At 38.0% G+C, this 144,179-nt stretch overlaps 6 protein-coding genes and 2 long non-coding RNA genes across 10 annotated transcripts; 5 read left to right on the top strand and 3 right to left on the bottom strand.

Moving 5' to 3' along the window:
* The first annotated feature begins 36,269 nt into the window (after positions 1-36,269).
* Positions 36,270-39,321, top strand: LOC122024865 (BTB/POZ domain-containing protein At1g55760-like). Its single transcript, XM_042583587.1, has 4 exons — positions 36,270-36,675; positions 36,904-37,052; positions 37,125-37,243; positions 38,491-39,321. The coding sequence occupies exons 1-4, from the start codon at positions 36,566-36,568 to the stop codon at positions 39,091-39,093; spliced, it is 981 nt and encodes a 326-aa protein (XP_042439521.1). The 5' UTR covers positions 36,270-36,565; the 3' UTR covers positions 39,094-39,321.
* Positions 39,322-40,815: 1,494 nt separating this feature from the next.
* LOC122024582 (ras-related protein RABB1c) lies at positions 40,816-45,022 on the top strand. Its single transcript, XM_042583237.1, has 6 exons — positions 40,816-41,071; positions 41,597-41,736; positions 42,950-43,032; positions 43,114-43,318; positions 43,416-43,484; positions 44,761-45,022. Exons 1-6 carry the CDS (start codon positions 41,026-41,028, stop codon positions 44,851-44,853), a joined length of 636 nt encoding a protein of 211 aa, XP_042439171.1. The 5' UTR covers positions 40,816-41,025; the 3' UTR covers positions 44,854-45,022.
* A 1,263-nt stretch (positions 45,023-46,285) lies between these two features.
* LOC122024948 (protein FATTY ACID EXPORT 1, chloroplastic-like) lies at positions 46,286-52,390 on the bottom strand. Its single transcript, XM_042583689.1, has 7 exons — positions 52,262-52,390; positions 51,925-52,090; positions 50,506-50,695; positions 49,327-49,482; positions 46,774-46,820; positions 46,637-46,677; positions 46,286-46,548 (listed from the first exon to the last, which is right to left on the bottom strand). The coding sequence occupies exons 2-7, from the start codon at positions 52,084-52,086 to the stop codon at positions 46,455-46,457; spliced, it is 690 nt and encodes a 229-aa protein (XP_042439623.1). The 5' UTR covers positions 52,087-52,090; positions 52,262-52,390; the 3' UTR covers positions 46,286-46,454.
* Positions 52,391-53,058: 668 nt separating this feature from the next.
* LOC122024717 (ADP-ribosylation factor GTPase-activating protein AGD12-like) lies at positions 53,059-65,745 on the top strand. Its single transcript, XM_042583390.1, has 9 exons — positions 53,059-53,159; positions 53,781-53,844; positions 54,693-54,777; positions 55,549-55,624; positions 56,483-56,646; positions 56,730-56,856; positions 56,978-57,094; positions 57,195-57,290; positions 65,317-65,745. The coding sequence occupies exons 2-9, from the start codon at positions 53,808-53,810 to the stop codon at positions 65,596-65,598; spliced, it is 984 nt and encodes a 327-aa protein (XP_042439324.1). The 5' UTR covers positions 53,059-53,159; positions 53,781-53,807; the 3' UTR covers positions 65,599-65,745.
* Positions 65,746-79,012: 13,267 nt separating this feature from the next.
* LOC122025264 lies at positions 79,013-79,576 on the top strand. Its single transcript, XR_006123645.1, has 2 exons — positions 79,013-79,285; positions 79,409-79,576. It is a non-coding gene; the product is annotated as an uncharacterized LOC122025264 (long non-coding RNA).
* Positions 79,577-79,699: 123 nt separating this feature from the next.
* LOC122025263 lies at positions 79,700-82,981 on the top strand. Its single transcript, XR_006123644.1, has 2 exons — positions 79,700-81,066; positions 82,610-82,981. It is a non-coding gene; the product is annotated as an uncharacterized LOC122025263 (long non-coding RNA).
* A 288-nt stretch (positions 82,982-83,269) lies between these two features.
* LOC122023964 (WD repeat-containing protein DDB_G0290555-like) lies at positions 83,270-94,818 on the bottom strand. 2 transcript variants are annotated; one of them, XM_042582417.1, is made up of 13 exons: positions 94,528-94,818; positions 92,885-93,062; positions 92,675-92,787; positions 92,109-92,138; positions 91,885-92,027; positions 90,172-90,348; positions 89,986-90,049; positions 89,779-89,886; positions 89,354-89,507; positions 87,725-87,814; positions 87,016-87,071; positions 86,012-86,069; positions 83,270-83,926 (listed from the first exon to the last, which is right to left on the bottom strand). In XM_042582417.1, exons 2-13 carry the CDS (start codon positions 92,964-92,966, stop codon positions 83,556-83,558), a joined length of 1,446 nt encoding a protein of 481 aa, XP_042438351.1. In that variant the 5' UTR covers positions 92,967-93,062; positions 94,528-94,818; the 3' UTR covers positions 83,270-83,555. The 2 variants fall into 2 exon arrangements, with proteins under 2 accessions (XP_042438351.1, XP_042438352.1); XM_042582418.1 differs by having other exon boundaries at positions 92,885-92,998.
* Positions 94,819-104,068: 9,250 nt separating this feature from the next.
* On the bottom strand, positions 104,069-107,445 carry LOC122023585 (WPP domain-interacting protein 1-like). 2 transcript variants are annotated; one of them, XM_042581765.1, is made up of 3 exons: positions 107,001-107,445; positions 105,920-106,921; positions 104,069-104,933 (listed from the first exon to the last, which is right to left on the bottom strand). In XM_042581765.1, exons 2-3 carry the CDS (start codon positions 106,800-106,802, stop codon positions 104,275-104,277), a joined length of 1,542 nt encoding a protein of 513 aa, XP_042437699.1. In that variant the 5' UTR covers positions 106,803-106,921; positions 107,001-107,445; the 3' UTR covers positions 104,069-104,274. The 2 variants fall into 2 exon arrangements, with proteins under 2 accessions (XP_042437699.1, XP_042437698.1); XM_042581764.1 differs by having other exon boundaries at positions 105,920-107,445.
* Positions 107,446-144,179: the final 36,734 nt, after the last annotated feature.

The following is a 144,179-nucleotide window of genomic DNA, read 5'->3' as shown; positions in this document are numbered from 1 at the left end:
TCCGCTGCGCATCCTTGAAGAAACAAGCAATGCCGAGCAACGAGCACGCGAAGAGCTATTCCCCCCCCCCCCCCCCCCCCTCTAGCTCACTTTTGGTCCTAACAGATGAGTCCCAATTGGGACTTTTAGCGCAGGTCCAATTTCGGTCCATTTCAAAAATCTAAATTGAGATCCTGACTAGATCCTGGCCTCGGGGAGATAGGATCTAATTACTAAACTGCTTATTTTTATTGTGCTAACTTTGTTTTGTAGGTTAAATATTTTATGTTGGACTAACACATTTTATAGGACAAAAGAAGCACAAAATGCCTCGGGTGAACAGTACCCGAGGCTCCTTCTATGCGACAAAAGGTGCCTTGAGCTGGGCGATCGAAGGCGCCTTCGAGAGCTTGGAAGGTGTCTTCGGTCTGATAAGGCAGAAGGCTTCATCGATGATAAGAGCCAATTTTTAGGAGATAAATGATGGAGTTGAAGCTTCCTTCAGTGGTGTTCAAGGCGTCTTTCATACCCTTTAAAAGGACTACTCGACCAAGGCTTTGGATACATCTCTTCTACAAGCTTCTACTTGTTTGTTTGACGTTCCGACTGCTCCGATTTCATGCTGCTACTCTTCTATGACACACACTACCATGCTCAACTACAGCAGACATGCCATCACCAACATACAAGAGATCTCACTTCGACGTCGTCATGTTGGTAACTGGTTTTAATTATGTACTTACTTTACATATCTGTAAAAGAAAAGTGTAGGATTGTTACACTTCTTTTATTTGTAATTGATTCCCTCTTTCAGCGGTTCTGGAAGAAGTTTTAGTGGATTACTCATTGATAGGTCCAAGGGACCTGGGTCTTGGAGTAGGAGTCTCCGAAGCCTCCGAAGTAAGTAAAACTTCTTGAATTCTTATGCTTTTTCATTCTATTTTTTGTTCTGTTGCACGCACTTTGTTTTTAAAAAGAAAAGTTTTTAAAACCACGTGATTCGCCCCCCCCCCCCCTCCTCATGTGTGTAATGATCCAACAAGTTGTATCAAAGGAAGACCGCTCTGAATTGGTGAAACCACCAATCAAACAAGGGGTTCCTTTTTTCTGAAAAAAATATATATCATTTTTTATTAAAAAAATATTCGTACACTTTTTTCCATTTTATTTTTTTACCATTAGTCAGAATTGGTGAAATATCCCTTCTGACAAAATTTCTCATTATTTTTTTACTTTTTTATTTTATTATTTTTCTTCGAAATTAGTGCAACATCATTCAAACCAATATTTATTCACTTTTCCTCCCACACTGCTTATCCCAAGACCTAGTCTTGGAATCTCTCTTTGAAATTGTATTGTGCAAGTGAAAGAAATGGAGTACAAAGAGACGCTCGAGCGGAACATCAACAAACCACCTCCATTCGAGATATACAAGAAGGATGAATTCAATCTATGGAGGATGCAAATGGAAAGTTTCATCCTGAAAAATGACTTCGATGGTGGCATGATGCTAAAGTGATATTCTCAAAACTCTGAAGCCAACCGAAAGGTAATAAAGTTAATTTCATATTTATTACCTAACAAAGTTACATGCAAGATAGGAAAGATCAATGATGCCCATGAATTTTGGACCCGCCTAACCATGCTTCACGAGAAGTCGTTGAAGCTGGAGGAACAAGACAAAAATGAATCCAGGCTTGAGTTCAATCCAACAACGAAGCCTACTGAATTAGAAGTTGTGATTTCGGTTAATACATTTTATTACGAAAATACCCCAATGAATGATACATTAGAGGATAATTTAGAAAATAAATTACATGATAAATTAGAGTTGAAAATTTTGAATAATTCTAATCATTTCAAACTTAAAAAAAATTCAAACTCAATTAATTTAGAAAATTCAAATTCAATTCATTCATAAAATATAAATTTAAATAAATTAATTAATAAAGATCTTTAAAATGGCAAAGTTATTATAGATAAAATTAATAAAATTCTTAATAATGTATTTGATAATCTAGATAATATCAGGCTAAGGAATTTTATCTAAGATAAAGATAATTTATAAATTTTAAATAAAAAAATATAGATAAAACTAATCTAATAAATTCAACTAATAATATAAACTTAAAAGATAAAGAAAATATAAGGATAAAATTAAATACTTTTATAAATCAAAATCAAATCTAATAAATTCAAATTTGAATGTTAAAGATAAACCTTTAAAGAAAGATAATTTAAAAAATTTAACTAATTTAAAATTAAAAATTAATAAAAATCTAAGTATTAAATATAATTTTTTAAACATAGATAATTCAATCAATTTAATAAATTAAAAATTAAAAGAAAATTTAAATTTTAAGTACACTTCTTTAAATAAGGACAATTTAACCAACTTAATTAATTTAAAATAAAAAAAATTAAATTGAACTTAAAATATAATTAATTAAATATTAATTAAACCTTAACTAAAATTTAATTAAGCTTAATTAAATAAAATAAAAATTATATAATTGGAGGGAGGTTCCAAATTAGTTGGCACTTCTAAAATAATAGTTTACCCGCCCGGATAATTAAGACTAGATTAAAAGGATAACTTGACTTTTATCCAATTTAGTATCAGGGTGGGGCGAGATGATAGTATGTTAGGGAAACTTAGTATAGGGAGTCAAGTGGAATAAGGTATATCCTTTTTGGTCTACTTAGTTAAGTGAAACTAATCGAAGCTACTGTTGGTGCAGGGAGCACCAGACAATTGAACCTAAGTTTTGATTATGGCAAAGGATCCAAAGTTAAGGTTACTTGTTGTCTAACAAGGTTAAATGAGCTTGCAGGAAAGTCCTAAGTGTTCTTAGGCAAAAGCCCTAGCTAGTGGATTCTAACCAATGGAAAACTCTAGGGGGAGGTAACCTTAGGTCCTAGAGGGAGGTAATTGTCACGCCTTAGAGGAGTCCCTGCCCGGCAAGCAGACAACATCTTCCCTGTAACTGTGACAATATAAATCATGAATACAACCACAAGAATACTCACAAACTATAATCATCAGCCCACGCGGTTGGAACATACACAACCATACAGTTATATATATAGCCCACTCGGCTAGAATAAAATGATCACAGTTGTATAATAAATAACCCACATGGTTGTGCTAAAAACATAGCGAAAAATGATAGGAAAAATCCATGAACCAAAAAAACATATTGCTAGCCGGCTAAGCTTTGCACAACAACCATTAGAAACATCAAAAGTAGCCACAAGGTCAAACAACAAGTCCACGACAAAATTATTACAATATCAAGTATATAAACCCAAAGAAAAACTATAAAACCATAAAGCAAAGTAAAAGTGAAGTAAGACCGTCTTCTGATATAACATGGGACCGACAGATAGGATACTCCAAGTGACTCCATAATTATCTACCTGCTACTTGAGGAAAAAGACAACACAGAAATGCGGTGGTGAGTGTGGGTCACTCAGTGAGTAATAGACAAGATAATGCATGGTATATATAAAAATATATAAATCAAAGTATACAGTCTCAGTAAGAAAATGAGAACATGATCATACTGACATAATTAATGCATCTAAATATAACTGACATAATGAATACACGTACCCAATCTGGATCTAACGCATAAGATCATGATCACCCATGACATAATAAACATATATACCCCAATCTGGATCTAATACATAAAGTCAAGATCAGAAATAACATAATAAATGCACATACCAAATCTGGAGTTGACACATACGATAAAATGATCAGTAAACTTATCGGGGATCAGTAACAGATCTGCTTGCAAACACTTGAGAAATATAACAGACAACATATACATGTATAATAAATGGCATGTATGCAGTATGACAACCATATGCAACAATCATAACTCAAACAAGTGCAACATATCACAATCACATGTAGCTAGTAACTACAAGATATGTATGTAAATATATCTCCACAAATGCACCGCGTATCATACGCAAATGCGCATGCATGCCACATGGTCACCCTCGCCACCTCTCAAGACACCATGACCCCTGTATGGCCGAGAGACTTGGGTCCGTGATAACTATACTACCTTCCAGTCACTATATAGCAGCTGAGGCGGACAGTTCGCTAAGTAGTTATCTAACGACATAGCATCAGGGTCCCTGACTGCTCACAACGTTGGATATCACTTCAACCGCTGAGTGGTCGGGTGGCACGACAGGACAAGCGACAACTACTCTAGCTATCACTGCCCATAAGTGGTCGAATGTGCGGTGCTAAAATGACTAACGACTCTCGTACACCACAAGGGAGACAATGGTTGTCAGCATGCAATGCAATGATGAACATGATGTAAATAATCATGATACTGACACAATCATCATCAATGCAACATCCCTAATCCACATAAGTATCTCCACTACATGATCCATCAATCACCTATATCTATAGGTATGGGTAAATCTAGCAGGTGTCCTCTAAATAATAAGTACAATAAGTAACCACACCAGACACGTACACACCACACACGTACACACCCTACAATATAGGTATAATCAACAAGAAATCTCCAATAGTCATTCCAGATACATATGCACACACCCACATTGGTATAATCATGATACCTCCAATATCACACCAAACACATACAATCACTAACATAGGTATTATCAACATGATTCTCCAATAGTACACATCAGACACATGTACACATAACATAGACACAATCAACATGAAACCTCCAATAGATAACACTGGACATGTGTACACAAACAATATATAAATGCACGGTCAAGATGATAACTCCTATGGCATAAACCAAACATATGTACACATAATACCATTTTGTAATCAGTATATTAACTCAGTCAACAAGACATATCCTACCATACATACTTTACATGTAAATATATAACAGAGTATAGATATTCAAAAGCTAAGCCTACATTTGAAATAAATAGATCGTCTTAAAGGTCAAGCAAAGTATCAAGCAGGATAGAAATATGGATAGAGTTAAGGTAAAGCAACCTAATTCATCAATTAAAATAACCATGCACTAAGTTCAAAGAACTAAATAGAGGCCAAGGAAGAAATATCCGCCTTATATGTAGATCGCGCTTGATACAGGTTATGATAGGTTGGCCTAGCGAGTGAAGGAAGGGTCTAGGTCGAGAAAGATAGAAAAAGTATATAGTTGGCCGACTGAAGGTCGAACGACCACCCACGTGCTCATATGTGCTCGGACAGGTAAAGTCGCCCAAGCGTAAAGGCACTTAGCCTTATGTATGACTTCTAGTATGTTATCGGCCGATCGAAAGTGGAGCGAGCACCCACGTGCTCATATATGCTCGGCCAAGCAAAGCCCACCCGAGGATAAAGACATTTAGCCTTATATATGATTTTCAGCATGTTACCGGCTGACCGAAGGCCGAGCGAGCACCCACATGCTCATATATGCTCGATCGGGCAAAGCTTGCCCAAGCATAAAGGAATTTAGCATTATATGTGATTTTCAGTATGTTACCGGTTGACCGAAGGCCAAGCGAGCACCCACGTGCTCATATATGCTCGGCCAGGCAAAGCACGCCCGAGCATAAAGGCATTTAGCCTTATATATGATTTTTAGCATGTTACCGGTCAATCGAACGCTGAGCGAGCACCCACGTGCTTATATATGCTCGGTCGGGTCAAGCCCGCCCGAGCGTAAAGGCACTTAGCCTTTTGTATGATTTCTAGTATATTACCAGCTGACCAAAGGCCGAGTGAGCACCCACGTGCTCATATATGCTCAGCCGAGCAAAGCCCACCCGAGCATAAAGGCATTTAGCCTTATATATGATTTTCAGCATGTTACCAGCCGACTGAAGGCCAAGCGAGCACTCATGTGCTCATACACGCTCAGCTGGGTAAAGCCCGTCCGAGCGTAAAGGCACTTAACCTTATGTATGACTTCTAGTATATTGTCGGTTGATCGAAGGCCGAGCGAGCACCCACGTGCTCATATATGCTCAGTCGGGCAAATCCCACCTGAGCATAAAGGTATTTAGCCTTATATATGATTTTCAGCATGTCACTGGCCGACCGAAGGCCGAGCGAGTACTCATGTGCTCATACACGCTCAGTCAGGCAAAGCCTGCCAGAGCGTAAAGGCACTTAGCCTTATGTATGACTTCTAGTATATTACCGGCCGACCAAAGGCCGAGCGAGTACCCATGTGTTCATATATGCCCGACCGAGCAAAGCCCACCTGAGCATAAAGGTACTTAGTTTTATATATGGTTCTTAATAAGCAGGTATCAATGAGCTCATATATGCGGCCAGCCTTAACGACCGACCGAGACATGACCAACAAGAGATATTCATAACATGTACTGTCAGCTTGAACAATTGGCCGAGACACATCTAACAGATGATATTCTTATTATAAAGTGACTGGTTTAAAGGACCAGCTGAAAATATAACAACCTAGCAGATTTAGCAGGAAATATCTTCTAGAAGCTTCTTCAGTTACAATGGTGTATCCCTCATCACAAATATAAGTCACAAACGATAAAAGAGGTACATCTGGGGTATAAAAAAGATTTCTTAAAGAATTATTACATGAAGTATAGAAGATGACTTCATCTCTTAACAAACCCTAATGAACCAGGGACTACTTCATGACTACGGAGGTCACGTGAGATAGTATAAAAGGGGGGATCCTCTCCGTTGGCGAGGTACGCAAGTTCTAGCATTTAAACTCTATTTCACTTCAGTTATTGCTCTTCTTTTTTTCTTCCACCTTTGAGAGAGAAACTGACTTGAGCGTCGGAGAGCCTAGCCAGGGATCCCCACCTCGGTCTTGGGCCACTAACGCTTTGTTGATTTGTCTCACTGTGTGTAGGATCGTGGAAGGCTTCTTCTAGATCTCCAAGAGGTTATCTTCATCAAGTATCATCATTCACCAGAGCCAGCGCATGTCTTTGTAGATTTCAGATAGGATCAAATTTGGCGTCGTCTGTGGGAAACTATTCATCAGGATTTGAAGCTACGAGGATGGAGGAAGCTAGAAAACTCAACACTATTACTATATCACAGGAAGATCTGGAACTACTCATCAACACTAGGATGCAAAAAGCATTATAGTAACAACAACAAGCTAATACTAGGGGCACGCTACCTGTAGCACCACATCCGGTGGTGTCCATAACTTCTGATTATAGGGGAAGAGGGATCAAGGGGGGAGATCCGGCTCGTTTGTTCTTTATCCCTCTCTCTCTCCAACTCGACACCCTAAAGCATATTTTCGGGCACCTCTCGAAGAAGGAGGATGAAGAGCAATTCTTCATGAGTCCTTGGGAGAAACCCCGGAACGAGAAAAATGAGAAGGGAAAATTGTATCTAGTGATAGTTCTCCTGAGAGGATTATCACTCCATTTTCTCAATGAGTGTTAGATGATCCCTTGCCAAAACATTATCAAAATTTAAATGTTGGGGAGTACTCGGGAACAACTGATCCCGAGGATCATCTCCTCAAATTTGAACATGCAGTGCTTCTTCAATAATTTACAGATAGTGTTAAATGTCGGATGTTTCTTACCACATTTGGAGGAGCAGCTCAGAGATGGTTCAAGTGACTATCGAAAAATTCTATTCGACATTTCAAGGACTTTCGCAAGGTATTTTTACATTATTTTTTCAGTAATCAGAGGTACCACAAAACTCTTTGGAGTCTTTTTTCCATCAAGCAAGGCCTTAAAGAATCTATTAGAGCTTATATTAAAAGGTTCAACCAAGTGGCTATTGATGTCCCTTTGGCCACCATCAAAATCTTGGTAAGCGCCTTCTCTCAGGGGCTTAATAATAATGATTTCTTTAAGGATTTGGTCAGGAATCCTCCTACCAATTTTGATATATTAATCGAGCGGGCTTCAGAGTTCATTAATGTGGAAGAAGTCAAAGCTGCCCACAGGAAGGACGTCAACACTTCTATGCTAGTTCTGGTAGCGGTATGTCCGATGGAACCTGTCTAGCCCCTTAAAGGACCTCGGGCAAATTCACATCATTGTCATATAGAGCCTCAACCTCAAGCGGTACAGCATGTGGAGGTTCCTCAACACTTTCCTCAGAGATGGTGCACATATCATCTAACCAGTACTCACAATACTGAGAATTGTTTTACTTTAAAAAATCAACAATCATGTAACACCCATTACCATCGATGTTCCCCAATTCCAAATCGTAGACAGTATCCGTGACAAAATAGTCCTCTCAAAATTAAGTATCAACCGAGCAGACCACAAGCAAGAATATTACCTCTCCCCACTGTACAAGCACAAATACCGGATTAAATATAGCTAGAGCAACCATCAACCTGGCAAGAAGAGAATCGCAACAACGTTGCTCGAGGCAGCATAAATATGATAGCTGGAGGACCCACTGATAGTGATTCCAACCAGGTGAGGAAATCACATGCTCAGCGATTAGTAATCCTTGTTGTTGGATGTAGTGTTGAGAAGGTAGTAAGGCTAGAAATCAGTTTTGAGCTGAGAAGGCAGCAGGGTCGTCTCTTTGACCCCTATAGTCTTTCTCCTCCTCTTCTTTCTCTTGGCTGAAACATCCTTAAGGGATTGCTAGCACAACCGATGTTGTTTCTTCTCCAAGTCGTGAGTTTGTTAGATGAACGAGAGAACGTGTTCGTGTGGATACCATAGAGGCGTGAACACTTGATCGCATTGACATTTGCATCTAAAAAAAAGTTGTTGTTGGGAGTTTGTGTTTACGCAACAAAGGTAGAACTCTTAATTCAACTAGTATACGATTTCCATTGCATGGATCTTCTGGAGAGGCTCTTGATAATATTCCGTTGTGCTTGTGTTATTTTATGCTCAAGATCCTAACACATGATTGCTGATAACTCTCTCAACCATGAATGGGAGATAATGGTCGACAAGATATGCTAACAGTCGTTGACGACTCTCTCAACCATGAATGGAAGACAACAGTTGTTAAGACATAACAACCTAATAATAAGGAAAAAAGTGAATAATCAAATCCAGTATATTTCTCTATAGCTATACCTCGGTATAACCTCACTAGCGTATAGGCATGAGCCTAAATAACAAATCAAGGTCTAGTAGGATACTCGATATCCTAAACTACGGTATGATCTTACTAATGTATAGGCATGAGCCTAATATAAACAATCACGTCTATAAAATACTAGTCAAGCAATCTCATCAAGAGAACACTCAAACAATACATGTATGGAAACAAAGAAGACTACATAGATATTAAAATAGATCAAAATAGAAGCTCAAGCAATAAAAGGTCAAGCTCAAGAACAATGTAGAATGGATTTAAGGTAAGTAAGTAGTTGTGACTTAATAAAGATATGGTAATAAACAATCATACACTAAGATCAAAGATCAAAGATCTAAAGAAGATAAGTAGGAGCTACCCACCTTATTTGTAGATCGTTCTAATCGTCTTCAGTACTCTATCTTGAATCCAAATCTTAATCTTTCCTCCCTTCTTCTCTGATGGCATATGATGACGACCGATGGCAACATGAGTGTGTGAGGACGTCTGGGTGTCAGCTCGTGGTGGTTGGCGGAGATTTCCAACGTCACTAGTGAAAACAATAACATTAGGTGATTCAGGCGGTCAATGGCGACGCATGTAATAGTGGCAACGAGGAGTTGCATCTCATGGCCCGCATGGTGACAATATGGCACTCCAGCTGGAAGAGGAAAGGCCAGATCGCGACCATAGTGAAGGAGAAGTGGAAAGGTGGCCTAAAAGCGGGGCTCTCGGGCAATCGACACTGCGACTGCCGCTCGCACCTGTACAAAGAAAAAGGCATCACCGATTGAGCTCGTGTGCAAGGGAATAAAAGTAATGATTGTCTCCCCTATGCTCCGACGACAAGGGAGGCGGCTAGCATCGATTGATTGAGGCGGCGCAACAATGATCACGAGAGGGAGAGATCGGGATGAGTCGGCGAGAAGATCAAGAGGTAATGAGTGTTAGGACCAAAAGTAGCTAGAAGGGGGGGTGAATAGCTCGTCGCGTGCCCGTTGTTCGGCGTTGCTTGTTTCTTCGAAGATGTGCAGCGGAAAATACAGAAACAAATCACACAACGCTAACACGGTTGGTTTACTTGGTATCCACCTCACAAGAGGTGACTAGTCCAAGGATCCACACCAACACACACACCCTCCACTAAATAAAACTCTCCTTTATGGTAACTACCAAGGGCGGAGAAGCCCTACAAGACTCAATACAAGAAGAAGAAAGGGTAGTAAAGAAATACAAGCTTACAATGAGTGCACAAACCCTAACCCTAGTTTCTTCTTCTTGCTTTGATCCGCCTCTTGACTTGGAAGAGCCTCCAAGAACCTTCAAGAACTAGCGATCTCGAGCTTGAGAAGAGCTGTGGAGGAGCTGGTGAAGATCTGAGATGAATCGGTGGAGAAGTGCCGAAGACAACGCTCGCCTGTGGCTCAAATACAACTCAACGGTCGGATCCCGATCGATTCGATTTTTCTCAATCGATCGGGGAGGCTTTGGATCGATCCACGGATCGATCCAGAGCACCTCTGTGCTATGGAAAAGTGCCTGGATCGATCCACGGATCGATCCAGCGCTTATCGCGCGAAGCAGCAGCGTCCCAATCGATCCACTGATCGATTGAGACCTCTGGATCGATCCACTGATCGATCCAGAAGCTTTCTGTTCGCTGGGAAAGGTCTGGATCGATCCAGCACTTGGTTTTTGCCCAAAACCAAGTCCCAAACCAACATCCGGTCAACCTTAACCTGTTGGTACGTCATGCCTAGCATCTAGTCACTCCCTTGACCTGCTAGGACTCCCTCACCAAGTGTCCGGTCAATCCTTTTGACCCACTTGGACTTTTCTTTTATGCCAAGTATCCGGTCACTCTCTTGACCTACTTGGACTTTTACCTAGCTTCACTCACTAGGGTTTTCAATCTGCCTAGCTTCACTCCCTAGGACTTTCACCTGGCTTCACTCACCAGGATTTCCATACTGCCTAGCTTCACTCACTAGGACTTTCACCTGGCTTCACTCACCAGGATTTCCATACTGCCTAGCTTCACTCACTAGGACTTTCACCTGGCTTCACTCACCAGGATTTCCATCTGCCTAGCTTCACTCATTAGGACTTTCACCTGGCTTCACTCACCAGGGTTTCCTTCCAGTCAGGTATACCTACTTGACTCTTCTTCATTCACACTGATCAGTCCCTGATCAGAATCTCCCCATATGAACAACTGCACCTGCATTGTCCATGTGTCTACATGTATTGTCAAACATCGAAACTATGACCAAGACTCAAGCTTGGTCAAACCAGTCAACCTTAACCTAAGGGATATTGCACCAACAATGAGGAGTTTAGGTTTCCATACATAGGTTAATGAATTAAAGAGAAAATAAATTTATTTCAGAAAATAAACATTTTCTTGTTTAATTAAGGCATCTAAAAATAGGCTTTCCTCTATCCCATTTATCCCCTAAAATATAAAAGGGATCCTATAAAATCTAGAAAAAATCTAGTAAATTCTATAAATTCATATAAACCTATTTCCTGATTAATTATCTAATTTTTTATATTATTATTTTTCTGGATAAATTTAATTATATATAATTTTAATCCATATATATAGTTTTGGTACTTAACAACTGACGAGCCTGCACTTGGACGAAGCTCTATTTGTATCGACTTTATCACTTCCCAGGTGCCTAGATTCCTCCCGGGCATCTGAAAGCTGACATGTGCTAGCCAATCGGAACATGTTATCTCAGCTACACGTGTGGCTGAGTTCAAACCATTTTAGGTGCCAATATCCATCTGGTCGCCCAGATCTCCAGGAGCCTGGAATCCCCTAACTCCATCCAACTTTTGATTTTATATTTCTACATTACAAAGTTAACACAACAAGTATTGAAGCAGACATAAAACATTTTAATAGTCTTGAGACTGTCTAGTCATGATTTTTGAAATTCCAATGAAACCTTAGATCAGACCGACACCTACTGTTCCCTTCAAGGGAATGTGTCCTAACCTATTTCACTAAGAAGAGTTTACTTGACTTGTCAAGCATTTGATATGTTGGTTCCTTGCGGCCGACAACAAGGGGTGAATTGCCCTACACGATAAAAACAAGAAATACCTTTCTCGATCTTATAGCTTGATTAAAATAAACACTTATACAAAAAAAAATTAAGAACAAAAAGAAAGAGGCACAGATATTTACTTGGTTTGTAATCAAGGGATTGCTAATCCAAGACATTGAAAGTTTACTATCAAATCTCCTTCTAGCGGAGAAGCCTCTTACAGCAGTTAAAGCATTATATTACAAAGCTAAACAAAAAGAAGATCATTTATAAGTGTTGTTCTTAGCTACTGAGATCAGGGTTGTATTTATAGCCTTAATCCGGGTGTCTGGAAGGGTTCTAGGCACCTAGGCATTGATTGTTGGTGCAATCGACCTCCAAAATTTTAATGTTTGACAAATCTGTTTGAGTATATTTAATGAAGTATAATCATGGAAAGTCCTAGTCGTGGATAAGCAAGGGTGGGAAGTCAATCGAGTGACTAATCCTAACTGCGGTTAAGCAAGGGAAGTCCTAGTTGCAGGCTAGGCAAAGAAAATCTTAATAGATCGTGGAAGCCAGGTGGATTTGATAGGTTTGGAGGACTTGATCCCTGGGTAGCTGAATACTGAGGCAAGGGAAATCTCGATAGATCGTGGAAACCAGGTGGATTCGATAGGTCTAGAGGACCTTATCCATGGGTAGCCAAATATTGAGTCTTGGTGAGTGAAGTCAGGTGGAGAAAACCCTAGGGGGTGGTAACCTTAGGTTCTGCTGAGTGAAGCCAGATGGTGAAAATCCTAGGGGGGGAGATAACCTTAGGTAATGAGAAGTCTTGGAAGAGTGAACTCCAAGCAAGGTTGATCGCGCGATCGACCGGACCAGTGGATCTCGATAAATCTAAGTTTAGGTTTACCATAGTATTCTATATTACTATTATTGTTGTTAACTAATGTAGTATTTCAAGAAAAGTCTTAATGGATCAGGCGATCAGATACTGAGTAGGCAAAGTCCAAATAGGTCTAGAGGACCAATGTTTGGAAGGTAAGTTGAGGTATACAACTGGAGGAGCGATAGTGAGGTCGTGTTCCTGAAAGGAACAGCCTAAGGTAACTGACCCAACTGGAGAAACATGGAAGGTTTCAAAATTGAGATCAAGACAATTCTACTATCCAATATTATTCATGCATTATATATATTACTGTGCTAACCTTTATATTGTAAGAATACTCTGTTTAACTCTGTGTTGCAGGTTCAGCTTGATCGGTAGACCGAACCAGCTTGACTCCGATCAGAGATAAGTTCAGACCAAAGCAGAGCATGTTCCAATCTAAGCTTGATCGGTCAACCGAACTAAAGGATCAGTCAGACCGAACCCTGATGACTTAGCACAGTTCAAATCGAGCAGAAGCAAAGAAGGAAGAGCAACTGATCAGTCGACCAAACTAGGGGATCGGTTGACCGAACAATCATCACTTAATGGCGCATTAATTCAAGATCTCAGTGAATAGGGAAGGATCTCTATTCGGTCGACGGAACACTTAATTGTCATTAAATGTCGAAGATCAAACAGCATCAGATATCAACAAAGATGGAAGGGAGCTGGTTCGATTGACCGAACCCAAGGATTGATCGATTGAACTTCAATGACTCTTATAAAAGTGAGTTTGAGGTCCGAGGCTAGGTAACAAATTCTAATTAGTTCAAAGTTCATCTCTGCATAAGCTATTGTCCGTGCTACAGCTACTCTTCACACACAAGCTACTGCTCCAAGAAGTGTCGACAAGCTGCATACTCATTCTTAAGTCGGTATAATTTTACTATCTTGTAATTGTATTTATTTATTAGTAAGATAGTAGGTTGTTACTATCTTACTTATTTGTACGCACTGCTTCTTTCTGAGGTTTTCGAAAAGAAGAGTTTTAGTGAATTGCCCAACAGTGCGATCAAGGATCGCGGGTCTTGGAGTAGGAGTCGACCTAGGCTCCGAACCAAGTAACCAAACGAGTCTTTTACTTTCCACTGCATATTCTAATTGTCTTTAAAACACAAAAAGAAAAGTTTTTAGAGTGTGATATTTAACCCCCCCCCCCCTCCTCTATCGCACTCTTTTGATCCTACATGGATAAAACTTTATCCATTTTGAAACGGATCGCATCGCAATGGATCTTGATAAAATTTCTGATTTAGGCACTTGGAAGGGTTCAGGGTGCCGGACCACCTTCACACAAAGGCACCTCACCAAGGCACCCCGGCTAGACCTCGGTCTGGGTGCCTGGAGCTTGGAGTAGCACTAGCCGCCCGAATCACAATCAACTTCTGGTTGACTTTGCATCCGGGTCTTCCACTCCGGCTCCGTTTGCTTGGGTGATTTCGGCCATCTGGAATATAGCTCACCCAAACTCATTTTTCGACCTTCTCAAGCAACCTTCCACTCCGACTTCTCATCCCTCAGAAACATCGTACACTTCCTTCTCATCCGCCAGCATACTCTTCCGCAATACCTCATCCCTCGGATGCACCGAGCCCATTGACTCTCTCTCTCATGATGTCCTTCTCGTTAGCTTCATCTTTCGCTCAACTTCCTATGCTTTTAAGTTCCTGCACACTTAGACACAAGATATCAGAAAGACAATATGATCGAATTCTGACTTGGTTGATCACATCAAAACTACCACGGGGTACTTACAATCTCTCCCTTTTTTATATGAGCAATCCAAATTAAGTTAGGGTAAATTTAAACAATTAACAGTAAGGTAATTAGTATAAAAGCATAAAATTTTACAATTAAAAAAATATGCAAAAAAATAAAGATGTACCCTCCCCTTAGACTTAACCTCAACCTCTAATTCTTCTCATTTGATCACATTAAAAATGGAATAATACTTGAAATAAATTCATAACAGAGTTTAAGAGATACAAATACAGTGACTACTATCCAAAAAATCATGAACTTTAAATTTCAAAAATCTAGATTTTTACAAGATATAAATCTTTTTTGGGAAAATAAAATAAAAAATATTTGTAATCATGAAAATTTTTATAACTATTAAACAGATAAAGTCAAAACAGAGATAAAATTTTTACTAAGAATTAAAATTGATCTAAATAGTAATAAATTTTTTTCTACACAAAAACATATTTTTAAAAGAAAAATCTTAAAACTAATTTTTAAGCTCAAAAAATTTTGAAAATTTTATGAGTATGTATTATAGCAAGTAGCTTGGTAGAAAAAATAAATTTTTAAAAAATAACATTTCAAAAAAATTTAATATTAAAAGGTAGTATTTGGATAAATAATTCATATAAAATGCAATAACGGACAAAAAAAATTTAAAAAAAATTTCTTGAATAGGGAATATGATAAATTTTCACAAAAAAAATGAAATTTACAAAAATTATCTTGCGAATTATTTTTAAATTGAAAAATATAGTTTTTAAAAAAAAATTGTAAAAAATAATTTAACAGTTAGAAAAATTTTAAATTTTTCTTATAGATAAGTGATGATGAAATTCTTTTCTCAAAAAACTTATAGAAAAAATTAATTTTCAACAAAAATTATACAAAATAATTTAGATAATTCTAAGTAGACAAAAAAATTTAATCAATTTAAAAATACGACATGTATAAAATTTAAGCACGATTTTGAAATCCCATATAGATTCCTATCAACTGAATTAATCAAGAATTTTCTAGGAACACTTATCTATAGGGAAAATTTAAAAATTTTTCTACAGATAAGTGATGAAATTCTCTTTCTCAAAAAAATTAAAGAAGAAATTAATTTTCAACAAAAATTATACAAAACAATTTAGATAAGTCTAAGTAAAAAAAATTAAATCAATTTAAAAATACAACATGCATAAAAAATTAATTTAAGCATGATTTTGAAATCCAATATAATTAAGAATTTTTTAGGAACATGTTTTCTTAATAATTTTTTAATTTGGCCCTTGTGGTATTTAAATTATCAATTTAATCCTTGATACTTTTCGAAATTTGAAATAGTAATATTCAAACATGTAGAATTCTTTAGATTCTCTATTTCTACTTTTAATTTTTTATTTTCAATTTTTAGTTTGTCGAAATCTTTTAATCGACAAGATGTTGTTAAAATTCCTTTTAACTCATTATTTTCTTTTAATAATTTTTTATTATCATTTTATAATTGACAAGAATTTTAATAAATTTAAATAATTGATCAGGAGTTAGATACCGTACCTGACTTACCTTGTTGATCTCTTATGCTCCCCCTATAGAACTGCTTTCTTATGACGTTGCTCCCCCTTCATCAATACTCTCGACGCTCATCTCTGATGAACTTGCTCCATCGTCTTCTTAGTGACTTGCTATCAATGCAAGTTTGGCATAGGCTACAATGTCCGAATCGGATGACGATATTTTGTCTCGTGTCGCTTTAAGATTCTTGTGTTTCTTCTGGTCGTTCTTTTATCTTTTTCCTTATCCTTATCATTGTTCTTCAGTTTTGGGCAGTAGTATTTGACGTGTCCTTCTTCATTGCAATGATAGAACCTTACTTTTCTTTTTTTTTCTTTTGGCCTGCACTTGATTAAACTTATTAGTTTTAAAAAAACTTTTGAACTTCCTTACCATGAATGTTGTTTCGTCATTATCGAAAGAAGTTTCGAATTCTAGTTCATCCATTTTTGACTTTAAGGCAATGTTGTACTTTGACTCCTTCTTTAGATCTGCATATTTTGACTCATGAATTTCAAAAGTAGAGAATTCTTCTAACTTTCTTACCTTTAAGTCCTTAGAGATGAATTATGCATCTACTAGGGTTGCCCATTCAGGAGTCCTAGGAAATACGTTAAGCGCGTACCTTAGCGAATCTCAGTTGGTTACCTTTTTTTCGAGATTCGTGAGTCCGGTGATAAGTTCTTTGATCCTTGAGTGGAGGTGTGCGATAGTTTCACCTTCTTCTAATCGAAGGTTACTGATATGGTTTCGAAGCAGATCTTGTCTAGTGAGTTTTGCTTCTAAGGTTCCTTCGTGGATTTCCAAGAATTTTTCCCAGAGATCTTTGGTTGACTCGTAGGCTTCGATCCGGTTAAATTCTTATGGCAGTAAAACACTCAACAGATGGAATTTTATCTTGTCGTTTGCCACGAAGTCAGCTTACTCCTTTTTCATCCACTGATATTCTTCTTTGTCTTTTAGTGCTATAAAATCATACTTTATAATAATTAATAATTCAAAATTCATTTCGAACAATACCTTCATCTTCTTTTTCCAGTTCGTGAACTCCCCCTGAAACTTCGGTGGATAGATGCTTAGTCTAGCCATAGTCTTTTGTGCTTTGATCAGCGGTTAGTCATTCTGAAGCAGTTGGGCTCTAGTACCATTTATTGGTCCCTTGCAGCCGGCAAGAGGGGGCTCAATTACCCTACACGATAAAAATAAGAAATACCTTTCTCGATCTTATAGATTAATTAAAATAAACACTTGTACAAAAAGAATAAGAATCTAATTAACAAAAAGAAAGAGACACAGAGATTTACATGATTTACAATCAGGAGATTGCTAATCCAAAAAGTTGAAAGCTTACTATCAAATCTCCATTTGGCAGAGAAGCCTCTTACAACAGTTAAAACACTAGAATATAAAGCTAAACAGAAAGAAGATCGTTTACAAGTGTTGTTCTTAGCTATTAGAGTTGTATTTATAGCCCTAATCCGGGCGCCTAGAAGGGTTCTGAGCGGTTGGACGTGGATAAAACTTTATCTACATTGCAACGGATTGCATCACAATAGATCTGGATAAAATCTCTGGTCCGGGTGCCTAGAAGGGTTCTAGGCGCCCAGACCGCCTTCGCACAAGGTGCCCCGGCTGGACTAGCTCCGGGCACCCCCAGACCATAGTTAACTTCTAGTTGACTTTTCGTACAGGTCTTCCACTCCGACTCCGCTTGCTTGGGTGATTTCGGCCATCTGGAATAGGCCTCACTTGAACTCATTTTCCGACCTTCTCAAGCAACCTTCCGCTCCAGCTTCTCGTCCCTCAGAAATGTCACGCGTTTCCTTCTAGTCCGCTAGCGTACTCTTCAGCAGTGCCTCGTCCCTCGGACGCACCGAGTTTGTCGACTCTCTCCCATGTCATCCTTCTCGTTAGCTACGTCTTTCACTCGACTTCCTGTGCTCCTAAGTTCCTGCACACTTAGACACAAGGTATCAAAAAGACAACAAGGCATAACGCTAACTTGGTTGATCACAACAAAACTACCACGGGGTACTTACATGATCCTCTAGACCTGTTTGAACTTCCTGCTCGGCATCTAATCCTCCAACACTCAAGACTTCCTCTCATTGTCTGGTCCTCTAGACCCATTGATCTACTAGACGTTAGGTCCTCCATGTTGGTCCCAGTGCGGTCGGTAAGAGGGGGTGAATTGCTTCAAGAAATCAAACAACCCCTTTCTCATTTATTTTTAGACTTTGATTAGTAAGAACAATTAATTAATCAAAATAATTAACATAAAAAAATAATAACTTATAAAAAAATATAAGTAAGAAGGTTGATATTTTTACTTGGTTATAACCTAGGCGGTTGTTAATCCAAGACAGTTACAAAGCTCCACTAAAAATATATTCTTTGTTGAAGGTGGAGAAGTCTCTTACACTCTTTGAAGAGCTCGGGTATTAGTTAGGAATTGAATACATAATTTGTTGTATAATTCCTAGGTTCAGGGGTCTTTTTATAGCTCCTAGAAAATATTATCCATAGCTTGAAGGCGCCTCCAAGGTGGTCCAAGACACCTTTAATGAGATAAGTTTTATTACAAAAGATAAAACTTTATCTTCGACTAACGGTTATCTGAAGACACCTTCAACAGGCTGGAAGGTGCCTTCAATATTGTTCATGGAATGCACCTTCCAAGCCATCAAAGGCACCTTCCCTGAGGCAAATCAGCTCCTTAGCTGATCTTCTTTGCGTCAGTGATGCTCCAGTCAACCAGAGTTGAGCTCACCCGAACCTAACTCTGACCTTCTCCTTGAACAGGCTTTCTTCCCAACTTCTCGTCCCTCGAACGTCGCACACGTCCTTCTCATCCACTACGTTTTCCATTCGACTTCCTGTATTCCTAAGCTCCTGCACACTTAGACACAATGATCAAAACAACAGGACATAACTTAACCTGGTTAACCACATTAAAACTACCACGGAGTACTTACACTCCTGACCTATCTAGACTTCCTGCCTTGTGTATTTGATCTGCCAAGTTATCTTCCTAGTATCCAGTCCAACAAACCTACTAGGGCTTTGCATTTGCCTATTATCCACTAATAGTTTTCTGGTTGAGCTACTTGGACACTTAGGTAACCTCATTAGATCACGACACGGTTTAACTTTGAATCGTTTGTCAATATCAAAATCAAATTCGATTATTTAATGCTCCCTGTAGCATAGACATCTAGACACCTGAATCACTTTCGGGTGCCTTATACACCTAGTCCGGCACGGGAGTCGAGAATATATATATATCCAACTCTGGTTCTCGACTCGCACACATGTGAAAGGGAGGGGTCCACACGGCAAGTGCCCTAGTGGGTCCCTCCCCTCTCACACACGCACGACAGATGTGGATGCATCTCATGGAACGTAACACATTCGTGTATATATATAGAGAGAGGGTTAGTCTCCAACTTACCTTATGGTGCTCATCTTATAAGCACCATGTGTGTTTTTAATTTCCTTAGCTTAGGCCGTCCCCCTCAGGCCCGTAATGAAGACGCGAGGGGGAGTAGCATAACCTTATATATACGAAGATTTTATCCTAGGCTCCCACGATGGACAATCACCGTAGGCACCTCCCATAAGGTGTGAAATGCTGTTTTTTTTTTTTTTAATTCTCAATTAAGCCAATAAAAATTTATTTTTAAAATATATATATATATATATATACCACTGTTAAAGTGGGCCCAATTTGACAAAATCTAAGAGAGAGTGTAGTACAATACGGCAACGATCAATCATTGAGCTAAAACTAATCAATGATCGTTGCAACGTAAAGGTATTATGACATTGATATCATAGCAAATTTAACTTATGTGTGATGATGTGAAATTAGAAAAGGAAGGATTGCCTAATTTAGAGTGAATTTGAATTACGAGTTAAAATTTGGGGGAAAAAATAAAAAGAGCTTTTTTTCTTATTGGAGTCATCAAAAAGGACTTTCCTTTTTTATTTATTTTTGATGATGTTTAATAGCGGTGAGATCATAGTTATTATAAGTTGTAATAGTTATAATTTTACAGCCGCTATAACTACACGGTTACAAACTTATAATTGGTATAATATAATGCTAACTAATTTAATGAAAAATAAAATATTTATGTGGTAGCAATTATAATTTATAGTTGTAATAATATAATATTAGCCCGTATGGACTAGAAATGATTGTTATTACGGTATAACAATTATATTTTCATAAATATTATAATATTTGTTTTATAACCGTTATAATTTCATAATTATTAATCAATCATCTAAGGATCAAATTTTAGTTACGATACCCTATAGATATTCTATCGCTTGGATGGACCTTCGCAAGCATTTCTTGATTTATTATGATGGTCAATGAAAAACTTTCATAAGACCGATCACTTTCAGAATTAGCCAATTTAAAGAGCTAGATACTTAGATTAAAAAGAATGTCAACTAATCTCTTCTTCAATAGGTTCGACTATGGTATACATAGAAAAAGGTTTCCTTCCTCCTCAAGAAGGTTTTTTTTTTTTTTGCAAAAGTCAAAAGAGTAAAGTAAATAACCGTATAATAAAAATAAACAAAACCTCTTCTCAAACTTTATAACTTTATTAGTCTAACATTTGCATACAAAAAAAATAAAAGACTGAAAAAGAAGAGGTACAAAAGAGTTACTTGGTTTGCAATAAGGGGATTGCTAATGTAAGAAAGTTGAAACTCACTAAACAATCTCCTTCAGACGGAGAAGCCTTTTACAGCAGTTGAAACACTAAATTACATAACAAAATTGAAGAGGAATCAATTACAAGTATTATTCTGACCTTCTATGACCAGGGTTGTATTTATAGTCCTGGTTAGGGCGCCTAGAAGGGGTTCAGGCATCTGGAGGGGGATAAACTTTTATCTCTGTCACAACGGAATGCATCACATCGTGTTTGGATAAAATTACTGGTCCGAGCGCTTGGACTAGGTTTGGGCGCCCGGACCAGTAAAGTCAACTTCTAGCTAATTTTTTGATTTGGGTCTTCCACTCTGGTTTCGTTTGCTTTGGTCGGGGTCTTCCGCTCCGATTCTGCTCACTTTGGTGATTTTGATCATTCAGAATAGGGCTCGTCTAAACCTATTTCCGTCCTTCTCGAGCAACCTTCTACTCCAGCTTCTCGTCCCTCGGAAACGTTGTGCACCTCTTTCTCGTCCGCCCACGTACTCTTCCGCAGCACCTCGTCCCTCAGACGCACCGAGCCCGTCGGCTCTCTCCCATGTCGTCCTTCTCGCTGACTATGTTTTTCGGTCGACTTTCTGTGCTCTTAAGTTCCTGCACACTTAGACACAAGGGTTAAACCACAATATGACCTAACCTGACTTGGTTGATTACATCAAAATTACCTTGGGGTACTAACAATCTCCCTATTTTTTATGTGAGCAACCCCAAGTTAAGTTAGGGTAAATTACAAACAAATAATAGTTATAAATATTTGTAAGTACAAAAATTCAAAACAAAAATTGTTCTACCATTCCCTAGACTTAATCTTCACTACTCCTCACTTGATCACATTAAAAATAGGGTACTTTAAAATGCCACTTGGAAAGTCTAAAGTGAAAAGTCTAAGGGAACACTCCAAAAAAAATGGATCTATAAAGTTTTTTAAAAAAACTTTGAAAAAAAATTGTTTAAAGAAAATGGATAGAGAGAAATGACTCTCGAGATAATTTCTAAATTCAAAAGTATGAAAAAAAGCATAAAGTAATAATGCATTAAAAAAATTTAAAATTTTCATTTAATAGAGAATATGATATACTTTCAGAGAAAAATAAATTTTGCTAAATAATTTAAAAAATTAACATTCAGAAAAAATTTAAAATTTTTCCTATAGATAAGTGATAAAGTTATCTTTCTCGTAAAAGTTAACTTCTAATTAATTTCTAACAGAAATTTTGACAAACACTTGAAAGTATTAGTTAACAATTAAATGCTTTACAGTTAGTAATTAAACATTTATTTCAGTAATTGATTTCTAGGCGCGAGGCACTAGGCCTTCTTGGTTATTGGAACAACAACCACATCTAGACAAAGCCTTTTAATAAAAGTAAATATTTAATTTTCTCTCTGAAAGCCAAAAAAAAATAATTAATCTAAATATAATTTTAGAATCTAAAATATATTCCTTCTAACCGAATTAATCAAAAATTTCTTAGGAATATATTTATGTGATATTTTCCTAATTTGGCTCTTATGGTATTTAAAATGTAAATTTAATCCATTATATCTTCTAACATTTTGAATATGTGAGCATGCATAATCTTTCAAATATTCTATTTTTATTTTTAATTTTTAATTTTTATTTTGTCATTATCTTCTAATCGACAAGATATAACTAAGGTTGATTTTAACTCTTTATTTTTTTTTCTAACTTATAGCAATTTTTCGATAATATTTGTATGAACTAAAATAACTTATCAGGAGGAAAAAATCATACCTAACTTACCTTGTCGATCTCGTAATCTAAAGCTCTCCCTAAAGTGCTGCTTTCTTCTAATGTTGCTCCCCCTTTATCGATGCTCTCAATGCTCATTTTGGACGAGCTTTCTTCGTCTTCGTCTTCTTGGGGACTTGCCACTAGCGCAAGTCCGGTGAGGGCTTCTATCTCCGATTCGAATGATGTTTCATCCCATGTCTCCTTTAGTTTCTATACTTGTCGATTTGAGATGGCTTCTTGTTCTTTTCCTTGTCCTTGTCCTTGCTCTTTAATTTTGGGCAGTTATCTTTCACGTGTCCTTCTTCATTGCAGTGACAGCATCTTACTTTTCTTTTTCTTCTTATAACCTGCACTTGATTAAATTTTTTAGTTTTAAATAACTTTTTAAATTTTCTTACCATGAGTGTCCTTTCGTTATCATCGAGCGAAGATTAAGAATCTCGTTCGTCTATTTTTGCCTTTAAGACAATATTGTGCTTTGGCTCCTTCTTTAAATCTACACATCTTGTTTCATGGACTTCAAATGTTGAAAATAATTCTTCTAAAGTACTTAATTCTAGATCCTTAGATATATAATAAGCATCTACTAATGATATCCATTCAGTAATCCTAGGAAATACATTAAGTGTGTACCTTAGAGAATCTTGGTTGCTTACCTTTTCTCTGAGATTCATGAGTCCGGTGATGAATTCCTTTATTCTTGAATGAAGGTGTGCAACAGTTTCTCCTTCTTCTAATTTGATGTTGCTGATCTGGTTCCTGAGCAGATCTTGCCTTGTAAGTTTTGCCTTAGAAGTTTTTTCGTGTAGTTCCAAGAATTTCTCCTAGAGCTCCTTGACAGACTCATAGGCTCTGATCCGGTTGACTTCTTGTGACGGTAAGATGCTCAGCAAATGGAACTCTACTTTTCCATTTACCACGAAGTCAACTTGCTCCTTCTTCGTCCATTAGTATTCTTCTTTACCCTCAAGTGCTATACAACCAAATTTCATTATTAAAAGTATTTGAAATATATCTTAAAGAATACCTCCATCTTTTTCTTTCAGCTTGCGAATTCAGCCTCGAACTTTGGTGGGTTGATGCTTGGTTCGGCCATCTCTTGTGCTTCGTTCGACAGTTAGTCCTCTTGATGTTATTGGGCTCTGATACCACTTGTTGGTCCCTTGGCGACAGACTAGAGGGGGTGAATAGCCTACACAATAAAAACAAGCAAAACCCCTTCTCAAACTTTACAGCTTTATTAGTCTAACACTTGCATAAAAAAAATAAGAGACTGAAAAAAAAGAGACACAAAAGGGTTACTTAGTTTACAATCAGAGGATTGCTAATACAAGGAAGTTGAAGCTCACTAAACAATCTTCTTCAGGTGAAGAAACCTTTTATAATAGTTGAAATACTCAATTACAGAACAAAACTAAAGAGGAATCAATTACAAGTGTTGTTTTGACATTCTGGGACCAGAGCTGTATTTATAGCGCTAGTCAGGGCATCTGAAAGGGGTCCAAGCGCTTGAAGGGGGATAAACTTTTATCCCCATTGCAACAAAATGCACCACGTTATGTTTGGATAAAATTGCTGGTCCGAGCGCACAGACCAGTAAAGTCAACTGGAAGTTGACTTTTGGTCCGAGTCTTCCGCTCCGATTCCACTCGCTTGGGTTTGGGGCTTCCGCTCCTGTTCTACTCACTTGGGTGATTTCAGCCATCCGGAATAGGGCTCACCCGAACCCATTTTCCGGCCTTCTCAAACAACCTTCCACTCCAGCTTCTCGTCCCTTAAAAATGATGCGCGCCTCTTTCTCGTCCGCCTGCGTACTCTTCCGCAACACCTCATCCCTTGGATGCATCGATCCCGTCAGTTCTCTACCGTGTTGTCCTTTTCACTAGCTGAGTCTTTCGCTCGACTTCCTGTGCTCCTAAATTCCTGCACACTTAGACACAAGGGTTAAACCACAACAGGACCTAACCTAACTTGGTTGATCACATCAAAACTACCTTGGGGTACTAACAGATGTTTATTCCTATTATTATCTATCTTATTTTTTCCCATATAAATCAATCATGTTATAGTATCTACGAACCCGTAGCTGCTATATAGTTGTAGCAGCTATGAATTCGTAGCTGTTACAACTGAACTGTCATATAGTTGTAGTAACTTCGGTTCTGTAGCTACTATATAGTTATAGCATCTACGGTTTCATAGCTACTACAACATGAAATTGTTTTAAAGACAAATTGTTCAAAGCGTCTAAAAAAGATTTAAATGACTTGTTTTAACGTTGAAACCTAGCTATTATGGGTTTCACCTCATAACCAATTATACATTTTTGAAGGAGTTTCGATTTGACATATTGTGTTTAGTCAAAAATTATGACCTCTCAAAATTTAAGATTTAACTTCACATTGTAGCAACTCTGAAATTGTAACCTCTACGACTAAGCCACCATGCAGTTGTAGCTACTACGATTTTATAGATGCTACAACTGAGCTGCTACGTAGTTGTAGCAACTATGGTTTTGTAGCACAACGTGAATGTTTAACTTTAAATTTTAAAAAATCATAACTTTTAACTCGGGTTGAACTATAAGATGCACAATATATCAAATCAAAGTTCATTTAGATATTTACAATTAGTTATGAGGTGAAACCCATAACGGCTTGATTTTAAACTAAAAAAATATTATTTAAATTCTTTTCAGAGAGTCCAAATAATTTTAGTCTTAATTTTTTTATGATATAGCATTTACAAAATCGTATTTGGTACAATTATGTAGCATCTATGATTTCATACCTATTATAACGTACTCGACTAGTTCAAAATTTTAGATGAGAGATATAGATAATATAATAATGAAAATAGTACTAAAGGACAATGGTGTCATTTTATAGGTTGGAGTGTCCTTTGATTTAGGAAAAAACAAGGACATTTTTTTATTTTTGCTTTTTTCACGACTTTTACTATAAAATTAAAACTGACTAGGAAATAATTGAATGTTGATTTGATCCAATTAAAAAATATTGATAATGACATAAAATAATCATGACTTGATTCTATCAACTTGTATGATAGGGATGTATTGAACCACAAAGATTCAGAATATTCCAAGCGAAACCAGATATTTTCTTTCCAAATGCATGGAATCCACTCAAAAATTCATACCCTACCATTTTGACGAGATTCCACCTTAGGTTGAGTATAACCTTGATATAAGCCAACGTCGAACAAATCTAGTCCACTTAGGATGAACTAATCTCGCCGTCACTTCCACCTCTGTCTCTCAATCTTGATCGATCAAGCTTGACTTTGACTCGTTTGACTATATGCCAACATTGTAGTCACAATCATAACAAATTGGTATAACTTATTCTCTATTTGGATGGACGAGAGAAAGTTCATTGAGGAAGGGAAAAAAAATAGAAAATAAAATATTTATATTATCTTTATTTGAAGGGAGTAAAGGTTTAACGTAATTATTATTTTATTTAAAAAGAAATGAAGGGGAAATAAGCCGGAGTTTTAATGATAGGACTACAGTAGAGGATGGATGGGAAACTGTAAATTTATGTCAGTAATGAATGTTCAAGTTAGGATTTGAAAGGTCTTAAAAAAACAACGCATGTTCTATGGACAAGTTCTTATCCTTGGAGGAGAAGAAGAATAAGATTAGGATTATTTGTCTTTATACTCTTAAGTCCTAACCTCAGAAAGATGCTCGGTGAAGGCAGGCGCCAACATCATGGAGTGCAAGTGGTTGGACGTTGGTGTAAGGATCTTGAGCGCAAAATAATTAGGGAGGTAAATGAGTCGAACCGAGTCGAACAGTATTAGGCTCGAGCTCGGCTCATTTAAATTATATTCTGGCTCGAGCTCGGCTCAAGCTCGAATCGAGCTTTTATCACAAGGCTCAAGCTCGGCTCGTTTTAGAATTATCAAGCTCGCGAATAGTTCGAACTCGGCTCGTTATTAGTTCGATTATCAAAATTAACGAGTCTAACTCGTTAAGCGAGCTCGGGCTCGTTTAGAGCTCGTTTTTTACTCATTTTTTGGCTCATTTTAAAGCTCATTTTAAGGTTCATTTTAGAGCTCGTTTTTTTGGCTCGTTTTAGAGCTCATTTTTTGGCTCGGTTTAAGGCTCGTTTTTTTGCCTCGTGAGCCTATAAACGAACATATTCGCGAGCTCACGAGTCAAATAACCTTAAGCTCGAGCTCAGCTCGATAAAACTGTCGAGCTTGAAATCGAGCTCAAGCTTGGCTCGATAAGATAAACGAATAAACTCGAACGAGCTTTTTACCGAATCGAGCTCCGAATAGCTCGTGAACCGTTTGGTTCATTTACATCCCTAAAAATAACACAAACGCATCTGAATAAACAACAAGATCTTTTCTAGAAGATCCATGTGAAGGAAACCGTATACTAGTTGTGATGATAATTATACCTTTGTTACGTGAACACGAACTCCCGACAACAACTTTGTCCAGGGTGGATCTCAGCACGATCAAGTGGTCACGCCTCTAAGGTATCCACACGAACACGTTTCGTCCGTCTCACAAACTCATAATATTGGGAAGAACTAATTTTATGGTGCTATTCACTTAGAGGGTTCGGCCGAATAGGAAGGAGGAAGAGGATTAGAAGATCAAAAGTCTCTCATGAAAAATGAGTTCAAAAGATCTTTTATATTTTTCAAGGAATACCAAGAATCTCAAGCAATACCGAGAGTCTTTGCCTTTTGGTCTTCTTCCTATAATGAAACCAATTAATCTACATTATCTTCTTAATAGGTTGGATTTAGTATATTAGATTAACCATTAACCCAATAAATCATTAACACAATAAGCCTAATCATCTCATAATTAGCTTTTAGGGATAATACTAACAATCTCCCATTAGCACTAGTGTCAATCACTACAAAGATGATACCAACATTTTAGATTAACCCATTATTCTTAATATCCATAGTATTTTAGTTAAACTAAAATAAATCCATCTCCAAATCAACATGTTCTTTGTGTGTGACCCAATAGGCTCTCGTAACGTTGGCAATGTATCTAAAACTATTTTATATATATAAGGAATGAGTGGCATCTAGCAATGCATTATTGCTACCCAAGTGATGAGAATATCAAGATCTGACCTAACCTGTCCATGTCTATTTTCTTGTATGACTTAGTCCTTCTATCCTTGATGTCTAGATTGATCAATGAGACATAGACCGTGTCATCCTCTTATCAATTTTGTGTTTCTTAATCCCTAAGTAGACATACTCAGTCAAATAAGTTTAATATCTTATATTAACTAATTTGAGCATATCCATGCATTTTTATGTTCTACTTAATCAAATGACCCACAGATATCACTTCTGTCATATAGAAGGGATAGATCCGATCTACATCACTCATATCCCTCCACATAACTTATTGCATATATAGTGATCGACTTTATAGTCTACTTTGTTATAGGTGACGATTTGACAATATCAAAGTACACAACTCCTTATGTAGGGAACTGTAGTGACTTTATATCTAAGGATTATTCATACCAATAGTCATTATGAGAATGTTTATGACACTTATATAATGATCCATGAAACATTAAATGACGGGTCAATTCAATACATATTCTCTAATATATACTCATGTGTCAAGTTGATATCTCATATCCATGATTTATAAGATTAAGTCATCAATTGACGTGCATGCTAGTCTCAACACATTAATATTGTTCTTGCATATTAATGCTTGACTAGGAATAGTTAAGAGTAATGTTTATATATATCTACAAGCTTCCACTATCAATTTAACCAATTGATATGCTATAAACTAGAACATACTACCTAGGATATTATTATACTTATTCATCTAGCACATATCTGAAGTAAATATAATAACCATTGCCTTTTATTAATGAAATATGATACAATATGTCTTAAGTCAATCAATTCTTGATTGACTCTTAGGGTTAATACTAACAATCTCCTTATGTCACTAATGTCAATCACTGAAATATCTAATATACATTGACCTAATGTGACTATAAAGCTTCCTCTATGCAAAAGCCTTGGTCAAAGATCCACAGTGTTAGCATCGGTCGATATTCTGCATAGTCTCACATCTCCTCTATTGATGATCTCTCAAATGAGATGGAACCGTCATATATCTAATATCTAGCACCACTATTTAAGTAAAATACATACTCTAACTGGGATCTAGAATTATCCTTATCAGTTTGAAAGCTTGCATCACTATAACCTTTTATAGCGAGCTCCTCATCACCTCCAAATATCAAGAAATATTCTTTCGTTCTTCTCAATTACTTAAGAATATTCTTAACTGTTATCTAGTGACCTTCACCTGGATCTGACTAATATCTGCTCATCATGCTTGATGCATACAAGACATCAAGGCGAGTACAAAGCATGACGTACATGATAGACCCTATAGTAGATACATAAGGAATCTGATCCATGCTGTCTTTTTTTCCTTAGAAGAGGGGCATTGAGTCTTCGAAAGGCTCACATTATGTGACATCGGCAAGAATCCCTTCTTGGAATTCTACATGGCGAAACAATTAAGCCTCTTATCAATATATGTACTCTAACTTAGACCAAACAATCTTTTAGATCTATCTCTATAGATTTTGATGCCTAAAATATAAGTTATTTCACCTAAGCCCTTCATTAAGAAACAATTCCCAACCCATGTCTTCATAGACTGCAGTGTAGGGATATCATTTCTAATGTTAAGTATGTCATCTATATAAAGACAAGAAAGATGATTGTGCTCCCACTAACCCTTTTATAGACATAAGGTTTATCTTCATTTTTTATGAAATCAAATGTTTTGATAGCATCATTGAATCAAAAATTCTAGCTTCGAGAAACTTGCTTTAATCTATAAATTGACTTTTACAACTTACATACCTTTCTAGCATCCTTTGGATCTACAAAACCCTCAGTTTGTATCATGTACACATCCTCAAGTAGATTTCTATTCAGAAATGTAGTTTTGACATCTATCTGTCAGATCTCATAATCATGGTAAGTGACAATAGCAAGCATGATCCGAATAGACTTAAGCATTACAACTAATAAAAAGGTTTCATTATAGTCTATACCATGAATCTTCTTGAATCCTTTAGTCATCAATCTACCTTTATAGGTATGCATAAGACCATCCATATCAGTCTTTACTTTGAATACCCACTTACACCCAATGAGTTTGATCCGTTCAGGTGGATCAACCAAAGTTCAAACTTGGTTAGTGTACATGGATTCCATTTCAGATCTCATGAGCTCTAGCTATTTCTCAGAATCTGGGCTCATAGCAGCTTCCTAATAAGATGTAGGCTCATTGAGACCAACAAGCACTACATCACCATGATCAAACAAGAGAAAAGAATATCTTTCAGATTGACAACGTAATCTATCAGATCTGCGTAGCACTTGTTCTACTTGAATGGGTTGTTGCTCCACAACTACTTGTAGTGTAACAGAATCATGATCCACAGCAATTTCCATTAAGGCCTCAGTGTTTGTTTGTGTATCTTGAATTTCTTCAAGATTGACTTTACTCCCACTAGCTCTTCTAGAAATAAAATTTCTTTCTAGAAAAACATCATTTCTAGCAACAAATATTTTACCTTGTGTGAGATCATAAATGTGATATCTCTTCGTTTCCTTAGGATATCCTATAAAATAGCACTTATCTGATTTAGATCCTAGTTTCTCTGAAACTTGACATTAAACGTAAACCTCACAATCCTAAATTTTTATAAAAGACATTTTGGGACTCTTTTGGATCTATATCGTATATGGTGTCTTTAGTACCGCCTAAGATGAAACACGGTTAAATATGAAAGCAGTCGTCTCTAGAATATATCCCTATAAGGAAATAGGAAGATCTGTATAACTCATCATTGATTGTACCATATCTAATAAAGTATGATTTCTTCTTTCTGATACATCATTCTACTGTGGTGTCCAGGTGGAGTGAGTTGAGATATGATCCCAAACTCAACGAGATAATCATAAAACTCTTGGCTAAGGTATTCCCCACCTTGATTTAATCAAAGTATCTTAATACACATTCCAAGTTGGTATTGTACTTCATTCTTGAATTCTTTCAACTTTTTAAATAATTCAGATATACAGATAGTCATATCTACTAAAATCATCAGTAAAGGTAATGAAATATTGATAGCCTCCTCTAGCTGCTATATTGAAATAGCCGCATACATCAATATGTATGAGTCCTAACAAATTATTAGCTCTTTCACTATGTCAACTAAATAGAGTCTTTGTCATCTTGCCTAGTAGACAAGATTCACATACCTCATATGATTCAAAATCAAATGAGTTTAAAAGTTCATCCTTATGGAGTTATGATATGTGATTTTCATTTATGTGACCCAAGTAACAATGCGAGAGATATGTTTGGTTTGGATCATTAGATTTGAATCATTTGGTATTTATATTATAGATTGAGTTTTTAAAGTCTAGAACATAGAGTCCATTCATAAGATATACACTACAATAGAATATTTCATTGAAATGAATATAACAACATTTGTCTTTTATTACAAATGAAAAACCTTTCTTGTCTAAAGAAGAAACAGAGATAATGTTCTTAGTTAAAATATGCACATAACAACACTTTTCAAGTTTTAAAATAAGTCCACTGGGCAAAGATAAGGAATATGTTCCTAAAGCTATAGCAGTAACCCTTGCACCATTGTCTACTCATAGGTCCACTTTACCCTTCGTCAATGATTTACTATTTCTCAACCCCTGCACATTTGTATAAATGTGAGATGTACAACTGGTATCTAATACTCATGAAGAAGAAATAGATAGATTGACTTCTATAACATATATACTTAAGGTAGAAGTCTCACTTCTCTTCCTTTTGACTTTCTCTAGGTATAATTTGTAGTTCCTCTTTCAGTGTCCAATCTCACCGCAATGGAAGCAGATTCCTTCCTTAGTCACCCCACCTTTGGGCTTCAATGCATGAGACTTACCCTTGTCTTTGGCCTGGGTCATACCCTTACCTTTGGGTTGTCGTTTGCCTTTACCTTTTTGCACCATCAAAATGGTACAAGGTTTTTCCTTTTAAGGTTGGGTTCAACAGTTCTCAACATACTTAACATCTCAAGCAATAACTTGTCAATTTCGTTTATGTTGTAGTTCGTGATAAATTGATTATAGCTCTCAGGTAACAACTGCAGAACAAGGTCAGTGGTCAATTCTTGGCCCAAGGAAATCTCAATCTTTTAAGGTTCTCAACACATCCAATCATTTTAAGTACATGAGTTCCTACGAGACTTCTCTTTTACATCTCGCATTGAAACAAGGCTTTAAATATCTCAAACCTCTCATGCCTTACTTGCCCCTGATATAATTATCTAAGATGTTTAACCATATTATGAGCATCCATATTCTCATGTTGCTTCTAAAGCTTAGAATTCATGGTTGTAAGAATAAGACATGACACATCTAATGTATCAACTTGATGCTTCTTATAAGCATCCTTATCCACACGTAGTAGTGATGGCGGGTGGTTCAGGAATAACTTGCTTTAGGACGTATAGTTTTCGTTCTTGCTTGAGGATAATTCTCAAGTTTCTATACGAGTCCAAGAAATTAGTTCATTGAGCTGGTTCTTATCAAGGATATATCGTAGAGAGAGATAATATTTGATGTACTAGACTATGGTTATCTACAACAATAAAATATAGAAATAAGTATCATATTCAAATCATTTAATTAGGCCTTTAAATAAATGATTCTTCCACTGAATTGGAAGGCATACTAGGAGCAAGTAATGACATTCAAGTGGGACTAGATCCATATTATACCTCATCTTAAGTTAGTTTTGGCTAATCGCCCAAAACTTAGTACAACTTAGATAGGTAACATTTACCAATTACGTCATCTACAACTCTTGTATTGTTGGGTGAACAAAACTATTTATTCGTTTGCACATCTTATAAAATCCATATTATAACTCATCTTAAGTTAGCTTTGGCTAATCATCCAAGACTAGTATAATTTGAATTACATCGTATAGGATATGCTTCTAAATTCTCAATCCAATTGAGGTAACTTAGTTAAGTCGCACCCAAAGTCCAATAATCAGGTATTACAATTGTCCTGTCGCACTCTACCAAAATAAATTGAGTCACTTTGCTTTGGCAAAATTGACTACAATTGATCGAGCTAGTAGTGAATATCGAACTTTGGTAGGCATATGAAAAAGACCTAATTATAATTAAACTACACATGTATCGCATACAATCATGGCATACATCAACATATACGCTAAAATAGAACGTGACGTGATTATGGCCACATCTACTACGATCTTCTCAAGCCAATGATAAGATTGAAAGGTCAACTAAAGTAAAAGCATCTTCTCTAAGTGCTTCCTTAGTCATCGTGTGTTGTTGTTCTTCTCCCTTTTTCACCATCGTCCAGTAGACTAGCTCTTTTAAAATTTATACATTACAAAATCTAAAGAAAACTCAAGTTACATTCGAGGGTAGTATAAATTTACAACATAAATAAAAGAGATGAAGGCATGACACACATATCGTATTATAAATTACAATATACACACACATACATCCAATCACATTGGGTTAAAAGGTCATAATCATGCACCATGTCATATAACATTCATAATAGATCTGTAGCATATACTTTACTATAATTTTAATAACAAATTATGAGCCGCAATGCCACGGCGGTCCCGCTAGCCGATTACCGGGCGGGGGTCAAGGGGGCAGTGCCCCTTGTGAGGTTTTAGGGGGCAGCACCCTTGCGAGGTTTCAGGGGGCAGCACCCCCAAAGCAAATTATTTTACAAACTCATTTAAATAAGTTGTTGCTATACCTAAGACCATTACATACCTCAGACCAACAAAACTTTTCATAGCAATTTGTATATTTTACACAATCTATCTCAATAAATTTCAACTTGAGACCACCCATAGTCATGTATGTTTCTGTCGAACGAAATCCGACTATAGCATGCGTTCATAACCCGTATGAAGATGCTATATCCTTTAGTTCGTTCAACATAAAACAAATACTCATAACATGATGGAAATCATAATAAAAGCCTCATGCAGTGTCTATATCACATATTGAAACATTACTACAACATAGTATAGGCCTTCGCAAGTGGCTCTGATACCACTGTAAGGATCTTGAGCGTAAAATAATACAAGCACAGCGAAATAAATAACAAGATCCTTTCCAGAAGATCCATATGAAAGAAACCGTATACTAGTTATGATAAGAGTTATACCTTTGTTGTGTAAATATGAACTCCCGACAGCAACTCTATCCTCGGTGGATCTCATTGCGATCAAGTGATCATGCTTCTACGGTATCAACACGAACACATTCCTTCCGTCTCATGAACTCACGATTTTGAGAACCAACTTTGTGGTGCTAGCCACTTAGAGGGTTCGACCAAATAGGAAGAATGAGAAAGAGGACTTGAAGATCAAGAGCCTCTTATGAAAAATGAGCTCAAAAGATTTTTTTATATTTTTCAAGGAATACCAAGAGTCTTTGCCTTTTGGTCTTCTTTGAATAATGATATCAATTAATCTCTATTAATCTACATTATTCTCTTAATAGGTTGGATTTAGTATATTAGATTAACTATTAACCCAATAAACTATTAACCCAATAGTCTAATTATTTTATAATTGGCTCTTAGGCTAATACGAATAGCTGGGTGGTGACAATGCGCGCTGCGTGAGGAGTGACAACACAAAGACAAGATTCTTAAATAGGGATAAAATTGGAATAAAATATTTTTGAGTTCCTCTCCCCCTTTCTTACACCCCAAATCGGGGTGTAAGAAATTGTGTTGATTCATGAGCATGCAAGGGTAAAGTTTATTATCTCTCCTCTCCCCCTCCTTAATTCACTATATCTCAAACAATGGTTAAAATTCTTCTTCCCCTTCTCTCTCCTTCTCTCACCCTCTTCCAAACATAGTCAGAGATCATTTTTTTTTAACTATTCTTACTTTTTTTTTATCAATGCTAGGTATATTTAGATTAGACCGACTAATCCTGGGGTGATTGATTTAGCTCCACGAAAGTTTTCCATCAATTACCAAGGTAAATCAAGAGACATTAGCACTAGGAGGTCCATCAGCTCAGTATTGTTAGGTCTCCCAACCATTAAAAAAAATTCATCAATTAATTTATCGAAACTGACATTTGATCCTTGAAAAACTAAAAAGCCACTTTGATATTGCATCATTACTCAGGGGCTTGGTATGTCTTCCCCTATGTCTTGGCCGCTGCACTAATGGTTAGTCGTCACTCGTGATTTATCTCCTCTGTGTTAGCCCGAGGGTAGATTGACAGAGACACTGGGGGCAAATGAATCATCCTTTTTACCACGTTACTAGGGTTGGACTATTTTACTCATAATCCATCTATTTCTTAATTTCAAATATCCATCCTATAATCCTATTGACTTTAGGGATAAATCCAGAAATTAAGATTAAAGGACTTGTACTTAAAGAGGAAGGGATGGGTAGACTTAGGGGTGTAATCAAGCCGAACCAAGTCGAACTCTTAAATGTTTGAATTTGACTCGTTTATAATCGAGCCGAGCTCGAGCTTTATTTAACGAATATATTCATGGCTCACGAGTTCATTCGAATTTTTATCGGACCTAAACGAGCTTAATAAATATAAATTATAAATTTAAATATTCGTTAAAAACTAAATTATATATTTAGAGAAAATTATAATATTCTTATTAAAATTTATAATTTTATTCTAATAAATAAATTTAATATACTTGTCTATATATTTCATAAGTATAGTGTAAAATCTAAAAATTCAATATCAAAACTATTATTTTTATATTTAAAAGTTGATTCATGAGCTTAACGAACATGTTCGCGAGCTAACGAGTCGAATATTGTGAAGATTGAGCTTGATTTATTTATCTTAATGAGCCTCATTAAACAAGCTTAAATGAGCTTTTATCGAATCGAATTTCGAATATATCATGAGTGACTTAGTTGATTTATACCCCTGGTAGACTTTGAGTATGCAAGGCTGAGGTTTAGTGGTTAAGTAAAAAACTTAGTAATAAAAAAATATTTTTATAGTTAAATTCTAAGTAGATGTGGAGGCCACAATGGGTCCCATATTAATTGTTTTTATAATTAGTAATTAGTTCATTAATGACCCTTTGAATGAGATTTTATTTGTCATTTTGCTTCCATAAAAAAATAAAATTAAAATTTTTTAAAAAAAGTGCTCCTACATTTAATAATTATATTACTAGTTTATAAATTTATCATAAATTTATATATTTCTCATATTTTATAAAATCTATTTGTCATAAAATTCATAATTAAAAATAAAATAAAATAATTAGCAAAAATAAAATCCCTTATGATTAATAAAATTGACAATTTAGCAATCATCTACAATTTTATATAAATATTGAAGCTTCAAGCTTCAGACTTTGGCAATGGCGGAGGCCAATAAAAGAAGCGCCTGTGCTCCCTCTCTCTCCCCACTCCATCTTGATCTATGGCGTAGAAGCGATTGCTTGTGAGCTTTGCGTGCTGGACTACTCAACGGGTTCGCGGTTTCCTTGCCCTCGTTCGCCTACTTCTGTGCCGTTGATTGAGGAGACTGGATTGTGGGAGAGCAACAGGTGAAGCTGGGGAAGGCGGCGGAGCTGCTGGCGATCATTGATTGCATCAATGAGGTCACCGCAGCCATCTCGGCGGCGTCGGCGAGGATGAGCAACCGGGTGGAAACAACGCCGCGGCTCGCCCAGTGGAGGATCGACTCCCTCTCCCCTTTCTCCTATCGCAAGTCCGATCCCTTCAAGATAGGCCTCTGGAACTGGTACCAAAACCCTTATCCTTCCCCTAAACCCCTAGTTTTCGATCCGATCTACAATTTTGTTATTGCTGCGCGATCAGCTAAGACCATTTAGGGGTTCCTTGTGGTTTCTACAGCTTTGCGGTTTGAGTTCTCTGCTTAATATTTGTATATGTTGAATAGATGCTTCCTTAGATCTAGTTTGGAATTGGAATTGGAATTTTTCTTCTTCTGTTTGACTTTGTTGTACAGGTACCTTGTAGTTGCGAAGAACAAGCAACTTTTTGTAAAGCTATATCCTGAGGGTTCAAGCTTGACAAGGGAGAAACCACCTATTGCTTCATTAACCATCAAAATTGTTTCCCTATCCGTGCCAAATCGCAACACCCTGATCCATCCAGGTCTGGTTTTGTTACTAAGAGAGGATAGACCTTCAATCTTTAATTTGTATTAAAACCCTGATCTATGTGCAGGGATTTCTGATAAGCTTCTAAAGACCAGTGACGACTGTATATGGGCCGTTGACACCTTGTTTACAGGTAGATTCATCATCGACGTTGAGTTCCTTGATCTAAAGATCATCCCTCCATCAGTAAGTTGTGTGTGCTACTTGTTTATGTGGGGAGGAAAATAGTTGTTTGATCCGAACCTTTACGCGTATAACTATAGAAGTAGGTGGTGAATCAAAGTAGGCCGTTTAAACTGTGAGCTTTCACATTACACAAATGTTTAAACCTAGATCGTAGTCTAATGGTGACATACTAACTAACTAAATTGTTCTGAGTGTTATTGTTCCTCATTTCCTTTTTGATACGTACTTTCATCAAGAAGCACATGCACCTTGCACTCTTTGCTTCATTTTTTCCTCCTTTGTGTGTGCTACTGGTTTATGTGGGGAGGAAAATAGTTGTTTGATCCTAAGCTTTACGCGTAGAACTATAGAAGTAGGTGGTGAATCAAAGTATGCCGTTTCAACTAGGGTTGTAAACGAGTCAAGCCGAGTAAAACTTTGTGATGTTCAAACTTACCTAACGAAGCCGAGCTTAAAATGAACCAAGCTGTTGAAATGAATGTTTAAGCTTGGCTTGGTTTCTTTTTTATGAGCTTGAGGTTAGTTCGTTTAGATGTTATCGAGCTCTCAATTCAAGTTTATTTGATTGTTTGAAACTTTTGCATTTTAAGCTTGTTTAGTTGGTTATTGAGCTTGATAATACAAGTTTTTTTTGTTTATTTAGCATGTTAATAAGAATTTTATTCATGAACATTGTTCATAAACTTTGTTCATAAGGATTGTGCACGAATATTATTCACGAATATTAACGAGTTGAACACACATGTGTTCAAGCTTATTCATTTAATTGATCTTGTGTGTATAGAACGAACATAAACAAACTCTTATCAAGCCAAACACTAAATTTGTTCATGAACGTTCGATTCATTTACAACCCTAGTGTCAATTGAGCTTTCGCATTACACAAATGTTTCAATGTAGATCATAGTCTAATGGTGACATACTAACTAACTTGTTTTGAGTGGATATGAACTTCTTCATACTTTGATTGTTTTCAACATCTTGTCATTTGGAATGAGGGAAAGAAACTGACAGGAAGGCAAGTGTTTAGACCCGGAAATGAACGAATTGCCATCCCTGTTAACAAGGAGATTTCTCTTTTTGGTTTCATCTTGTGTTTAAGGAGCATGTCATCAAATCATTTCTCTCGATAACTTAATCTGGGAAGCTATATTTCTTTCCCTTTTGCCTAGTTGCTTGAACTGCTACTTAATTCTACTGTTTGGTGAGCCATTTGCCATTTCTTCATTGTGTTTTGTGTGGTTCAGGGTGGTGAGCCTGCCTCCATCTGGACCAGTTACCAGGTTGCGAAGCACACTGAAGCTGTCGCCCTCAACTCACTCGGAAGGATGCTAACGCAGGGCATCCACACTGATATCACAATCAATGTCGCTGACGGTAGCATAGGTGCACACAGAGCTATCCTCGCCACAAGATCCCCCGTTTTCCGCAGCATGTTCTATCACGACCTCAGGGAGAAAGAACTTTCCACTATCAACATCTCTGACATGTCCTTTGATGCTTGCCAAGCATTCCTCAACTACATCTACGGCAACATCCAGGCTGAAGAGTTCATGATCCACCGCATTGCGCTCCTCCAAGCTGCCAACAAGTATGATATCTCTGACCTAAAGGAGGCGTGCCACGAGAGCCTGGTAGAAGACATTGATACTGGGAATGTCCTTGAGAGGTTCCAAGTTGCCCATCTCCACCAATTGCCCAAGCTAAAGAGCAGCTGCATCCGATACCTGGTGAATTTCGGCAAAATCTATGAGATCCTCAAAGATTTCAATGAATTTATGCAGAGCGCTGACAGAGAACTGATAGCGGAACTGTTTCAGGAGCTTCTTGCTGTCTGGAAGGGTTTATGAATTGCTGAAACCTTTAGTGAGTGAAGCCAAAATGGTTCTCAATGGTGTGATTAGTATGCGTGAGTGATTCTTTTTATTTGGATCTCATTGTATTGTGTACAAAAGGGGTTGCTGAAAATGCTGTATAGAAATTTACTATGATGAACTGTATAGATTCCTTGGATAAAAAAAAACAGATGTATATTTTGATTTGAGCAAGTAAAATGAGCAAGAACTATCATATGAGCATTTCTCTTTCATTTCTTTTAATCAAAAGTGTTCCATCCTATTAGCCTCCTTTAAAAAATGTCACAGCTGACCTCAAATATACTAATCAATATTATTATCTCCTTGAATCGAACGATGAGTTATATGAACATGATAAATCCGCGTTGTAACAATTATGATTTTGTAGTTGTTATCGTAGTTATAAAATCTACAGTATCGTAACAGTTATATTGTGAATATTAGGTGAATAGATCAAATCTATGTTATAACATTTATGAAATCATAATATTATCGAATATGTCAAGTCTACTCAAAAGATTTAAACTTAAAATCGGTATGTCAAACAATTAAAATCAATCGAATATTATAAAGGGAGATACTGATTTACTATAAGGGATGTTTCTTTGGAAATTGACTTCGGAATTTGTATAAATTATATATTGAAAATTTACGGTAAATTAGAGAAAAATATCTAAAATAGAGAAAATACTATCTATCGCTAGGATTAATGTAGCAAAGTCGATTATTAAAAAACTCAATCACAATGTTAACTTTGCATGCAATCCCCATGTCCAAAAAACTTTGTTTCCACTTCCTGCATGCAAAGTATTACTTGTTTCAACTCCCTCATGCAAATATTGATACCTAAATTGCCCCTCAGATTTTTTAGGTACAAAAATTTTAAAATTGAGTACAAAAAGTCCAAAAATGAGTATAATTCTTCTTAAAGTTAGTACTTTATATTAAAAATCGAGTATATTTTCTATCAAAATTGTTTCTCTTATTTTTTAGGTATAAAAAGTCTAAAAATAAGTATAATGCATGTTAAATTCAGCACTTTACATTATAATTTAGTACTCTATATTAGGATCGAGTATATTTTCTATCGAAATTAACCCTCATATTTTTCGGTACAAATAGTCTAAAAATGAGTATAATTCCTATTAAATTCAACACATTAAACTAAAATCGAGTATATTTTGAGGTGAAAAAAGAATCGTACTCAATTTGATAGAAAATATACTAGATTCTAAGTTAATATATTTAATTTAAGAGGATTTATACTGATTTTTAGACTTTTGTACCTAAAAATATCATGGGCAATTAGGTAAAGATGTTTAATTGGGGAGTGAAAACAAATATTTTCATGGATGGGGACTGCATGTAAAGATTTGTTTGCCAATAGGGACTGCATGCAAAATTACCCAATTTACGATAAATTAGAGAAAAATATCTAAAATAGAGAAAATATTATCTATCGCTAGGATTAATGTAGCAAAGTCGATTATTAAAAAAAAATATTTTTATATATTTTGTAAATCTATTTGATCAATTAGTGAATTTATAAGTTTTATATATATATATATATATTATTCACAGCCGACTCAAGCGGAGTTGCTTGCGCCGAAACTTTCCACCACCCAAAGTATACCCTGTATGTTAAAGGCTCCGAACGTGGGCTCCACTTTAACCGATGAGAAAAGTCCTCAGAGTACCTTAAATGCCAGCGTGCACGAAGCGGTTTCGCGGATTCATTACTTCGGAAGCCACGCGAATGCGAAGCGTCTCCTCCGCCGCTTTCTCTCTTGCGATCGCCGAGGAAGCACCCAAAGCCACTGCGGCCGCCGTCTCCTCCTCCGTTTCCGATCTATTCGAGTTGCTTTCTGAGTTCCTTTCTTCCTCGATCTCGATCTCGTAGCTGGGTGGTTGAGGATCGGAGGGAGGATGTCGTACGCTTACCTCTTCAAGTACATCATCATCGGTGACACAGGTAATTTCTTCCCGCTCCTCCCTAGTGTTTGCAAATTTGTCACCGTGGTAAGATCCGTTCGTGCTATGGATTTGTTTGGTGTTTTGATTCTCGTTCTTCGACTTCCCGTTGTCTGCGACCACAATTGTGCTCATCTGAAGCATGCCTCTTCATTGCTGGAAAGGTATCGCACTCTGTTTACGGATTTTTATTCAGATCTAGTGATTGGCTTGCAATTTTCCGTTCTGCTATGTTCTATTAGTCAATTCTTATTTCTTTTTTTTTTGTCTTTCATGCATTGCGTTTTCAGCATTGAAAATCCTCTTATAGATCCATCATGTTAGTCTTTTTCTTGCTGAGTACAATTTACTTGAGGTGACTTTGATTTTTGTTAGGTTGTCTTTTTCTTCTTTGGATTAACTAACTTCTAAAATAATTGTTTTTTTTCCACTGTCTAGTTGTATGTGGATACTGTGAAAGATAACCATACTAGTGTTGAATATAACTCCGAAAGAAGGTTGTTTTTACTGGTTTTTCTCTTTACAGGAGTGGGGAAATCATGCCTTCTTTTGCAGTTCACTGACAAGCGCTTCCAACCAGTGCATGATCTGACAATTGGTGTGGAATTTGGGGCTAGAATGATCAATATAGACAACAAGCCCATTAAGTTGCAGATATGGGACACAGTTGGTTTCTACTTCTCCCTGTATTTATTTCTCATTATCATCTATGTAGATATATCTATATAAATGCTTGAAAAGGAAAATATGTCTTCTTTTCTTTTCTGAACATTTCACACATTTTGCTTGATATTTGTATCTGCCTTCAGTGATTTTGTTGTAAGAATCTCTAAGATGCAAGTGCAACTATGTTCCTTGAATCCTTGCAAAACTTAATGACGAGCAGACGAGCCTTGAACCCCACCATCAGCGCCTGATGTTTTACAAACATTATACATGTAAATATCTAGATTGGTGTCTTTCTTAACGGCTCAGGCTTTTTGGATAATTGGTGAGCCTATCTCAGTCTTATCCTAGTATCAGAGAATGAGATCCTGTGGTTGAATCCTACCAATGCCATTAATATATATAGTCAAGTTGATTCTGTTTATGTAGCAAGCTTGGGCCAGCCTCTTCTTATCAGCTACACATGAGGGAGGGTGCTTAGTGATCCCTTTCCTAATAACTTTGACTTTTATCTTATTTGTCAGTCAGTCAAGTTCCATACGATATTTACTTTTCCGGAAGAATGTCTATTTTTGTCGTCTGTTGTTTTTTCTCCTGGATGATTCTGTTTTTATTTCAATTAATAAATCACTCAGTATCTACTTCCAGTGACTAAATCTTTACAAGAATAGATGTTAAATTGCTTGTTTGTCTATGCTGGCGCATGTTACATCATAAATGACAAAATAAACCATAGTTTAGCCTGTTGGAAGGCATGCCCACTTGCTTGCTGGATGAAAACCTATTAGGAAATCTTCAGCTGATGAAGAGAGCTAATCTGGTGCCACTTGAAGCAGCAATAGTGAAGTGACTTGACAATGCAAAAAGAAGGCAAGTTGGAATAAATATGATAGTACTCTTTGGCACTCCCATACACTGAAAATTTGAAATTAGGTTTATTCACTACCTGTGTATTTTCCTGGTATGTGCCTCTTTTAATTGTCCTGCTTCTACCTCTTTTATGTGCTTCCTTGTGGCAGTAGGAACATACACCATATATCTTATCTAGGGGTCTTAGCATTTTCATATTTAACTTAAAAAATGGTACTACTGTCAGTCGTAGATCTAACTACACTGGTGATATTTATTTATTCATTTGCATGACATACACAGTTATATTTTCTGTTGAGTTGTATTTGCCGATTTACTTTGGTTGATTTTTCAAACATTGCAGGCTGGTCAAGAATCTTTTAGATCAATTACAAGATCTTATTATAGGGGTGCTGCAGGTGCCCTGCTTGTATATGATATCACCAGGTATCAATTCGAGGTGCATTATCTTTTGATTTAAAGGACATTTTAGGTGCTTATGTTTTGTACCTTTCTACTAATTGTCAGGAGGGAGACATTCAATCATCTTGCTAGCTGGTTAGAAGACGCAAGGCAACATGCCAATGCTAATATGACGATTATGCTGATTGGCAATAAGTGTGATTTGGCTCACAGAAGAGCTGTGAGCACCGAGGAAGGTGAACAGTTTGCCAAGGAGCACGGTTTAATCTTCATGGAGGCATCTGCCAAAACAGCACAGAATGTTGAGGAGGTGAAACAGCTTTTTTAATTTTCCTTCAAATCATCTTACCCTTTCTTCTACTAACTTTTGGATACAAATTCACTCTATGAAATTCCTTGCATCATAGGCTTTTATTAAAACTGCTGCAACGATATACAAGAAAATTCAGGATGGTGTCTTTGATGTTTCAAATGAGGTAAGATGTGAATATACTACCACTAGCATAGAAAATTGAAGCCACACAAAGCTCTTCGCCCTTTTTTTTTTTTTTTTTTTTGAGAAAATACTTATTCTCATTGGTGGTGTTATTTTATCCTCTTTCATGGCCCAAAATTTCAAATTGTTTGATTTTGCATCTGTTGAGATGTCTGAAAAACTGAAGCAATAGAACTCTATTTAACATATCTCGCATGACATCGTGTGCGGTTTGTTGGTACTTATGCATACATGACAAATGTTATTTAGCCATTTCGAACATAGCTTTAGAAATAACTGCTCTACCTACATATTCTGTATTCTGCTCATTCAATAAAGTATACAACCTAGTGACATCCAACATCCTTCCCATATCCACTTAGTTTATTGTTTTTTATTAAACGATAGAATTCAAAAAATTTTAGGAAAAAAATAGAAGGATCCCCTTATTATCCTATTTGTCTAAAGGGTGGTTCTTTTCGAAAAAATATCAAAATATCGCCCTAGCATATTCTTATCCCAAAAATACTCTGATTCCAGCATTGTTGTAGCAGTTATGCTGTGGCTGCCACAACATATAGTACCTACAATATTTCTGGTACAATGTATTTAAATAAACCGGCTCAACTTAATCAAAATTACTTTATATCAAAATTCTTTATCAATTTAGCTAAAATTACTTTCAACTTAGTCAAAATTGGATCAATACTGTTGTAGCAGTTGTGGACAATAGCTGCTACAATTATAGCAACGTCCTAGCTACTACAACTTGTAGCAATTAGACAGCCGTTACAATAAATTTGAAGTGATTTTAATCAGTTTGGGCAATTTTGACCATGTTTGTAAAGAGTATTTTAATATAAAAGTGTTCCATGTGTAATGATTTTGATCGAGTTGAATTAAAAAGAAAATATAACCAACCGATTTTCTTGAACACTTGGTAGCAATTACATCATAGCTACTACAATAGTGTTATAAATAGGGGTATTTTCAGGATGAAAAATACATTAGGGTGTGACAAAAAGTATAATAAGGGGCCTTTGTCTAAGTTCAAGTTTTGTTAGCTATGCTTCGACATCTTGTTTCAGACTAAAGAACCATGGAATTCGTATTAGATTCACTGAAATATTTCAATCTTTAACCATAAAAAATTGGAGCTAGAACCCTGAAAAGGAATTCCTATAACAATTTTTTATTAGCTTTGCTTCAACATCTTTTGGTATTCAATCTGTCTCTTGCGATAAATATGATGTATCCTAAATTGTTTGTTGTTGCAGTCATATGGAATCAAAGTTGGATACGGAGGGGTTCCTGGTCCATCAGGTGGAAGGGATGTCTCATCTTCTCAAGCTGGTGGTTGCTGCAGCTGAGGTTCCCTTCTCATCATCCTGAACAGGGATGGGATATCTTGTATGTTAAAACTATCCCTTATCTCAGCAATAATCTCTAGACCTTGTTCCCTTTTTCTCGTGTGCATAAGTTGCATGGATTTGAATTGTTCTAATATTTGGATTCTTTTTAAAAATATATATTTATGTATCTTCCTCTGTGCTTCACTGGTGTGGTTGTTTCCTGGCATTTGATTTCTTTTCTAGTATTTGGAGATTTAGGCTACATAGGTTTGGCCAGTAGGAACACAATGTTGTCCATGTGACTCTCACCTTTTCCTTTCGACTTACAAAAATTCTTGGCCAGTAGGAACACAATGTTGCCCCCTCAGATTCGGCTAAAAAGACGCTTTCGCTTCATAATTTTCTAGACCTGATTCCTTTTCTAGTGTGCATAAGTTGTTTGGATTTGAATTTTTCTAGTATTTGAATTCTTTTTTAAATTTTAATTTATGTATCTTCCTGTGTGTTTCACTGGTGTGGTGTTTCTTAGCATTTGATTTCTTCTACTAGTCGGAGTCTTTAGTCCAATTAAAGCTTAGAGTCATTGCTATTAAAGCTGCATAGGTTTGGACAGTAGGAACACAATGGCATAGGAACACAATGTTCCTCCTAGTATTCCATATCTATACCACCTTGCAATAATTTTGATCAAAATTACTAAAGCAAATCATATTAGCATCAAAAGTAATAACTGAAGAAATAAATCAACATCTGTCAAATTCAACTTAAAACGTCTCCACTTCATAACTACTCAATCTTCTCGCTTGACTAAGAAAATATATTAACATAAAAAAAGAAAACAACTGAATAAATAAATCCATTTGACTTAGATTAAAAAGACACTTCAGCTTGACTACTACTTTATCTTGCCATTTGATTGAGTCAAGTTTTTAGAAGAATAATTTTGATTTATTGAAAGTTTTCTAAATTGTTAATTTTTATACTTAATTAGGATTTTTTTAGAATATATATATATATATATATATATATATATATATATATATAAAATATTTTTTTTTAAAAAAAAAGACAAATTTTTATTAGAAAATTTAAGATTTTATTAAAAAAAATTTATAACCTTATAAAGGGTAGATCGAATTATCAAAATATAAAATCACGTGTTGCATCAATTATTATTAGAATTTTCCTCTAAATAACGATAGTATCTTTGTACTGATAGTATAACTTTAACCAAAGTTATTTTGATTTAAACTACTCTAATATATGTTGTTTTGATAAATTAAAAAAGAGATTTGCATGGATAAAAAAAAAAAATTGATTTTCTGTCAAAATACCACCCTCCGATCGGGTCCTGATTGACAAAATCTGACCAATGAATATATCGGTTCAAACCAAACTAGATATGCTGGCCATATCTAAGCGTCTCCAGTTCCTTTTATGTGAATCTTTGGATGAATTAAATTACTTATTATATCCAATGTATCAAAAGACTGCATCAGGTATTTGTCATAATGAATCTAATCTCTCACTGTATAGATACCCTTTGACTTATCAAAACAACAACTTCTGTAGCATCCTCAAGCTCTGGTAGTTTTAGTATAGATTTGCAAAAGTTACTACTAGGACGAGGGAGCTTTCGCTTTTGCTGACTTCTTCGGCGGTGGGTTTCCACCGGAGAGCAGCACGTAGGAATAGAAGCAGACCATTGCCGCACTGCAAAGCAAGTAGTGAAGATGGAAGTCAGCCACGAGTATGTTTCAAAAGGGAGTCATCGAATGGTGTTAATGGGCGGAGAAGGTACCTTAATGCTATGTAGAGTGATGCAGGGAAGAACTTCTTCGACTGCAACAATACGAAAGAAAAAAACAGGCAGTTGTTATCTCATTACGGCAAATAGATCGAGTTCTTACAAATTAAAACTTAGAAAAAGGTACTTGCCGAGGAGTATGCCTGCAAATGCCTCCAGAAAAACGCGACTGAAATTGCTGCGAATCGGAAGAGAGTTAACATACTAAGAGAAATTTTAAACCAACTTACTGAGTTCAGGTTAAATGCCGAAGTTCTAATAGGGCTGAGAGAGGTCTAGGCAAGTTAAACATATCATTTAGTATTGGACCAAAATCAAAAAGGCATTTTAAATTATATAAATTATCAAAAGAACACTTCTTTCTTAAAAAAAAAAAAAAAAAAAAAAAAAAAAAAAAAAGAATGATTGATTAGATGTTTTATTCTCAAAATACCTCTTATCCAATGTTGTTGCAGTAGCTATATGTAACTACTACAATATTGTTTCTTACTTAATAGCTGCTACTACAATATTGTTATTTACTTTCAAAATTATTGTAGCAGTTACGATTAATTGTTACAATATGTAAAAACTATTAAGTAGTTGTTACTACTGTTTTAAAATAATTTTGATTAATTTAAAATAATTTTAATAAAGTTTAAATAATTTTAACTAAGTTGATAAATGTATTTTGATATAATAGTAATTTAGAATTTAACTATAATATGTAAAAGCTATTCAATAAATTGTTAAGGTGTGTAAAAATTATTTGACAGTTGCTACAATGTGAAAATTCATCCATTCAGATTTTAATATTTTAAGATTCAAAATTTAACCATTTGATAGTTACTACAACATAAAAAAATTAGAAAAATAAAAAAATTATTTCACTAAAATTTTAAATCCTAAATCATTAACTCTAAATACTATTATATCAAAATATAATAGTATTATATCAAAATATCCTTTACCAATTTAGTTAAAATTAATTAAATTAAATCAACATTTAAAACGGATTAAAATCACTTGAAAACGGTTGTGCTGTTATAATGTGTAAAAATTACTAATAGCTGCTACATTATATTGTTATATTAACTACTTGGTATTATATAATACTACAATTATATTATATTAAGTGTTACACGACTACTATACCATGTAATAGCTAATCGTAACTACTACTGTAGCAATGAAACTAAAGTATTTTCGGAATAAAATATTTGGTGGGATGCTTTTTGACCTTTTTTTTTTTTTTTTAATGATGCCCGTTTGTTGATTTACTTGACTTGAAACGTCCTTTTGATTTTTGTCCCTTAATATTTGTAGAGACTATTCCTAAGACAATCCTATAAACTAAACATAGGAATGATAGTGAATCATCTATTTAATCCATGAACCAACCCAACCGATTTCATAACAATAGCAATGCGGATACTTCTATGGCTCGTTTACTTAGCGTGTACCGAGAGAAATCATTATAGGGATGATGCAAAAACGGGCAGTAAGGTATAATAAACCTTAGTTGCAATATGTTTCAGACTGATAAGAATTCTTGTATAAATGAGTTTTTCCTCCAAATAATGAGAGAATATTGCACTATCAAAATATATTTTCACATCACAATCAAACCGATGAACTAAAGTAAATAACAAGTCAAATGCATTCGACATTGACATCATGAATATCAAGCCCTGTTAGTCCCAACTATTCGGAGTCAGTTATAGGAAGACAGATAGTGTCCACTCCCTAAACCCAAGTATAATTATGGTAACTAGAGTTTTTTTTTTTGTTGTTGTTCAAAATCATTCCCTTACATCATTTACGTTGGATTTGTCTATAATTATGAAGTTCATTGCTTGTCTTTGAACATGTCGATATTATATTAACCTGTTTTCTCTCGTTTTTCTTCTATTGGAGCTATTACTTCTCCCCAATTGAAGTATTTTTTTTTAATCTTTTCCGAACATTCAACTTAGCATTCTGACGGGTCGTGTCACAATCTTAAAAATTTGCCTTAAGAAGACAACTCCACACATCGTAAGCTTCCCTCGATTTAGAACATTAGCCAATGCCAAAAATGTCCAATTGTGAATTTGGGTCTAAAACTCAAAAGGGAGCCCTTTTTTTTTAATCAACACATGAATACTCTTATATGTTTTTTTATCAAAAGAGCATCCTACCCATCAGCCCTTATAAAATGATATAATTATCTCCAAGTATACCGTTTGATATTATTATCTCCTACCATACGTATTAAATCATAAACGAGTCAGTTAATTATATGAACAGATAAATTTGTGTTATAGCAATTATAAAATCATAATTATTATAATATTGTAGTAATTATAAAATTATAACCGTTGGCGTAGTTATAGATGTTTTAATTTTATAGTGGTTATAAAGTGAATGTTATTGAATTAGACAAGCCTATAGCAGTTATTAAACTGTAGCGGTTATAATTATGGTAGTTTCATAACTGTTACAATATTATAATAGTTATGATTTCATAACTGCTACATAAACTTATCATGTTTGACCGATTCAGAATTTAATATATGTGATAAAAAATAATAATATCAAATAGTGGACACGGGGCCTTTTGTTTAAAAAATGAAAGAAATTTCTCTAGAAAAGAAAAAAAAAAAAAACTAAAGCTATTTTTCATCTGAACTACCAATCGCAAGGATAGAAATACTGGGTAATACCTGTTTGGGCCAAAATGAAAGGTATGCTGGATCCTCCAGAGCTCCATACGATTAGGCTAAATATACTCAGAGCTGATATAACACCTCCAAATATCAAACCAGTAGGATTTCTGGATAAAACAAATCCGAGTAACCCGCCGAAAAATAGAAATCCACCTGCGTCAAGAAAAGTAGCAATTGCCTGCATGTTTTTCTAAGATGTACAAACTCTGATCTGATATCTGCAACAACTTAAAACTAATACTTTGAGTTGACTGTGAAATGGTTATGAGAACTTTCTCCTAGCAATAAGATTTGTAGCGAATAAATGCATAAGATAGCGACGGTAAGAAATGGTATGAGCAAAGAATAAAAGGAACATATTGCAGTTGCATGTTCGCTACACATGAACTGATGTGGAGGGAATTGTGACGGCCACGTGGCATGCCCAGAACATGGTCAATATGAATCATGATTAGTCTGGGTTTGCTTCCTACTTGGGCCAATTTGATCCCACTCAGGCCGAGCTCAGGTCAGGTTGAACTTGCCCTCTCGAATTCAATTCAAGTCGGTCTATAGGTTGGACTATTTTTGTTGAGTTAATTAACTAGATGGCTGAGCTCCCATCAGTTATAGAATTGAAGAGTCGAAGGCAACGGTTACCAAGGGTGCATAATAATAGCATCAATTAAAGGAGGAGGCGCACCAATCACAAAGGTATATACGTTAGAGACCTGGCACACCTCCTCCCTCCCTATATAAAGATAATAGTGTCAACACAGAAGGTATGGAAAACTCAAAACTTCACCATTATTACTTTTTATACTCTCCCCTCCAACTCTTTTCCTTCGTATATAACTTGAGAGGGGCCAAGCTAAGGTATGCCTTGCCCCCTTCTAATCTCTTTCTGAATCCTTTCAGTTGTCATCGCCAAATGATAGGAGATGGCCCGGCAAGAGACAACTAGCTAGACGTTGACCCGCTAGAGCTCAATTTGATAGGAGTCAATACATCCCTTGATCTCAGAGGGATAATGAACCATTTGCAAGCCCAGGCCTTTGGCCGTTGTACGAATTTGATCATTAGTCTATGCCATAGGTTAAGTTTTGTTTTGTGCTGGCCATCGTACGCATTTTTTGGTGTATGTGGTCACAAGTAGTAATTATCACAATGGTTGAACTAAAAATTGGAATAGCGTACCGTACGGGATTCCCAAGCAAAAATCATGTATTCTGGCAGTTTTCTGGGTTGGAGCAGTGGCCTCTTGCACAACTGGATTAGACTCGATGGATTCAGATTTATCGAACTTATCCTCTGGATAGATTGTATCAGTACTGGCCTCAAAATCGCTTTGAGAGTTACGTCGATTGGCGCACATGGAAACATAAAACTGCGAGTTCAAGAACAAAATAAAATTAATGCAACCACCAAATTAAGAAGAAAAAAAAGAATCAATGAGTTTCTTATGCTTCCTACTTTCTTCTACTTCAAAATTTTCACATTTCCCTTTTGGATTTAAAGAATAAAATAATTCATTAAAACAATATAGTTTTGACTGCATTTGTAGGACGACCTCAAATGCTTAGTTTTGAATATTTCCATGGACCAAGAAAAGATGAGGATATAAGCGAGACCTTAACACACGAACATGTATGCAATTTAGAGTGTAAAGTTATCAAGTTTCACAGCATGTGAATCTACTGAGAGCAAAAAAAGGAAACTTAGAGAATAAATAAGGCAAATCCATCATCTGCCAACTGACTCAAGAAGCCTACTGGACTAAGAAAAAATATCCAATCTGTGACTAATTAGAAGCATATAGTGAAGCTTTACCACAGCTAAGTCAACTAATCCTGCACATCAACAAAGGGAGAATCACAATAAAATCCCGGAGAAAAGTTTATTATACGCAACCATTTTGTAAGTTACAAAAGGTTATTTCCGTGACTCGAACATGTGACCATTAGATCACATGGCAGTAACTTTACCATTACGTCAACGGAGAACCATCGGTGAAATTTTCAAAATTGATTCCAGAACAACCAGATCCATTCCAGAAAGAGAGGAGACATACCTAACAACAGACTCAAGAAGCAACTGACTACCACAAAAGTATCCAATCTGCGACTAATTAGAAGGATATAGTAAAGGTTTACCACAGTTTTAGTCAACTAATCCTGTACGTCAGCAAAGGGAGAGCGACAATGTTGGTGAAATCGAGTTCAAAAATTGATTCAGAGCCAACCAAATCCATTCCGAGAAGAGAGAAGACATGGGGCTCCCCTGATCCCAGCTTTAAGATGTCTTAATTATGAGATGACTATATGCAACAAGCTTCAAACCGATAAAAAGAAGAGTGGATAATCATTTTGTGATCAACACTTGCTTTGCCATTACCTCACATCAAAAGTGGGAGAAGTAAATGCATGAACTGCATATTTTCTTATTGTTTTTGTGAACTATGGCGGAGTAAAACAACATGAGAGATGGGAAGCCATGTCCTACTCAGCTTTGTGATCTTTTTTTAAAGTTAAACTCTGAATTACCAACAGTGAATCAGCAATCCGCCATTAGGATTTCTTCGCAGCTAGGAAAGATCAAAGATATGAGAAAACTAACCTTTCTGTTGCTGATGTTGATAACCCTAACGGAAGGGACTTTGAAACATTTGATCCTGAACTCCATAGTGCGCAAGGGTAGTGAAGGGCGAATCGCTGCCAGGGATGGTTTCATGCTCGATCTCATTCCCAATCCAGGACCGTAAATCTGCGCGGAAGCCATCGATCTGGACTCGACGAAACCGATGGGACAAAAATCCAACAGAAGCACGTCAGAATTACCAAAAGAAACCAGAAACCGAAGATCGATCAGAAAACATTGCGATCCATCCCTACTGGTGGAGCTCACGGATCCATAGATCTCTAAGATTCCAGGAAAGTGATGAAGGCGTACGGACCTTCAAGCAGCGATGCGAGCGGAGGAGCGTCGTTGCGGCGAAGAGGAGTGGCGATGCCGGCGTCGATTGGTCGGTGGAGAAGGATGGAGATCGGCGCCGTGGAGAAATGCTTTTTTTCGCTTTGACCCGTTTTTTAACTCCTTTCACAGAAATTTACACTTCGCCCCCAAACCATCAAACATTTTTATATTTCACCTCTAATAATTTAACAAATATCAATTGCCAACATAAAACAATACTAAATTAAAAATATATATAATAAAAGTTGACACCAACTATTTGTATGATATAATTTACTGCTATGTGATGAATTTAAATTTACAATAAATAAATTTAAGGCATAAATATATAATCATTTAATTTATTAAATTAAATGACTCATTCCGTGAACATAAATAAGTTAACTCGTTTACAAGTAAGTCATATATTCATTATTAATTTTCACTTTACATTATAATTAAAAAGGTCACGAATTAAAGAGAGATTCTTTGAATTTATAAACTAAATAGGAAAAGCTTTAAGGGTTAGACTGAAATTGTCAATTGAACGTTCGAGAGTAAACTCCGCTGTGCTGTTATTTAAATTGTAATTTTACCTCCTAAAATTTCTGTTATATTTCATTTGGGCCCTGCTAGATGACCTATACTCTTCCCGCTAAATTTTGCTAACTTCAAATTTCACCTTAAAATTTAAAAAATAGCAATTTACCCTTCAAAAATTTGTTGCGTCCGCGCACATTTGATTGATCGTAGTAAAATAATTTGTATACTTTGGGGGAGTGGAACGTAAAACTACCCATCTTGTTCAATTTCACCTCTGGAAATGGAGATGACCGCTGATCGCATTCGTTCCATCTCGATTCCGGAAGATTTCACTCCGATAGCTGCTAGATTTTCGGGTACATTTACCGATTAGCATTATGATGATGTTTAGATTGCTCTTTCGACTCATCGCTGGGGTTTCTAGGGAATTTTTCGATGCGTGCATTTAGTTGTTTGATTCCTTGAAGATCTAATCCGTAGTCTAGCTTTATTCTCCTGGGATATTCGCTTCGATCGCTCCAAGTTTGCTTCTTGGATGTTTTTAATCTGGATTTCAATCGTTTAGGTTGATAAGAAACCGTGTTTTCTGGATTTGATCTCTTTTGGCGAACGAAAACACATGCCGGAGTTGGTTATGGATATCATGCAATACCGGATGTTTGCTATTGTTGTTCATCTCTTTGGATAAAGGGATTCTCCTTTTTGTTTCATTTATGACTATTTTTTTTTTCTATCTGTTTAGCTTTTCCCGGTCAAAATTTAGAAATCCACAACATGAATCCTTTGCCTATCCCTTATACTTACCAAAAAATGGATGCAACTTCATTCCACAATGATCCTGTGCAATGAAGTGACAACAATTGGAAGTAAATGCACTTTTCTTGATTTATTACTTGAAATCATGTGTATTGCAAAAAGCTTGACTTATAGTTGCTCAAGTTTTGTTGATATTTCCCTCTCTTTCATTTGTGAAAAAGGGTAGTTGTTTGTGGATAATTGAATAAATGAGTGACCGGCACAAGCTTGACAAGCCAGCCTCAGGTACACACTCAAAGACCCGTCTGCTCATACTTGTTACAGTTTGTATCTTTGTTTATATAGATGCTGGCTTATCATTTAGTTGTCTGAAAAATCTGAATTCAGTGTTCTTGCATGGGAAATTTATTCTAAGCATTATATCTGTACTCTTGTTTGGCTTCATCTTCTAATAGGTAATCAATTTCCACACTGAGGAAGACATTTGTGGATTCATTTTTCTGGATGGCACCTTGAGCATGGATTAGATAAATTATCATTACTTGAGAATTTTGGATTCCTTAATTTCATGATCATGTTTCATGTTCTATTCTTAATTTAGAGTTTCATGAAGCCCCGGGTCAGTTCAAGTTTATATAGAAATCATTAATTACTTCATAAGGTTTTAATCTCCTTCCATTTGGAGCCTGAGATGGGTGATTGCTTGATTTTTTTTAGTTGTGTCTATTAATTAATAGGAGCAAGGCAAAAAAAAAAAAAAAAACTCAGCAATCTCTTGTGCTAAGGACTCACTGGTAAACATAATTACTTTTTAATATAATTTATCAAATATATTCTTTTTTATTTTTACAATTTCTGTATCTAGATATAGAAAAATTTCTAATTGTATTCATTAGTTTTCCCATGCCTGTTGCCAAACTAATGGAATTGTCTGATAAGGGACATAAAACACCACTTAGTTTGATTATTTTCGTCTATGCATGCACCGAACACATACTATAGATGAAGTGTTTATCTATGATATGCTTCAACCTTGACACATTATGCTACATGTCAATTGCAAGCTACCAACATCATTTATATGGCAGATATTAGTGTCTTAGCTAATTGTTGTTTTTTATTTATGTAAACAGGTAACTGGAAGAAACTGCGGGATCTTAGTATGAAATCCGATAATCGAATTTGCGCAGATTGTAGTGGTTCAGATCCAAAATGGGTGTAAGTGTAAAATGGTCCTCTTGTTGCTTATGTGAGTTTACGTTGTTCTAAATATACTAAATATTACTTATCACAAGAATATATTTTTGTTTTCATTTGTTTTTTTTTTAAAGTGAGATCATGACAAATACACACATTAATAGAGAAAGAGGGTCCATATAAAGTAAACTTAGTTAACAACGGCAAAACATGATAAAGTTCATTTAAATATCCATGAAGATTTAGTAAGGAATGGAGCCTAATAGTATAAGAGAATCCATATAGCTGACCCCTATTAATGAATAAAGGGTTTATTGTTGTTGTTTTCACTTTTTTTTAAAAAAAAAAAAAAATTGCTTCATTTCTCTAGAGGTTAGGCCTCGTATTCTGCATGTGATGCTAGTAAACTTGTAGGCCTAGCATTGTTGTTAAGACAAAATATTACATATTAAGCAATTATGCAGAATTCTTCTCAGTAGAAAATTTACAACAAAAACTTAGTTTATCTTTATGCATTTAGGGATTACGAAAACTGTCTAGTATCATCATTTAGACTAAATTTTTAGATATTAAAGTGATCATGCAATGTTCCTCTAACCCAAAATTATGACAGAATGATTCATTTGCACAAATGTGCCGTAATGTCAAGATTGTTAGTTCTGTTCTAGAAGATCATGGATGACATTCACTTTAACTTTTCTATTTCAAATCCATGAGATCATGTTTTGTTGCTGGCTTGCTTTAAAGTTTTAGTTTTCTGTTTTCTGATATAAAACTCACTTGTTGTCACAGGTCTGCTAACATTGGAGTTTTTCTATGCCTGAAATGCAGCGACATTCATCGGAGCCTTGGGGCAAATACTTCGAAGGTATTGGCTTAGGTGCTTAGTTGCTGAGTTGAATTGGCTCTATCGTCCTCACAAATTGTTGTAGGATTGTAGTTGCTCAGTTCTTGAAGCATCTCTTTTACATCCTAGAATTTGTTTGTTTTGACAGAGTACCCACATTTTCCACTGTGCTCTTTCGTATCTGATTAGTGAATGGGATAGAAGACGCCTTATGTTGCATAACCATACGTGCAACCGTTCCCAATAGTACTATATACAGATTTGAACTCTTGATCTTTGACCAAAGGCTTAGCTCGCTTACCACTAGACCAAACAACTGTCAGTCGAAGGAATTCTGTGTCTATATATACATGGACTTTACTTGAGCAATGATAATTAAGTATCGAAATTCATGTTTCATCCTCTCTTCTCTCCTACTTTCCAGTTCACATACTCCTGTTGCCTTCTGATAGTAACCACATTACAACTACCAAAACTTTTGTCATATGCACTTAGATTACGATCAACTCCCTTTTTTCATCCATTTCTATTTGAAGCTTCGTCCTCCTTTTAGTGTGCCATTTTTTCTGACTTCAATCATCAATGTGTTCCTAGGTCTTGCAAATCTTTCTGTCATAACAATAATGGTTTTTCTCTTCTTTTTATTCTTAAAAGAAAAACAATTGGTTAATTCAAACTAATTTTTAATGTCTATGATGCTGTCAATATGATTCTCCTGTTGATCATTAGGCTATTGGGATTTTACAATTGTTATTTAGTTAGTGATAGAATAGTTAGTCAAGCGCAGTCTTGTTTTTTTTGTCATGTTAGCTAGTCTGTGTCAATCTCATAAAAGTGAATTATTTTGATAAATTTTCCTTTTCAATTCTTGCCATTCAGGTGCTCTCCTTGACACTAGACGAATGGTCTGAAAGCGACATGGAATCAGTGCTTGAAGTCGGTGGAAACTCCTACGCCAACTCAATTTATGAAGCTTTTCTTCCTCGAGACTATTTAAAACCGAAACCAGATGCAAGCAATGAGGACAGGACCAAATTTATTAGGTAGACCATGTTTGAGAGATTTACGATGCAACATCCATACACTGACATCTTATGGGAAACCTTTTTCGTTTCTTCGTCAATAGGTCCAAATATGTTCTGCAAGAATTTTTAACACCGAGCTTACGTATTGTGTCGTCAAAGAGTTCTTTCCAATCTGTCGACTCTTCAAAAAGTTCTTCTAGCTTTGGTTCCAAAAATTCAAATAAGAATGTAAGTCATCATGCTATCATTATCTGATTTTGTACAACTATGCACTTTTCTTGTCTGTTCTTAGACAAATGATAGCTAGTTCTATGGTACATTAATAATCAGTATTTTGGAATGCTCGCAGGTGGAGGCAGGCGAATTCATTGGAAATTTGAAGGTCACAGTAGTTCGAGGCACAAATTTGGCCATTAGAGATATGTTGACTAGTGACCCGTATGTTATCTTAATGCTCGGGCAACAGGTGAGTTACTAAACATGAAGTGATTGCCTATTTTTTCGCAAAATTGTGTGTGAATTAAGCTACTTCTGATTCTCATTCTAATGTTCATGGAGTGTACCAGAAAGCCCAGACCACAGTAAAGAACAGCGACTTGAATCCAGTATGGAACGAAGAGCTCAAGTTTTCGATCCCACAACATTTCGGCACTCTTAAGTTGGTTAGTTTTTGTTTATTTTTTAGTAATCGTAATTTTTTTGTGTATCTTATTCTACGTGTTATACTTTTTCCACGTCTGTCTTTGCATTAAAGGAAAAGACGGAAATCACACCCGACTTAGTTAGCAATGATAAAAAAAAGATAAAATTCATTCAAATATAGATAAGGATATAGTAGGTGATCGAGCCCAATAACATAAGAGAATTCATATAGCCAACTCCACTGGGATAAAAGCTTCGTTGTCATCGTCATTTGTGTCTAGTAACTTCATGCCTTGATCTCGTCCAGAAGCTGAGTCAGATGGCAAGAGCCGGTGATGAGGGTAAGGATGTTGACGAAAAGAGGACCTGAATCTAGGGCATGCGGGAGCATTACAGGCTTTTCACTTTCTGATGGAGTGGGTGAGGGTCATCGATGGTATCCACGAGCTTGCGCACACGCAAAGAGATCACACGGGAGTATTAGGGCAAGAATCAGGAAAGAGATCCCTAGCACAGACACTCCGACACGTAAGTCAAGAGCAACACAAAGAAAGAAGTGCAGAAGGAAGATGAATAGTAATACTGTAGTAGATGCGTGTATGTACGCGTATCTGGCCAACAGAGAGGACATCTCTTTTTATACTGCTCCTCGTAACCTTCGTAATTATGAGACATCAGATAATGTCGAGTGTTAGGGTATGTCGGGTAATAGAGGATGTACGACGGACTCCCATTAGGTAGAAAAAGGTTCCACTTTATGCATATGACAAAGCATTAGAATATTCCCTGACAAATAGTCATTATTCTCTGACAAGTAGTTACGATTCCTGATGATGTTGTCTCCTGATAATAGATCGACCGACGCTTGGGCTGACTAGGGATAGATTGTGAACTATGCTCAGGAGAAGTGGAGACTAAGCCTTGGGATCCGACCGGCTAAGAAACCGACTGAGAGAAGACTGGGAGTTATGCCCAGGAGAAGTGGGGCCTGAGCCTTGGGGTTCAACATGCTAAGAAGCCGACTGGGAGTAGACTGGGAGTTGTGCCAAGGAGAAGTGAGGTACTAAGCCCTGGGGACTCAATCGGCTAAGAAGTCGCTCGTGACTGCCCCCTCTTCTTGACTTTTGACTCCACATCAGCTTGACTATTGACCTCCTAATATTCCCGGGACTCCATTATACACCATATCACAAGTCTCCCCAAGTCTAGTTGAAGGAGACTTTTGTCCTACTGATTAGACTCGAGTCTTACTGTAGCCTCACCATTTGACCGGGCATCAAATCCCCCAGCCTTTCCTCGGTGCTACCAACAACATTGTCTTTTTCGAAGAAACGACTGTCAGCCATTTTAAATGCAAGGTAAGGCATTGATATGATTATCCCGTCCATCATAAATGTCGTTTTATGGGCACTCACTGTATCCCACCAACTTTATTCTGATGTGACAACTGATGCACACCTTTCCATATGAATTTTGAACAGCGATTCATTTCCCCCAAATATGACAGTTGCCATCAATAGGGTTGTTCTAGTCGGATGGCTTAGGCTTCTAAGCACTTTCTAGGTCTTTGTTAAAACCCCTAGTGTTGTGGGAAATATTTTACCATTGTTCCATCGTATTCAACTCTCGGCTTTGACGTTTCTCACTATCTGTGATCCTCTTTCTGTGACTTCCCGAGTAAGTGTGCCTTCTTGACCTCGACTCCTCTTTCTCTTGCTCTCCAATGGCTCAAGAAACCTTCGCCCCTAGTATGCTACCTTCCACTCTGATTTCGATAATTGTGACCTCAAGTCGGCTAGGCTAAACCAAGATATTCCCAAAACCTTTCATATCTGCATTCCTGGTCCTCAATACCTCCCTTATCGCCCTCCTCCCAGCTTTATTATTTTCTTCGAGGATCAACTTTACGTTAGTTTGCACTTTCACATTCCCCCATTCTTCTCCTAATTAAGCTAGTATTTCCATACTCCTTTCTTAGTTTGTTCCCAATGTCTTATGTGATATGCGCGGAATGGTAATCGTGTGTTGCTTATACTGATACTCCCTTGTCTCCCCTTACCTTCCATCACTTCTATTACCTTGAGAAATTAGAGCCTGAGTCTTTATGGTTCAATCTCGCCCTATGGTTGTATTTTTTAAGAACATGCTCTCCTCTAATAATGGATGGAAATCTTATTTCTCTTTCATCCAAGTTCCTGACTCCATCCTTTGGCTGACCAAGTGACGATCGGATCTCCCATCTTCTTCTGAGTTAGGAGAGCGCCAATATGAGCCTGCATGTGTTGCTTCTTCAGAGAAGCTAGCAGGCGTACAGTTCCTCATTCCCTCATTGCTACGAGAAAGTTTTCTCCACGCATTTGGGCTAAGTCTCTTCCGCATAGCACTTCCTTCTCCCTTCAGTAAAAGCCCATGTAACTTAGCGCTTATATCCTCATTGGCTGAGGTCCTTTCTATTTTACGTAGAGGACATCATGTTTAGGTTCTATGCTCTCAGTTCTAGGTTCTACGCTCTCAGTTCCATACATCTGAAAAAAGATGTAATAAAACGACAAGGGCGGGCCATGTTGGATGATCGAGAGAATCAGTCGACCGGCTCTTCCAGAGAGGACTCTTGTCATCAAGTGGGTGGTGATGTGGCGGCCAGCGAGGAAGTGGGGATGTCGAGCCCCTCACCCTTCCTAAGGAAATTTCCACTGCGGATTCCGAGCGGCCCCTATGACTTCAACGCAAAAGGTGCTGAGTTACACTCTCGGTGCAATCCTCCCATAAGCGGCCATCTTCGACTCGTCTACCCGCTCAGGGTTATACTCTCGTCCAGGAAATTACTCCAAGGACTTGGGTTAATGAACTTCAGTTGAGAAATCCGCCAAGGACTGGGCCTTGATGGTCGTCCGAGACTGATATTGTATATCATATTCGCTTAATTCAGTAGTCCATTTAATGAGTTGGCTGTCTGCTTCGGGGTTGATGAGTACTCTTCCCAACGAGATATTAGTGAGCACTATTACTGAGTGCGCTAGAAAATAAGACCACAAGAGGCAAACAATAAAGACTAGCCCATAAGCAACTCTCGAGCACAGTGTAGCGGGATTCGGCTTCTTTTAATAAATAACTGAAAAGTACATTGGCCTTTGTATATACTCGTGTTCTTTGACCAAGACTGCTCCCACGACCTCTTGGGTAGCCGACAAGTATAACCAGAGTAGCTCTCTCACAATAGGTTTAAAAAGAGAAGGCAAGGCCTCCAAGTGATGCTTCAGTTCTTCAAAGGCCTTATTGCACTCCTCGTCCCACTAGAACTTAGTCGCTTGGTGGAGTACTCTAAAGAATGGGAGAGCTTGATCAGTTGATCGGGATATGAATCTTGAGAGTGTCATGATCCGCCCTACCAGCATTTGAGCCTCCCTGAGATTTCGTGGAGCTTGCATGTCCCAGAATGCTTGTACATTTTCCCGGTTAGCCTCAATCCCCCGCTCAGTAATCAGATATCCCAGAAACTTCCCTCCTTTAGCTCTAAATAAACATTTTAGGGGATTCAGCTTCCTGTCATAGGGTGCCACAAGTCTCTTCCATGTCCGCAATAAGATCTACTGCTTGAGTGGACTTAATGAGGATGTCATCGACGTAGACTTCGATGTTCCTCCCATTCTGCTTCTGGAAGATCTTGTCCATCATCCGTTGATATGTGGCTCCTGCATTTCTTAACCCAAACGACATAACTGTGTAATAGAAAGTACCATCCACGGTGATGAAACTGAGCTTCTCCTAGTTGGTCCTCCAGGATGAGAAGGATTTGATGGTATCCCTGATAGGCATCCAGCATACAAATCAGCTCGCACCCTGAAGTAGAATCAACCATCTAGTCGATTCGCGAGGGCGGATAACAGTCTTTGGGGCTGGCTTTATTAAGGTTGCGGAAGTCAATGCAAACTCGTTGCCTGTTATTAGGTTTAAATACCAAGACAACGTTGAAGAGTCACAAAGGAAACTGTACCTCCCTGATGTGTCCTGCTTTGAAGAGCTGATCCACCTCTTCTCTAGGGATGACAATGGGACGGGGCGGGGATGAGTTTGTCATTCTTATCCCCGTCCCCGAATTCCATCCCATTATTATTATTATTATTATTATTATTATTATTATTATTATTATTATTATTATTATTATTATTATTATTATTATTATTATTATTATTATTATTATTCGGGATGGGTTAGGGGATGTGGAAAATATCCCCATACTCGCCTCCATCCCAGAAAAAAAATCCCCGAACTTGTCTCCATCCCTGAATAAATCAGGGATCCCCGTCCCCGTTTTGGGTTTTCCCCGCGGGGCTCCAAACCCGTGAGGATAATTGTCATCCCTACTCTGTTCGGATAATTTTATTCTGGTCGATCGAAAAATCTCTTTTCCTTTACTTGACTGTTCAGGAATCAGGCATAAGATGGAGCTTGTGTTCTGCCACCACTAGGGCTACCCCTGTTAGCTCCTTAGGGGACCAGGCAGAGAGACATCCCGATTTCGTACTAAACACTCTACCTAACACTTCATAGTTTTTAGCGGCAGGTCAATCGCTATCTTTGTAATGCTTTCTGGTCGGTTGGAGTACAATTACACCTACTCCTGTTGGCCTGGCTCCTCAGCGAAAAGTAGAGGCTTCCCTTGGATGGCATGTACTCATCCATCCTAGATTTTCTAGGACTTACACATCTCAGTTCTTACTATATCCACATAACATAGTCGTGCAATCAACTGCTCTCCTCTTACTTCCCCGACCTGGCTTTCCACCAGGAATTTTATTTTTTGGTGGAAAGTAGAGACGGCGACCCTGAATTCATAAAGGACGAGTCTCTCCAAGATGATATTGTACGAGGAGGGAGAATCCACCACTATGAAGACACTCCTCCTAGTCCTCATTAGTAGGGAAATGACCAGCTTGATCTGGCCAATTGGTCACACCTCATTCCCTATGAATCCGTACAAGATGGTGGCCACAGGTTGGAGCTCACTCGCGTCGGGCTGCATATTATCAAACGCACTTTTGAACATCACGTTGACAAAGCTTCTGGTATCAATGAAAACTCTAGCCACTCGACTATTAGTGATGACCGTCTTAATGATGAACACGTCATCATGAGGGTGCTCCACCCCCTCCAAGTCTTGAGGCCTAAAGCTGATTTGGGGGTCTGCCCTTTATTCCCGACTATAGCTAATTGCGTGGATCTCCAATCGATGTTCGTGAGCCTTTTTGGCTCTGGTAGAATCCCTGTCAGTAGGGCCTCCTGAAATCATGTTAATGTCTCATATTGCGGCATTTCCCCAGTTCTCTTCTTCTCGGGTCTCCATTGGCTCTTTTCCTAGGTCACTTGTTTATCCATCCTAATTTTCCCTCCCTAGAGGCGGGTTGGCCATACGACCAGAGGCATTAGGATTGTTGGTCTATTGCATCAGGAGTTGAGACACAATTTAGGGCGGGGGTAGGCCTTGCACAACCGCTCGGTGGAAGTCCTGAGCGAACTGGAAACAATCTCTTGTGTTGTGGATATGGGACAGGTGGTAAGTACAGTACCAAACTTCCCACGGAGCAAGTTTTTTAACAGGGGTCTGAACAGCCTCGACCTGTTGCACGAGTTTTGCTTCTCGAGCTAGGGGAAATTCAGTCGAGGGTTTTTAGGCTGGACAAGAGGCGGTGGTGGCCTCCACTACGCCGGACCGATTGGAGAGGGGGCCTTTGTTTCTTTCTTCCGAGTGGCCTGAACTTCCTCTATATTAATGTATTTGGCTGATTTTCTCAGCAAATCATCGAAGTTTCTTGTAGGCTTCCGGATGAGGGCTCAAAAGAAATCCCCCTCTAATAGACTTTGAGAGAAGACACTTATTAATATCTCGGAAGTGGTGGATGAGACATCCAGCGCCACCTGGTTGAAACGCTAGATATATGCCCTCAAGGACTCCGTGACTTCTTGTTTGAGAGTGAATAGACTATGATTAGTTTTCTAGTATCTCCTGCTACTGGTAAAATGATGCAGGAAGACATTTTTGAACTCTTTGAAGCAGGTGATAGATCTGACTGGCAGTATGTCGAACCATCTTTGTGCCAAGTCGGAAACAGTGGTCAGGAACACTCGACACTTTATTGCATCGGTATACTGATGCAATAGAGCAGCATTTTGGAATTTACGGAAGTGATCCTCTGGATCATTATTGCCTTTGTATTCTACAATAGATGGGGGTTTAAAACCCCTGGGGAGCTTCTCGTCCAACACTTCCTAAGAGAATGACATGCTGGGTTGTTCGGGCGTCTCCCGAATGATCTAAGCCTTCCCCTTCTTCGGATCTCTCAAGGGTGAATTCTCGGCCGGAGAAGCTTGCAATCCTTCTCCCGGTGCTTGAAAAAGTGCCCGGGGGAAATCGTACAGCTACTTCCTTTTGGATCTTCCCTCTGAGGCGGGGAGCTCGTCTACCAAGGTCGTGGGTGTTCGGTGTGGATGAGAATCGACGGTTCACTTTTCCGATGTCACTAGCATCTTGGCAACATTGAATATCTCATATTCTAAAGGGGTCATGGTGACGTTGATTTTGCCAGTCTCCTCCATCTTTACGTTCTGGATCAGGTGAAGAAGATTCCCACAGACGACGGTAAATTTGATCCCGTCTGGAAACTAAGTCGAATGGTGAGAGTTGGTGATGAGGGTAAGGATGTTGGACCTAGATCTAGGGCCTATGGGACCGCATTAAATCACATAGGAGCGTTAGGGCGAGAACCAGGGAAAAGGTCTCTAGCGCAAGCATTTCAACGTTCAAGTCAGGAGCAGCACAAAGCGAGAAGTGCAGAAGTAAGATGATCAGTAGTATTGTAGTAGATGCGTGTATGTACGCATATCTGGCCAACGAAGAGAACTTCCATTTTTTTATTGCTCCTCATAACCTCCGCAATTATGAGGTATCAGAAAATGTCGGGTGTCAGGGTATGTCGAGTAATAGAGAATGTACGGCAGACTCTCATTGGGTAGAGGAAGGTTCCACTTCATGCATATGGCAGCGCATTAGAATATTCCCTGACGAATAGTTGTTATTCTCTGACAAGTAGTTGTAATTCCTTGACGATGTTGTCTCCTGATAATAGACCCAGGAACGCTTGTGCCGACCGGGGTAGACTGGGAGCTATGCCCAAGAGAAGTGGAGATTGAACCCTGGGGATCCAACCGGCTAAGAAACCAACTAAGAGAAGACTGGGAGTTGTGCCCAGGAGAAGTAAGGTACTAAGCCCTGGGGCTCGACTGGCTAAGAAGCAAACCGGGAGTAGACTGAGAGATATGCCCAAGAGAACTGAGGGACGAAGCCCTAGGGACCTGACCGACTAAGAAACCGACCGGGAGTAGACTGGGAGCTGTGCCCAGGAGAAGTGAGGGACTAAGCCCTAGGAAGCCATCCAGCTAAGAAGTCGACCGAAAGTAAACTGGGAATGGTGCCCAAGAGTAGTGAGGGACTAAGTCCTAAGGACCTAACCGATGCCTAAGCTGGCCAAGTGGATTTGTTATGCAACGTGGGGGACCAAGTCCCAAAGGCACCTCCCACCCATAATTGCCCCCTTTTCTTTTGACTTTTGACTTTTGAATGTCATATTAACTTGACTATTAACGTTCCAATTATTCATGGGACCCTCCATGATACACCATATCATGCCCTATTCAACATCTAGTCATTCTTGGGATTTCGAATTATCATAAGGATATGGCAACCTATCTTGTTATTGCTTCAGCATTTAATCTCCAAGGTTTTAAATACTCTTCTAAAGTAAGGTTTCAGTAATTACTACACTCAAACTTGCTTCACCACACTTCGAACTTAAGAAATGATAAACTTAGTATGCCTCTAAGGTTTTTGCTATCTAATCACATCTCAACTAGTCTAGATGTTCTTTAGATTTGATGAGTGAATCATCTTTTGCCACATAGATGATGTTCTCTAGACTTGATCGAAGCTTTGATTCATGATGGAACATTTCTATTTCTCTAAAAATGATATTTATTTCTCTCTTTTAACAGCAAGTGTACGATCACGACTACATCTCCGCTGACGATATAATGGGCGAAGCTGAGATTGACTTGCAGGCTATGATCACTGCGGCATTGGCCTACGGGCATGTGGATGTTCAGGGGAAGATGCAGGTCGGGAAGTGGTTGAAAATGAACGACAATGCCCTCATCGAGGACAGCTTTGTCAACGTTGTCGATGGAAAGATCAAGCAAGAGGTGCACCTGAAGCTACAAAATGTTGAGTGCGGCGAGATGGAACTGCAACTGGAATGGTTGTCGATGGACAAATGAGGACTTGGGTTTGTTTTCCTTGTAACTCGATTACTCGAAGCTTTTGAAATTGTTCTTTATGTTCTTGTTGAGAGATGGAACTTTTGAATCCAAATGTATCATGTATAACAACAAGAAGGATGAATTGTGTTTTTAAAACAATTATTATCGAGTAATATAGATTTTTCATAATGTGCTTGTTAAAAGTTTTATTATCAATTAAATCAAATATTTCATTTTAATTATTATTATTATTTTTTTTTGAAAAATAATGGTGAACACAAAGTTTACTTTTTGTTGATAGGGATTTATATAACTAGTAATGGAAATTAATCACATTGAAATGAATCATTTACCCATTTAGTTTTAACTGGTGAGCCATATAAATTTATTATAATTTTGATTTTAATTAATATTTTCATAATTTTAACTACAAATAATTTTAATCAATATTAAATTAGTATTAGGGATGGGGAGCTTTAGTGAACAATAAAGTTATTACTTTACTATCATAATAATTAATTGTTAAGAATTATTTTTTAAAAATAATATGGGCAGCTCTTTTAATATTTTTTATAGAAAAATAAAAGGTGTTCTTAACTATCTATATTGTAAAAAATGATTCTTTTTAAAATGACATCCCTGATTAATATTTTTTAAATGAATATTTTTGAACCGATAAGGGTGAGCATTCGGTTAATTCGGTTAATTTAATATTAATTTTATATAAATTATTTTTATTATTATTTTAAATAAATTTAATTAATTCGGTGTTAATTGAAATAACTAATTTGGTTAATTCAGTTTTAGTATAATTTTGATTTGATTCGATTAGCCCACACTAAATCGATTTTCGATTAATTCAATTAATTTATTGATCGAATTAACCGAATACTCACCCCTAGATGGAACGGATTGAATCGACTGATTCAACATCTAACATCCAAGGTTTCAAATACCATTTTATAATAATAAAATCTCGGTCACTACTACATTACATTGAAAAATGGTAAACTTGAGTATTATCTCTAAGGTTTTTGTTATTGATTCACTTCTCAACTTGTTTGGATGTTCTCTAGATTTAACCTTATTTTTAAAAAAAATATTTATAAAAATAATAAAATTTATTTAAATATAAATAAAGATATAATAGATGATTTAATATATATAATCTAACTTCATCCGAATAAAAGCTTTTATTATGGTTGTTGTCTGTGTCTCAATAACTTCTTGCCATATTCAAAATCCACTCGCTCTTGGATTCCGATGCTACCTATCCTGTTTTTGAAAAATAATAATCTTCCCAAGGTTGGATAGAGAAGTTTATAACTCCAAGTCTCACATTGAAATAAATAATAAGTTATTGAAAAAATTTAATTATAATTTTAATTGGTTTTAATTAATATTGAAATAGTGCAGTTTTAAATATTAAGTCATTTTAACTAAAACTATGACAATAATTTTGAATTGTCGAGGATTATTTTTTTAAAAAAAAACAAGGGCGGTCACTCTTTTATTTTTTAAATTTTTAATTTTTTTTAAAAAAAAAGCAAAAGTGTGTTCTTATGTTTAATGTTACTCCCAAATAATCCTTTAAATAATTAATCAGATATCAGGTCAAATAATCCTTTAAATAATTAATCACATATCAGGTCAAATTTTAACTGTGATGTATTATAGAATTTTTTTTTTCTAATAGGATGATAATTCTAAGAATGTTAACTATTTGGATGGATCTTCACAAATATTTTTTAATTTATTCTAATGATCGATAAAAAAATTTCGTAGGACCAGACTAATTACCTTCCGAATTTTCATAAAAATTACCATTCTCTTTAAACAATTATCGAAATAACGTCACACTAGTAATTCAATATTCAAAATACTCATTTATGTTTACTTTCAAGCCACTTTTACTAGTGGTATTGCACCATGTTAAAGTAGCTTTAACCAAAATTTAAAGTCGAATAACATTGACTCTCGAGGTAACGATAGAACGGTTAACTTCTTCAAATTGTTAATTAAATATTTAAGTGTTGAATTATAGCTGCGACATACGATAAAGATTTTTAGATGGAATAATAATTCTAAAAATGTTGTCGGTTTGTATAAACTTACATGTGTAATTTCTAATTTATTATAGATAAAAAAAAAATTATTATGCCAGATCAATTATCTTCCAGATTAATCCACTTGGATTAAAAATAAAATAAAATGAAAAGTGATGTAATATTGGTCAAAATTATTTGCCCCGCTTAGAAGTGTATCTCAAAAGTATAGCATTTTTCATTAAAATTATTATAAGAAGATACAGTTTTGAATTTTGATCAACTCTAAAAGAGAGTGATCCGGTGGTAAGGACGAGGGATCCTCGTTGACGGGAGGTCAATGACATGGCTAAGAGGGTCAATTCCAAGGTCGGGCCGAGCGGACAGGAGTCACGCCGAGCAGACTGGTGGGCCAACCAAGCATCCGGCCGACCAAACAGCCGGCCATCGGTCTCCCAGGCCGGACGAAAGACAGCCCGACCAGAGGTCGGGTTTCCGATGCTCAAGGTAAAAGAGTCTCTGGGCCGAACGGACATGCCGCTCGGCCGAGCCACAGGACAATAAGGCGCAATCCCATCCGAGCACAGGAGTAGGGCTGCCCCGCCCGGCACCGGAGCACCCCTGGAGGCCATGAGCGCCGAGCGGCTGTTCTGCTCGGCCCAAGAACAGGCAAGTGGCACAAAAGGACAAAAGGGACAGCTGGTAACATCATCCTCGAAACACCTGCCGCCGACAAACAGCACGGTCGACGGCCGAAGCGAACACAATATCGTACGGTGGAAGTTTCCACTGTCACGTCAGAGAGATGCTCGGACGATTGCAGAATGGCGTCAGACATGCTTTCCTGACACAACCCTACTGAGGTATGTTTAGGGAAGCGTGCACGCATTGAGAAGCGTGTCGATTGTTCTTCACCACCCTTTCTGGGTCGGCGCAACGGTGGTTCCGGAGGCTGCCAGACGGATCAATAACAAGCTTCAAAGAGTTTCGCACGGCCTTTCTCCACCACTTCGCAAGCAGCAAACGCTATCAGAAAACCAGCATCAGTCTATTCGCCATCAAGCAAGGATCGAGAGAGTCGCTCCGAGCTTACATCCAACGTTTCAACCAGGTGGTCATGGACATCCCGACGGTCACCTCGGAAACTATGATGAACGCGTTTACACAGGGGCTTGTGGACGGGGATTTCTTCCGTTCGCTCATCAGAAAGCCACCTCGCAGCTACGACCACATGTTGAACAAGGCCAACGAGTACATCAACGTGGAGGAAGCTCAGATGGTGAGGAAAAAGGAAGCACCACCCGAGCCCCCAGCTCAAGCCAAACGGAAGCCGCCTTCCAATTATCAACCACGAGGACCCCGCGCAGAAGTCGCCCGGCCTCATCAGCAAGCAAGGCCACATGCCGTTCAACAAGTAGCGGCCGATCGACCTAAGCCCAGGGGGAAGATATGGACTCTCATGTTCTGTTCACTCCATCAGTCAGCAACTCACAACACCCGCGACTGTCGAAGCCTCCCCCCAATCACCCATACTACACCAAGGAGCTATCACCGTCGATCACCTTCGCCGAATCGACGACGTCAACACCAAAGTCCCGCCAAGCGTACAGAAAGGAGATCTCCCGAGCGGCAACATAACCAGCAGCACAGGGCCATTCCTCGGGCATCGCATGAACGACCCCAACCATCCGCTCGGGAGGAGGAGAATAGAGGCAATGCGTCGAGGGGTGAAATCAACATCATCGCCGGAGGGCCGACCGGAGGTGACTCCAACAGGGCAAGGAAGGCGCACGCCAGGCAGCTAACGATCCATGCGGTTGGTTGTAGCCAGGAACAGGCAAACGAGCCCGAGATCAGCTTTGGGCCTAGGGACCTCGAAGGAGTTGAAGTCCCGCACGATGACACCCTCATCATCCGAGCGGTAATAGCTAACTATACTATTCACCGCATCTTTATTGATACAGGCAGCTCGGTCAACATAATCTTCCGGAAGGCTTTCGACCAATTACAAATCGACCGAGCCGAGTTGCTGCCGATGACAACCCCCCCTCTACGGGTTCACCGGTAATGAAGTTTTGCCGGTCGGACAGGTCCGGCTGGCTATCTCGGTGGGGGAGGAGCCACTCAGAAGAACGCGGACCGCCAATTTTATCGTGGTCGACGCTCCCTCCGCGTACAATGTTATCCTGGGGCGACCGGCTCTCAATGAGTTCCGAGCGATCGTCTCCACCTTCTACCAGAAGATCAAGTTCCCGGTGGAAGACCAAGTGGGGGAGGTCCAAGGAGATCAGATTGCCGCTCGGCGATGCTACGTAGAGATGGTCCGAGCCGAGGCTAAATCCGCTCGGAAAGTGCCATGAGTCGAGGTAAACGCGATAACCGAAAAGCCATCTTCTCTAGTTTATGAAGAAAAGGAGGAGGTACAGATCCACCCTGCCCGACCGGAGGCCACGACTTTCATAGCATCCGACCTGGAAGCAAGCCAGAAAGAGAAGCTGGTTAGATGCCTCCAGAAAAATTGCGACGTTTTCGCTTGGTCGACCCACGAGTTGCCATGAGTCTCGCCGAGCATAGCGCAGCACGAGCTTCACGTCCAACCGGATGCTCGGCCGGTAAAGCAAAGGAAGAGGGACTTCAGTGCTGAACAGAATATCATCATCCGAGAGGAGGTGGAGAAGCTCTTGGAGGCCGGCCACATAAGGGAGGTGCAGTTCCCAAGCTAGCTCGCAAACGTGGTGCTGGTCTCCAAGCCAGGCAACAAATGGAGAGTCTACATTGACTTCCAGGATCTGAACAAGGTCTGCCCGTAGGATTTCTACCCTCTGCCCCGGATCGATCAACTAGTAGACTCCACAACCGGGTGCAAGCTGATATGCATGTTGGATGCTTATCAGGGCTACCATCAAGTGCCGCTCGCCCGAGGAGACTAGGAGAAGGTAAGTTTTGTCACTGCAGACGACACTTACTGTTACAATATAATGTCGTTCGGGCTGAAGAAAGCAGGAGCTACCTACCAGCGGCTGATGGACAAGGTATTCCGGGAGCAAATCGGGCGCAACTTGGAAGTATACGTAGATGATATACTTAGCAAATCCTTCAGAGCGGCGGACCTTTATGCGGATTTGGAAAAAACTTTCCAAACACTGAGGAGATACGGGGTCAAGCTGAACCCCCAGAAGTGCTTGTTCAAAGCAAAGGGCGGGCGTTTCTTGGGCTATATTGTGACCGAGCGGGGCATAGAGGCGAATCCCAGCAAGGTGAAAGCATTGCAAGATATGTCTCCTCCCCGAAATCTTCGAGAAGTACAACGCCTCACCGGTCGGATAACGGCGCTATCACGATTCATCTCCCGAACGGCCGACCGAAGCCTCCCTTTCTTCAAGATTCTGCGCAAAGCTACCAAGTTTCAATGGGACGAGGAATGCGATCGGGCGTTCGAGGAGCTGAAGACTTATCTCAATTCTTTGCCCGTGCTGGCCAAACCGGCTGTAGGAGAGTCACTCAGTATTTACTTGTCTTCGACCGAGCATGCTGTGGGCTCGGCATTAGTGAGGCCAAACAGCGAAGAGCAGCCTGTGTACTTCTTAAGCCACATTCTAAAGGATGCTGAATCTCGCTACACTGGTCTCGAGAAATTGGCTTTTGCCTTGATCCTTGCAGCGCGGAGATTGTGCCCTTATTTTTTGGCGCATACAATCATCGTGAGGACGAACAGCTCGCTGGGAAGGGTGCTCCTGAATCCAGAAGCGTCCGGGCGACTCATCAAGTGGACAACAGAGCTAAGTGAATTCGACATTCAGTATCAATCCCGCTCGGCGATTAAGGCGCAGTCTTTGGCAGATTTCGTGACCGAGGTGTAAAATCCTGAGCCCGAAGCTATGTGGAAAGTATTTGTGGACGGATCGTCCACTCGGCTCGGAAGCGGAATTGGTATCCTGATACTTTCCCCTCAAGAAGAGCGGATGCACCTGTCCGTCCGGCTAGACTACCGAGCAACCAATAATGAAGCAGAGTATGAGGCCCTCATAGTCGGCCTGCAGGCCGCACGGCACGTGGGAGCCAGCCGGGTGAAGCTATTTTCAGACTCCCAGTTGGCTGCTCAGCAGTTCTCAGGGTCATTCGAGATAAACAACGCGAGGCTCAGGCTCTACGCGGAGCCCTTTGAAAGGCTCAAGACCAACTTTGTCGAAGTTGTCATACAGAAGATCCCCCGAGCCGAGAACCAGTGTGCGGATGAGCTAGCCAAGCTCGCCAGTTTGATATCACCGGTCGTCATCCAGCAGCCAATTGAGCAAGTGTCCCTGGTGGCGCACGTCGACCGGATGGAAGGTCTCACATTCTCGAGCGATTGGAGGACATCCATAATAGAATTTTTACGATCGGAAGTCACGTCGTCCGATCGGGAGGAAGCCCAGCTATTGAGGAGGAGAGCCGGCCGGTTCACGTTCATCGGGGATCAACTTTACAAGAAGACGTTCTCCCGGCCGCTGCTAAAGTGCGTCAGCTCGGAGGACGCAGAGTACATTCTCCAAGAGGTACACCAAGGATCTTGCGGAGGTCATCTGGGCGGTCGGTCTTTGGCTAGGAAGATCCTGCTGGCCAGATACTTCTGGCCAACTCTACAGGAAGACGCTGCTCGGACCGTCGCTACTTGCCTTTCTTGTCAGAGGTGTTGGAGTGTATACTAAAAGCCTAGCTTTTGTATAAACATTTATAAGAATCACATTGGTCAAGTGTCTACATTTATATATATCAAATATAGATGTTCAATTAATTTATATTGTAGATAACATAGTGTGTGGTGTCACACACAGAAGATTGTGTTATCGGTTCTTTATAAATTATAAACAGTAGCTCACGACTAAGATGGAAAGGAACAAACCATTGGAATAGTCGTAGTATAATTAGGCATTAGTTTATCTTGACTAATAAATTACACTAGTACACTTTAAGTGTATTAAACAGGACTATTTAAGGTAAGTTCTTTTTATACTGATTTAATAAAAGAACTAGATCTTAGTTATTATGGAAGTGTGTGCTCTTAATCCTAATATAATAACAAGCACATATATTTAATATTTATTTCTTTGACTTATCAAAGGGTGAGATTTAGTTCGATAAATCAAAATGTCTGATAAGTTGGGAAATGATGTTACTTATAGTGTGACTTGTTGATTATAGAAGGAAATTGTGTCCTAGTAATCTAGGTTGATAATGTCCCCAAGAGGAGCTCATAAAGATTGTCATGTTAAACCCTGCAGGTGGACTTAGTCCGACATGACGATAAGGTTAAGTGGTACTACTCTTGGAACTAGATATTAATTAAGTGAGTTGTCAGTAACTCATTTGAATTAATGGACATTCGATATCTTAAACACAGGGAGACAAACACACCCATAATAAGAAGGAGCCCAAAACGTAATTTGGGATTGGTGCAGTAGTTCAATAATAATTCTTTAGTGGTATGAATTATTATTGATGAAATTAAGTTGGGTGTTCGAGGTGAACACGGGAAGCTTAATTTTATCGGAAGACCAAAACTAATTTCTCCTCTCGGTCCCTATTGTAATCTCTATATAAAATTCTTGTATCCACTCAAGCCTATCTTCAAGTTCATGTTATTGGCGTATCCAAGGATGCCTCATGTTATTGTGATCAACATAAACAGCAATTGCTTGCTGTGAAATGTCGATTGCTTAAACAAGAATAGCAACTCACGATTTTGTTTGCCAACCAAGTCAATGTGAGAAGTTTTGTTTAAGCAACTCACATTTTTGTTTGCCAACCAAGTCAACGTGAGAAGTTTTTCACGTTTTTGCTTACCAATTAAGTAACGTGAGAATATTGTCAATTTCCAAGGTGATCACATGAAATTAAGAGGAGAAGAATTTTAATTAAAATATTCCTTTTTATGGAGAGATATTTTAAAAGGAAGTTTTAATTTTTGTCATAATTTTTCTTTTTGTAAATCATCCACATATTTAAAAGAAAATTTTTAAATTTCCTTTTTACAAACCATCATGAAGGGATAAATTGTTAGAGAAATTTTTATTTTAAAATTTTCGGAAACAAATTAGAAAGTTTTAATTTTTTATTAAAACTTTCCTTGTTGAGAATTATGTAGGTGGCCGGCCATGTAATTTAAGAAAAAGTTTTTAATTTTAATTAATTAAATTTTCCTTTTCATGGTAAAGGAATTAAGGAAGTTTTTATTAAAATTTCCTTATTTGCCAAAACCAAGGATTATAAAAGAGGGGGTAGAGGTGCCTTCATGGCTAACGACTCTATTATTTTTCTTCCTCTCTTTTCTTCCTTGGTGGTGGTTGGCCCTATTATTTTTCCTTCTTCCTTTTCTTTCTTCTTCATTGGCCGGACCTTGTAATCTCATGGAGCTTGAAGATGACCGGATTTTAGCATGGAGAAGGAGAGAAAGAAAGTATCCCTTGGAGCTTGGTGGTGGTGACCGAACCACATCCATTCATGATATATTTGTGGTGGTCGAATCATGCTTGGAGAAGAAGGTGGCTTAGGTGGATTCTCATCTCGGTAGATCGTTGCCCACACAACATCCGGGATAAGAAGAGGAATACGGTAGAAGATCAAGAGGTCGTTGCATACAAAGGAAGGTATAATTAGTAATTAATTTCCGCATCATACTAGTTGTATTTCTTTTGTATGAATTCCAAACACAAGAGCCATTAGATTCTAGTTTTTCGGATTTGTTTCGAAGATGTGTTTCTTTTGTTTTGTTTTTCGAATTTGTGATTCGATTGTTCTTTTTTGTTAACCTAGAGTTATTTAAGGAAATTAAATATTAGTTTTCCTTAAAAGGCTTTGTCTAGGCGGTGGTGGTTGCTCTCATATCCAAGAAGGCCATGTGTCTCGTCATGCAGTCCTGGAAGTCAATTTTGGAAATTAATATTTAATGAAATTAATAACATAGGTGGATTTGAATCAATAGTGTTAAGTTCCGCTTGCGATTCAAATCTAAACCATTAAGAACAGATAAGTTAAATTTGGAATCAATGATGTTAAGTTCCGTTTGCGATTCCTAATTTAATTTCTAAAGAACACAATAGGTTATTTAAGGAAAGGTTCGACACTTGTACAAAAAAATTTTGTACAGTGGAACCGGTACGTTTTCCTAAGACTAACCAACAAGAGGTACCACAACTTCTTCCATAGGCCTACGAAGGAAATGAAGGCGTCCACAGTATCCTGCCCGTTCGACCAATGGGGCATGGATATCGTAGGGCCTTTCCCCATGGCGACCGGTCAGTGGAGATTTTTACTGGTGGCGGTCGACTATTTCTCCAAGTGGGTTGAGGCCGAACCACTGGCCAAGATAACCGAGCAAATGGTCAAGAAATTCATCTGGCAGAATATAATATGTCGGTTCGACATTCCTCGTCAGCTCATTTCGGATAACGGGCGACAATTCGTTGGTCAAGAGCTCGGAGAATGGTGCAAGGGATACAGCATCGAACAACACTTCACTTTTGTGGCGTATCCCCAGAGCAATGGTCAAGCCGAAGTAGCTAATCGGGAGATCCTGCGAATGCTTCGGGTTCGGCTCGATCACATGGGATGAAGCTGGGTGGACGAGCTGTCCGGCGTACTATGGGCCATTCGCACAACCCCAAAAGAGGGAACGGGGGTGACAATGTTCCACTTGGTGTACGGAGGCGAGGCGGTCATCCCAGTTGAGGTCGAAGTGGAGTCCGATCGGATTCAAAGCTACGATAGGGATAATGTCGAGCGAAGGCAGCTGGAGTTGGACCTGGTGGACGAAGCAAGAGCTAAAGCAGCCGTCCGGCTGATGGCGTACAGGCAGAGAATGAAGCAGAATTACAACATGCGTGTAATTCCCAGAGCATTCCAGGTCGGTGATCTTGTATGGAAGAAGGTGAAGTCGGTCGGTGATGTGAGCAAGATGGCAGCTCCTTGGGTGGAGCCCTTCAGAGTCGTCGAGAAGCTCTGATCAGGTGCATACTACCTGGAGGATGAGGACAGGCGGCGGCTATATCGACCATGGAGCGCAAAGCACCCCTAGCCGTACCGAGCGGGATAAAAGGTGCGCCAGTGTAATTTATTTCATGTATGCCTCGCTCGTCTGCATCCCTTGGCTGCAGAAGTAAAAATTAAAAAAGACAAAGGATATGAGCATTTGTTGCTGAACGGCAAAACGACATGAAGACCGTCGAGCGGCAACGTTAAACTCTAGAGTCGAACCGGCAACTATAAATCCCCCGGCTTGAAGACTGTCGGGCGGCGACGTTAAACTCTAGAGTCGAATTGGCGACTATAAACCCCCCGGCTTGAAGACCGTCGAGCGACGATGTTAAACTCTAGCGTCAAACCGGCGACTATAAATCCCCCGACTTGAAGACCGTCGAGCAGCGACGTTAAACTCTAGAGTCGGACCGGCGACTATAAACCCCCCGGCTTGAAGACCGTCGAGTGGCGACGTTAAACTCTAGAGTCGGACCAGCGACTATAAACCCCCCCGCTTGAAGATCGTCGAGCGGTGACGTTAAACTCTAGAGTCGAACCGGCAACTATAAAACCCCCCGGTTTGAAGACCGTTGAGCGGCGACGTTAAATTGTAGAGTCGGACCGGCGACTATAAACCCCCCGGCTGGAAAACCGTCGAGCGACGATGTTAAACTCTAGAGTCGGACCGACGACTATAAACCCCCCGGCCTGAAGCCCGTCGAGCGGCGACGTTAAACTCTAGAGTCAGACTGGCGACTATAAACCCCCCGGCTTGAAGACCGTCGAGCGGCGACGTTAAACTCCAGAGTCGGACCGGCGACTATAAGCCCCCCAGACGGGATAGCGTCACGAAGATAGACGGAGGCCCAGTATCTAGGGTCGATGATCAGCAAGCCTTGATCCTAAGGATAGGGAGAAAACAAAAAGGGAGTGAGCAAAGATTTCTTACAGAAAAGAGGATGACTAGAGAAGAGAGCGAAGGGCCGGAATGTCGAGAATAAGTTCGCCGGAGAACGAAGAGGGAACCTTCAAAAGCACGGCGCGTGATAGAACGGAAGCGACGGAAGAGGAGGAAGCGACCTTATAAAGGTTGGGCTCGGGATGCAGGGATCGCCCGATCCAGGGCACGGGATCCGAGGAATGCATCTGCCCGTTGAATTCAAAGTGCTAGGGGTCACATCGAGTCTGACAGCTCGAGCAGGCGATGACGGCCGCCCGGCCACGTGGCATCACCCCATTAGGCGCATTTAATGACCGTCATTACGCAGGCAAGGGCGTGTGCTCGGCCTTAATGGCTGGGATTTGCACGAGTTCCAAGGAAATTCGGAGAACATCGGAGTTAACCAAAGTTAGGTCGGCAAGACATCCACTGGCATGTCGAACTCTTAAGTGTCAGTGGGTTCTAAGTCGAGCGACCTTCTCATCAGATACAGAACGACCGTCACGTCGCTAGACCGATAGTCCAGTCAGTCGGACTTAGCGTCTCCTTCGACTAGACTTGAGGGGGAGGCATGTGATCCGGTGGTAAGGACGGAGGACCCTCGTTGACGGGAGGTCAACGACACGTGGAGGTCAATGGTCAAGAGGGTCAACCCCAAGGTCGGGCCGAGCGGACAGGGGTCACGCCGAGCGGACTGGTGGGCCAACCAAGTATCCCGCCGACCAAACAGCCGGCCATGGGTCTCCCAGGCCGGACGAAAGATAGCCCGACCAGGGGTCGGGTTTCCGATGCTTAAGGTAAAAGAGTGTCTGGGCCGAGCAGACATGCCGCTCGACCGAACCACAGGACAATAAGGCGCAATCTCATCCAAGCACAGGAGTAGGGTTGCCCCACCCGACACCGGAGCACCCTTGGAGGCCATGAGCGCCGAGCGGCTGTTCCGCTCGGCCCGGGAACAGGCAAGTGGTGTAAAGGGACAAAAGGAACAGCTGGTAACATCATCCTCGAGACACCTGCCGCCGACAAACAGCACGGTCGGCGGCCGAAGCGGACAGAGTATCGTACAGTGGAAGTTTCCACTATCACGTCAGAGATATGCTCGGACGATTGCAGAATGGCGTCAGACATGTTTTTCTGACACAACCCTATGAGGTATGTTTGGGGAAGCGTGCACGCATCGAGAAGCGTGCTCGCATCTACCCGGGGTCATATATAAGGACCCTCAGACTTCGACGAAGGTATGCAATTTTGATCACTGTAGCCACAGTAGCGTTACTTTGCTCTTCTTCTTCGCTGCCTGACTTGAGCATCGGAGGGTCGTCGCCGTGAAACCCCTCTCGGCTCGGCTTCTTTGCAGGTTCGCCGGAGATCCACATCACCAGTCGGAGACAACGGAGAGCGCCACGTCCCCAGTGTCCATCGACTCATCACTCGGACAGGATCACCGGAGCACCCCTGGAGGCCATGAGCGCCGAGCGGCTGTTCCACTCGGCCCGGGAACAGGCAAGTGGCTCAAAGGGACAAAAGGGACAACTGGTAACATCATCCTCGAGACACCTGCCGCTGACAAACAGCACAGTCGGCGGCCGAAGCGGGCAGAGTATCATACGGTGGAAGTTTCCACTGTCACGTCAGAAATATGCTCGGACAATTGCAGAATGACGTCAGACATGCTTTTCTGACACAACCCTACTGAGGTATGTTTAGGGAAGCGTACATGCATCGAGAAGCGTGCCCGCATCTCTCCGGGGTCTTATATAAGGACCCCTAGACTTCGACGAAGGTATGTAATCTTGATCACTATAGCCACAGTAGCGTTACTTTGCTCTTCTTCTTCGCTGCCTGACTTGAGCGTCGGAGGGTCGTCGCCGGGAAACTCCTCCCGGCTCGGCTTCTTTGCAGGTTCGCCGGAGATCTTCATCACCAGTCGGAGACAGCGAAGAACGTCACGTCCCCAGTGTCTATCGACTAATCACTCGGACAGGATCAAAGAGCATAAAAGAGTAATTTAAATTTTAAATTATGAGTAAAATACTATTTTAATAAATTTTAAATTATGAGTAAAATACTATTTTAATAATATTATTTTTTTTAAAAAAATATCTCTTTTGACAATATGGATAATTGAACGAGCTTTTTTTAACGATAATAAAGCTAAACGGTGCCTTTTTAATCCTTGCTCTTAGAGTTGAGTTTTTATATTTTTAGGGACTGCAAAAATGAAACAAAGTATGAGAGCAAAATGAAATATTCTCCGAAATTATTGTTGAGTTTTTATATTTTTAGGGACTGATTTGAGATGGAATTTGAGTTGGGCGGCATGAGGAATTTGAGTTCGGCCGCATGAACTTGAACCAGACCGAAATATTTCTTGAGCCGGTCCTGTAAGTTCGAGATATTTTAAGAAACGTCCCCAGATTCAAACAGCTGTAAGAATATTTTACTTCTTGAAGCGAATCCGATATTAGACCCACCCGATCCGCTTCCCTCTCGTTCGCCGCCTTCTTGCCCGGCCCAATTCTTCCGAGCGCCGGCCGACGATCTCCTTCCTCTTTCACGCGGCGGAGCCTTCGCGCCAACAGAATAGCAACGACGCCTCGGCATGTTTGCTTTTTCTCTCACCTTGTGCTTGTGGGTTTCCAGTACGCGTGCTCTTCTTCGCGAACGCCGTGAAGCTCTTCTTTCTCTCGTGTCCTGATCCATCGTAACCTCCGACAGTGTCCAGGTTTCTGGAGCAAAAACACTTTTCCCCTGAACCCTAGTCTCGAAAGCTATACCTTCAATTGCCGATCTTCGTCACCGCCACTGAATTCAGTTTTCTGAGCTGAAAAACTCCCTTTTTTTTCAGAATCGGACCTACCTAGATTGGAGATGAATCGCTCGATCTAACTATGCAAGAAGCAGGAGGAGAAATGAGTGAACACGAGAAGACGAAAAGGCAGCAGGAAGGGAATCCCGGGATCGATGGCACGAGTAGTGATATTGTGGAAGAGAGTTCAAGCACCTCCTTGGAGGGAAATCAAGTAGTTTTGAAGAAGAATAAGAAAAAGAAAACTAAGATTCTTGATATTGAGGAAGTTCGAGGGATTTCTGATGGTAAATTGGAGATAGATGCAGAAAAGGATGTGAAGGAGGCAGATAGTAGGATAAGGCTTGGTTGTTGTTTTATCAATCAGCTAGCAAGTGCGAGGGCACAAGCTCGAAAAAGATTTTAGTATAAGCATGTGTATTAGCAAGTCAAAATTGGATTTATAATTTGGGCATAAAACCATCTTGCCTCTTCTATATGCCTCTTTGGATAGAAGTGTTTAACATCGCTAAAATTTTGATTTAGGCTGAGATAATATTAATACGCATATCATGATGAAATATTACATATTAACTTCTTGTCAATAGTTTTAGGAAAAATATAAAAAGGGAAGTCCAGTGCACCCTCCAATACTAGGTCCCGGGGAAAGGTCTATTTGTACTCAGTCTTACCCTGCATTACAATAGGTTGTTTCTGTGACTCAATTCCACGACTTTACTATTGCACTAATGCTCCCCTTATTAAGGAAAAATGTAGACGCCAACCTAATTTATGTGTTCTTCAATGTTGGTACACAAACACAAAAACAACAAAAATAAAATCGGTAGAAACAATATTAGCTACCCTGCTATTATTGTATTTAGGTGAATGTTTTGGTGGGTTGGGAAAAACATGGTTTGATGACGATGATGATATGATATAATTATTTGGAAAAAAATAACTGTGATAGCATTGCCTCTACATGAGTGTTTCCCCCTGCTGCCATACTATAAATTTAAATTTTATAACAATCAAACAAGAAGAATGAGAAGAGAAAATGAATATAGGGAATTAATAATTCATTTTAAATTACAATTTTAAATGAACTAATGAAATTCCTGAAATACTGGTGAGAAATGGAACATAAATTTTGGAGAGGGAGAAGAGGCCTAAACTTGGAAATACTATTTCAGCTATAAAACCAGCCATCTAGTGTTCTTTCCAGTGATAGTCAATTGGAATGGTGCATGGTTGCTTGTGGATCCATATCGAGTATAGCATCGCTAGCCCATGCATGGGCATGTGTCGGTATTGGACCAAGATTTTAAGCCATGCTTGGACCCTGATTTGGAAAATTTCTGCTAGGACTGAATCTTCAGGATTATGCCGAAAGGTTACTGATGTCTGATGTATAATTCAATGTTAGAATTACGAAACAAGTATTTTCATGAGTTCAACCTTCTTGACTGTTGTCATCCTCTTATGTAATATTTCCTCTCTATTCTCAGATTCTATCTGTCAAAATTAATTAAGCAGAGCCTAGTCTAGGTGGGCTTGCGTCTTGCCGTCTTTTCCTTGCTGATGTTGACGCCTTCCATGGAACTGCTAAACTTCTTGAGATATGCAGTGACATGATTGTCAACATTGATTTGCAGGCTAATGAGATTAGATGCTTGCTGTGTAGAAGATGTTGACTGGGACAATCTTCTTGAGCACAGGTATGTGTGCTCTCTATTTCTATTTTATATATCGATATGATCTTTCTTTTTTCTACTGAACCGTATTTGCTTTATTACATTCTAACGAAAGAAGCCTTATTGTAGTGTTCTTGTCACATAGCCAATGCTTAGAAGTTATAATTCTTGTTGTCGGGTCATAACTTTACAACGGTTTATATCTGTCGAGTTATAAATACATGAGATATGAAGTGTTCAATTTGGTTCTTTTGTTAACGATCATATCTGTTGAGTTAGTCACTCACACACATGAATTATATTCAGTCTTACAATCGGCAACACAAACATGTTAGTTCAACGATAAGCTACGGATGACCTTCAAATTAATGACTTGATGGATTAAATTGCAACAATTATGGAAATTCATTTGTGTATTGCAACACAAATTGTGTTTTAAATTGATGTGAAGAAATTTGAGAAGAATCGGGCAAGGAAGCCATGGGGGCAATGGTGTTAGGCCTTTCAAATGGTCAAATCCCAACTGCAGCGTACTATAGGGATTTTCCTCTAGTGAAATGACAACTCTTAAGAATATTGGCCGCTTGGATAGGCCTCTAATTTGCTCTGGTGGCCGGTGGAAAACTTTCATTGGGTTGGTCGGTCACCTCTAGAATTAGTTGGTTTAAAGAGTTAGATGCCTGGATTATAAAAAAAAAAATCGGGCAAGGAAAGTGTGAGAAGAATCGGGCAAGGAAGCCACGGGGGCAATGGTGTTAGGCCTTTCAAATGATCAAATCCCAGCTGCAGCGTACTATAGGGATTTTCCTCTAGTGAAATGACAACTCTTAAGAATATTGGCCGATTTGAGAGGCCTCTAATTTATGGTGGAAAACTTTCATTGGGTTTGGTCGGTCACCTCTGGAATTAGTTGGTTTAAAGAGCTAGATGTCTGGATTATTAAAAAAAAAAAATCTGGCAAGGAAAGTGTGAATGAATGGGGATCTGAAATTAAAATAATTATTTCAAGGAGTTGACTTGAAGCACTCAGAAAGAAAATTATCATACTGAAAATATTTTAAATGTCGATATATTATCATTATATTTCTAATAAACCATACATTCTGTATTGTTATTATTATTGTTTGAGTCCTATTGAAAAGTACAGTTTTAGTGAATTTTACCAAACACTAGTAATATCATATTGTTCGATAAACTAACTTTGGAAGATAATTTTTCAATTATTTACGATATAGTAGATAATGCGTTTTGGGTTAATATTGTTTCCAATAACTCAATTCAGCTCAGAATGGTTCTGATAAATTCATATCCTTACAATGGCAAACTTTCTTCTTAGTATATATTTTTCAGTCCAGAATAAAATGGTTCTGATAAATTCATATCGTTACAATGATAAACTTTCTTTGTAGTATATATTTTTCAGTCCAAAATAAAATAGTTCTGATAAATTATATAGTTGTGATGTTTAACTTTTCCACCTTCAAGTTTAAAATGTTACTAGTTTTTTTCATGAAAAAATAGTAGTGTTCTAAGATGATAACTTTATCTTCAACTCTTTTCAACTCAGACCCGGGGATATTTGCCGCAAGCGGTGGACTGAAATGACGCGATATATTAGCAAGAATAAGGAGAAATCTTTTATCGAACAGGTGGAAGTGCTTTCGCAACACTATTCAGAGATGACGGAATATCGAAAGTGAAGTGACACTATTCAGAGATGACGGAATATCGAAAGTGAAGTGATCCTCATGATGTAACTTTGTGCTTCCAAATAGTTGAAATGAAATCGAGTTCTGTGTTTGTTTTTTTTTTTTCACAAGTCATCACTGTGAGACTAAATTGTGGTATAACAGTGTGATTCCTTAAGAAAAGATTTGTATTTAGGCAAACGATAGCAATATAAATGTGTCGAGCTTAGTTGCATTCAAGTTTTTTTTAACTTATTGAGCCTGTTCGCTTGTATATTAAAAATCTTATGAAATCGAGCTCAACTAATATTATTGTTGTCTTTATAAATTAGATTAAATATTTATTTAATAGGTAAGATATATTATTTTCTTATTTTAGTTGTCCTTGTATAAGTTAACTAATTTATTTAATTCATTTATATATATTAACAAACTAATCTTAATATCGTTGAAACTCATTTATTTTATATGCTAATGTAAAGCCCTAGTTTTGCCAAAAAGTTGAATTTGAAATTATATTTTGAAAACAAATTTGATAGAAATCAACAAAAACACATCTGATCATTTCATTTCATTTTCCATATCAAAGCTTAGATGCATGCACTAAATTTAGTTATAAACTGTAATCATAATGGAACATCTTAAACCATATCAATGGTAGAACATTTATAAGACCTCTCAAAAGGCGAAATCACTCCGAAAGTTAAAAGAAAAATGAAACTAACATGCCTGCACGACACTAAGGTTGATCGTGTTCAACTGGAGCATCCATAGGTGGTTTGAGCAGGGCATTATCAGCAAATGCTGTCCACATTAACTTCACCTTCATGCTGAAACCTTCCTCTTTTTCGGCTTTAGCCTTTTGCCATGCTTTTCTGAAGATTTCTCACCATCTTCAACCTCAGATTGTGTGGCGGTATCACCTATTCCATCGTCTTCATCTTCTTGTCTTGCAATCTTACTTCTCCTTTTCTTTATTTCATTCGTCTCCTTGGTTTCATAAACTTGACCATTGTCAGAGGTGGGCAATTCCTCTTTGTCTAGTTTCTTGGTTTTGCTTCGTTTGCTCATTTTTGATGCTTCGCTGCTTCGAGCGCTGGGCAATACCTCATCCTCTACAGTCTCATTATCACCAGCACTATCATAATCGTGTACCTGTGTCGCACTTGGTTGGGCATGTCGATTACCGCCTGGACCTATAAAGAAAAATTCAATACACTAAATAAATGCACCAGAAAATAAAAAGAGATCGGCTACGGCTAGTTTACTGACAAGCTACTGGGTTAAAATGTTGACTCTACAACTAAATGATAATTTAGTGGCAAGCACCGCTACCATATATAACTTTGCTATAATGTATGATAATGCAATGTACTGTTCATACCCAAAGATGGAAGAATCCATTGTTATAAAAGGGAACTACATCTTACTTGTGATAGGAAATAACACAAACAAAAAGTTAATATAATAAAGATGAATATTTGGGATTGCAAAAAAAAGGAAATAAAATTAGTAAATTTCAGAACAGTTAGGTTTAACTCCACTAAATCATAGCATGACAAAAAAATAAGTTAATGATAAGCACGTGTTTAAAAAGGGATTATTAGATACGTTGAAACAATTGAAACTGAAGGTGTGAGGAACAATAAAAGTCCAATTTTTTTATCAACGAATTAAAAGTAATTTCAAATATTTGAGTATTGCAAGTTATTAAGAATTGCAAAGAATTTGACGAAGGGATAACATCCATCCATGTAATTAACCCCAAATAGTTACGGAACAAGCCAGATACTTCTTGTGTGTGTGTATATATTTCTCTAAGATCAAGTTTTACTTGTTAATCTCAGCCAATTCAATGTGATTTGCTTGAGTTGGAACCAAACCAAGAAGAGTTGATTTGATTCTGGTCAATGTATCTGATGTGTTCAAGGGCTGCCAAAAACTAAAAATACAATTGGAAACATATAGATCTCAGTGGATATCAAGCGAAACTAGGGAGAATCGGCAATTTCCAGCTGATTTCATTAAAACTGAAAGTTTCCAACATGGGAATCTTTCGAACAATTTATCCAACGGGTCTAGGGTGCAGCAACTGGATGTGACATAAAGGAGAAGAAACGGAGGTGATTACTATAAATCTAAACCTAGATCTATAAGCCCCCTAGTTATTGATTATGTGAAGAAATGAATAAAATTAGAGATACAATTCTACATGTTTCAAATTTTGAATTTCCTCCTCCCTTTTTCAGGTCTTTCATTTCAGTTCCTTAGCTTTAGGATAGGGAGAATAAAAAAAAAGTGAATGGAAGCTCAACAAAAATGTGATAGATCAAAAGATCAAATTTGGGGGAGAGGAGAAAATCTAGAAAAATGATGCATCATAGAAAGCAGCTTGGAAGAAGAGAGAGCAACGAGGGGGTAGGTCTGACTTGAGGAACGTGAGCAGAGGAAGCTACCAGGACAACCCCAAAGGCATTCAAGCTTTTGGAACAAGAACCTGAGTTAGTAAACTAAAAATTATTCTATCGCTAAAGTAATTTAGTTCTAAGATTACGGTTCTATCATCTATGCTATTTTGATAAGTAGGTTGATTTCACTTAAAGATTTTGATACAACCAACTTAAAATGTCGATCCAATACAGCCAGTTAGAGTCTATTCCTATGTTTTGTAATGGCTGATAGATAAATATCGACATTTGGCATCCATGTCTAAGACATGAAATACCATTTCATCATGTCAATCAAGTAAAAAAAAGAGAAATCTAAGGCACAAAACTCCCGCCAATAAAAGGTCCTGATCAAATCATATTAGATTACGCAGCCTAACCCTACATTGCAAGAGACTGTTTCCACAATTTGAACCATCACAAGGTCACATGATAACAACTTTACCATTGCACCAATCAATTAAACTACAACAAAAATTTGAAACGTGATTGTTGGTATCAACTTATTCCATAAATTCTAAACAAGCCTCAAAGGTAAATGAAGTTCTATTTTCAACTTGGCGGTTTGCTAAAAAAAACTAAAAAATGAAGCTAAGAGTACAGATTTATCAAATGGTCAGACAGAATTTATTGCTGTCTGGTTAAATTAAAAAAAAAAAAAAAAAAAGCTTAATAGATGCCTGTAGAAACAAATGACATTGATTTCTCAACAAGTTTGTTAGCAATAACATTTTTAAACAAATTTCGGAAATTTACACCTGATAAGAAACCGAGATTATACATAGGTGCACATCATAGCAGAAGTTAAAAACTATCAGGATTAATAGAGGATACCTTCATATGAAAAATGAGAATCAAATATCACATTTGTGAGATGTTGCTTGAGGAAGACCTATTCATGATAAAATGAACAATAATCAAGGAGATTATACAAAGCAATCAAAAGACAGTTACCTTGTTTGCATGCAAACTTCTTGAATAAATTAGTCAATCTTCAGATGTTATAAAGACTATTTTTAATTTTTGGGAGTAGTCAATCCATGAGCATATTTAATAGTGTGTATAACCAAGGAAAATATAAATGGTTTGAGAAGGCAAGTTCTATTGTGTGTTCATATCTTTATGATTTCCAAGGCATTATCATCCAAGAAAACTAATACCTAGCGGAGAAGTTGATCATTGGCTGCTCATCCTAGTTCATAATCATGCTTGTGGGATGCTTGACTCGTGACCAAATATGTACCTTAAGTGTGGAACTAGAAAGAAAAAAAAAAAGGCAGTCCAATGCACGAAGCTCCCGCCAATACGGTGTCCCAGAAAAGGGTCTATTATACGCAGCCGTACCTTGCATTGCAAGAAAATGTTTCTACGACTCAAACCCATGACCACTAGGTCACACGGCAATAATTTTACCGTTGAAACCAAAAAGAGTGAGAAATTAAAAACCAAAACAGGGAAAAGTTTGCATCTGCAGAAAGCAGGATTGGCAACTACCAAGATAGTATAAAGGAGCTACAAGAGTAAGCCACATAAAACCATATGCATGACAACTATAGCATAAGTTTTATCACAGTTCATAGTGAAATCATAAAAAACTTAACTGTAATCAGAGATATGGCAATTCCAAACGGAGATTAAAATTTGATCATTTAGATAGTTTATTCCACAATTGCAAATAAATTTGAAGGTAGTTAGTTCAAGGCATAAAGATGATGCTTGCAACTTGCAAATTTCATAATCGCAGAGCATTACCATATATCCAAAAGAAGTGGCAAAATTTAATGACTTCTGAAACTTCTGTATCAACAAAATCATTTTAGAACTGCTGTTAGACATACCGTAGATAAAAGCTGTCTCGTATTTGTATCCCAGACTCGCAAATAGCAGTCTAAACCTACAAACCAAATAAAAAAGTGGCTGAAAACATCACCACTTGAGACTACATAAAATGTTGGAGCAAAAAATGCTTGTGAATCAGTTTTAAATAAGTGGAAAAAAATCATTTATTATCTTACTTCCCACAGGCAAATAACAGTGGCCATTCACAGCAATACAACTTTGTCACAGAAAAAGGGACTAGGTCTGAATGCCTTGTTGAGCTTGGCTCATGGTGTTTAACTATCTTAGCAAGCTTCTGGTTCCTCCAACAATGAATTGAATTGTGTCCAATGTACTTATGAAGGTTAGCTAAGCTTAATGCCTCATAAATTGGATGGTTGGCATGGCCACAGGGTTATGGCCTTAGAACATTAAGTACTACCAATAGGCAGAAGCCTTGGTATGTTATCCCTCGTCTAAGTGGAAAATTTGCCTCACATGCAGACCAAATAAAAAAACAATATTTTCCTTTCATATTTTACAAAGAAAATATAGCATAGAAAACTCTAATAGTATACAAAATTTGAGATATATCACCTATTAACCAACTACATGTCTTTGAAACATTTATTCAAGATGCAACAGTTTGAATCAAGTAGTTCTTTTACTAATGAAAAAATGATGAGATTAAGGACCACAATCGTGGAATAAATAAGATATAGCTCTTACCACAAGATGCTATTACCGAAAGTTCTGGATGTTTTCTTATAGATCTGATGCTTCCAGAGCACTTGCCAGTAAAACCTCCAAGCAATTTTCCTGAAATTTATTGCCATTTAGTCACTACTACAATTGATTCTCAAGAGCAGAATCCTAGTAACTTGGAATCAACAGGTGACAGATCAATTTTTCAAGCAAACTGGTTCGTATGGTCTTAAGATGAAAGAATTGAATTACTGCTAAATGGTGCAAACCAATGAACTAAGATGAAAGACACTAGAAAATAATTGAACAAAATAAACATATTTCAGAAAGAACATATATGATAGAATAATATATAGGTGAGAATGTTATGTAAGCATGCGAAGGGGAGCCTTGACGTAACGGTAAAGTTATTGCTTTGTGACCAAAAGGTCACGGGTTCGAATCCTGAAAACAACCTCTTGCAAAAGGCAAGGTAAGGTTGCGTACAATGGATCCTTCCCCGGGACCCCGCATAGCGGGAGCTTCGTGCACAGGATTGTCCTTTTTTTTTTTAATGTTATGTAAGCATGAGTAAACAATTGTTTCTATTGCAAAATTTTCAAATTTACAACTAAAGAAAATACTTGACTCGTTATTTCAATTAATTGACTAGAAGAAGAAGCATATTTTGGTTGGTTAAACATGGCTTAAGCGAAAAAAAAATACAAGTTTAACATAAGGCTAATTTGGTATTCGATAATAAAATCTAATTCATTAAAAGTCCTCATGCACCCCAATTGTTAATTAAAAACGCATGAGGGTGTCAAAATACCAGCGTAGGCATATGGGACACCATATTATTGCCCAAACAAGAGCAGGTATCCATTTATCAAACAGAACTTGGTATAGTCAAATCATCTAATAAGCCCATAATTCATTAAAAGTTCTCATGCACCCCAATTGTTAATTAAAAATGCATGAGGATCAAAATACCAGAGTAGGTATATGGGACACCATATTATTGCCCAAACAAGAGCAACTATCCATTAATCAAACAGAACTGGGTATAGTCAAATCATTTAATAAGCCCATAAGGCAATTAAACCATCGTGCAAGGACTATGTACTTGGTAATGTGTTTCTGTTAATTGCATACCAATGTTTGCAACCATAGTGATTATTTTAATATACTAGTGAACAGAACTTAAATGCCATAGCATATATTTTTGTTATCCTAATTGGTTACCCATAGTCCATGTTGAATGTTAAATTTCGTTGGAACTCTTAGGAAACTATGTCTGTTCCTACAGTAGTCATGACTCATGAGGCAACTTTCAGATTTCAGTCAGGTTAAGTAAAACTTTTACAAGTTAAACAGCATAAGAAACAAAAGAAATCAGTATGCTAGACAATGAAATAAACTAAAATTTTTGTTCGAAGGATTTACACTAGATCAGGACAAGAAGAGCAGTATTTGGAAACATCGATAGGAACAGAAAAGATTTGCTAAGAGGAGAAAATAAAGAAAAATGTTAATTTAGGAGGCATATAATCGATGGATATGCAACAATAAACAACATGAATAACAACAACAAGCAAACAAATGGAAAAATATAAGCCGCTGCACATATTTAACACCGTACCTATAGGATAATTAGCAAACTATCACTTTTACCTGTTCTTATGTCAAAGGAACCAAGGTCTCCAGAAGCATTGCCAACATAAACTTTATAGCCATGTAGGTCCGGACAGACTGCCTTGATTGGAGTTTCCCTATAGTCAACAGACATAACAGGCCGCCTTTGCGCTGAGGTATCATAAAGACGAACCTATCAGAAAACATAGATTTCAAAAAATAAGAACAGATTATCAAATATTCTGGAGAATGATAAGAGCAGATTATCATTCTTCATTCCACACAAAATAATAATAATAATAACTAAGGATAGACCAAATAGTATAACATTTAAACAAGAGCAATAAAACAAATTGGCTGCAGACCTTGATATGTTAAAGATGAAGGAAGTGACAGGCAAACTTATAAGAGAGTAAACTTCAGAGAAAGATTATGCTCCAAATATTAGCAAATTCCTGTGATACCTGATGATTGTTCGTGCCAGCTGCAATCTTTCGATGATCTTCTTCACTTAAAAAAGAAGCAGCAGTAAACCAAGGAGGAGGGGATAAACCAAGGCTATTAGGACGAGGCTTAACAGGGAACAAAAAGAAAACAGTAACTTCTCAGTCATTGATATATAGGAGAAACTTTCATTTCTATTATGCACCTAAAAGAATATAATGACTAACAGATTTTGCAGTCCAGATTCGGGTGCAGTTTCCAAGATCCCATGTATTCACTTCAACGCCCTTCCTGAGACAAATGTTTAAACACAAACTAGTAAGATAACTTCCATGGTATGCTATGCAATTTCAAACCCATTAAAGACAATGCAAGGAAAAGCATACAAGATTACACAACTAATCAGTGCTTACCCTCCAAACAAGGCAAAATTCTCACTTTTAGCCAATGAACTGCATAATATTTTACCGGCAGAGCATACATTGAATGACATTTGAGAACCAATATCAGAATCATGCAGCACACCACTCATGGGAATAGATTTCAAGCAACCATTTCCATTTTCCATACAAAGAAGTAGTGTGGCAACCCTGAAATACATGGCAAACATAATATACATACAATAGAGTTCTTGCTAAAAGATGCATGTATATTAGAATATGCACAAAATCTTGGTCTTCATTTTTGCCTAATTCTGTTTTCTTCTAAAACCACCATCATCACCACAAAATGAAAGTCCAAACGATCATATATGGATGCTCTCACAATGAAAGAACCAAACGCCAATGTTTTTAAGGTGCTAAGGTAAAAAAGTAGGACCTAAGTTCAAGGTGCAAGCATGCTTAGGAGAATTGAGGTGTGCACTTCAATCAAAGTATGTGACAAGACATATAATGCGTACATATATAATTCATAAAAATTGAATTGATGTAACACCTTAAATCACCTATTAGTAATTCAAATGTCAACAAAAAACCATATAATATTATACTACAGCTAGAGTGGAAGGGGTAACGGGTAGAGGGAGCCCATAGAAATATCTCAATTTAAGATAATAAAAATCTGATAAAATTGATTTGAATATTATTAATGGCATAGTCACAAAGATCAATAGCGTGACAAGATCAATGCAGCTGACCATAGATAGTTGAGATTTGGTTCTTACACGCCATAATAATGATTGATGATGACAATGCCAATGTTGATGATTACTCAATAGAAGCAATATTATCACAATTAGTCATATATATGATAGGTTTAATTAAACTATCTGAAGGATGCAAAGCAAAACTTCAGAGTGCAGAGACGTTACAATTTTTTGTGCCTTGCGATGGATTAAAGAAACATCATGACACATTTGGGTATAAGAAGAAAAATTATTTTATATCTTACTATTACACCTTACTCCCTTTTCTAAAGGCGCACGGTACCTCAGTTGTATTGAAGTAAAGTGAAGTCATCTCAACTAGTAAAGGATTCTAGTCTAGCATGAAGCGATTAGGGTGTGAACTCTATACCAATGTGCCCTTTTAGTATCACTATCCAAAAGAAACATGCCTAGTTGCCATTTTTTCATATTTCAATATGTGACAATACGAATCCAATCAGTTATCTATACTAGAAGTATAACCTATCTAAAGCCACCTCATCTCAATTACTTGATGCTAGACCCTAGAATCCTTTAGTAATTGAGATGAGATGACTTTATCTCAATGCAATCATGATACAGTATTTCAATTGCATTGAGGTAAAGTCACCTCATCTCAATTACTAAAGGATTCTAGGGTCTAGCATCAAGCGCCTAGGGTGTGAAACCTGTCACCGATCTGCCCTTTAGTATCACTGTCCAAAAGAAACATGCCTAGTTGCAATTTTTTGTATTTTGTTGGCTTACTATTCTAAATAGCAATTATGGAAGTGCCAATTAGTAGTCCAATCAACCATCATATTTTACCCAAAGAGTTCTTCTAGTTTTAAATAATAATAGTTATAATCTCCAAATTCAAGATTTTTGCTTGTATTTCATGACAAACACCATTTATTACATCATCCAAATTTTAAGATTGCCTCTTTTGTAAAATCAAAGATATAAGGGCCTTTAGATATTGAAAATTGATTAAATTTACCTAGAAGACAAATTTATTCCTTTGGTTTTAAGGAGATGCAAGCCGACAATGTGATCATCTTGACGAGAGGTATCTGATAATCCAAATTGTTTGGTGTGAGTGTTGCATAAACTCTCTCCATTTAGAGAATTTAGAATCTCAACCTGATTGTTAAATAATCAATGGGTATTTTAACAGCCAAAGAAAAAGGAAGATGTAAAGCCGTCCAATTAGTGATAACTTACCGAACCATTTTTGCGAGCAACAGCAAGAAGCTGAAAATAAAAAAACAGTTAAATGCTCATGGAGTCACAAATGGAATATGTATGTTAACTTGTTCTACAAAACTAAGAGATAATCATAGTTCAGTAACAGAAAACAAAATTCAAGGATAAAAAACTATTGAAAGAGATGAACTATAAATGAAGAACATAAAGGACTGAGAAGTGACTCAGGAAGCTGGCAGAACTGAGCTCTAAAATCCTTGACTCCCTTCAACATAGTTTATTATTACTAAATCAACATAGAAAATCATATGGGTACAATATCCTTGGAGAATAAAGATAAAATTGAATGAATTTACATAATCTAAAAAAAAATGAAATGATTTACAAGAAACTATGACTTCATAAAGACACCTTATCTCAAACATAGTAAGCATCTAAATGGCAGAGCAACCATGATACTCGGCACAGCACCAACCAATATAAGTTTCTGATAGGTTTTCCCCTTTATTAATGAGCTTTGAGTGTATATCACTGAATCTATCGACAATAACTCAAAACAAAGCAAACATGATGTAACAACATACCGGTTCAATTTTGTCATCAGCATAAGAAGCTGCAAGAACACCAGAAGAAGCATCTGGCTGCCCCCATCTTTCTACTACCTTTAGAATTCCAGGATTACCATGAACTTCAACAACTGTAAACACATTCCAATACAACAAAGGAACTAAAAGTGAATGTAGATTATAGACAAAACAACAGAGTTAGGCAAATAATGTGAGTATAAAAATCACCTTTTATGAGGCCAAGTGCATCGGTGGTCAAGGCTCTCAGAGGTGGACATCCAGGGCACTCAATTGCACTTGTTCGAGGCATCTTTTGAATGTCTTAGGATCTTCTTTATTTACCTATATACAAATTTTTAAAAACAACGTGGCATCTTTTGAATGTCTTAGAATCTTCTTTATTTACCTATATACAAATTTTTAAAAACAACAATTAATAAAGCATGAAACCACAGAAGACAAATGAATTATATGTAATAGAAAGTTCACTTAAAAGTACATGGTAAGTGTAACCGTGTAAGACAAAAGCCAAAACAATCTAAAAGTTTAAACAAGGTATCATTACAACTAACTTCCTTCACCAAACAAGGAAAGAAATTCTGGCACTTGTGAAAGAATGTACACTCACTAGTAATGATAAAATACACTCTAACAGGATCAGCAATAATAACTTGAGTTTTTACATCAGGATCGGGGAAGAGAAAAATCAACTAAGCACCTAGGTAATCAGATCAAGACCCTACTTCAGAAAAACGGTAATTCATAGCATGGTTTCCGGTGCCGACCCGTGGGCAGTTTTTACTGTTCTGGAGGATCGGCACCAAGACACCGTTCTGACACTGGATTGGCAGAGAGGAGAGGGAGAGGAAGAGGCGAGACCTTATTCCGGAGGATCTGACACCAGATTGGCGCTAAACCCTATAATATTGATATTTTACTTTGCAAGAGACTATTTCTGAGGCTCGAATTCATAACCTTTAGGTTACATAGCAGCAACTTTACCATTGCACCAAAGCTCCCCTTCAATTAGACTCAAAACTAAAAAATATAAATAATCTTGATTCGAATTCAATTTGAATCGAATTCAATTCAGATTGTTCGAACTTTAATTTGAACATAATCGACTTATAATTCGAAATGACTTAAATCCGAATTCGGTTTTGGTTGTTCAAACCATAATTTGAGCGTACTTAAATTAAAATTATGTAAAAAATGAACAATCAAATAAAATATTATGAGTTTGAATCCAACTCGAAAAAATTATTGAACATATTAAGGTTTAACTTGAAATCGATGATTTCAAATACGAAACAAATATTTTTTGAGCCGGCTCAACTGCATTTTCTAAAATTTCCTTTTAAAAACAACCTTTTCACTCTTAAAATTTGATCCTCAATGCACTATCATCCCTTCCTAACCCTCTTTCATCAAGTATTGTCAACCAGAAAACACAATGATGTCACCTCTCGGCTTAAAATTACGCACTCAGGGTGTTTGGTTTTGGAATTTGGGCCCCATTAAACATCCTGCGCTATTGAATTGGTTACCCGATTCTCTGCTCCACTCTAAATGCATCATGCAACATTCCACCCATTCCAAGAGAAGAGAAGAAAGGAACCTACCCAACACTTGCTGCAATTAAATGATGCAGCGTCAATTAGTCGCTCAAGGAGGAAGAAAAATGCTCCTTTACTTACTCACACGTACACTGCTGGAAATGAAGAAGAACGACGATTCTACACAAGCAAACTCAAATAACAGCAACACACGAGTCCTAGGGGTGTTATCGCTGCTCGAACGCGTATGAAAAGGAGATGAAGGGGTGCAAGGAGATGAATGCCGCTGCTCAACGAAGAAGAAGAAGAAGAAACCTTTTTTTTCTTCCGGAGACGGAATTCGTATGCAGCGGCGAATACCCGATCGGGCAGCTGCAGCAGCAGACGGAGAGGAGGCACTCTATTGCTCCTCCTGGAAAGAAACGAGAGGATGACGAGCTTGTGGGGAAGGACCGCAGGCGGCGATGCGTCGGCTCGACGCAGGACGGTGCAGGTGACCGGGCAACGGCGACGTGGGAACGGAACGTCGCCCTTGCGGATGAGAAGGGTTTGAAGGGTTAGATACGGATTTATCAAAACCTTAGGCACGACTGAACCAGACTCGTTTAGACTGGTTCAGCACTAACTATATCAGGCAATTGAGTCAAGTCAAATTGAGATTAAAATGAATTAATAAAACTTTGAATTTGATTTATTTAAATGTCGCCTTGAATTAAAAAAAAATAAATTAAATGTCGCCTTGGGATAACGTGCGGTGATAGACGATAAAGATGATTCTTAACGAGAGTTCAAATTTTACATTAAACATTTTAAAATATCTAAAAAGTTCAAATTACTCATAATATTTGGCATAATATTTGACGGAGAAATGATATGTTGCGAGAATAAAACTCACGAGAAATTGTGGGAATGAGTCATTCATTTCTACGTGGAATAAAAAAATTGTACGAATCCTTCTCTCTCTGTCCATCTTATGTTGACTAAAATTTTTCTTTGACTAAAACCCTAAACTGCGCCTCTCCCTCCGATTTCTCTTCTACAGAAGTTGTCCCTCTCCTCCGATTTCTCTTTTGTGCCCTCTCCTCCGAGTGGGGGCTTCGCTTTTCCAGTGTCACCACCCTTGTTTCCTAGGGTATCCCCAACCCTAGGAAAGACTCGACCAACCCGCGCCACCATCCATTTTCGATAGATTTCGAGATCTCCGAGTGCTGATCCCCTCCTTGGAAGGACGTAAGTGATTCCAAAGACTCATTTCGTCTTCTTTGTTTCGCCCCTTTCACCTTCTCTGTCTCATCCAAATTTGGCATTCTGCTGTCGTCGCTTCTAGAAGTGACAAAGAAAAAAAACGGACGAATGCTCTATATCAAGTTTGGCATTCTCACCCCAAAGACTCTTTTTTAGCAAATTTATGCTGCGCTTTGCAGATTTGTGATTCGAGATTTTTTTTATGTGACTATGATCTAATTTACTTTATTGTTTATTTATTTGTAATTCTTACAACTTATCTCTTGCTGTGTTTTACAGATTTGTGATTTGAGATTTTACAAATCTGAGATTTTGTTATTCATGTGACTATGGTCTGATATGTTATATTGTTTATTTATTTGTAATTTTTGTAGTATATCGCTTCTTGCAACATATCATTTCTTATAGCTTATCATTTCTCTTCTTTGTGCTCTATATCAAAGTTTGCTAATAGCTATTTTATTTGAATTTAGGTTGTAAAATTTTTATGTAGCAAGAACTATTAATTAAGGGTGATTTCCAAGTTTTGGGTGATTCATCAAGCTCAAATGGAGTTGATACTCCACAAATTGGAATGTGTTTTTAAGCTGAAGAAGAAGTTCATAATTTTTACAAATCCTATGCCCAGAGTCTTTGTTTTGGTATTTTAAAGTTGAGTTCCAAAAAAGAAGATGATGGCCAGCTGAAGTATTTTTCGTTCGGATGCTCTAAAAATGGTAAGACTGCTCCTAGAGTGAAAAATTATTTTTATCCTAGACCCTGTAGCAAAACGAATGGCAAAGCAAAGATTAATATTACAGTTCAGAATGATGGATTATGTGGCATTACTAGTATTCAACTTGAACATAATCATGCATTAAGTCCAAGGAAGTCAAGACATTTTAGATGCAATAAAGTGTTAAATTCCCAAACTAAGAGAAAATTAGAGTTGAATGATCAAGCGGTAATAACTTTGAGTAAGAGTTTTCAATCATTTGTTGTTGAAGCTGGTGGCTATGAAAACTTATCGTTTGATAAGAGAAAGTGCATAAATTATATAACTGAATCACAGAGATTAAGGCTTGGGAATGGTGATGCAGAAGTCTTGAATAATTACTTTTGTCATATGCAAAGTAGAAATTCAAATTTCTTTTATGTGATTGACGTAGATGAAGATTCTCGCATAAGAAATATATTTTGGGCTGATGCAAGATCTAGGGCTGCATGTGATTCTTTTTTTGATGTCATTACATTTGATACTACATATCTTACCAATAGTTATGATATGTTATTTGCTCCGTTTGTTGGAGTAAATTATCATGGTGAATCCATATTACTTGGTTGTGGTTTTATATCTAAAGAATATAATGAAACTTTTATTTGGTTATTTAAATCATGGTTGACATGCATGAGAGAACGAGCTCCATGAGCTATTATTATAGATCAATGCAAAGCCATGGAAATTACAATTCTTGAGGTATTTCTGGATTCTCATCATCGTTTATGTCTTTGACATATTATGAAAAAACTTTCAGCCAAATTTAGTAGTCATGCCAACTATAAGTTGATAAAGCGAAACTTGAAAATATTGTTTACTATTCTATGACATTTGAAGAATGTGATAACAACTGGAAAAAATTGATCGAAGAATTTAACTTGGAGAAAAATGATTGGTTGAATTCTTTATATGAAATTCGTCATAAGTGGATGCTTGTATATGTGAAAGATAAATTTTAGGCAGGGATGTCGACGAGTCAAAGAAGTGAAAATATGAATGTATTTTTTGATGATTATGTTCATTCAAAAACAACTTTGAAGCAGTTTATTGAACAATATGACAATGCTTTGAAAAGCAAGATTGAAAAGAAAGATAATTCTAATTTTGCATCTTTCAATTCAATCATTCCAATTATCAGTGGCAATCCAATTGAAAAGCAGTTTCAAAGTGTTTACACTAACAAAATATTCAAGTTGTTTCAAGATGAATTGCGAGGTTTGATGTTTTGTAACACTACATTTGTGAAGCAAGAAGGGTCAACACTCTTTTTTGAGGTGACGGAAACTATATGTGGGAAAGAGGGAGCAACTCCAAAAAATGTTTCTTTTTGGGTACAATATAGTGAGTTACAATCTCAGATGAAGTGTTTGTGTCGTCTCGTTGAGTTTCGTGGGATTGTGTGTAGACATTTGATGTCAGTTATGGTGAAAAGAAATGTCACTATAGTTCCAGAAAATTATATATTGGAATGATGGCGCAAAGACATTAAACATGGATATCAAGGAATCACCAATATTTATGATGATTTTTATCATCATGCAGAGTAACAACAAAGATATAATAATCTTCAACCATTATTACAAGAAGTGGGGCAGCTTGAGTCAAAAAATGATGAGAGGTGCTTTGTTTTAACAGGGATATCGAAAGAAGTAAAAAAAAGGATTATGGATATAAATATTGGTGATTCATTGGATGGTTATCAGGATAGCAATAAAATATATGAAGAATCAAGAAATGAGAGCAAACAGTTTCACAGTCCTCTAAAAGTAAGGTCTTGTGGATGTCCACCGATGAAACGAAAATAATCCAAAATTGAGCAAATTGTGAAAAAGATGAAGGCAAAGTCTTAAAAAAAGGTTTGGTTGTATATTTGGCGAAATATACTTTTGGTGTTATGTTTTGGTGATAATTGATTTTACTTTTATTATTTGTTAATATTGAGCATAAGTGCATCTATCTACAAGATTCTACAATTGATAAAAAGCAAGATGAGTTATCAAATATGAATTCTCCAAGTATGATCGATGATCAGTCCAGTAAAAATGTAAGTTAGACGCATGAAATTTTTTAAATTTAGAATGTATCATTTTACATTTCATTTGTATATGTACTTAGAGTTTGTAATTTTGACAAGAAATGAATTCTCCAACTTGTTTTAAGATGAATTAGTCATTTGTTTCAAGCTGTCAAAGATGTTTTAAAGAAAGCCTACTACAATATGATTGCGATCAATGATTAGTCTTTACAATATCTTGAAAGAAAGGTATGCAGAGCTTTACCTTTTCAATTTCAGCTTAATTTCAGTTATTCTTAGGTGAAAAATTCACATCTAATTTTGAATGTCTTTGCACATATCTAATTAGAAATGAAATGATCTGCAAACATTTTGTATTTTACTTTGCAACAGGTGATTACCTGTTGCCCCATAATTTGTGATCTCTGTCAAATACTAGGTGCTTTACTTCGTTGATTACTAGACAGTTAGTACCTTGCTAATCAAAATCAATTGATTTAATTTGAAGTCAGTGGATCTTGTTGTCTTGACTTTTCATACATTATGGATGGTGTGGCTAAAATTGAAAAATAAAAAATAAAAATAAAGATTCATGGGTTTTAACAGACCCACTCACTTTCTAATCTTAAACTTCTCCTTCAGCCCAGCAATTTCATCATCAGAGAGGTTTAAAACAATAACCTAGACAAGAAAATAGAAAGAGATGCATATCATTCAACAGTTATATTATAGCAAATATGCATTTACCAAGACACATATCAGAAAAACCAAAACATATTATGTTATTGATTTGGGAAACATCTTTGATTTTTATTCATTGAGGCTCTTATTCATTTTGCAGGTTGTGTACTAAGGACTGCGTCGGGGGAATGGAGTTGATGACAAAAGAGAGAGAATATGTTGGGCTTATGTTCATGACATTAAGACTCTTTGTTGTGTACTTGAGGGGTTGCAAGGTTTATGTTAGCCCTATGTTGGGTTCTCTTTTAATTGAAGATTGTAATGCAATTAGGTTTATGTTTCCAATTGAAGTTTATAAATAGTATCCAATTGCAGTTATATATCCAATTGAAAATTGTAATGCAATTAGATTTATATTTCCAATTGCAGTAAATGGAGTTGATAACATTGAGACTCTTTTTTGTGTACTTGAGAAGTTGTAGTTATATCCAATTGCAGTAGTATCCAAAATAAGTATATATCTCTGAAGTTTGTAAGTAGTATCCAATTGCAATTATATATCCAGTTGTCGATGAGGATGACAACTTTATCATCCAACTTTAATGCAGTTGCTTCAGTTCTAAGTATAAGTCCTACCTCACAGAAGCAAAAAAAGGATAAGCAGGCAAATAACTTTAGTTTTCATACACTAATACTCAGATGTTACACATTTACAAGTACAACTAATAGAGAGAGAATTTGAAACTAGTTGCAATGGAAATGAAAAGAAAAAGTTTCATTCATCTAGAATAAGAAAGAAACAAGATGAACCAAGATATTAATTTGACAAAAATGTAAGACCAGAAAGCAACCACAATTGCTTCAATCACATTATAAATCAAAATACTACCTACAAACTTCAATTAGAAATATATGGCCAATATAGGTTGAAGGCACATTAAAAAACCAAAAACACCTTTCATTACTTCAACAGTTATTTGCTTATAGCAAATTACATCAACCACCTCAAAATCATCACAATCCAAGTAAATACAACTACAACGATAGCAACTCTAAACTTTCTATTCAATTAACATATTTTAATTGGTTTCCTTCCATGAAGTCCAAAGAGTAGCTCTTAACCCACAAAAGCATAATATATGAGATGTTTCACCTTGTTCATCATTTATGTGTTTTTGAGTGAAAGATGTTGCTGATGAAGAACCAGCTGCCATGAATATTTGTTCCTTTGTCCTGCAATTTTTTTCATATCAAAAGAACATAAATCATCTACTTTTCTCTTTCATATCCTTGCTCAACTACTACAAATTTAGGTAATTTATGTTATACTAATACTTAGGAGGTCACACATAGTGTAAGAGATCTCCAGAGTATAAATTGTTGCAAATTTAAAATATCCTAAACATGACTTTCAATATCCTATACAAATTATATATTCCTTTGTCCTTTTCTAAATCAGGATTTCACTTCTGGGAACCAAACCAAATTGGTTAATAATAGGCATGTCTCGGGTTTGATAAATGAGATGCTACAAGAATTATAATAGGGCAAATAGAATGATAATTACATTTGTTCAAGGAGAATAGTCATGAGAAGAACTTAATGTTCAATGATAAGGGGAAGATTCATCAAGTGCTAAAAAAATAAACCCGTACAAAGGCACGGTTTGCTGGTGGAGGAGCTTTAGGGCTTAGGCGGTGGAATAAAATTCTATCCGGCTTCGCTAGGGGTGCGGCTTTAGGGTTCGCTCGGCGATGGAGGAGCTTCGCTGGTGGCAGATCTCTGCTTTGTGCACAGCTTCTGCATGGAAGAGAAATCGAAGGAGATCTGGAGAAATCAGAGAGGGCGCAGAAGAGAAATCGGAGGAGAGGGCGCAGAAGAGAAATCAGAGGAAAGGGTGGCGCAGAAGAGAAATCGGAGGAGAGGGCAGCACAGAAGAGAAATCGGAGGAGAGGGCAGCACAGAAGAGAAATCGGAGGAGAGGCGCAACTCCTGTGTGGAAGAGCACTCGGAGGAGAGGGCGCAGAAGAGAAATCGGAGGAGAGAGACAACTTCTGTGGAAGAGAAATCGGAGGGAGAGGCACAGTTTAGGGTTTTAGTCAAAGAGAAAATTTAGTCAACATGAGGTGGACAGAGAGAGAAGGGTTCGTGCAATTTTTTTATTCCACATAGGAATGGATAACTCATTCCTGTAGCTTTTCGTGGGTTTTATTCCCGCAGCATATCATTTCTCTAAATTTAGTCAACATGAGGTGGACAGAGAGAGAAGGGTTCGTACAAAATTTTTATTCCATGTAGGAATGGATGACTCATTCCCGTAGCTTTTCGTGGGTTTTATTCCCGCATCATATTATTTCTCTATTTGGTATTATGTTATGATCCATCAGTACTTCTCGAATTTGACTAGTGGCCTATTTGTGGAATTTAGGGTTGTCCAACTATTAATAAAAAAATATATTATTTCAGGACCCGTTAGACTCACTACTTAGATATATAAATTAATAAAAATATATATATGATTTAAAACTTTTACATTTATTACTTAGTTGGTCAAGCTATTTTATTTATTTTTAATTTTTTTTATCTATTTATAAATTTGATAAGAGTTATCTATAAATATGATTCCTAAATTTAGTTTGGTTCATAATTTTTATTCATAAATATTAATAATTCATTAATAAACTGAATAAATATATATTTAAATCTTTTTATTTAGTATAATAATGAGTTATTCATGCCTATTTAATTAACTTGTGCATATTGAAAGAATATAAACACTTATGGAATGGCATATTAAATTTATTTATCAGCCTTTAATTTAATAATACTTGTTAAAATCACTATATATTACTTGAAATTTTAATTTCTATTATTAGTAAGAACCTTAAAATTTATATAAACAATTATTAAGATTATTTTTAATCTCAAAAACTAAAAAAATAAATTTGTGGATTCAAGAAAAGGATCTATTACAATTTACACATGCTCATATTATTATTTTTAAAATTTGAAACTGTGACTTTTAAGTCACACAACAACGCTACCATTTCACGATCAACTTCCTAAGAACTAAAAAGTAACAAAAAAAAAACAAAAACAAAAACACCTTGGATGAAGCATCATTTCAAACTGTGCAAATATCTACTAGGAGTGTGCATCTTTTAAGTGGATGAGTGAGAGCATGCATCTTGTCAGATAGCTTATTATAAGGTGTGTGAGTGAGAGCATATGCAATTTTGATGAGAATGTATACTTTTGATGAATAGATCCATCAAGAGAAATCTATTTAATTTGTAGCAAATGATTCACAATAAAAATGTCTCAAATTTGTTTATGACTGAGATTTTACCAAAAAGTCTAAAAAAGATGAATAGACTTACTAAAAAGATTTATCTGGTACCTAATAAATAGCTCGTGTTAAAAATATATCAAATTTGTTGATAACTTATCATTTACTAAAAGTGAATAAGGGAGGATGCCACATGGCTGCCACATGGGCAGTTTGGATATGGAGATTTTAGAGACGTCATATGATGATGGCATCCCCTAACATGCAGATTCAACCATCTTTCAACCTGCTCTATACTAAAGATGAGAGGAGGTGGATCCCAAACTACTCGTGGCATAAATGCGCCTACATGAGTTGATTATTTGGCATTAATGATAGAGTCCGATCGATGCCTAATCTCTCATGACTTAAATAGATCATAGCACATCTGGTGATCAATACCCAAAGAGAGTGATGATATTCATGTGAGCACATGTATATTATGCCTTGGATATCTTGATCTGACATTTTGTCAAAAATGATATGAACAGGGAATAATTACTATATTATTGTATGTTCTTTGATAATATATATTTAGTTGTTTATTGTAAAACACTAACAAAGTGTATCATGTGCACATCCAGCTAGATTTTCTTATTCAACTAATTTAATAAAATAATTAAGAAAGGGTCTATGTTTTATTTTTTTATCGTAAAACATATTTATTTCAATATTATTATAGTAGTATTTAAGAGCATTTGGCATTAGAGGGAGATATTTTATATAAAATATAAATATGATAGTTAAAATATAGGAGAACGTCAAATGTTATATAAAATGTTAGTTAAATCTAATATATTATATGAAGTTGAATGTTGAACTATAACTAGAGCACATGAATAAAATATAAGAGTTGAGAATAGAAAATATTACGGTGGATACACATACATATAAGGATATACAACATAATAAATGAAAAATATTAGAAAAGAAAGTCGAGATTACGACTATTGAGAGATTGTATTTACGAATTTGTATATAGACGAACAATAAATGTTTTAGTTAGATGATTTAAATTATAATAAATATGCACATCAAACAATAAAGATAAAAATTTAATTGATAATAATAAAATAAGATGTAATTTATTTAAATATAAATAATGATATAGTAAAAAATAAAATTATATAAAAAGATTTTTATAGTTATCATCTAATATGATGAAATTTAGTTGTTGTTAATCAAAATTATTATGAAATATAACTCAATTATATTAAAAGACAAATTATAACTCAGTGAAAATTATTCTAATTTAGTTAAAATCGATCTAATCTGGTATTAAATTCGTAAAATAAAAGGGAATAAAAATATATAGACATTGAAAAAAACTTTTAAAAAACATTAAAAATGATATGAATATATACTTAAATAATAAATAAATATCTCAATTTAGTGATATAAGATTATAATAAAAGAATTTTTTTAAAAAAATTAATAATCATAAAATATAATAAAATTTACTTAAAATATAAATAAAAATATAATAGGGGCTTATGTTGCATTGCACCGCAGACGTGTTGCAAACGAGTGGACAACGTCCACGTGATGTGGCCCCGCCCACTGAATCGCGCACTCCAGGCACAGACACCTGGGGTCTTGCACGACAGGACTCTATGACAGGCAATCAAACCCAATTACATATGAGAATCCATATAACCAACTAAAGACAAAAATGTTGTAATTATTATCATTGTAGAAGCATCAATAGCATTCAAAATGAAAATCCCATAAATCCATTTATTTTTTTCATTCCTCTTGACACATTCTCGTAATGTAAGCACAACAATAAGTCTTAAAGTAAGAACTTTCAGAAGCTAAAGAGTAAAACATCTATGCAATGCAAGTCAATGGCATGCCCAAGATTTGAGTTTCGATATCAAAAACTTGGCAAAAAAAAAAAAAAAGAGAGAACAAGAATACTACTTGTTCAAAAAGAAACGCCAGGAAATTAGCAAAATCCATGTGTTCCTGGGAGCAACAGCATACAGGGAAGTTCTAATAACAAGGAGAAAAATACAAAGGGCTTTTCCTTGGAGATCATGTCGGTGTGATCCCACCCATTGACAGCGATGATGGCGGTGGCAGCACGTATGCGATGAACAATGCTAATGCGATACAAAGTATCAGAATCTGGACAAAAAGGCAAAAAGAGTACTTGGCGACTTGTCTCTGCAGCCTCAAGGCCTCTTTTGTTATAGACAGGTCTTCCACTAACTCTTCAGCTTTTTTGCTGAGCACGACAATCTTGTTATTTAAATTCTTCTGTGTGAGCATAGCCTTTGATTGTTCTTCGGATTGGATGTTCTTCTCCTCACAGAGAGCAATGTGATCTTCTGTTAGGACTCTCCAACTTTCAGTAGTTCTTTTCATCATCAGATATTGGATTTCTGCCTCAATCTTCTTTTCAAGCAGGTTTTCGAAATCCACCTCCATTTCCTTCAACTTCTCTTGGAGGATCGAGAGCTCGGAGCTACTTACATCCTTGTTCGCAGCTTCAAGTTCGTTCAACTTTAATTCTTTGACCTTGGCATCAGCTATTGCTTCTCCTAATTTCCATTTCAGATGCTCTATCTTCTGATTTAGTTCAACAGAATTGCCTTCGATATTTGTGGGACTAACCCCTTCTATGTCTTCATATTGGCTATCATAATCATCAAACGTGTTGCCTTTCCTCAGTTCCTCAATTTTTTGGATTTCTGTGCAAATATCACAAAACAAATCATTTGGTGGGTGACAAGATTTGTTAGAAAAAAAGATAAAGTAATATTGCCGTATACATCAATAAAGGCATGAAATAATAAGACTTCGAAACAAGTATTTTTTTCTCGTGTGGCTAAGCCACAAAACAATTCATACAGTTCAGACTCAGAGAGAAGTGTGTGTGTTCTGAATTCTGATAAGAAAACATGTTGAAATCTGTAACTAGATGGATGATTGACATGCTGGAGCACAATCGCTGGTTATATTAAAGAAATTTACTTAATTAAGCAACAGAAGCATAAAAGTAGCCTTCCCACATCAAAATTACTATCGACACTGCAAAAGTGTAGTCCAAGGATCAAAGTTAATCAGGTACAGATAACTGAAATTGTTCAAGAGATGCTTGCATTTACATAAGTGCGTAGCATGATTGGATTCTTGTTTAATCACTATATGAGCATCTAGATATATATAGGAAAAAATAGGATGAGAAGAAACATTTTAAGCATTTAATTCTTAGGCAAACAATCAACTGCAAAGGAGAATGAACTTTGTTGTTTTACATATCAATAAGATGATACCTTACTCAGACTATGGAATTAATATCTTTCACAAGTGTAAATATTTCTAAAAAGTTTTACATGCAATACCAATTTCTATGTGTCTACTTGAAGTGCCAGTAATGGAGTGTCGATGTTTGACACAATTATAGAAATAGTACTTAAAGAGCCAAGTGTAAAAGAATAAAAGTGAATTAAATGAGACTTACGTAATAAAACATATAGCGATTGAATTATAAGTATGACTTTGTTAACAGTTGCATTTGCAAAGGCTGAAGCCCAACTATTCTAAGGTCAAGCTAAGTTTTTGAGGGATGCCGGCTCACATCTTAAAGATCAGAACAGAGATAAGCAAACATAAAATAAAATAAAATAAAATAAGCAGTACTGATCATAAGCGCAGAGTCGTATAAAAGGCATACCCTTTTCTAATGCTTCTTTTGTTGTTTGAAGAGAATCAATTGACTCAAGAAAAATGGGGTCAAGCTCTGGCCCTTGTTGGCCACTCGCATTTTTAGCATCATTCACCTCCCTGGACAAATCAGCATCCAAATATTCCCTTGATAGATCTCTGACTTGACTCAATCTAACTTCCTCATTTCGCCGAGAAGAAACACTATGCTCACCGTTGTTATTAATAGATTTCTCACTCTGCTTACTATTGCTAGCCACACTTCCTATGTGCACAAAAGCAGCATTAGAACTTCTCAAGTCAGATTCAATGCTGGAATAGGAATTCTCCATCTCAATTTTAACTGGATTTTCTTTAAGCTTCCTATTCCCATCAGATCTGCCTGCTTTGGCTCGTTGTCCTCGTTGGGGCACAACATGCCCTGATCCCTTTCCACCAATAGCCTTTGCCCTGCTTCTATCTTTCCCAAAACCAATTGTTTCATACCTGAACTTCGGGGCACTTGCTGCTGTTGATGATTTACTACTTTGGTCATCGCTATTCTCAGAGTCTATTCCAATACTGAAACTAGAAGCTGCGACTAATAAGCCAAATTCTGGATCTAATGTGGTTGGGGTCATTGGAAGGGGCGTGCCGCCTATGTTCATGGACACCAATGAGGCAACTGAATCTTCATCCTCATTCTGGTTATCATTCTTCTGCCTGTTGTCATTTGCTTCTGATGGATCAGTGACCAGAAACCTCCGTTTGTGAATCTGAGCAGAATCAGCGGTGCTGACCACATCATTGCTCAAATCCCTCCTAATTCTCCTCCATTTCCTCAGACCATAGCCCTTAGAAGGTGCCGACTTTGACCCCGGTACAGGGTCTTCTTCAACAGAAGGAGATCCCATCTGATTAGAGGGCGATTTGGCCGAAAGTTCTCTCCCTACGGCATTACCATTTTCCTTCACATCCACCAGCGCTTCAGCTGAACAAACATTCCTCTCCTCCTGACCTAGATCTCCAACACCTGAACAACCAACATGAGAAACTTCCTCAAGGTCCAATACTCCATTGTATTTAATTTCGATTTCGCCCAAAGGAGGTACCTCTTCTGCGTTTTCATTTTCCTTCTCTCCCCGCAGGCCAGTACTCAAATCTTCCCCCGAATTCATACCGAGACAAGAACCTCAACCCGCAACCACAACCGCGGCAAGGATAACTCACCAAGAGGAGTTTCAATAAGACGCCCAAATCTCCCCTCAGTACGAAGAGGGCGGGCAATTCCGCTGAAACAAAAACTCGAACTGCAAGAAGAAGTACAACATCGACTGAGCGGAAAAATTAAACCTTTGCGAGAGCTGCCGAATCGAAACTACTAGGGTTGCAAGATGATTGATCAGGCGAGTGGGATCGGGAGGAGGAGGAACAAAAAAAAAAGGGGCCAAGGCCTCGAGATCCGTGGCCGCTGCAGCTTGCTGCCGCCGCTGCCGCTGCCGCTGCCGCCGCCTACGACATGAAAAGGGGATGAAATTAGGGCTAATACGACCGGAATACTTTTCTAAAGATTGGTTTGCTTAAATCTGAAGGAAACAGATCAATACGGGTGCGGACCGGGACCACCGTTTTGGATCCCATCGTGGATAATTAATTTTAATCAAATTTTTTATTTTAGTTTGTGCTATGCATTTACAGAGTTTTTTACCGACCATGTACGTAAATTTTAAAAATTATTAAATCACATACACTTTTAAAATTATTAAATCATATATTTATTTTAAATTTATTCTTATCAATCAATTGATATTTTAAATAAGTCGAATCATTTAGCTGTGTATCAAAATATGGAAGTTTTAATCAAATAAGTCAACTGATTTATTTTTTTTTATCAAAATTAATTTTAGATAAAATTGATTGATAGACTAAACAACCTCATATTAACATAAAATTAATTTTATCTAAAACTGATTTATTTATCAAATGACCTGGATTGATATAAAATTAGTTACTACGTGTTCCTCTACCTCTCCTGATTAAGTTCACGCCCTCGAAATCAATTTGAATCAATATATTGAGCATTGATTTTATGAACATAAGTATGTTTGAAAATTTTAATTCGTGTTTAAAAAATCTGGCTGATGGACCAAACGACTTCGGATTGACATGAAACTAGTTCCTATGTGTTCAGCTAATTTTCTTGATTATATCAATGTCCTAAGATTTCAATTTGACCCAATATATCGAAAGCAATAATTTTTTGAATATGAATTAAAATTTTTAAATATATTTGTGTTTAAAAAATTATTGCTCTCAATATATTTGGTCAAGTTAAAGTTTGAAGACATGGATATAATCAGGAGAGATAGACAAACACATAGGAACTAATTTATGTCAGTCCGAGGTCATTTGATCTATCAGCCGATTTTATCCAAAATCGGCTGATGGATAAAATGACATCGGATTGACATGAAATAAGTTCCTATATGTTCGTCTATCTCTCTTGATTATATCCATACCTTTAAATTTTAATATGACCCAATATATTGAGAACAATAATATTTTAAATATGAATATAATTGAAAATTTTAATTCTTGTTTAAAAAATCATTGCTCTGAGTACATTGGTCAAATTTAAGTTTGAGGGCATTGATATAATTATGAGAGATAGACGAACATATAGAACTAGTTCATGTTAATCCGAGATCGTTTGATCCATTAGTCGATTTTTCCCAAAATCGATTGATGGACGCCCAAAATTCGCTGATGGATCAAAAGATCTCGGATTGATATGAAATTAGTTCCTATATGTTCGTCTATCTCTCCTAATTATATTTATGTCATCAAATATAAATTTGACTCAATATATTAAGTGCAATATTTTTTAAACGTAAAAATATTTGAAAAATTTAATTCGTGTTTAAAAAATCTGGTTGATGGACTAAACAACCTCGAATTGACATTAAACTGGATCCTACAAGTTTATCTAAGTCTCCTAATTATATTCATATCCTCAAACATTAATTTGATGCAATATATTGAGAGCAATAATTTTTTCAACAAGAATTTAAAATTTTCAAACATATTCATGTTCAAAAAATTATTACTATCAATATATTGGGTCAAATTGAAGTTTGAGAGTATGAGTATAATCAGGAAAGATAAATGAACATATAGAAACTTGTTTCTGTTGGGACTTTCGAGCCCAAAAACCGCTTTTTGCGTTGCGGAAACCTCGAAGTCTTGCCACGAATCCGTGCGAAGATATATAAAAATAAATCATGTATAAGTTTCTAACCTAGATCTACCTTAGATCTACATGAATAAGAAGCATTACCCTTGTTGCGAAGCCCTTCGCCTATCCCGCTCGTCCAAAAGGTTGCCGGATCTCGAGAGTGTCAAGCGTACACTCCTCTATACGTATCCACACAGACAATAGGTGGAGAAGAACCACTTAGAGTGTGTTAGCACTCTTGGGTGGCTCGGCAATGGAGGAGAGGGAGAGAGAGCTAGAAGAGAGGAAGAATAATGATGATATGTTCATAATGAAAAATAAGAGTAAAATGACTTAAGTATTTTCATCTAATGAAAATACTTAATGCTCATTAACTCCATTAATGAGCCTCATTAATGAGTCTTAATGAGTATTTAATGAATATTTATTCTTCATTAAATGACCATTTTGAAACTCCTCTTCTCTTCATAATTTGAATCGAAATTTGAATCTAATATTCAAATTGAATTCATAATTCAATGAATGTCACAATTTATCATTGAATTCAAAATTCAATGAATATCATCATTAAGTCTCACTTGAGTCTAACTCAAGTCTAGCCTCACTTGAGTCTAACTCAAGTCTAACTTAATCGAGTCTTACTCAATTAATCTAATTTGGATTACACTTAATCCAATTTGGTTCATCATATGAACCTAATCCTCTTGGTTCATCATATGAACATAATCTACATCTAATTGCCCTTTGTGTGTGACCCTATAGGTTCTTGTAACGTTGGCAATGCTCCTAAACCCATTTAGAAACATAAGTAATAAGCGGTATCTAGCAACACATCATTACTACCTAAGTTACAAGAATGTTGAGATCCAACATCACCATTGTGACTACTAATTGTGACTCTCACAATATGTGACAATGTCCTTCTATCCTTGACATCTTGATTGATCAATTGAGGCATATACCGTGTCATCCTCTAATCAATCTATATCTTGAACCCCAAGTAGACTCACTCTAATCAAATGAGCTCAATATCTCATATTGACTCATTTGGACATGACCATGCACTTAGTGGTCTGACTCTATCAAGAATCATAATGTCACTCCCGTCATATAGGAGGGATAGATCCCATCTACATCACTCACATCCCTCCACATAATTTGTTACATACCCAGTAATCGCCTTTATAGTCCACCCAGTTACGGGTGACTTTTGACAAAGCCAAAGTATGCAACTCCTTATGTAGGGAACCATGGTGACTTCAGGTCCAAGGACTGATAGTCATACTAATAGTCACATGAGAAAGTATATGACACTCATATAACGATCCATGATACTTTCTCATGGCGGGTCATTCAGTATACATTCTCGAATGCATACCCATGTGTCAACTTGATATCTCTATATCCATGACTTGTGAGATCAAGTCATCGAGTTGACCTACATGCTAGTCTTATCGCATTAACATTGTCCCTGAATGTTAATACTTGACTATGAATGATTAAGAGTAGTGCTCTCTATATCATCTCACTATCAATTCAACCAATTGATTGATATAGATAAGAACCTTCTACTCAAGAACGCTATTATACTTAGTTATTTGACACCAATACAAGTAATTATAATAATCATAAAGAAATGCCTTTATTAATATATAGGAATATGATACATCGAGTCCATACAACAATCATCATATAATTGGCTCTAGGGCTTTAACTAACAATCTCCCACTAGCACTAGTGCCAATCAGTGTAGGCTCTAAGGCCCAATGACCTAGTGTGACCATCATGCTTTCTCTGTGCCAAAGCCTTGGTCAAGGGATCATCGACATTAGCCTCTGTGGGTACTCTGCAAATCTTCACATCTCCTCTATCGATGACCTCTTGAATGAGATGGAAGCGCCGTAGTATGTGTTTGGTCCGCTGGTGTGAGCGAGGTTCCTTAGCCTGTGCAATTGCTCCATTGTTGTCACAATAGAGCTCTATATGATCGGCTATGCTAGGAACCACCCCAAGCTCAGTAATGAACTTGCGAATCCAAACTGCCTCCTTTACTACTTCTGATGCAGCAATATACTCGGCCTCTATTGTAGAATCAGCAATTGTGTCTTGTTTCGAACTCTTCCAGCTCACAACACCACCATTCAAGCAAAACACGAACCCAGACTACGATCTATAATCATCCTGGTCAGTTTGGAAGCTGACATCACTGTAACCCTTTACAGTTAGCTCGTCATCGCCTCCAAATATCAAGAAATATTCTTTAGTCCTTCTTAAGTACTTAAGAATATTCTTGACTGCTATCTAGTGACGCTCACCTGGATCTGACTGGTATCTGCTCGTCATGCTCAAAGCATATGAAATATTAGGACGAGTACATAGCATGGCGTATATGATAGATCCTATGGCTGAAGCATAAGAGATCTTATCCATGCGGTCTCTCTCCTCTCTAGAAGAGGGACTTTGAGTCGTCGAAAGACTCACACCATGTGACATCGGCAGAAATCCTTTCTTGGAATTTTGCATGACAAACCGTAGTAATACCTTGCCAATATATGTACTTTGACTTAGGCCAAGCAATCTCTTAGATCTATCTCTATAGATCTTTATGCCTAGAATACAGGCTGCTTCACCTAAGTCCTTCATTGAGAAATAATTCCCAAGCCAAGTCTTTATAGACTGCAGCAAAGGGATGTCATTTCCAATGAATAGTATGTCATCCACAAACAATACAAGGAAGATAACTATGTTCCCAACAATATTCTTGTAGACACAGGGTTCATCTTCATTCTTGATGAAGCCAAACTGTTTGATCACATCATCGAATCGAAGATTCCAGCTCCGAGAAGCTTGCTTTAGTCCATAAATGGACTTATGCAGCTTGCATACTCTACCAGTATGCAGTGGATCTACAAAACCCTCAGGTTGTGTCATGTACACATCCTCGAGCAAGTTTCCATTCAAAAACACGATTTTGACATCTATCTGCCAGATCTCATAATCGTGGTATGCTGCAATAGCAAGCATGATCCGAATGGACTTAAACATCGCTACTGGAGAAAAGGTTTCATCATAGTCAATACCATGAATTTGCTTGAAACCTTTAGCTACCAAGCGACCCTTATAAGTAATAAGTCCATCCATGTCAGTCTTTCTCTTAAAGACCCACTTACACCCAATGGGTTTGACGCCTTCAGGTGGATCAACCAAAGTCCATACTTGGTTGGTGTGCATGGATTCCATCTCGGATCTCATGGCCTCTAGCCATGACTCAAAATCTGGTCTCATCCCAGCTTCCTGATAGGAGGTAAGCTCATTCTCAACGAGCATAACGTCATCATGGTTAGACAAGAGAAATGAGTATCTCACAGGTTGACGATGTACCCTATCAGACCTGTGAAGAGGTAGGTCTACTTGAACTGGTTGTTGTTCCTCAACTCCTTGTGGAACAATCTCATCATCCACAACAATTTGTGGTTCCAGTTCAACTTCCATCAAGGCTTCAGTGCTATGGTCCATATCTTGAACTTCTTCAAGATTGAACGTACTCCCACTAATTTTTCTACAAACAAAGTCCCTTTCTAGAAATACTCCAGTCTTAGCCATAAACACTTTGTGTTGACTGAGAATGTAGAAGTAATATCCTTTCATTTCCTTGGGATATCATATAAAATAGCACTTATCAGATTTGGGTCCCAGTTTGTCCGAGACTTGACGTCGAACGTCAGCCTCACAACCCCAAATCCTCATAAAAGACACCTGGGCATCTCTCCCAGTCCATATCTTATATGGTGTCTTTATCACAACCTTGGATGGAACACGGTTAAGTGTGAAGGCTGCTGTGTCTAGAGCATATCCCTAAAAGGATATAGGAAGATCTGTGTGACTCATCATAGATCGTACCATATCTAATAGGGTACGATTCCTCCTTTCGGATACACCATTCCACTGTGGTGTTCCAGGAGGAGTGAGTTGGGATAGAATCTCACACTCAGCTAGATAGTCACAAAACTCATGGCTAAGGTATTCACCACCTCGATCTGATCGAAGTATTTTAATACACTTGCCTAGCTGGTTTTATACTTCATTCTTGAATTCTTTGAACTTTTCAAATGATTGTAATTTATGTGTCATGAGATACACATAACCATATCTACTGAAGTCATCAGTAAATGTAATGAAGTACCTATAACCACCTCTGGCAGCGACATTGAAAGGGCCACATACATCACTATGTATAAGTCCTAACAAGTCAGTCGCTCTTTCGCTGTGTCCATTAAAGGGAGTCTTGGTCATCTTGCCCAGTAGGCATGACTCGCATGTCTCATATGATTCGAAATCAAATGAGTCCAGCAAACCATCTTTATGGAGCTGAGATAAGCGATTCTCATTTATATGACCTAAGCGACAATGCCAGAGATAGGTTTAGTTCATTTCATTTGACTTGAACTTTTTGGTACTTATGTTATAGATGAGGTTCTCTAAGTTTAGAATGTAGAGTTCGTTCATCAGAGGTGCACTACAGTAGAACATATCTTTTAAATAAATAGAACAACATTTGTTCTTTATTACAAAAGAAAAACCTTTCTTGTCCAAACAAGAGACTAAAATGATGCTCTTTGTAAAAGCAGGCACATAACAACTTTCATCTAATTCTAGTACAAGCCCAGAGGGCAGAAATAGATAGTAAGTTCCTACAGCAACAACAACAACTCGTGCTCCATTACCTACTCGTAGGTCCACCTCGCCCTTCGTCAATGCCCTGCTATTTCTCTGCGCCTGCACATTAGTACAAATGTGAGAAGCACATCCGGTATCCAATACCCATGATGCAGAAATAGATAGATTGACTTCTATAACATATATACCTGAAGTAGAAGTTTCACTTCTCTTCTTCTTAAGATCTTCCAGATATATTTTGCAGTTCCTCTTCCAGTGCCCGGTCTGACCACAGTAGAAGCAGGTAGCATCCTTGGCAACCCCTCCTTTAGGTTTAAGTGCCTTGCCTTTGCCCTTGGCTTGGGACTTTCCCTTACTTTTAGGCTTGCCCTTGCCTTTATGCTTTTGCACCATCAAAATGGAGTTGGGTTTTACCTTCTTAAGGTTGAGCTCAGCATTGCAACATACTTAGCAGCTCAGGCAGTGGCTTGTCAATTTCATTCATGTTATAATTCATGACAAAATGACTATAGCTCTCTGGCAAGGATTGCAAGATCAAGTCTGTGGCCAGCTCTTGGCCAAGTGGGAATCACAACCTCTGTAGGTTCTCTATGTACCCAATCATCTTGAGCACATATGGACCTACGGGAGTCCCATCTTGCATCTTACACTGAAACAATGCCTTGGAGATCTCAAATCTCTCGTGCCTCGCTTGTCCTTGATATAGTTGACGAAGATGTTCAACCATATCATAAGCAGTCATCAACTCATGTTGCTTCTGAAGCTCAGAGTTTATGGTCGCGAGCATGAGGCATGACACATCTAATGTGTCATCTTGATGCTTCTTATAAGCATCTCGGTCAGCTCGCGTGGCAGTGGCAAGAGGTGCCCCCGGAATGGGCTGCTCCAGGACGTACAGTTTTTTTTCTTGTGTGAGAACGATTCTCAGATTCCTGTACTAGTCCAAGAAATTATCTCCATTGAGCTTGTCCTTGTCAAGGACAAAACGAGGGAGAAGGTGTTCATGTTTGTCAACATGGAAATCTACAACAAAAATAATGCAGAAAGTAAATATCATATTCCTTTAATCATTTAATTAGACCTTTAACTAAATGATGCTCCCACTGAATTATAGAGCTTTTGTAGAATCAAGTCATGGATGTGGTCAAACCACACTACTAGATTCTAACCAATTAGCTATAATTTTCGTGGGACAAGATCCACATCATACTATGACTTGAGTTAGCTTTGGCTAAAACACCCAAGACTTAATATGATCGGTAGATAACTAATTATCAATTACATCTCTATGCAACTCTTGTTTATAGGATCAAAAATCTCATTTATATTAAAACTTGAGTTAACTTTGGCTAAATTGCCCAAGATTTAGTATAAATGTGATTTTTATCCTATCGTCCAACTGTTGGAAAATGCCATTAGTTTTACTCAATCCAATTGAGTTAACTAGTTATGCTCAATCTAATTAAGTTTGTACTCACCCAAGCTTTGATAGGCGGGACCAAGTTTGTCCCTCCGCACCCTACCAAGATAATATACGTTGCTCTGCTTTGGTAGATTCAACAACAACAAATGATCGAGGTAGTGATGGGTATCAAAACTTGGTAGGCATATCGAGTTGACTTGATTAAGATCTAATCTAATCGTGGATTCGTATCTTATACGTATCAAGGCACTAATTATCCTACATTATTATGCATCACATACACAAGCAATGATAGATAACTAATTATTTTGTGATGAGGTCATGACCCTACTACGATCTTTTCAAGCCAATGAAAATATCGGATGGTCAACCTAGGGTCAACGACTTCTTCAAGCGCCTCCCTTTGACCGCTATGTGTTGAAATCACCCTCCTCGTAACTCCTTCTTGAGTGGATCTTCCACCGCTTCATTTTTGTATATTACAAATTTGAAACTCGAGTTACATTCGAGTCTAAATTCTATTTACTACAAGAATATAAAAGAGAAGGTACGACACACAGGTCGCATATCAATACAACACGCACAACACAAAAATGGCGCGCAGGCCATATTATGAATTACAACACATTTTAACCAATCATATTGGGGTTTTGTGCCATGACCATCACAAAATCACACATAATTCTAAATTATGTATTTTATATAAATTTCTATAATTTTACTACTGATTTTATCGATTTTATGAGTCACAACTTCCCGGCGGTCCCGTTTAGCGGTTTTCGGGCACGATCGTGGGACAATGCCCCTTGCGGGGTTAGGGGTAGCGCCCCTTCTCGTAATGAATACCGCAAGTGTCCCATCTTGATCTAACAGCGCCTTAAGCCGCTGTCCCAAAACGATTTGGGCGAGACCTTGCCATTTCGGAAGATTTTTCTCGGTAGTCGAAGCCTACAAGTGTCCAAGCACTTGTTGCTTCGCTTCTACGAGAAAAATACTCAAAAAATCTATAAAAATAGCAAACTTATAGATCTGAAATATTTTCATAAAAATAAAATACAAACTTGTACATGCTTCACACGTGACTCTGATACCACTGTTGGGACTTTTGAGCCGCAAAAATCGCTTTTTGCGTTGCGGAAACCTCGAAGTCTTGCCACGGATCTGTGCGAAGATATATAAAAATAAATCATGTACAAGTTTCTAACCTAGATCTACCTTAGATCTACATGAATAAGAAGCGTTACCCTTGTTGTGAAGCCCTTCGCTTATCCCGCTCGTCCAAAAGGTTGCCGGATCTCGAGAGTGTCAAGCGTACACTCCTCTATACGTATCTACACGGACAATAGGTGGAGAAGAATCACTTAGAGTGTGCTAGCACTCTTGGGTGGCTCGACAATGGAGGAGAGGGAGAGAGAGCTAGAAGAGAGGAAGAATAATGATGATCCGTTCATAATGAAAAATAAGAGTAAAATGGCTTAAGTATTTTCATCTAATGAAAATACTTAATGCTCATTAACTCCATTAATGAGCCTCATTAATGAGTCTTAATGAGTATTTAATGAATATTCATTCTTCATTAAATGACCATTTTGAAATTGCTCTTCTCTTCATAATTTGAATCGAAATTTGAATCTAATATTCAAATTGAATTCATAATTCAATGAATGTCACCATTTATCATTGAATTCAAAATTCAATGAATATCATCATTAAGTCTCACTTGAGTCTAACTCAAGTCTAGCCTCACTTGAGTCTAACTCAAGTCTAACTTAATCGAGTCTTACTCAATTAATCTAATTTGGATTACACTTAATCCAATTTGGTTCATCATATGAACCTAATCCTCTTGGTTCATCATATGAACATAATCTACATCTAATTGCCCTTTGTGTGTGACCCTATAGGTTCTTGTAACGTTGGCAATGCTCCTAAACTTATTTAGAAACATAAGTAATGAGCGGTATCTAGCAACACACCATTACTACCTAAGTTACAAGAATGTTGAGATCCAACATCACCATTGTGACTACTAATTGTGACTCTCACAATATGTGACAATGTCCTTCTATCATTGACATCTAGATTGATCAATTGAGGCATAGACCATGTCATCCTCTAATCAATCTATATCTTGAACCCCAAGTAGACTCACTCTAATCAAATGAGCTCAATATCTCATATTGACTCATTTGGGCATGACCATGCACTTAGTGGTCTCACTCTATCAAGAATCATGATGTCACTCCCGTCATATAGGAGGGATAGATCTCATCTACATCACTCACATCCCTCCGCATAATTTGTTACATACCCAGTAATCACCTTTATAGTCCACCCAGTTACGGGTGATGTTTGACGAAGCCAAAGTATGCAACTCTTTATGTAGGGAACCATGGCGACTTCAGGTCCAAGGACTGATAGTCATACTAATAGTCACATGAGAAAGTATATGACACTTATATAACGATCCATGATACTTTCTCATGACAGGTCATTCAGTATACATTCTCTAATGCATACCCATGTGTCAACTTGATATCTCTATATCCATGACTTGTGAGATCAAGTCATCGAGTTGACCTACATGCTAGTCTCATCGCATTAACATTGCCCCTGAATGTTAATACTTGACTAGGAATGATTAAGAGTAGTGTTCTCTATATCATCTCACTATCAATTCAACCAATTGATTGATATAGATAAGAACCTTCTACTCAAGGACGCTATTATACTTAGTTATTTGACAACAATATAAGTAAGTATAATAACCATAAAGAATGTCTTTATTAATATATAGGAATATGATACATCGAGTCCATACAACAATCATCACATGATTGGCTCTAGGGCTTTAACTAACAGTTTTATGTCAATCCGAGGTTATTTTGTTCATCAGTTGATTTTGGACAAAATCAGTTGATGGATCAAATGACCTTAGATTGACATGAAACTAGAACCTATATGTTTGGATAGTTCTCCTAATTATATTCATCCTCTCAAACTTTAATTTGACCTAATATATTGGGAGCAATAATTTTGTGAACATAACTATATTTGAAAATTTTATTCAAAAAATTATTGCTCTGGACAAATTGAAGTTTGAGGACATGGATATAATCAAAAAAACTTGCCAAACACGGATCTAGTTTTATGTCGATCCAAGGTTATTTAGTCAATCAGTCAATTTTAGACAAAATCTACTGATATACCAAATGTCAAATTGACGTTTAAGGTCATGGATATAATCAGGAGAGATACACGAACACATAAGAACTAGTTTCATATCAATCTAAGGTTATTTGGTCTAACAACCGATTTTATCTAAAATCGATTTTGATAAAAAAAAATAAATCAGTCGACTGATTTGATTAAAATTCTGACATTTCGACACAAAGACAAATCGATTCGACTGCTCTAAAACATCACTCGACTGATAAGGGTAAAATCAAAAAATAGGTACGCGATTTAGTAGTTTTGAAACTACTCTACGTGATTTAGTAATTTTGAAAAGTTACCTACATGGTTCGATAAAAAGCTATTCAAATTATGCCACTTAATTTTGAATATGATCGATTCAATCTTATAAAAATTTTTATCTATCATCTGAATAAATTGAGAAACATTCAAATTTGATAGTTCATCATCTCAATATTCATCAATCGTCCATTATCCCCCCGGGTAGTATGGTGGTTGAGACATGAGGTATTATGACATTAGGTATTGGGGTTGAAACTCGATGTGTGCGAGCATGCTTTCCCTATACCTTGGCCACTATACTAATAACTAATAATCACTCATGATTTACCTCATTTATATGAGACAAACAAATCACCTTTTGTCACATTAAATCATAAAGATATTTTCTTTAATTTACCAATTAAATAAATAAATAAATAAATATATATATATATATATATATATATATATATATATATATATATATATATATATATATATATATACTTCCCCGCAGGAGGTCGGCGCCACGTGGAAGGTCAAAGTCAATGTGGTCAACGCCCCCAGGCTAGCGTTCGACCGAGTGACCCCATCAGCCGATCGGACTAAGGAATGGTCGGTCCGACGTTATCACAGCTCGGTCTTGTGCCGAGCTTCCGACACTCAAAGACCTTAGTATCACCAAAGCAGGCGCCAACTGACAGGTTATGTGCCGAGCGGCTGGGCATGTGCCAGGCGGACATCCGGATCGGCCAAAGATCAAATCACAGCCAGTGAAGCGGAAACACGACCCAGCAAGCCTAGACAGTGGAAGTAGCTGAGCGGCCACCCTGCTCGGCCCAAACAATGGAAGTAGCCAAGCGGTCATTAGCTCGACCCACTAGTAGACAAAAGCAGGATCGACTGATATCCTCCTCAAGACTCGTGTCACCGACTGACAACATGGTCGGCGGCATGATTAGGCAGAGATCAGACAGAGAATCGTACGACGGAAGCTTCCACTGTCTTGTTAGAATATGCTCGGGTCATTGAGGTATGGCGCCAGAGGTACTTTTTCTGGCATGTCCTTTCAAGGAAGGCTTTGAGAAGCGTGCACGCATCGAGAAGCATGCACGCGCTCTCATGGGTGTCGGTTAGTCCTAGGAAAACGTACCAGTTCCACTATACAAAATTTTTTGTACAAGTGTCGAACTTTTCCTTAAATAACCTATTGTGTTCTTTAGAAGTTAAATTAGGAATCCCAGACGGAACTTAACATCATTGATTCCAAATTTAACTTATATGTTCTTAATGGTTTAGATTTAAATCGCAAGCGGAACTTAACACTATTGATTCAAATCTACTTAAGTTATTAATTCCATTAAATATTAATTTCCAAAATTGGCTTCCAGGACTGCATGGCGAGGCACATGGTATTCTTGGATATGGGAGCAACCACCACCGCCTAGTCAAAGCCTTTTAAGGAAAGCTAATATTTAATTTCCTTAAATAACTCTAGGTTAACCAAAAAGAACAATCGAATCACAAATTCAAAAAAAGAAGAAAACACAAACTCGAAAAATAAATTCGATAAACTAGATCTAATTGCCTCTTGTATTTAGAATTCTAACAAAGAAAATAACTAGTATGATGCGGAAGAAAATTACTAGTTATACCTTCTCTTTGTAAGCTAATGACCTCAAGATCTTCTGCCGTATTCCTCGCCTCGCCTTGGACGTCGTGTGAGCGACGATCCTCCAAGATGAACACCACCCAAAAGCTTCTTCCTCTTCTTCTAAAATCCGGCCACCACCACCACCAAGGAGAATAGAGAAAAAGGGAAAAGAGAAGGGAGAGAGGGGCCGACCACCAAGAGATCACTAAGCAAAAGAATAAGAGTTGTTTCTCATGAAGCTCTCTCACCCCTTCTTTTATATTACTTGGCCAAGGCAAATAAGGAAAAACTTTTTACAAAAAATAAAATCATCCTAGAGTTTTTCCTTTTCCCTTTTTATTTTTCCTTTTCTTTCCTCTTGATTGAATCAATCACCAATTTTGATTTTGTGATGATTTTATTTTATGATGGCCGACCACTTGCTTGGGCACCAAGCAAGGTGGCCGACCACCTCATCAAGAGGAATAATGAAATATATTTTTTTAAAAATTTTACAAGAAGAAATCCTCTTATAAAATTTACAAGCTCTCTTTCCTAAAGTAGGAGTTAAAAAAGGAAAGTTCTAAAAATTAAAACCATGTTTTAAAATTTAAAACTTCTCTTATAAAATTTCCTTTTTTAACATGATGATAGAAAATTTTAACTTTAAAACTTATCTTCCTTTTTTTTCTTAAACCATGATGATGGTTAAAAAAAAGGAAAGTTTTAAAACTTTTAAAACTCTCTATTAAAACATGTAACCTAATTCAAATAACAAGGAAAGTTTAAAAATTAAAATATCTCTTTTTAAACTTATAGTTTTCTACAAAGAGAAAATTTTAAAAATTCAAAACAACCCTCCCTTTTTGATTTATTGTGGTCGGCTCCTTCATGCTTGGTCACCGAGCAAAGGGCCGACCCCTATAGAAGAGGATGTGGTTGACCCTTGCTTGGTCACCAAGCATTGGACTGGCCCACTTCTTGGACACCAAGAAGAGCCTTACATTTGGATGGACTTGAGGCTATAATGAGGCTACGACAGGTACCTAGAGGAGAAATTGGTTTTGGCCTTCCGATGAGCTTGAGTATCCCGTGTTCGCCCCGAACACACAACTCAAGTTCATCGATAATAACTCATTCCACTAGAGAGTTATTATCGCACTACCGCACCAATCTCAAATTACATTATGGGCTCCTTCTTATTATGAGTGTGTTAATCTCCCTGTGTTTAAGATTACGAATGTCCACTAATTAAGTAAGTTACTGACAACTCACTTAATTAATATCTAGCTCCAAGAGTAGTACCACTCAACTTCATTGTCATGTTGGACTAAGTCCACCTGCAGGGTTTAACATGGCAATCCTTATGGGATCCTCTTGGGGACATTCTCAACCTAGATAACTAGGACACAGATTTCTTCTATAATCAACAATACACACTATAAGTAATATCATTTCCCAACTTATTGGGCATATTGATTTATCGAGCTAAACCTCACCCTTTGATAAGTCAAAGAAATAAATATTAAATATATGTGTTTGTTATTATATTAGGATTAAGAGCACACACTTCCATAATAACTAAGGTTTAGTTCTTTTACTAAGTCAGTACAAAAAGAACTTACCGAAATGGTCTTACTCAATACACTTAAAGTGTATCAGTGTAATTTATTAGTCAAGATAAACTAATACTTAATTACACTACGACTATTCTGATGGTTTGTTCCTTTCCATCTTAGTCGTGAGCAACTGTTTATAATTTATAGAGAACCGACAACATGATCTTCTGAGTGTGACACCACACTCCATGTTATCTACTATATAAATTAATTAAATAATTAAATTTAATAAATAAATGCACATATTGACCAATGTGATTCTTTTATTTCAAAAATAAATGTTTACAAATGCTAGGCTTTTAGTATACACTCCAACAATCTCCCACTTATACTAAAAGACTAAGCTGTCATATCTGTTGCCATACATCTGATTTCCATCCCCTCCACATGCCGATCAAAAGCTTTCGCCGAAAGGGCCTTAGTGAAAGGATCTGCCAGGTTATCTGCTGATGCAATCTTGGCGACGACAACTTCTCCTCGCTTGACGATGTCTCGTATCAGGTGGTACTTGCACTCTATATGTTTACTTGCCTTAAGGGCTTGTGGTTCCTTCGAGTTTGCAACTGCACCGCTATTATCACAATAAATTGTGATGATCTTGGGTAAACCAGGAATCACATCTAAGTCCATTAGAAAGTTCCTGAGCCACACAGCTTCTTTGGCTGCCTCAGAAGCTGCCACATACTCAGCTTCCATGGTTGAGTCGAGACGCATTTCTGCTTAACACTCCTCCATGCAATGACTCCACCTCCTAGAGTAAACACATAGCTTGATGTAGACTTACTATTGTCCCTATCTGATTGGAAGTCCGAATCCGTGTAACTCATAGGGAGCAAATCATCTGCCTGGTAAACTAGCATATAGTCTCTAGTCCTTCTCAGGTACTTTAATATATGCTTTACCGCAGTCCAATGTCCTTGTCCAAGGTTACTTTGATATCTGCTAACCATGCCCACGGCAAAACAGATATCAGGTCTCGTATACAACATTGCATACATAAGGCTTCCTACAGCCGAGGCATAAGGAACTTCCTTCATGTCCTCTATCTCCTTTGATATCTTCGGAGACATCTCTTTAGATAAAGCTACTCCATGCTTAAAAGGTAACAAACCTTTCTTGGAGTTTTGCATACTAAAACGAGCAAGGATCGTATGTCACGCCCCAGAGGAGTCCCTGCCCGAAGAAATTTCGGCAGCATCTCCCCTGCATACCTCAGCCACAGGCGGCTGGAATGATAACAATAAATAAAAACAATCACCACGCAGTTTATATAGATATTCAACCTCTGGCTGTCACAACCACGCAGTTAATAATAGTAATCACAAACAATAGTACTCTGACTCGAAATCCACCCTACTCAACTACACTCGTAAAGCTCAAATCCGACGAACTCACCTCTTCAGCCTTCCAGGCAGGCATGTAGTAGAATAAATCCAAATCCAAATCCATCGACATAATAAAATTCATACATGTCCATAAGTAAAATAATCCAAAACATAACAAGATCAAAACAGTCTAGAACAGAAAAGAAAACCAAAAGAAAACCAATCATATCCTCGAGGTCTTCAGGGACCAGCAACTGGAACTCTCTCCTGACAGCATCAACCTGAAAATATCAACAATGGAGGTGGGGTGAGTCCAACACTCAGCAGGTACAATTGATATACAAAGTAGGAAAAAAACACCTAGCACTAATCATGTGTACAGTCTCCTGATAAGAAAGATAAAAATGCATCTGAAGTAAACAGGAGAGACTGTACTAACCAGGACCTGAGTATAAGGTCAAACAGTCCGAGGGATAGGGAAATCCTGTATGCATGTCAAACATAGGTATTCAAACAATATGCAGCATATAAATGCAGCAAACACAAACACAAGCAATAAATGCATCATGAATATGATGTCAATGATGCGTCCTGGTCACCCCTGACGCCAGTCGATCATCTCACAGAATAGTGAGGCCGAGTGGGTAGGGCTGTGACAACTGTGCACTCTGTCGTCACTACTCCTGATGAGTGGCCGAGTGAACGGGATGCTGTCGGAGTACACCTATCCTCCTACCCCAAATCATAAATGGGGGAGCGCAATGCTCTCTACACGATGACGGGAGGAATCCCTGACGGATAACACGTTGTGTCACACTACCCATGGCGGACCAGCGGTGCCTAACGAGTCCTGCCGCAACACACTGCTTGAATGACCACTAACCCGAGTGGTGGTGTGCGAGATCCATGTGGCGATGTGCTCAACAATAATGGAGCGGACTATAGCATGCAATCATGCAAATGGTGCATGATAATAACCATAAAAACATCCTGACCTAATCCATATATATAGAAAAGTGCACCCTAGGTCAACGAATCATATCGAATCAAAGGTACACAGAAGGTATAAAAACCTAGGTCCTGAACATGGTGAAGCATGGCATATCACTACCCCTTATAAGCATGTATAAACAAATAAAGTATACATGGGATGCAAATCAAGCAATCAATCAATCATGTATCAGATATTGGGTAGTGACTAACCGAAACAAATAAAGGACATAATTAATGCAACTTGTTAAATTCACTACTATGTATATCAAATGACATAAGTCAAAGTACCCGCCTCCGATAAGAAAGTCTCGCGTCAAAGTCCTGTGTCACCAATATATATACATTTTTATTTAGCTACAACTCATATAAATAGCCAAATAAAAATCTCTAACACTAAATTAGGGCAAAACCCTAATCATATAGCATTAATCCTACCAAAATTAAATCCAACGATTATTTATGGTTAATTGCTTTAACCCTAATCATACCATTAATTTAATTCCAAACCTAATCCATATAACCTAATTATTCTACACAACCTAATGATGAATAAATTATCAATAGGTATCAAGATCATACCTAAACATGGATTAATCCAATATATTCCTAATCCAATACATGAATCTAAATCATCAACATGTAACAATTACTCCACTTCTTACCTTGATTCAAACCTCTGCTCTTGATCCAACCCACTGGTGATGCTGGTTTGAGTGCTGCCGGTAAGAAGATCACAGATCAAACATAATTTGTTAACATCCTACTACTAAAACAACCTACAAATCAAACCAACAGAACAGGAAACTGATCCGAGATCAATCAAGATCCTCAAATCCCTAACCTTCTCATCACTGCCTTACCTTAACCGTGACCCAATTCCACCACAACGAAGGAAGATTAATCAGGAACAGAGGAGAGGCGGCACAGTGAGAATCAGAGAGGCGTCGGCTAGGGCACAAGGGTGAGGATCAGCGCTGGCAGAGGAAAACGGTGGCCGGCACAGAGAAGCAGCCGAGAGGAGTCAGTGGCGTCGGCTGTGGTGATCGGCTCTGGCAGCACAGAGGGAAGAGGGAAGATCGGCGATCGTCAAAAGAAGGCGGCAGTGGCGCTATGCAAAGGCTAGGGCAGAAGTGATCGGCCAGTGCTCGGTATCTCCACGGCTAGGGCACCGGCTATCGGCGCTGCTCCGTACGTCGCCGGCGGCTAGGGCATGGTTTGCGGCGGTGCTACTCGGGTCGGCGGCGCTGGAAAGGGCAGACCTAGTTTCGTGCGGAAGAACACTCGGGAGAGAAGAGGAAGAAGAGGGAGAAATGTCAGCACGACTTTGTGCACTCGGGGAAGAAGGAAACCGCCGTGGCCGGCGGTTAGGGCTCGGAGGAGTCGGGCGCCCGGCGAGGGCTCGGGCAGGGGAAAAGGAAAACGCCGGAAAGAAAATAAAGAAAAGGCAAAATAAATAAAGAAAAGGAATTAAGAAATTCAACTTTTCCTCATTTAAATGGGGTAGCCTAAACAGGCTTTTCCGGGCCCCATTTTTGTCCCCGTTAACTCGTCCATACGAGCTCCGAAAAATTCCCGAAAAATTCCCAAAAATTTCGAAAAATTCCCTTATTAATATTCGCCTATTTTCTGGTATTTTACATTCTCCCCCACTAATAAAAATTTGGTCCCCAAATTTCCTTATCTACCATCAGCAAGTACCAACAACAGATATAAAGTATAAATGCTGAACGGTAAACAAATCACATACCTCAAGTGAAAAGATGGGGGTATTGAGCTCGGATAGTATCCTCGAGCTCCCAAGTAGCCTCCTCGTCCGAATGATGCTGCCATCCGACTTTAACCAGCCGGATAGTCTTGTTCCGCAACTGACGCTCCTTCCGGTCGAGAATCCGTACCTGTAATGTCGGTGGGCGGAATATCTGCCAAGACACGTCGGGTCACGTATCTCCTCGGCATAGATCGTGGAATACATCGTGGACACCTGCCAGGGACGGTGGTAGTGCCAGTAGGTAAGCTACCGCTCCGATCCTCTCCAAGATCTCGAAAGGGCCAATATACCGCGGAGCTAGCTTACCTCTGAGGCTAAATCTCTTCACCCCTTTCGTGGGTGAAACTCATGATACATGGTCGAGAGAACTCTAGTGGTGCATGTCTCCGTCGGCACATAACTTTTCGATGGTCCTGCGCCTCGACATCCTCCGTCGATAGTACGGACCAACTCTGCATCCTGCTGAACTTTATGAGGTCCCAACAACTGGGCCTCTCCAACCTCATCAGAGGACGGGTGTCCGACAAGGTCTACCATACAACGCCTCTGGATGGTCGCCTGATAACTATTGTTATAGGTAAACTCTACTAACGACAGATGGTCCTCCCAACCGCCTCCGAAATCCATGACACATGACCTCGGCGGGTCCTCTAAAGTCTCGAATGGTCCGCTCATCCATCATGCGTGGATGGAAGGCATCTTGAAAGCTGTGTGCCCAAGGCCTGCTGCAGACTCTGCCAGAAACGAGACGTGAGCCGTGGATCTCTATCCAAAATGATACTCAATGGAACACCATGTAGTCTGATGATCTCCCGACAATACAGATCTGTCATTCGATCCAGAGGATCAGTCCTCCGAATCGCTAAAAAGTGCGCGGATTTGGTTAATCGATCAACGATTACCCAAATCGCGTCGTGACCTTGTCGTGTCCTCGGCAACCCTACCACAAAGTCCATGGTAATGTGATCCCACTTCCACTCAGGAATAGGAATCCGCTGAAGTAATCCTGCAGGTCTCTGGTGCTCAGCCTTTACCTGCTGACAAACAAGACATCTAGCTACGAAATCCGCGATGTCTTTCTTCATGTCGTTCCACCAATAGGAACGCCTCAAGTCTCGATACATACGGGTCCCGCCTGGATGGATCGCAAATCGAGAACGGTGTGCCTCCTAGAGTAGCTCCTGTAAGACCGGATGAGACTGAGGTACGCATAATCTGCCTCGGAAGTATATAATACCCTCCTCGTCTCGTGTAAAATTGGTCTGCTGCCCAGAAGCTATCTGACTGCTAATGAACTGCAAATGCTGATCACCAGCCTAGGCCTCTCGGATCCTAGTCCTGATCGATGACTGAGCAACCATGGTAACAAGAATACCCTGCTCTGTCGGTCCCTGCTCCTCAAGATCTAACTCAGAGAAACCCTGAATCAAGTCTGTAACTGAAACTCGGTGACAAGCCAAAGTCCCTCTGGACTTCCTGCTGAGTGCATCTGCAACCACATTAGCTTTCCCCAGGTGGTAGCTAATGGTACAATCGTAATCCTTCAGGAACTCCATCCATCTCCTCTGTCGGAGATTAAGCTCCTTCTGAGTGAAAATGTATTTGAGACTCTTATGATCAGTGAGAATCTCAAATGTAATGCCGTACAGGTGATGGCGCCAAATCTTCAATGCATATATGATGGCGGCTAACTCCAGGTCATGAACTGGGTAGTTCTTCTCATGCTCCTTCAGCTGACGAGAAGCATAAGAGACTACTCTGCTGTGCTGCATCAGAACAACACCCAAACCCTGTAGAGAAGCGTCGGTATAGAGTACAAATCCATCCTCTCCAGAAGGTAAAACCAAAACTGGAGCCGACACTAATCTCCGCTTCAGCTCCTGAAAGCTGGTCTCGCAATCCTCTGTCCACATGAACTTCACGCCTTTCCTGGTAAGACGTGTCAATGGCATAGCAATACGCGAGAAACCCTAGACAAAATGTCGGTAATATCCAGCCAATCCCAGAAAACTACGGATTTCCTGAACTGACTTCGGCTGCTCCCAACCGGTGACAGCCTCGATCTTCTGAGGATCAACTGAAATACCTCTGCTAGAGACCACGTGTCCCAGAAAACCGACTGAAGATAGCCAGAATGCACACTTGCTGAACTTCGCGTACAGCTGATGTCGTCGAAGAATCTCCATAACTGTACGAAGATGCTGTGCGTGCTCCTCATCGGAACGCGAGTAGACCAATATGTCATCAATGAAAACGATAACAAACTGATCCAGATACTCCAGAAAGATGCGGTTCATCAAGTCCATAAACACCGCTGGAGCATTGGTAAGCCCAAATGGCATTACCAAAAACTCATAATGACCGTATCTCGTACGGAAAGCTGTCTTCTGGATATCTGAGTCTCTGACCCTCAACTGATGATATCCGGATCGCAGATCAATCTTAGAATACACTGAAGTACCTCTGAGCTGATCAAACAAATCCTCGATCCGTGGTAAAGGATATTTATTTCTGACGGTCACTGCATTCAGCTGTCTGTAGTCAATACATAACCTCATGGTACCGTCTTTCTTCTTGACAAATAGAACTGGAGAACCCCATGGTGAAACACTAGGGCGTATAAATCCCCTATCCAAAAGCTCCTGGAGTTGAACCTTCAGCTCGTTCAACTCTTTCGGTGCCATACGATACGGAGCTTTCGATGTCGGTGAGGTTCCCGGAATCAGCTCAATAGTGAACTCCACTGGCCTTCTGGGAGGCAAACCAGGAAGCTCCTCAGGGAATACATCTGGATACTCTCGGACTACGAAATGTCGGAGGCTGACTGCTTGTCTTGATTACTAATCGAGATAATGAAAACCATGGCGGTAGTGAGGCGGACCTGCGTCTGAATCGCCAAAATAATTAAGATGCGTCATCTCGATGTCGGTGAAACTCCACGAGGTTGGTTCGGAGGCCTAAGGTGACCACCTCGTCGGCAATCAACGAGTAGCATGATATCACGGCAATCCATGCCAAGAATGATATCAAACTCGATCATCTCCAATACTAGAAGATCTACAGTAAGTGTCATGTTGCCAAAGTCTAACGGGCAACCTCGACCTCTTGGGTGACGTCTAAAGTATCACCGGACGGTAGGGGTCAACCGCTGTAATCTAACAATAGGTAATCTACCAATCTCCGCATAAAGAACGAGATATAAAAGAGTGCGAACTACCGGTATCAAAATATCAGTGGAAAATGCATAAATGGAAATCGTACTGCGGAAAACGGACCGTTGCTTCGTAGGCCGGAAGATGACCACCCTCGTCTGGCGGAGGAGGAGGTGGTAATTGCCCCGGTATCTGCGGTGGCGGCCTACCAGCGGCTTCTGGACCATGTGCGAGAGGCGAGAGGATGGTGGACCGATCTTGTGTGTGGTGGGCCGAGTCGAGTACGGCCCACAGGTCGGATAATAAGGTCCGGAATAGAACTCAGGGTGCTATGGAAGCTGAGTACTCTTGTCCAAGCATGCCAAATGCTGCTGCTGTCATCTGCTGACGCTGTGAAGATTGGGCCGCCCTCCTCGATATGCCCCTGACTGACTAGATTGTCCCCTCGACCTAACCCTCCGGAAGTCTCTGAGCCTTCAGCTGACAATCTCGGCTCTGGTGCCCGGCAGTTTGCAATAAAAGCACACAGAAGCAAGCTGGGGTGAGGTGATCTCTCGATCCACATCGAAACAATGAGTATCCTGGGAGGTGGTTGCGGTTCTGAGAAACGAACGTCTCAAGAAGACCGCCCGACTTGAGGGCTACGAGATACCGGAAGAACTACGACGGCCGTGCGACTACTCGATCTTTGTCACCGCTGTCTGCTGGATGCGCTCGATGTCGGCCGTATGCTTCCTTTTCCTGTCCGGATATGCTGTCTGCTGAGCTAACTCTATCATCAAAGCTCGATCCAGTGCATCAGAGTAAGATGTGATCCCTAAACCAGCAAGTCGTACATGCAGATAACCATCCAGTCCCTGAATAAACTGCATCATGCGAGTTCTGTCATCCGCAACTAACTCTGGACAAAACTTAGCCAACCGGTGGAATTCAGTATTATATTCGGTCACTGTGCGGTTGTTCTGCCTCAGACTCATAAAATCCTGTCGGCGAGCCATCTGATAAGATAGTGGAAAGAAGCGGCTCTCAAAAGCCTCTCTGAACCTGGTCCACGTGACGTTGCACTCACCAATAATAGAACGCTGAGTAATCCACCAGGCATTAGCTTCATCCCGTAAATGGTAGGCAGCCAGTTCTGCTTTCTCCCACTCGGAGCAAGCCATATAGAAGAAAGTCTGCTCCATAGTCTCTATCCATGACAGAGCCATACTCGGATCGAGATCTCCGCGGAAAAGAGTGAAACGAGTCTTCATCGACTCAGCCAATGCTGGAATCCTAGCTCGTGCAGCGACAATATCAGTGAGCTGTGTCGGGACGGCTGCAGGAACTGGCGGAAACACTGGAGCTGATACTAAAGGTGGTACCGCGGAATAAACCGGAGGAGGAACTCCCGGTACTGCTGTATATACTGAAGCATAAGCCGTCGGTGGTACTGCCGGGTGAACATAAGTGGCCACAACTGGAGGTACAGTAGGTAATGGTACCGGATATGGTGCAGCTGCTGCTACAGGTGCCACTGGTATCGGGTACGCTGTAGGTCTAGGTGGCGGTGGTACTGAATACGCCGTAGGCTACGCTGGAGCAGATGTCGGGTACGCCAATAGTACCCCTGATGGTACCGGAACTACTGTAGGGATAGGTACGCTCGGCACAACCGAGGTAGGTACCTCTATATGAGCCGTCGGGGTCTGAAAGCCCAACGTGCCCGCAGCAAGCTGAGTCTGTCCCTGACTGACAGGCTCACTAATAGTGGGCATCTCTGGCATATCCAGAGATCCCGTGGTCCTCGCACGTGGTCGTCCAGCACCACGTCTCGCAGCAATATGAGTAGATCGTCTCATATCTGTTAAATTAAATTACAGATATTACTACAAGTATAAAAATCATAAAATAAATATCATACCTATTTGGTGTCTAGAGATGTTCCGTCGCTGTCCAGTCCCCAATTTGACCTCAAAATTCCGAACGAGAAAATCGTCGGAAATCCATATAAATCCGAAACGGAAATCCGAAACATAACCACAACAGAAATCCGAAAATGCCCAGTTTGACTTGCAAACCTAGCTAACCCAAATATCCAGAATACCAACAACAGGTATCCGATAAATCTCCAGAAAACCAAAAACAGGTATCATAACCTACTCTGATACCAAATAAATTGGTATCAGATAAATCCCGAAAAATCCAAAACACATCGCAAGTATCCTAAACCTGCTTTGATACCACTAAATTGTCACGCTCCAGAGGAGTCCCTATCCGAAGAAATTTCGACAGCATCTCCCCTGCACGGCGGACAATCTGAAACTTCTACATAACACATATACCTCAGCCACAGGCGGCTGGAATGATAACAATAAATAAAAACAATCACCACGCAGTTAATAATAGTAATCACAAACAATAGTACTCTGACTCGAAATCCACCCTACTCAACTACACTCGTAAAGCTCAAATCCGACGAACTCACCTCTTCAGCCTTCCAGGCAGGCATGTAGTAAAATAAATCCAAATCCAAATCCATCGACATAATAAAATTCATACATGTCCATAAGTAAAATAATCCAAAACATAACAAGATCAAAACAGTCTAGAACAGAAAAGAAACCAAAGAAAACCAATCATATCCTCGAGGTCTGCAGGGACCAGCAACTGGAACTCTCTCCTGACAGCATCAACCTGAAAATATCAACAATGGAGGCGGGGTGAGTCCAACACTCAGCAGGTACAATTGATATACAAAGTAGGGAAATAACACCTAGCACTAATCATGCGTACAGTCTCCTGATAAGAAAGATAAAAATGCATCTGAAGTAAACAGGAGAGACTGTACTAACCAGGACCTGAGTATAAGGTCAAACAGTCCGAGGGATAGGGAAATCCTGTATGCATGTCAAACATAGGTATCCAAACAATATATAAATGCAGCAAACACAAACACAAGCAATAAATGCATCATGAATATGATGCCAATGATGCGTCCTGGTCACCCCTGACGCCAGTCGATCATCTCACAGAATAGTGAGGCCGAGTGGGTAGGGCTGTGACAACTGTGCACTCTGTCGTCACTACTCCTGATGAGTGGCCGAGTGAACGGGATGCTGTCGGAGTACACCTATCCTCCTACCCCAAATCATAAATGGGGGAGCGCAATGCTCTCAACTCCCGGTACACGATGACGGGGAGGAATCCCTTCCGGATAACACGTTGTGTCACACTACCCATGAGCGGACCAACGGTGCCTAACAGAGTCCCTGCTGCAACACACTCTGCTTGAATCGACCACTAACCCATGAGTGGTGGTGTGTGCAGATCCATGTAACTGGCAATGTGCTCAACAATAATGGAGCGGACTATCGCACAGCATGCAATCATGCAAATGGTGCATGATAATAACCATAAAAACATCCTGACCTAATCCATATATATAGAAAAGTGCACCCTAGGTCAACGAATCATATCGAATCAAAGGTACACAGAAGGTATAAAAACCTAGGTCCTGAACATGGTGAAGCATGGCATATCACTACCCCCTATAAGCATGTATAAACAAATAAAGTATACATGAGATGCAAATCAAGCAATCAATCAATCATGTATCAGATATTGGGTAGTGACTAACCGAAACAAATAAAGGACATAATTAATGCAACTTGTTAAATTCACTACTATGTATATCAAATGACATAAGTCAAAAGTACCCGCCTCCGATAAGAAAAGTCCAAATCTGACTCCGAGATACCCGTCTCGCGTCAAAGTCCTGTGTCACCAATATATATACATTTTTATTTAGCTGCAACTCATATAAATAGCCAAATAAAAAATCTCTAACACTAAATTAGGGCAAAACCCTAATCATATAGCATTAATCCTACCAAAATTAAATCCAACGATTATTTAGGGTTAATTGCTTTAACCCTAATCATACCATTAATTTAATTCCAAACCTAATCCATATAACCTAATTATTCTACACAACCTAATGATGAATAAATTATCAATAGGTATCAAGATCATACCTAAACATGGATTAATCCAATATATTCCTAATCCAATACATGAATCTAACTCATCAACATGTAACAATTACTCTACTTCTTACCTTGATTCAAACCTATGCTCTTGATCCAACCCACTGGTGATGCTGGTTTGAGTGTTGCCGGTAAGAAGATCACAGATCAAACATAATTTGTTAACATCCTACTACTAAAACAACCTACAAATCAAACCAACAGAACAGGAAACTGATCCGAGATCAATCAAGATCCTCAAATCCCTAACCTTCTCATCACTGCCTTACCTTAACCGTGACCTAATTCCACCACAACGAAGGAAGATTAATCAGGAACAGAGGAGAGGCGGCACAGTGAGAATCAGAGAGGCATCGGCTAGGGCACAAGGGTGAGGATCAGCACTGGCAGAGGAAAACGGTGGCCGACACAGAGAAGCAGCCGAGAGGAGTCAGTGGCGTCGGTTGTGGTGATCGGCTCTGGCAGCACAGAGGGAAGAGGGAAGATCGACGATCGGCAAAAGAAGGCGGCAGTGGCGCTGTGCAAAGGCTAGGGCAGAAGCGATCGACCAGTTCTCGGTATCTCCACGGCTAGGGCACCGGCTATCGGCGCTGCTCCGTACGTCGCCGGCGGCTAGGGCACGGTTTGCGGCGGTGCTACTCGGGTCGGCGACGCTGGAAAGGGCAGACCTAGTTTCGTGCGAAAGAACACTCGGGAGAGAAGAGGAAGAAGAGGGAGAAATGTCGGCACGACTTTGTGCACTCGGGGAAGAAGGAAACCGCCGTGGCCGGCGGTTAGTGCTCGGAGGAGTCGGGCGCGCGGCGAGGGCTCGGGCAGGGGAAAAGGAAAACGGCGGAAAGAAAATAAAGAAAAGGCAAAATAAATAAAGAAAAGGAATTAAGAAATTCAACTTTTCCTCATTTAAATGGGGTAGCCTAAACAGGCTTTTCCGGGCCCCGTTTTTGTCCCCGTTAACTCGTCCATATGAGCTCCGAAAAATTCCCGAAAAATTTCCAAAAATTCCGAAAAATTCCCTTATTAATATTCGCCTATTTTCGGTATTTTACATCGTATCTATATATGAAGATTGAGATAGACACAACATTCTTTTCTTGCGATCCCTTATAACTTTGATCCCAAGAATGTGTGCACATTCTCCTAAGTCCTTCATATCAAATTGTTTGGACAACCATACCCTTACGTCCGATAATACCTTGACATTGTTGCCAATTAACAAAATATCATTTACGTATAGTATAAGAAATATCACCACGTTTCCGTTACTCTTCTTGTATACACAAGACTCATCCGGACACTGAATAAATCCATATGACTGGATTACATCATTAAACCGGATGTTCCAAGACCTTGAAGTTTGCTTCAGTCCATAAATGGACCGATTAAGCTTGCACACTAGATGCTCTTTGCCCTTTTCAATGAACCCTTCTGGCTGCTTCATATGGATGTTTTCTTCAAGACTTCCGTTAAGGAAAGCTGTCTTGACATCCATTTGCCAAATTTCATAATCCATATAAGCGGCAATGGATAAGAGTATCCGGATAGATTTAAGCATAGCTACCGGCAAAAAAGTCTCCTCATAATCGATTCCCACTTTCTGAGTGTACCCTTTCGCAACAAGCCTTGCTTTGAAGGTTTCTACCTTCCCATCTGTCCCTCTTTTCCTTTTGCAGATCCACTTGCATCCAACCGCTTTTACACCATCAGGTGGTTCTACAAGCTCCTAGACCTTATTAGAATACATAAATTCTATTTCGGAATTCATTGCCTTTTGCCAAGATACTGCATCTATATCTTGGAGTGCTTCATCATATGTCCGGGGATCAGCTTCATGTTTACCCGGGATCAAGTCCGAAGACTCTCCCAAAAACATGAATCTCTCAGGCTGCCTTACAACCCTCCCACTACGACGAGACACCGTCTGTGGTTGTGTATTATGTGTGACACGTGTTGCAGTCCCTTGTGGTACTTCATCTTGTACTGTTGGTACTGAAGTAGACGTGTCCTCTCTAAGTTCTTCTAGAACAATTTTGCTACCGGGCTTGTGATCCATTATATAGTCTTCTTCTAAAAACTGAGCATTGGTGCTAACAATGACCTTCTGGTCTTTAGGACTATAAAATAAACCACCTTTCGTTCCTCTGGGATAACCCACAAACACACGAACTTCTGTACGAGATTCTAACTTATCAGCATCTGGTTTCAGCACATGTGTTGGACTATCTCAAATCCGAATATGTCTTAGACTGAGCTTCTACCCATTCCACAATTCTGTGGGAGTAGAAGATACTGATTTAGAAGGTACTAAGTTCAGAATGTGCGCTACTGTTTCAAGAGCGTATCCCCAAAATGAATTTGGTAATTCTGAATAACTCATCATCGATCTAACCATCTCCATAAGAGTCATATTCCTTCGTTCTGCCACACCATTCTGTTGGGGTGTACCAGGTGCGGATAATTGGGATTGAATCCCGGCCTCTGATAAGTAATTCCTAAACTCTCCTAAGAGGTATTCGCCACCACGATCAGATCGTAGTGTCTTGATACTTTTACATAGACATTTCTCTACATCAACCTTGTACTCTTTGAACTTATCAAAGCACTCAGACTTACAGCGCATTAGGTAAATGTATCCATATCTCGAATAATCTTCTATAAAAGAGATAAAATATTCAAAACCACATCTAGTCTGGATAAACATAGGACCACACAAATCAGAATGAACCAATTCTAACGCTTCTTTGGCTCTATACCCCTTGGCCTTAAAAGGTCTCTTGGTCATTTTACCTTCCAAGCAGGATTCACATGTTGGAAAGTTTTCCAACTCTAATGGACCCAAGAGTCCATCGGCTACAAGCCTTTGAATCCTACTAAAGTTAATATGACCAAGCCTTAGATGTCAAAGATGCGTTTGGTTCATTTCCGAAGGTTCTTTTCTCTTATTAGAATTAGAATATGTGTTATTAATTTCCATATTTTGCTTTGTGGTAGAAATTGAATTTAAAGTATATAAATTGCCAACCAATGCACCAGAACAGATAATCACTTTATTTCTCTTTATAACCACATTGTTACTAAAGGAAACTGAATATCCATCCAAATACAGTTTAAAAACTGAAATTAAATTCTTTCTAAAACTGGGTACATAAAGATAATTTCTTAAAACCAATTTCCTATTCCTATCAAATGATAAGTAGACGTCTCCCACTGCAACAACCGCCACCTTAGTAGCATTGCCCATGTAGACAGTTATCTCTCCATCAAATAGTCGTCGGGTTTCCTATTGCAGACATGATCAGTGGCTCCCGTATCTACACACCAGGTGCTGGTAGATAACACCGCTAAACATGTTTCAACTACTAGAGCATGAGATATACCTTTATTGTTTTGGTTCCTACGAGGACAGTCTGCCTTCCAATGCCCTGCCTGCTTGCAAATGAAGCACTTTCCCTTTGGCTTCTTCATTCCAGCTTTTGTCCCTGAGGTTTATTCACTCTCTTTGCTGAAAAGACCTGTTTCTTCTTCTTCTTGCCTTTCGGCTTAGAAGTAGAATCATTTTCAGCATAGTGAATCTGAGAACTTTGACGAAATATACCTTCTGCTGCTTGTAGTTCTGTCAGAAGTTCCACCAATGCATACTCTCTTTTGTTCATGTTATAGTTTAGACGGAACTACTCAAAACTTCTGGGTAGCGTTTGGAGAATTATATCGACCTGGGGTTCCCCATCGATTTCTCCTCCAAGAACTTGTATTTCGTTCAGACAGGCCATCATTTTGAGGATATGATCCCTTACGGGTGTTCCCTCAGACATGGTGGTTGTCATTAATTTTCTCATTGCCTCTTGCCTAGCAGTCCGACTCTGGTGCCCAAAGAGTTATTTGAGATTGTTCATTATATCATAAGCTGTTGGTAAATCTTGATGCTGATGTTGCAATACATTTGAAATTGATGCCAAAATGTAACACCGCGCCATCTCATCAGCTTTTACCCATTTCTTATAATACTCAATCTCCTCTGGGGTAGAGTCACCGTTGTTGGTTGCTACTCGGAAAGCCTAGAGGTTCCACTGTACAAAAATTTTGTACAAAGGTCTGAACCTTTTCCTAGCTACCATGTGTTCTTTTAAATTAAATTTTGGATCGCCTGCGGAACTTAACACGTTTGATCCAAAACTTAATCTATTTGTTCTTTTAGGTTTTGACTTGGATCTCCTGCGGAACTTAACACGTTCGAACCAAATCACCTTAAGTTATTAATTCCATTAAATATTCATTTCCATAATTGGTTCTCAGTACTGACGTGGCGAGGCACATGACCTTCTTGGATATGGGAGCAACCACCACCGACTAGACAAAACCTTTTATAGAAATCTAATATTTAATTTCCTAAAATAACTTTAGGTTAACCGAAAAGAACAATCAAATCACAAGGAAAAATAAAACAAAAGAACACAACTTCGAAAAACATATTCGAAATACTAGAATCGTAAGCCTCTTGTATTTGGTATTATTTCCATAAATAACTAGCATGATGCGGAAAGAAAAATTACTAGTTATACCTTTTAGAAAGACCTCTTGATCTTCTACCGTATTCCTCTTCTAACCTCGGACGTTGTGTGGGCAACGATCTTCCGAGATGAGAAACCACCAAGCACCTTCTTCTCCTCCTAGCTAGGTTCGGCCAACACAAAGAAGCTTCACCAAGGACGAAGAACAAAACACCAACCAAGCTCCAAGGGATACAAGCTTTCTCTCCTTCTTCTTCTTCTCCAAGTAGTATCCGGCCACCACAAGAGCTCCAAGCCAATAGAGAAGGTTCGGCCACCACCAAGAGGAAGAAAAGAAGAGAGGTTGGCCGGCCACAACACCAAGGAAAAGAGAAAGAAAAATAGAATAGAGTCGTTCGCTTTGAAGCCTCCTCTACCCCCTCTTTTATAATCCTTGATCCTGGCGAATAAGGAAAATTTAATAAAAATTTCCTTAATTCTTTTTCCATTGAAAAGGAAAAATTATTTAATTAAAAACAATTTTCTTTCTCAATTCTATTTGGCCGGCCACACCAAAGCTACAAACAAGGAGAGTTTTAATTAATTTAAACTTCCTAATTTGTCTCCAGAAATTTATAAAATTTCTCCAATAATTTAATCCCTTCATGATTGGTTTATAAAAAGGAAATTTAATAAATTAAAATCTTTCTTTTAAACATGTGGATAAAAAGAAAGTTATCTCTAAAAATTAAAATCTCTTTTAATCTACAAATAAGGAAAGATATCAAATCTTTTCTCAATCTTTTGTAGAAACTAATAAAAGAGAATTATTAATTTTTAAACTTTCTTTTAAATCATGAACATGGTTAAAAAGGAAAGTTTTCTTAAAATTTAAAATCCTCCTTTAATCAACAAATAAGAAAAGATTTCAAATTTTAAACTCTCTTTTAAACATGTAGATGATTTACAAATAAGGAAAGTTTTTATCAAAAATTAAAACCATCCTTTTAAACTACAAATAAGGAAAGAGATTAATCTCTTCTCTTAATCTTTTGTAGAAAGCTATAAAAGGAAATTTTTAATTTTTAAAATCATGATATCCACATAAGAAATAATTTTAATAAAAATCCTTTTAAATATTCTAGTGGTCGGCCACCTAAGCTTGGGACCCAAGCTTTGGCCGACCACCTACATGGCTCATCCACTTGGTCTTGGCCGGCCCTAGCTTGGGTTCCAAGCTAGCTTGGCCGGCCTCATTGGATGGGTAAGAAGGTGGGTATGCGGTGGGTATAAATCTCTATATACTAGAGGCTACGATAGGGACCGAGAGGAGGAATTGGTTTTGGTCTCCCGATGAAATTAAGCATCCCGTGTTCGCCCCGAACACACAACTAAATTTCATCAATAATAATTCATTCCACTAAAGAACTATTATTGAAATACCGCACCAATCCCAAATTACATTTTGGGCTCCTTCTTATTATGAGTGTGTTAGTCTCCCTGCGTTTAAGATAACAAATGTCCACTAATTAAGTAAGTTACTGACAACTCACTTAATTAATATCTAGCTCCAAGAGTAGTACCACTCAACTTCATCGTCATGTCGGACTAAGTCCACCTGCAGGGTTTAACATGACAATCCTTATGAGCTCCTCTTGGGGACATTCTCAACCTAGATCACTAGGACATAGTTTCCTTCTATAGTCAACAACACACACTATAAGTGATATCATTTCCCAACTTATCGGGCTTATTGATTCATCGAACTAAATCTCACCCATTGATAAATTAAAGAAATAAATATCAAATATATGTGCTTGTTATTATATTAGGATTAAGAGCACACACTTCCATAATAACTGAGGTCTTTGTTTATTTATAAAGTCAGTATAAAAGAAACGACCTCTAATGGTCCTACTCAATACACTCTAAGTGTACTAGTGTAATTATATAGTTAAGATAAACTAATACCTAATTACACTACGACCTTCCAATGGTTTGTTCCTTTCCATTATGGTCGTGAGCTACTGTTTATAATTTATAAGGTACTGATAACATGATCCTCTGTGTGTGACACCACACACCATGTTATCTACAATATAAATTAATTGAACAACTACATTTATCATAAATGTAGATATTTGACCAATGTGATTCTTATTTCTAGATAAATGTTTATACCAAAAGCTAGGCTTTTAGTATACACTCTAACAATCTCCCACTTATACTAAAAGACTAAGCTGACATATCTGCTGCCATACATTTGATTCCCATGCCTTTTAAAAAGCTCTTGCCTTAAGGACCTTAGGTTATCATCTGATGCAATCTAGGCGGCAACAACTTCTCCTCGTTATATAATTTCTCGTATTGGGTGGTACTTGCGCTCTATTGTGTTTACTTGCCTTATAGACTTATGGTTTCTTCGAGTTTGCTACTGCACCAACATTATTACAATAAATTGTAATAATCTTTGGACAAACCATAAATCATATCTAAGTCTATCTTGAGGTTATTGAGTCATTCAGTTTTTATGGCTACCTCAGAGGCTTGCCATATACTAAGCTTCTATGGTGGAGTCCAGAAAAACACCTATGCTTATCACTCTTCCATAGTTATGACTTTACCTCCTAAAGTAAACACAAAACCCCGAGGTCGACTTATTATTGTCCCTATCCGATTGGAAGTCAAAATCCATGCAGCCCACAGGGACCAAATTAACTGCCTTGTAAGCTAGCATATAATCTCTAGTGCCTCTAAGGTACTTTAATATATGCTTTACTGCAGTCCAATGTCCTTGTCTAGGGTTACTTTGATATCTGCTAACTATGCCCTTGGCAAAACAGATTTCTGATCTCGTGCATAGCATACATTAGGCTTCCAACAGCCGAAGCATAAAGAACTACCTTTATTTCCTTTATCTCCTTTGATGTCTACAGAGACATATCTTTAGATAAAGTTACTCCATCCTGAAAAGGTAAGAAACCTTTCTTGGAGTTTTGCATGCTTAAAACGAGCAAGGATTTTTATGATATATGAAGCTTGGGATAAGTAAAATATTCTTTTCTTGCGATCACTTATTACTTTGATCTTAAGAATATATACATTCTCCCAAGTCCTTTATATCGAATTGTTTGAACAACCATACCCTTACTTCTGACAACATTTTGATATTGTTTCCAACTACCAAAAATGTTATCTACGTATAGTACAAAAAATACCACCACGCTTTCATCACACCTTTTGTATACACAAGACTTATCCGGTTACTAAATCCATAGATCTGGATTACTTTGATAAACCGGATGTTCCAAGACCTTGAAGCTTTACCTCAGTCCATAGACTGATTGAGCTTGCACACAAGATGCTCTTAGCCCTTTGCAATAAACCCTTCTGGTTGCTTTATATGGATGCTTTCTTCAAGACTTCCATTAAGGAATGCTGTCTTGACATCCACTTGCCAAATAGATAAAAGAATCCGGATAGACTTAAGCATGGCTACCAGTAAAAAAGTTTCCTTTTTCATCAAGCCTTGCTGTGAAAGTTACTACCTTCCTGTCCATCCCTCTTTTCCTATTATAGACCTTTTTACACCCAACGACTTTTACACCATTTGGTGATTCTACAAGCTTCCAGATTTTATTAGAATATATATATTCTAATTCTGTTATTCATTACTCTTTGCCAAGATGTTGCATCTTTATCTTGGAGTACTTCATCATATGACGGAGATCGTGTTCATGTCCTCCAGGATCGAATCCAAAAACTCTCCCAAAACATGAACCTATTTAGGTTGCCTAACAACCCTCCCACTATGACAAGGCACTTTCTGCAATTGTGTATCATTTGTGATACGTGTTGCGTTTTCTTGTGGTATCTCATCTTGTACAGTTGGTACTAGGTTAGACATGTCCTTTATTATTTCCTTAAGAACAAATTTACTTATGAGCACGTGGTTCATTATATAGTCCTTTTCTAAAATCAGTCATTGATGCTAACAATGACCTTCTGATTTTAAGACTATAAACCTACTTTTGTTTATCTAGGATAACTTACAAACAAGTGAACTCCTATCCAACTTATCATTGTCTCTCTTTAACATATGTCTTGGATTACCCGAATCCGAATATGCTTTAAAATAGGTTTTCACCTATTCAGATTATATGAGTAGAAAGTTCTAACTTGGAAGGTACTATGTTCACTTTCATTTTCAGAGTTTATCCTTAAAACAAATTTGGTAATTTTCTGAATAACTCATCATCTATCTAATTATTCCATAAGAGTCCTTTACCTTCTTTCTACTACACCATTCTGTTGGGGTGTACCAGATGCAGTTAGTTGGGATTGAAATCCAACTTCTGATAAGTGACTCCTAAAATCTCTCAAGAGGTACTTGCCACTACGATCTTCCATAGTGACTTTTTACTTTAACATTTCTCCGCATCAACCTTGTACTCTTTGAACTAATCAAAGTACTTAGTCTTGCGGTACATTAAGTAAATTTATTTGTATCTTGAATAGTTGTCTATAAAATAGACGAAAAATTCAATACTACCTCTTGTCTGGATAGTCATAGGATCACACAAATCAGAATGAACCGATTTCAACATATCTTTGGCTTCATACCCCCTTAGACTTAAAAGCTTCTTGGTTATTTTTCCTTCCAAGTAAGACTCGCAGGTTGGAAAGATTTCCACTACTAATGAACCCAAAAGTTCATCAGCTACCAATGAATCCTACTCAAGTTAATATAACCTAGCCTTAGATGCCAAAGATATATTGGTTCATTTCCGAAGGTTGCTTCCTCTTAAAGTTTAGAAGATGTGTTATAATTTCCATTTATTACATCGTAGGAGTTATTGGATTATAAATTGTCAACCAACATACCAGAATAGATAACTTCTCTATTTTTCTTGATAACAGCTTTGTTATCAAAATAGACACAATATCTATTCTATAATAGTTTAGAAACTGAAATCAGGTTCTTTTTAAACTTAGTACGTAAAGACAATTTCTAATAATCCATATTTTATTCTTATCAAAGGATAAACATCTCCCACTGCAACAGCTACCACTTTTACAGTAGTGCCCATGTGGACGGTGATTTACCTTTCATTTAGTTGTCGGGTTTCCTGGAACCCTGCAATGAATTGCATACATGATTAATGGCATCTTGTATCTACACTCCAGGTTCTGGTAGATAACACCACTAGACATGTTTCAACTAATGAATTAAATACACCTAAATTGTTCTTAGTTCTAAGAAGACAGTCTACCTTAATGTCCAAGTCCTATTTCCAATCATTACAATTGGGACTACTAAGTCTTTTTCTATAGTATGACTACTAGGGATTGACAAACATCCTAAGAATCACAAAAATATTTGGTCAAGATCAACTCCTTAAAATCTCCATGAATTTTGTGTATACAAAATCGAAGAGGAGATTTTATTCATTAATTTTATTATCTCGTCAACTTTACTTTATGACGAATAAAATTAATAGTTGATATGTCTTTGATCAAATATTTGGTCAAAACTCTTTGAATTTAAAATAACATTGATTCCTCAAACAATATTATTTAAATTTACCAACACCTCAAACACCGTGAATTTTGCATGCCACGTTAGTGTGGACGTATACAAATTCATCATTTGTAAGAGGAGGGTTTTACCCATTGACTATCTTGTCAATATAACTTTTGACAAATAAAATTACCTCAAACACCATGAATCTTGTATGCCACGTTAGTGTGGACGTATACAAATTCAAACATTTGTAAGAGGGGTTTATTAATTTTATTATATTGCCAATCTAGTTTTATGACAAATCAATAGTTGGTTTCCCTTTGGTCACACAAGTGATAGTAGCGACTCCGTTGGGGAGGATACTATTAAATGTGTCTAAGTGTATACCATTACTTGACACTAAGTCCATTAATAAGATTATGCCCCTTCCGTTGGGGAAGATCACACGCTCTTAATTAACTTCCTATAGTCATCCAAAAATGGAAGTCTGTTCTAGTGATCCACAAACAAGCTCATCCGTTATGGAGGAAGGCACTCAGAGCCAACGCGCAAGCTTGTTTGTATCACTTACAAACCAGTAATGGAGACCATGAGATTTACTTAAAAATCCCTCTCCCACTTAGTTATTTATAAATGAGAAATTTTAACTATGCTAGCCTACTAAATATGTAAACCAACATGCACACACAACACAATATAAAAGCAATAAATAGAAAATCTAATTTTCAACTATTATGACTTTTATCTCTAGTTGTCCTCCGTGTGTTGTCATCCCAAGCTGCTGCCATATTTGGCCACCGCCACCGGGATTAGCTGTCGCATCCATCTTGCTCCTAGTTCCGCTGCGCCTCTGGTCCTTAGAAGGTTCCACGCTTTGCAAGATTCGATCCGCGACATAAATAGAATTTTACATTTTTGATCCTATATTCCATAAAAGGAATGTACATGTATCTAGATCAAAAATAAAATCCTAA

The sequence above is a fragment of the Zingiber officinale genome, chromosome 9B (assembly GCF_018446385.1).
Source record: "Zingiber officinale cultivar Zhangliang chromosome 9B, Zo_v1.1, whole genome shotgun sequence".
NCBI classification, from domain to species: Eukaryota; Viridiplantae; Streptophyta; class Magnoliopsida; order Zingiberales; family Zingiberaceae; genus Zingiber; species Zingiber officinale.
Note: the sequence above shows the minus strand (reverse complement) of the source record. Positions and strands in the feature narration are given on the sequence as shown.

What these genes read in the sequence shown, in the direction of transcription:
- LOC122024865 (XM_042583587.1), top strand. Translation starts at nt 36,566, where the DNA reads ATGAGCAACCGGGTGGAAACAACGCCGCGGCTCGCCCAGTGGAGGATC. An exon ending in AAGATAGGCCTCTGGAACTG is followed by an intron (nt 36,676 to 36,903) that starts GTACCAAAACCC and finishes TTTGTTGTACAG; the next exon opens with GTACCTTGTAGTTGCGAAGA. An exon ending in TAAAGATCATCCCTCCATCA is followed by an intron (nt 37,244 to 38,490) that starts GTAAGTTGTGTG and finishes TGTGTGGTTCAG; the next exon opens with GGTGGTGAGCCTGCCTCCAT.
- LOC122024582 (XM_042583237.1), top strand. Translation starts at nt 41,026, where the DNA reads ATGTCGTACGCTTACCTCTTCAAGTACATCATCATCGGTGACACAG. An exon ending in AGTTGCAGATATGGGACACA is followed by an intron (nt 41,737 to 42,949) that starts GTTGGTTTCTAC and finishes CAAACATTGCAG; the next exon opens with GCTGGTCAAGAATCTTTTAG. An exon ending in CTTGTATATGATATCACCAG is followed by an intron (nt 43,033 to 43,113) that starts GTATCAATTCGA and finishes ACTAATTGTCAG; the next exon opens with GAGGGAGACATTCAATCATC.
- LOC122024948 (XM_042583689.1), bottom strand. Translation starts at nt 52,086, where the DNA reads ATGGCTTCCGCGCAGATTTACGGTCCTGGATTGGGAATGAGATCGAGC. An exon ending in TCAACATCAGCAACAGAAAG is followed by an intron (nt 50,696 to 51,924) that starts GTTAGTTTTCTC and finishes TTGAACTCGCAG; the next exon opens with TTTTATGTTTCCATGTGCGC. An exon ending in TTTCATTTTGGCCCAAACAG is followed by an intron (nt 46,821 to 49,326) that starts GTATTACCCAGT and finishes TCCGATTCGCAG; the next exon opens with CAATTTCAGTCGCGTTTTTC.
- LOC122024717 (XM_042583390.1), top strand. Translation starts at nt 53,808, where the DNA reads ATGAGTGACCGGCACAAGCTTGACAAGCCAGCCTCAG. An exon ending in TCTTAATGCTCGGGCAACAG is followed by an intron (nt 57,095 to 57,194) that starts GTGAGTTACTAA and finishes GGAGTGTACCAG; the next exon opens with AAAGCCCAGACCACAGTAAA. An exon ending in ATTTCGGCACTCTTAAGTTG is followed by an intron (nt 57,291 to 65,316) that starts GTTAGTTTTTGT and finishes CTCTTTTAACAG; the next exon opens with CAAGTGTACGATCACGACTA.
- LOC122023964 (XM_042582417.1), bottom strand. Translation starts at nt 92,966, where the DNA reads ATGCCTCGAACAAGTGCAATTGAGTGCCCTGGATGTCCACCTCTGAGA. An exon ending in TGCACTTGGCCTCATAAAAG is followed by an intron (nt 92,788 to 92,884) that starts GTGATTTTTATA and finishes ATGTGTTTACAG; the next exon opens with TTGTTGAAGTTCATGGTAAT. An exon ending in TTCCTTTGACATAAGAACAG is followed by an intron (nt 87,815 to 89,353) that starts GTAAAAGTGATA and finishes AATAAATTTCAG; the next exon opens with GAAAATTGCTTGGAGGTTTT.
- LOC122023585 (XM_042581764.1), bottom strand. Translation starts at nt 107,066, where the DNA reads ATGAATTCGGGGGAAGATTTGAGTACTGGCCTGCGGGGAGAGAAGGAA. An exon ending in AAAAGAAGCATTAGAAAAGG is followed by an intron (nt 104,934 to 105,919) that starts GTATGCCTTTTA and finishes ATATTTGCACAG; the next exon opens with AAATCCAAAAAATTGAGGAA.